The sequence below is a fragment of the Camelina sativa genome, chromosome 7 (assembly GCF_030686135.1).
Source record: "Camelina sativa cultivar CO46 ecotype springtype chromosome 7, ASM3068613v1".
In the NCBI taxonomy this organism is placed as follows: domain Eukaryota; kingdom Viridiplantae; phylum Streptophyta; class Magnoliopsida; order Brassicales; family Brassicaceae; genus Camelina; species Camelina sativa.
Window position 1 is genome coordinate 6,820,947 of NC_141886.1, and position 114,182 is coordinate 6,935,128.

General features: G+C 36.9%; 21 protein-coding genes and 5 pseudogenes across 36 annotated transcripts; 8 read left to right on the top strand and 18 right to left on the bottom strand.

The window, feature by feature from the left end:
- The first annotated feature begins 313 nt into the window (after positions 1 to 313).
- On the top strand, positions 314 to 649 carry LOC147940964 (uncharacterized). The gene has a single exon (XM_087458333.1). It carries the CDS (start codon positions 314 to 316, stop codon positions 647 to 649), a length of 336 nt encoding a protein of 111 aa, XP_087314459.1.
- A 15,035-nt stretch (positions 650 to 15,684) lies between these two features.
- On the bottom strand, positions 15,685 to 16,296 carry LOC147940965 (uncharacterized). The gene is made up of 3 exons (XM_087458334.1): positions 16,041 to 16,296; positions 15,840 to 15,954; positions 15,685 to 15,709 (listed from the first exon to the last, which is right to left on the bottom strand). The coding sequence occupies exons 1-3, from the start codon at positions 16,294 to 16,296 to the stop codon at positions 15,685 to 15,687; spliced, it is 396 nt and encodes a 131-aa protein (XP_087314460.1).
- A 4,966-nt stretch (positions 16,297 to 21,262) lies between these two features.
- On the top strand, positions 21,263 to 22,479 carry LOC104700562 (glutathione S-transferase U7). The gene is made up of 2 exons (XM_010416084.3): positions 21,263 to 21,736; positions 21,831 to 22,479. Exons 1-2 carry the CDS (start codon positions 21,410 to 21,412, stop codon positions 22,185 to 22,187), a joined length of 684 nt encoding a protein of 227 aa, XP_010414386.1. The 5' UTR covers positions 21,263 to 21,409; the 3' UTR covers positions 22,188 to 22,479.
- A 418-nt stretch (positions 22,480 to 22,897) lies between these two features.
- Positions 22,898 to 24,470, bottom strand: LOC104700563 (metal tolerance protein B pseudogene; annotated as a pseudogene). The gene is made up of 2 exons (XR_015561672.1): positions 24,170 to 24,470; positions 22,898 to 24,050 (listed from the first exon to the last, which is right to left on the bottom strand). The product of XR_015561672.1 is annotated as a metal tolerance protein B pseudogene (transcript).
- Positions 24,471 to 24,641: 171 nt separating this feature from the next.
- LOC104700564 (serine/threonine-protein phosphatase PP1 isozyme 1) lies at positions 24,642 to 27,433 on the top strand. Its single transcript, XM_019227517.2, has 4 exons — positions 24,642 to 25,263; positions 25,850 to 26,409; positions 26,508 to 26,731; positions 27,151 to 27,433. The coding sequence occupies exons 1-3, from the start codon at positions 25,038 to 25,040 to the stop codon at positions 26,679 to 26,681; spliced, it is 960 nt and encodes a 319-aa protein (XP_019083062.1). The 5' UTR covers positions 24,642 to 25,037; the 3' UTR covers positions 26,682 to 26,731; positions 27,151 to 27,433.
- Positions 27,434 to 27,464: 31 nt separating this feature from the next.
- On the top strand, positions 27,465 to 30,248 carry LOC104700565 (methylsterol monooxygenase 2-1). The gene is made up of 7 exons (XM_010416088.3): positions 27,465 to 27,858; positions 28,534 to 28,671; positions 28,930 to 29,075; positions 29,250 to 29,369; positions 29,466 to 29,678; positions 29,779 to 29,859; positions 29,955 to 30,248. Exons 1-7 carry the CDS (start codon positions 27,829 to 27,831, stop codon positions 30,007 to 30,009), a joined length of 783 nt encoding a protein of 260 aa, XP_010414390.1. The 5' UTR covers positions 27,465 to 27,828; the 3' UTR covers positions 30,010 to 30,248.
- Positions 30,249 to 30,524: 276 nt separating this feature from the next.
- On the bottom strand, positions 30,525 to 32,520 carry LOC104700566 (putative protein phosphatase 2C 24). Its single transcript, XM_010416089.3, has 3 exons — positions 31,961 to 32,520; positions 31,550 to 31,870; positions 30,525 to 31,189 (listed from the first exon to the last, which is right to left on the bottom strand). The coding sequence occupies exons 1-3, from the start codon at positions 32,315 to 32,317 to the stop codon at positions 30,764 to 30,766; spliced, it is 1,104 nt and encodes a 367-aa protein (XP_010414391.1). The 5' UTR covers positions 32,318 to 32,520; the 3' UTR covers positions 30,525 to 30,763.
- A 2,299-nt stretch (positions 32,521 to 34,819) lies between these two features.
- On the bottom strand, positions 34,820 to 36,548 carry LOC104700567 (tropinone reductase homolog At2g29370). Its single transcript, XM_010416090.2, has 5 exons — positions 36,226 to 36,548; positions 35,825 to 36,032; positions 35,510 to 35,726; positions 35,284 to 35,390; positions 34,820 to 35,183 (listed from the first exon to the last, which is right to left on the bottom strand). The coding sequence occupies exons 1-5, from the start codon at positions 36,315 to 36,317 to the stop codon at positions 35,001 to 35,003; spliced, it is 807 nt and encodes a 268-aa protein (XP_010414392.1). The 5' UTR covers positions 36,318 to 36,548; the 3' UTR covers positions 34,820 to 35,000.
- Positions 36,549 to 36,667: 119 nt separating this feature from the next.
- On the bottom strand, positions 36,668 to 40,918 carry LOC104700568 (tropinone reductase homolog At2g29360). 6 transcript variants are annotated; one of them, XM_010416091.3, is made up of 8 exons: positions 40,782 to 40,918; positions 38,569 to 38,728; positions 38,283 to 38,476; positions 37,986 to 38,121; positions 37,581 to 37,788; positions 37,283 to 37,499; positions 37,092 to 37,198; positions 36,668 to 37,010 (listed from the first exon to the last, which is right to left on the bottom strand). In XM_010416091.3, exons 4-8 carry the CDS (start codon positions 38,105 to 38,107, stop codon positions 36,819 to 36,821), a joined length of 846 nt encoding a protein of 281 aa, XP_010414393.1. In that variant the 5' UTR covers positions 38,108 to 38,121; positions 38,283 to 38,476; positions 38,569 to 38,728; positions 40,782 to 40,918; the 3' UTR covers positions 36,668 to 36,818. The 6 variants fall into 6 exon arrangements, 4 of the variants coding, with proteins under 4 accessions (XP_010414393.1, XP_087314051.1, XP_087314052.1 ...); XM_087457925.1 differs by lacking the exon at positions 40,782 to 40,918 and adding an exon at positions 39,305 to 39,661; XR_015561674.1 differs by lacking the exons at positions 38,283 to 38,476; positions 38,569 to 38,728; positions 40,782 to 40,918 and having other exon boundaries at positions 37,293 to 37,499; positions 38,005 to 38,141.
- Positions 40,157 to 41,417, bottom strand: LOC104704397 (senescence-associated protein 13-like; annotated as a pseudogene). The gene is made up of 5 exons (XR_015561675.1): positions 41,326 to 41,417; positions 41,093 to 41,242; positions 40,782 to 40,998; positions 40,605 to 40,711; positions 40,157 to 40,507 (listed from the first exon to the last, which is right to left on the bottom strand). The product of XR_015561675.1 is annotated as a senescence-associated protein 13-like (transcript).
- A 2,571-nt stretch (positions 41,418 to 43,988) lies between these two features.
- LOC104700569 (tropinone reductase homolog At2g29320-like) lies at positions 43,989 to 45,638 on the bottom strand. Of its 2 annotated transcripts, none has more exons than XM_010416094.2 (5): positions 45,180 to 45,638; positions 44,856 to 45,063; positions 44,556 to 44,772; positions 44,361 to 44,467; positions 43,989 to 44,276 (listed from the first exon to the last, which is right to left on the bottom strand). In XM_010416094.2, exons 1-5 carry the CDS (start codon positions 45,245 to 45,247, stop codon positions 44,085 to 44,087), a joined length of 792 nt encoding a protein of 263 aa, XP_010414396.1. In that variant the 5' UTR covers positions 45,248 to 45,638; the 3' UTR covers positions 43,989 to 44,084. The 2 variants fall into 2 exon arrangements, with proteins under 2 accessions (XP_010414396.1, XP_010414397.1); XM_010416095.3 differs by having other exon boundaries at positions 44,856 to 45,067; positions 45,179 to 45,368.
- Positions 45,639 to 47,925: 2,287 nt separating this feature from the next.
- LOC147940966 (uncharacterized) lies at positions 47,926 to 49,845 on the top strand. The gene is made up of 5 exons (XM_087458335.1): positions 47,926 to 48,013; positions 48,079 to 48,797; positions 48,917 to 49,152; positions 49,221 to 49,413; positions 49,504 to 49,845. The coding sequence occupies exons 1-5, from the start codon at positions 47,926 to 47,928 to the stop codon at positions 49,843 to 49,845; spliced, it is 1,578 nt and encodes a 525-aa protein (XP_087314461.1).
- Positions 49,846 to 51,929: 2,084 nt separating this feature from the next.
- On the bottom strand, positions 51,930 to 53,484 carry LOC104700571 (tropinone reductase homolog At2g29340). Its single transcript, XM_010416096.3, has 5 exons — positions 53,215 to 53,484; positions 52,899 to 53,106; positions 52,596 to 52,812; positions 52,368 to 52,474; positions 51,930 to 52,280 (listed from the first exon to the last, which is right to left on the bottom strand). Exons 1-5 carry the CDS (start codon positions 53,277 to 53,279, stop codon positions 52,089 to 52,091), a joined length of 789 nt encoding a protein of 262 aa, XP_010414398.2. The 5' UTR covers positions 53,280 to 53,484; the 3' UTR covers positions 51,930 to 52,088.
- An 866-nt stretch (positions 53,485 to 54,350) lies between these two features.
- On the bottom strand, positions 54,351 to 57,034 carry LOC104700572 (tropinone reductase homolog At2g29330). Its single transcript, XM_019227520.2, has 5 exons — positions 56,906 to 57,034; positions 56,599 to 56,806; positions 56,278 to 56,494; positions 54,835 to 54,941; positions 54,351 to 54,732 (listed from the first exon to the last, which is right to left on the bottom strand). The coding sequence occupies exons 1-5, from the start codon at positions 56,968 to 56,970 to the stop codon at positions 54,538 to 54,540; spliced, it is 792 nt and encodes a 263-aa protein (XP_019083065.2). The 5' UTR covers positions 56,971 to 57,034; the 3' UTR covers positions 54,351 to 54,537.
- A 1,299-nt stretch (positions 57,035 to 58,333) lies between these two features.
- On the top strand, positions 58,334 to 60,609 carry LOC109125404 (uncharacterized). Its single transcript, XM_019227019.2, has 3 exons — positions 58,334 to 58,455; positions 58,961 to 59,820; positions 59,911 to 60,609. Exons 2-3 carry the CDS (start codon positions 58,963 to 58,965, stop codon positions 60,331 to 60,333), a joined length of 1,281 nt encoding a protein of 426 aa, XP_019082564.2. The 5' UTR covers positions 58,334 to 58,455; positions 58,961 to 58,962; the 3' UTR covers positions 60,334 to 60,609.
- Positions 60,610 to 65,946: 5,337 nt separating this feature from the next.
- LOC109125405 (uncharacterized) lies at positions 65,947 to 67,911 on the top strand. The gene is made up of 4 exons (XM_019227020.1): positions 65,947 to 66,243; positions 66,408 to 66,732; positions 67,049 to 67,164; positions 67,216 to 67,911. The coding sequence occupies exons 1-4, from the start codon at positions 65,947 to 65,949 to the stop codon at positions 67,909 to 67,911; spliced, it is 1,434 nt and encodes a 477-aa protein (XP_019082565.1).
- Positions 67,912 to 74,500: 6,589 nt separating this feature from the next.
- Positions 74,501 to 75,115, bottom strand: LOC147940967 (uncharacterized). The gene has a single exon (XM_087458336.1). It carries the CDS (start codon positions 75,113 to 75,115, stop codon positions 74,501 to 74,503), a length of 615 nt encoding a protein of 204 aa, XP_087314462.1.
- Positions 75,116 to 77,054: 1,939 nt separating this feature from the next.
- Positions 77,055 to 78,517, bottom strand: LOC147940968 (tropinone reductase homolog At2g29320-like). Its single transcript, XM_087457927.1, has 5 exons — positions 78,303 to 78,517; positions 78,003 to 78,210; positions 77,699 to 77,915; positions 77,475 to 77,581; positions 77,055 to 77,369 (listed from the first exon to the last, which is right to left on the bottom strand). The coding sequence occupies exons 1-5, from the start codon at positions 78,365 to 78,367 to the stop codon at positions 77,178 to 77,180; spliced, it is 789 nt and encodes a 262-aa protein (XP_087314053.1). The 5' UTR covers positions 78,368 to 78,517; the 3' UTR covers positions 77,055 to 77,177.
- Positions 78,518 to 79,040: 523 nt separating this feature from the next.
- On the bottom strand, positions 79,041 to 80,486 carry LOC147940969 (tropinone reductase homolog At2g29310-like). 2 transcript variants are annotated; one of them, XM_087457929.1, is made up of 5 exons: positions 80,245 to 80,486; positions 79,944 to 80,151; positions 79,649 to 79,865; positions 79,451 to 79,557; positions 79,041 to 79,356 (listed from the first exon to the last, which is right to left on the bottom strand). In XM_087457929.1, exons 1-5 carry the CDS (start codon positions 80,307 to 80,309, stop codon positions 79,165 to 79,167), a joined length of 789 nt encoding a protein of 262 aa, XP_087314055.1. In that variant the 5' UTR covers positions 80,310 to 80,486; the 3' UTR covers positions 79,041 to 79,164. The 2 variants fall into 2 exon arrangements, with proteins under 2 accessions (XP_087314055.1, XP_087314056.1); XM_087457930.1 differs by having other exon boundaries at positions 79,944 to 80,158; positions 80,241 to 80,352.
- Positions 80,487 to 80,623: 137 nt separating this feature from the next.
- On the bottom strand, positions 80,624 to 82,130 carry LOC147940970 (tropinone reductase homolog At2g29310-like). The gene is made up of 5 exons (XM_087457928.1): positions 81,848 to 82,130; positions 81,568 to 81,775; positions 81,242 to 81,458; positions 81,043 to 81,149; positions 80,624 to 80,947 (listed from the first exon to the last, which is right to left on the bottom strand). Exons 1-5 carry the CDS (start codon positions 81,910 to 81,912, stop codon positions 80,753 to 80,755), a joined length of 792 nt encoding a protein of 263 aa, XP_087314054.1. The 5' UTR covers positions 81,913 to 82,130; the 3' UTR covers positions 80,624 to 80,752.
- Positions 82,131 to 90,451: 8,321 nt separating this feature from the next.
- Positions 90,452 to 92,148, bottom strand: LOC147940971 (tropinone reductase homolog At2g29150-like). 2 transcript variants are annotated; one of them, XM_087457931.1, is made up of 5 exons: positions 91,813 to 92,148; positions 91,515 to 91,722; positions 91,198 to 91,411; positions 91,001 to 91,107; positions 90,452 to 90,791 (listed from the first exon to the last, which is right to left on the bottom strand). In XM_087457931.1, exons 1-5 carry the CDS (start codon positions 91,875 to 91,877, stop codon positions 90,600 to 90,602), a joined length of 786 nt encoding a protein of 261 aa, XP_087314057.1. In that variant the 5' UTR covers positions 91,878 to 92,148; the 3' UTR covers positions 90,452 to 90,599. The 2 variants fall into 2 exon arrangements, with proteins under 2 accessions (XP_087314057.1, XP_087314058.1); XM_087457932.1 differs by lacking the exon at positions 91,001 to 91,107 and having other exon boundaries at positions 91,813 to 92,084.
- A 331-nt stretch (positions 92,149 to 92,479) lies between these two features.
- LOC147940972 (tropinone reductase homolog At2g29310-like) lies at positions 92,480 to 93,827 on the bottom strand (annotated as a pseudogene). The gene is made up of 5 exons (XR_015561678.1): positions 93,658 to 93,827; positions 93,371 to 93,577; positions 93,028 to 93,244; positions 92,830 to 92,936; positions 92,480 to 92,735 (listed from the first exon to the last, which is right to left on the bottom strand). The product of XR_015561678.1 is annotated as a tropinone reductase homolog At2g29310-like (transcript).
- Positions 93,828 to 94,701: 874 nt separating this feature from the next.
- LOC104700580 (tropinone reductase homolog At2g29330-like) lies at positions 94,702 to 97,303 on the bottom strand. Of its 3 annotated transcripts, XM_087457933.1 has the most exons (7): positions 97,211 to 97,303; positions 97,028 to 97,109; positions 96,274 to 96,360; positions 95,958 to 96,165; positions 95,660 to 95,876; positions 95,446 to 95,552; positions 94,702 to 95,355 (listed from the first exon to the last, which is right to left on the bottom strand). In XM_087457933.1, the coding sequence occupies exons 3-7, from the start codon at positions 96,339 to 96,341 to the stop codon at positions 95,164 to 95,166; spliced, it is 792 nt and encodes a 263-aa protein (XP_087314059.1). In that variant the 5' UTR covers positions 96,342 to 96,360; positions 97,028 to 97,109; positions 97,211 to 97,303; the 3' UTR covers positions 94,702 to 95,163. The 3 variants fall into 3 exon arrangements, with proteins under 3 accessions (XP_087314059.1, XP_087314060.1, XP_087314061.1); XM_087457934.1 differs by lacking the exons at positions 97,028 to 97,109; positions 97,211 to 97,303 and having other exon boundaries at positions 94,702 to 95,332; positions 95,409 to 95,552; positions 96,274 to 96,396; XM_087457935.1 differs by lacking the exons at positions 97,028 to 97,109; positions 97,211 to 97,303 and having other exon boundaries at positions 95,016 to 95,355; positions 95,958 to 96,199; positions 96,234 to 96,396.
- Positions 97,304 to 97,419: 116 nt separating this feature from the next.
- Positions 97,420 to 98,966, bottom strand: LOC147940973 (tropinone reductase homolog At2g29260, chloroplastic-like). The gene is made up of 5 exons (XM_087457936.1): positions 98,654 to 98,966; positions 98,344 to 98,550; position 98,311; positions 98,019 to 98,235; positions 97,420 to 97,892 (listed from the first exon to the last, which is right to left on the bottom strand). The coding sequence occupies exons 1-5, from the start codon at positions 98,869 to 98,871 to the stop codon at positions 97,588 to 97,590; spliced, it is 948 nt and encodes a 315-aa protein (XP_087314062.1). The 5' UTR covers positions 98,872 to 98,966; the 3' UTR covers positions 97,420 to 97,587.
- A 4,241-nt stretch (positions 98,967 to 103,207) lies between these two features.
- On the top strand, positions 103,208 to 105,302 carry LOC104700583 (putative inactive L-type lectin-domain containing receptor kinase III.1 pseudogene; annotated as a pseudogene). The gene has a single exon (XR_015561677.1). The product of XR_015561677.1 is annotated as a putative inactive L-type lectin-domain containing receptor kinase III.1 pseudogene (transcript).
- A 269-nt stretch (positions 105,303 to 105,571) lies between these two features.
- Positions 105,572 to 110,090, bottom strand: LOC104700582 (uncharacterized; annotated as a pseudogene). The gene is made up of 11 exons (XR_015561676.1): positions 109,925 to 110,090; positions 109,675 to 109,764; positions 109,405 to 109,527; positions 109,112 to 109,279; positions 108,969 to 109,019; positions 108,720 to 108,882; positions 108,290 to 108,337; positions 108,157 to 108,213; positions 106,889 to 108,025; positions 106,603 to 106,740; positions 105,572 to 106,508 (listed from the first exon to the last, which is right to left on the bottom strand). The product of XR_015561676.1 is annotated as an uncharacterized LOC104700582 (transcript).
- Between the last annotated feature and the right edge of the window lie 4,092 nt (positions 110,091 to 114,182).

The window sequence follows — 114,182 nt, forward strand, 5'->3', positions numbered from 1 at the left end:
TTTTGAGCTTCGATTGAGTTCATCTTCTTCGTTTCTCACTCTAATCAACTCGTTCATCTTCATATTTTTGCTTTCAATTTCCAATTGCGAAGCTAAATCTCTTCAATGAGTGCTTCACGGCGTCAGATTCTATCAATTTCTTTCGCGAATCTTGTGACGCTCGTTGCTCTTTTTTGTTCGTTGATTCACTCTTTCGCTTTGCATCTTCTATTCTCTTTTACTTGCTTGCTATGGTTATTGGATTAGCTTGTTTGTTTGCTTTGGATTGTTGCCCAACATCTCACAATCTTGATTTCTCTTTCGGATCTGAAAAATGGTTAACTCATCATCGGATTCATCTTCTCCGGTGGATCACTATGCCAATCCTTACTTCCTTCATAGCTCAGATCATGCGGGGATGAACATTGTATCAGATCGTCTCACGTCTGGAGCTGATTTCTATACTTGGAAAAGATCGATGCGTATTGCTCTTAATGTCAGAAACAAGCTTGGGTTTGTTGATGGTAAGATTCATAAGCCTTCTGAAGATCATCCAGATTATGGATCGTGGTCTCGCTGTAACGATATGATCACTACCTGGATCATCAACTCTATGGATAAGAAGATTGGTATGAGTTTGTTATATATCTCTACTGCTGAAGGTATCTGAAATAATCTGATGTCACGTTTTAAACAAGATGATGCTCCTAGAGTATATGAGTTAGAACAGAAATTAAGTTCTTTGTAGCAGGGGTCTATGGATGTTACTTCGTATTACACGACGTTGGTGACTCTTTGGGAGGAATATAAAAACTATGCTGAGCTCCCTGTTTGTACTTGTGGGAAGTGTGAGTGTAATGCAGCCACTCTGTGGGAGAAGCTTCAACAACGGAGTCGTGTTACAAAGTTCTTGATGGGGTTATATGCATCTTATGAATCAACTCGACGTCACCTCCTCATGCTCGAGCCAAAACCTAATATTGAAGAGGCTTTCAACATGGTTACTTCGGATGAACGACAGACGAGTATCACACCTAAACCAAACAGTATGATCTTTCAAGCTACTGCTCCTATTGAGACTCCTATAAGACCTGTTTGCACACATTGTGGCCAGAGTGGTCATGTTATCCAAAAATGCTTTAAATTGCATGGATATCCTCCAGGTTACATTCCTGGTTTCAAGAGTAGTTTTGCTAACTACCAAGGAGGTCAACGCCCTGCTATGTCATCAGCTCAATTCAGAGGGAACACACCAACTAATCCTCGTCCTACGACACATACTGTGGCTAATGTGATGACCGAGACTTCCTCTACTCCATCTATGTCTACTGCGGTGAATCTTGATGTCAGTACATTGAGTAGTGAACAAATCCACTCTTTGATTCAGCAACTTAATGCTCAAGTTAAGCTTTCAGAGACTCCAGCTTCATCTTCACAGGCCTCGTCTATTATAGAGCATGGTGTTATGGCTATTCAATCTTCTTCTAGTACTCATTCTTTTCCAACTGTTTTTCCTTCTACTTCACTCAGATTTGAAAATAATTGTTTCACTTTTCAACATCAATGCCTTTCTTCATTATCAAAAACAATACCTCATGGTAGTTGGATTATTGACACTGGTGCCACTAGCTATGTTTGCTCTGATCTGACCTTTTTTAATGATACAATAACAGTTTCTGGAGTCACAGACTCTTTACTGAATGAAGATAGGGTGGATATCACACATTGTGGCTCTGTTCATTTATCACCATCACTCATATTGCATGATGTTCTGCATGTTCCATCTTTCAAATTTAATTTGATCTCTATTAGTAGTCTCTTACATCACAATCGTGGCTCAGCTCATTTCTATCCTGATTCTTGTTATCTTCAGGAGTCTATTCAGGGCTTGATGATTGGTAGAGGTTTACTTCTTCATAATTTGTACATCTTACAACCTGAAGCATCATCCTCTGCACTCACTTCTTCATCTTCATCACTTCCGCATTTTACTGGATCCTTGAAGGTCGATGGACATCTTTGGCATCAACACCTCGGACACCCATCTTCTGACAAGTTAAAGATTCTTTCTGGTACTTTACCCTTGCCTATGTCTTCTTTATCTGATAAGAGTCATTGTCATGTTTGTCCATTAGCTAAACAAAAACGTCTTCCTTTTGAGTCTAATAATCACTTGTCTTCACAACCATTTGCACTTATACACTTAGATATATGGGGTCCTTTTTCAGTTGCGTCTGTAGAGGGTTTTAAATACTTCTTAACCATAGTAGATGATTGTACTCGAGCTGTTTGGGTTTACCTATTAAGAAATAAAAGTGATATTACTTCTGTTTTTCCAACTTTTATCAAGTATGTTCTTACTCAATACGGATCAACTATTAAGGCTATTCGAACTGATAATGCTCCTGAACTTGCTTTCACTGAACTAGTTAAAGAACATGGCATGATTCATCAATTTTCTTGTGCATACACTCCTCAACAAAACTCTGTTGTTGAGCGCAAACATCAACATTTACTTAATGTTGCAAGAGCTTTATTGTTTCAATCAAATGTTCCTTTGGTTTATTGGAGTGATTGCTTGCTTACTGCTGTTTTCCTCATTAATCGAACTCCATCTGTTTTACTAAAGAACTTGACTCCTTTTGAACTGTTGAACAAAAAATCACCTGACTATCATTTTCTTAGGACTTTTGGTTGTTTGTGCTATGTCTCCACTTTACAGAAAGATAGACACAAGTTTAGTCCTAGGGCTGATCAATGTGTGTTCTTAGGTTACTCATTTGGTTACAAAGGTTACAAAGTCTTACATTTGGAGAGCAATATCATTTCCATTACCCGAAACATCATTTTTCATGAGGAGACGTTTCCATTCAAGACAACGAACAATTCTTTGCATTCTCCTGACATATTTGATAGTGTTATTCTGCCATTATCACCTCCATTATCATCTGCTATTGTTCATTACCATCATCTTCTACATCATCTCATTCACATCAATCGTCTATCCCTGGTGAAAGTAATTCGGTATCTGAGATTGTGCCTACTGAGACAACCACTGTATCATCACCAAAGGTCAGGCCGAGGCGAACGTCTAAGGTACCAGGTTATCTCTCTAACTATCACTGTTCTCTTACTCGAATTTCACCTACTTCGTCTTCTCATCACTTGACTTCCTACATCACCTACACAAATTTCAAACCTTTCTATCAAGAGTATATCCTCTCTGTTTCTGTTGAAACCGAACAAAAAAATTTCCAGCAAGCCATTGCTTCTGTATATTGGACGAAGGCTATGAATGTGGAAATGGATTCTATGAAGGCTGCTGGGACTTTTGATGTTGTTTCATTACCACCAGGTAAGAATGTGGTGGGTTGTAAATGGGTTTATACCATCAAATATTATGCTGATGGTTCCATAGAGCGTTACAAAGCTCGATTGGTTGCTAAGGGCTTTACACAACAAGAGGGTGTCGATTACTTTGATACTTTTTCTCCGGTTGCAAGATTGGCTAGTGTGAAACTTTTGTTGGATTTAGCAGCCAAGAAGGGTTGGAGTTTGACTCTGATGGATGTTACCACTGCTTTTCTGCACAGTGACTTGGATGAAGAAATCTACATGAGCTTGCCACAAGGATACACACCATCTCCTGGTACTTCTCTTCCTCCTAATGCAGTGTGTAAACTAAATAAGTCTATCTATGGCTTAAAGCAAGCTTCCCAACAATGGTACAAGTGCTTCTCCAAGGCTCTTCTTGCTGATGGATTTATTCAGTCTTATGCGGATAATACAATGTTTGTCAAAGAACAAGGTACTTCATATACTGCCTTACTACTCTATGTTGATGACATTCTCATCGCCAACAATAGTGATATAGCTGTTGCTGCGTTCAAAGCTACTCTGGCGAAACAGTTTAAGATCAAGGATCTTGGTCCGACTAAGTTTTTCCTTGGCTTGGAGATAGCCAGGAACTCCACAGGAATTTCTGTTTGTCAGAGGAAGTATTGTTTAGACTTGTTGGCTGATGCAGGTTTGTTGGGGTGCAGCCTAAGTCTGTTCCCATGGATCCGAAGGAGACATTGACCAAAGATACTGGTGTTCTTTTATCTGATGGACGACCATATAGAGAATTGATTGGCAGGTTACTCTACTTATGTATCACTCGACCCGATATTACCTTTGTTGTACATCGGTTGAGTCAATTCCTCTCCTGTCCTACTGATGCACATTTTCAAGCTGCTCGCAACATTCCTGAAGAATAGCCCTGGACAGGGTCTATTTTACTCTGCTTCCTCTGAGATTTGCTTGAATGGCTTTGCTGACGCTGACTGGGGAACTTGAAAAGATTCTAGACGATCAATCTCTGGTATGTTTATCTTCCTCGGTGACTCTTTGATTACTTGGAAGTCGAAGAAACAGGATATAGTGAGCTCCAGTAGCACCGAATCAGAGTACAGGAGTATGGCTCAGACGACGAAGGAACTTCTTTGGTTCAAACAGATATTACAAGATTTACGGGTTGAGCCTACTTCTCAAGCTAAGTTGTTCTGTGACAATAAATCAGCTATTCACATTGCGAACAACGATGTCTTCCATGAGAGGACAAAACATGTCAAGATTAATTGCCACACTACACGCGATCAGGTCAAGAATGGTTTCCTCAAACATTTTCACCTCGACACTGGAAACCAGCTCGCATATATTCTTACGAAACCGCTTCACCCTGGCCCGTTTCATCATCTTCTACAGCGCATGTCGATTTCAAGCTTACTCTTCTAAGGAAGTATCGGCTTGAGGGGGGGGTATATTGACTTATATCATATAAGTTAATACTCTGTATATTAGAGTTGATAAGTCTCCCTTAGCTTACTTCTCTATATACTAATTGTACAGTATAAATACTCTTGTATCTTGACTTTGATTCATTAATGAGAAATATTCTTTACATCAAAGTTAATAGAAGATTTCTCTTCCACATCTCCACAATTGGAAGCTGCTTTCCATTTTAGCCAGCTTTCACATCCTCTCTTAAAGGCTTCAGGATTTGGAAGCATCGTCTATCTATATAACTTTTGTTTATTTGGATATGTCCTAATCGTCACCTCAGCCGAGCAGCTTGTACTTAATTTAGAACCTATGGAGTTTATAAATCTCCTAAGTACGTCTCACCAATCACTTCTTCTCCTGAGTTGTAAACTGGTTTCAGAGAAAAGCAACAAAAAAGATTTTCAGCTCTATAATTTTCGAACATTCAAGATTTTGTGTAACTGCAAAAACAAATCTATATAATATCATGTCTGAATCAGATATAAAGTTAAAATCACAAAATCTGATGATCTTGAAAGTCAGATCCTTCCTTCAAACCAATTGTGTTAAACAGTATTATCCCTTATGTATTTCGGTACCAAAGAAGACATGTTCATAAAAGTATTAGATAATTGTAGGTAAAAAACGAGACTTCAAGATTAAAAAAAAAAAAAGCCTTAAGTAATCGGTTAAAAAAAGCACCATATGAAAATGCCTTAAGAAAAGAACAACAGCATATGCCATGAACATATGCTACTTTTCTTCTTATTCTTCATCTCTTCCGTCTCTTGCAAGCCGCAGTTTTACTTTCTCTAATTTGATTTATCAATTCTCGGATGGCAGTACCATCCTCCGAATGAGAATGAGAACGAAATTCACGGGCAGCCACAACTCCCTCAAGGCTGTAATATTCCATTTCCTGCACGACAAGCAAAAGAGAACAATGGGGTCAAACTAAGGCAAAACATAACTATATGGAAAGTGTTTGCTGAATCAAATAGAGTATATAAATATAAATATATAGCTTGGCTAGAATGCTTACTTCAATTGCATGTACTTTATAATGGGATATTATTGTCCCTGCAATCATATCCCATATATCACGACCTTAGAGTTATTTGTTACCATATCCTGCTCTGTATATTCTCTTCAAATCTCTGTACTGTATATTCTCTTCAAATCTCTGTAATTATTACGTCTTGCTAGCTACGTTCTGTAACAATATATATTGGTATTCATACAAAAAGATAAACATACAGAAACATTCATCTCCTTCTCTGATCTTACATGGTATCAGAGCCTGAAACACAAATTTTTTTGTTTTTCTTTTGAACATGAGTGAAACGACCGATACAAACCCGACCCCGACGACTATGGAGGTGCGACGTAAGATCTCGCCCTACGATTTGAGTGCTGCTGACAATCCCAGAGCTGTGAGATCACTTCCGTTGCTGAAAGGAACAAATTATGACGAATGGGCTTGTAGAATAAAAACAGCTCTTTGTTCCCGCAAGAAGTTTGGCTTCTTGGATGGATCCATTGCTCGTCCAGCAGAAGGATCTCCTGATCTTGAAGATTGGTGGACTATCCAAGCCTTGTTGGTTTCTTGGATCCGCATGACGGTGGAGCCATCACTTCGTTCCAACATCTCTCATTGTGATGTTGCGAAGGACTTGTGGGATCATCTGAAGAAATGCTTTTCTGTCACTAACGGTCCCCGTATCCAACAACTCAAGGTGGAACTCGCATGTTGCAAACAGAGGGGTCTCGCTATTGAAGCGTACTATGGGAAACTAAACCGCATATGGGACAGCATGGCTACTCACCGACCTTTGCGTGTTTGTCAATGCGGAAAGTGTGAGTGCGACTTGATCTCTCTTCAAGAAATAGATCGGGAGGAAGATAAGGTGCATGATTTCTTATCTGGTCTTGATGATTCCTTCAATACGGTGAGGTCGAGTTTGGTTTCACGAACTCCGATTCAACCAATGGAGGAAGTGTATAACGTTGTCCGCCAGGAAGAAGACATGCGCACTAATGTTACAAAGAATGAGGCGGCTCCTGAAATCTTTGCATTTGCTGTCCAACAACGACCTCGAATGCAATCCTCGGTTCGTCCTGAACAAGCTCTATGCAAACACTGCAATCGTGGAGGTCATTCTTCCGATAGCTGCTTTGCCGTGGTTGGTTATCGAGAGTGGTGGGGTGACCGACCTCGCAGGAGAACGATGCAAGGGAAGAGTCGTGGTAGTGGTCTCCCTTCTTCTGGTCGTGGTCGTCCCATGAGTTATGCGAATGTTGTCCATGTTCCACCGGTTTCATCTCAAGAACATGCCAACTATGTGATCACGGAGAAGGATCGTGATGGGGTTAGCGAGCTGAGCGACGTTCAATGGAACAACCTTGTCAAGTTGCTGAATGGTCGATCCCATAGTGGTGCTGGTCCTAGCAACGAGAAACAGTCTAGTAAGTCATCCTTTCCTTCTTGGATATTAGACACTGGTGCTTCTCACCATTTGACAAACAACTATGACATTCTTACGAATGTGAGACCTATGTCACCGGTGTTAGTTGTGTTAGCCGATGGACGCGAACGGGTATCTTGTCAAGAAGGCACTGTTGTGTTGGGATCCAATCTGATTTTGAAGCCAGTTTTTTATGTAGCAGAGTTGCAATATGATCTTATTTCTCTAGGGCAGTTGATGGATGAGAATACTTGTATTGTACAAATGGCTGACCAGTTCCTTGTCATTCAGGACCACGGTTCGAGGATGATGATTGGTGCGGGTAAGCGAGACGGTGGAACCTTCCGCTTCTGCAGAACCGAATCCGTCGCACTTTTCACTACACAAGAAGCAAAGGCTTACACGTTGTGGCATCAAAGGATGGGTCACCCATCTGCAAGAGTAGTTGGTTCACTTCCGCAAGTTTCTGTTTCTGTTGATTCTGATATTTACAATAAGGCGTGTGATGTCTGTTTCCGTGCCAAACAAACACGTTCTTGTTTTCCAATAAGTACAATTAAAAAATCGTCTGTTTTTGAACTTATTCACTGTGATATTTAGGGTCCTTATTGCACTCCCTCTTCCTCCGGTGCTCGTTACTTCCTTACCATCGTTGATGATTACTCTCGTAGTGTATGGATATATCTACAACATAACAAAACTGAAACTGCTGCAAATCTGAAAGGTTTGATTGCCATGGCTACAACACAATTTCAAAAACAAGTAAAGTGAATAAGGAGCGATAATGGAACTGAATTCACATGTATGGGTACATTCTTTCGGAGTCAAGGAATTGTTCATGAAACTTCTTGTGTTGCTACCCCTCAACAGAATGCACGAGCTGAAAGAAAACATCGCCATTTTGAATGTGGCTAGAGCGTTGAGATTCCAATCAAACTTGTCAATCACGTTTTGGAGAGAGTGCATCTTGACAGCAGGCTATATAATCAACCGTACCCCAAGCTCTGTTTTAAACGGCATCACTCCTTATGAAATATTATATGGGACTGCTCCCAGCTACGATCATTTGAAAGTCTTCGGGAGCCTCTGTTATGCCCATAATCACCGTCATCAGGGTGAAAAATTTGCCTCTCGCAGTCGGAAATGCATATTTGTGGGCTATCCTTATGGAAAAAAGGCTTGGAGACTCTATGATCTTGATGCAAATGAATTTTTGATATCTCGGGATGTACGGTTTTGTGAAACAGAGTTTCCTTTCATTCAATCCGATCTTCATAAGACCATCATTAGTGGAGTAACCCACCATAGTTACTCTCACATTAATTAATTATATAATTAATAATAAATTTAGTAAAGTAACTCTAAGAGAAACTTAAGCAAAATCACCCTATTACTAGAGAACCCAAAAAAAAGATGCTCAAGCATTTAAATAATAATTTTTTATTTTATGTTGATTAATTATCAAACTTTAAATATCTAAAATGACAAAACAATTATTTAAATATTTTCTATTACATAAAATTGAAAACAATACAATTTTACAAACTTTGGAATATTACACATATTTTACAAAATTCGGAATATTGAACATATAGTACAAAAGTTGAAATATTAAACATATTAAACAAAAGTCGGAATAAGATTTATTTTGCGGTTGTCCAATTTTTTTGCCAGATATGCTCAATCAAGTTTTTTTCCAAACGATCATGCATTTGTGTATCATGAAGGTCATTTCGAATGCGCATCATATTATTTCTAGTTGTTGGCATATCTGTAGAATACGATAAATCGACTTGGGAAGTTCCGCTTCCTTCTCCGTGATAGAACTCTGTTGGATAGTAGAAATTGTATTCATGTCGTTCGTCTTCCACTATCATGTTATGCAGGATGATACATGCTCTCATTATTTTCCCTATTTTTCCTTTATCCCAAAAAAGTGCGGGATTTTTCACGATTGCAAATCGAGCTTGCAAGACTCCAAATGTGCGCTCTACATCTTTACAACATGCTTCTTGATTTTGAGCAAAGAGTTTTGCTTTTCGACCACGTGGAAGTGTAATGGATTGGATGAAAGTTGCCCATTTGGGGTAGATACCGTCAGTTAGGTAGTACGCCATTTTGTATTGCCTTCCATTGACAACGTATGAAACTCTCGGAGCTCGGCCCTCTAGGATATCATCAAAGACCAGTGAGCGGTCCAAAACATTGATATCATTTAACGTACCTGGTGGTCCGAAAAATGCGTGCCAAATCCATAAATCTTGTGATGCCACTGCCTCTAGTACGATTGTCGGTTTTCCAAATCCACGTGAATATTGTCCTTTCCATGCAGTGGGACAATTCTTCCACTCCCAGTGCATACAATCTATGCTCCCTATCATTCCGGGGAAACCCCGATGTTCTCCAATATTCATCAATCGTTGGAGGTCTTCCGCCGTAGGTCTTCTGAGATACTCGTCTCCAAACAGATTTATAACTCCCTCAACAAAATGTAGAAGGCATTTTTGGGCGGTTGTTTCAGCGAGTCGTAAATATTCATCCATTGCATTTGCCGAACATCCGTACGCCATGATACGAATAGCTGACGTACATTTTTGAAATGCAGAAAGGCCGAGCCTTCCAGTAGCATCTCGCCTTTGTCTGAAATATGGGACTCCATTCTCAATAGCATTAACAATACGAAGAAACAATGGTTTGTTCATTCTAAAGCGACGGCGGAACATAGCTTGAGTGTAAGTCGGATTATCACTAAAATAATCATTCCATAGCCGAACGTGACCTTCTTCGCGGTCTCTATTAATGTTGACTCTTTGGATAATTGAAGATGATGGTACATCTGGGTGAGTGTAGTTGTATTGGATATCCTCCACTATACTATCAACTTCGTCCTCTACAATATCATCAACTTCTTGATCGGAACTCCAATTAGACATCTTTTGACAATTTGGGTTTAGTAGAAGGCTTATAAGAAGTTTAATTTATTTGTAATGGAGAAGGCTTTTTCTTTGGTATAGGAGGATTTTGTAATGGAAGTTTATGTTTTATTTGGTATAGGAGGTTTTTGTAATGGAAGTTTATGTTTTATTTGGTATAGGAGGAGAAGTGAAGATAGGAGGAAAGAGAGTTTGTTTGCGGGTGTAATGGAGTAAATGTTGTTGCAAATGAAGAAGAAAAAGTTGTCCAATATATAGACTAACAGTAGAGACACAAGCAAACAAACTACAACCCTTACAAAAGGCAGAACTGTGACTGTCCTTGCCAAAACAAATAGAACCGTGACTGTCCTTGCCAAACAAATACAACCAAATAAATACAACCCTTACAAACATCAAAAGGTATTTAGACATAACCCTTACAAAAGCCATACTATCCTTACAAACATCAAAAGCCATTTAGACATAACCCTTCACATCAACAAAACATCCCGAATCCGTGACATGTTCCACAACAAGACAGCTTCTTTTCTTCATGTGACTGTCCTCAGCTACATTTCATGACCCGAAACCTGAAACAAAAGAATACAAGTAGAGTTAATCACAACAAAACATACGAACATGAGAGACATAGAATGGTGACAACATGAGAAAGACACACAAGAGTTAAACATAATAAATCAAAAGAATTGAAACCTAAATGTTTGTCAACATTTGATCTACTAGTTTGTCTCTAAGTAGCACTTCAGCGGGTGTTAGTTCACTCTTGTTAACTAAGCTGTCTAGCAATCTCATCTTGTTGTGCCTCTCTTTAGCAGCTTGTTCTTGATCCTTCATTGCAATGATCTTATCCAACCTACGAACAGAACCATCCTCAACATCAATACTAACACTCGGTTTCTTCCCTTTGTTCTTTGTAGCTTTAATACCCGGAGGCCTCTTCTCAGGTCCATCATTGCTCGTAGTAGTAGTCTCAGATGCAAGCTTAGTCCTCTTGTGGTTACATTCTTCTATGATCCATTTCTGATCGTGCTTCAGCTCCCTCCAGCAATGTCCAAGCATAAATGGCTTCTTCATGTCATTATTGTAAAGCTCATACGCCATTCTCATCACGTCATCTTCTGATTCTCCATTTTTCCTTCTTGTACTTGCTTGTGCGTAACATCCCACAAACTTGTTCACTTGGAGGTTTATCTTGTTCCACCTAGCCTTACATTGTGAAGGCCCTCTTGCGCTTGAACCGGCTGATCCATCATTTGCTTTGTAATATTCTGCAACTCGCTTCCAGAAACTAGTTAACCGCTGCTCATTACTTACAACTGCATCCTTGCTTGTGTTCAACCAAGCACTTATGAGGTTGACATCTTTCTCTGCTGTCCACCGCTTCCTACTTCCTCTGCCGCCGTCTTCTTCAGTCTCTTCAACTGTAACCTCTATACAGTCTTCAGTTTCGGATTTTGGGCTAAAGTTACGAGGCTGAGAAGAGAATGTTGAGGTAAAGTGGGGTGGATGAGAAGAGAATGGGTTGCTAAATTGAATAGGCTGAGAGGATTGAGCAGAATGTGGAGGGTTAGGATTATCAGAAAAGTTGGGATCTATTTGGGAATTTAAAAGATCAACATAATTTTCTGATGACAAACGATCAGGATTTCTAGAAGACATTGTTTGTGTTTAATGAAAGCTTATGTTTAACTATAAGGGATTGTAGATTGAGGGTTTATATTGTTTAACAATGAGGGTTTATATTGAACTCAAGGTTAGGTTAGCTTTTTAACTGAAGGTTAGATAGAAAAAGTAAAGTTTATTTGAGGTAAAAGGCAAATGAGTGTTTAGTTGACAAGAGATATACTTTTCAATACTGAATCACTTTTCAGTAAATCTACTTGTGTACAAATATTCCAAAACTTGATGTTTAATGTCAATACTAAATTCAAATTCAATCATGTTTAAGTTGATGTTAAAGTTGATGTTAAAGTTGATGTTTAACGTGTAATTATGCTTTTTATTCAAACTACAAACAAACTAGAACAAGCACAACAATCAGGTTTCAAAATATTTTAAAACACTTGAGCAAAAAAGGAAAACATGACACGGCAAAACATCCCAAATCATACCTTTTAGCACAATTATTTATAGAAAACATCAAACTAGAACAAGAACTCACAGTTTTATCAAAACAGAACAAGAACAGTTAATATGTAAACCGAACTAGAACAAGAACTCACAGTTAGAACAAGAACAAGAACAATCTATAACAGAAAGATTAACAAAACAGAACAAGAACAACAAAACCAACTCATTCATCCCAATCACATCATACTCAAAACCTAACAATAACATATGAGAGTTATATGACCATACCTTATCAATTTTAACTGTCCAACCGGTAAACCACTTCATCAACACCACTCTTCATCATTTAACCGCTATATCCAGTTCATGAGAACCTCGCAGAAAACAAGACAATCTTGTTAAACATCAAACTACACTTACACTCTAAAAATACAAGAACATCAAAAATTTACAAGAACATACAAAGTTATAACACAAAAGCTATAACACAAAACAAGAACATAAATCATACAAAATAAGCCACTCATTCATAAAAAGCTATCAGACAATAATCATTAATTAAACCGAAACCCTAAATCATACAAACAAATTTCAAAACCAAGATTAACATCAAATTAATCTCACAATCGATGCTTAATAAGTCAAATCGACAGCAAAGATTAACAATTCTAACAAGCAATCGAATGAATATGAAACCCTAACAATTAAAGACCATACAGAGATGAATTACAGAAACACAAAAAAACATAGATTAGAAGACGAACCGTATCTCTCCAATTCGTTAGACGGTGGACCTCGCCGGACATCCGCCGTTGTCCCACCACTCCTCCGCCATCGTTGTCCCACCACTGTGGAACCTTCGCCGTCGCCAAATCGTGAGAACCGAAATGACAAACCCTAATAGGCTGGGTTACGCCAAAAAAATCTCCAATCACCCTCTGTTTAACCCAAAACCATCGAGATTTAGCCGGATAAATCAACGATATGATGTTAATCGGTTGGTTTTTCCGATGACAAACGATTCGCGATTTATCTCCCATGAACGAAAAAGAAGAGAAAGAAGAGAGAGATGTCGAGAAAGAATGAAAAAAATATGAGGAAAAAAAAAATACCTTTTATATTTATCAGTTTACCAATCGCAATATGACATGTATTGTTGCTCAAGGGTTACTCTCAAACCTATCCATAGAATCGATACTAAGCATATTAGACTCAAATATTGGTTTTATAATCTAATTTTGGGCCCCAAAATTAAGAGTAATCCACTAAGATACTGGAGTAATGGTGCTCTAACATTCAATGGAGGACGATGAAGAAAACATATTATGGGCTTCTCATTCTCTCGGTCCACTAGAGGATTCCGACAGTCCATCTCAAGGCCCGATTGTTTCACCAGGCCCGTTATCTCCTCTGAGCCCAACTACCAATATCACGTCTCCAACATCACCCTTGCCTTCTTCACCCAACTCTGTTCGTCGATCGACTAATACTGGCGGTTCACCGTCGCCATCCTTACCGACACCATCACCTTCGCCATCCCTCACGTCGACTCCTCCGTCTTCCCCGTCTCCCACTGTGGAACCTGCCAGTCCGGTCCTAGATGCTATTCCGCTTCGCCGTGGAGAGCGTAATCGCAATCCTCCGGTTAAATTACAAGATTATCAGATCAATACTGCTCAGACGAGGCTGTTAGGTACATCAAAATCTCTCTACCCCATTAATAATTATGTGAGTTGTTCCCGTTTTTCTGAACCACACCGTGCGTATTTGGTCGCTATCACGTCGGCTGTTGAACCAACAAATTATAAACAAGCACTTCAGAGTAAGGTATGGACACAAGCAATGGGGTCTGAAGTTGTTGCTTTAGAAGAAAATCAGACTTGGACAATTGAGGATTTGCCTCCAGGAAAGAAAGCCATTGGATCCAAATGGGTTTACAAGATTAAACACAATTCGGATGGGACCATTGAACGATACAAGGCACGTTTGGTTGCTCTTGGTAATAGACAGATCGAAGGAGTGGATTCTAGTGAAACTTTTGCACATGTTGCGCGAATGCAAACGGTACGCATGTTTCTTGAAGTTGCTGCAGGAAATAACTGGCCGGTTCATCAGATGGATGTTCACAACGCATTTCTGCATGGTGACCTTCAAGAGGAGGTGTATATGAAGCCACCTCCGGGATACTTAGCTGCTGATGACACAAGAGTTTGTCGGTTGCGCAAATCTTTGTACGGTCTTAAGCAGGCTCCTCGCTGCTGGTTCGCCAAACTGACAACTGCATTAAAAGAATATGGTTTTGCTCAATCTTTATCGGATTACTCACTGTTTGTTTTTGATAAAGGAGGGATCCGGATTAATCTTCTGATATATGTTGACGATATGATAGTCTCTAGCAACTCTGTTGAGGCTCTCACAATTTTTAAAGCTTATCTGGCCTCTTGTTTTAAAATGAAGGACCTAGGCGCCCTGAAGTATTTTTTAGGCATCGAGGTCCCTCGCAGCTCACGGGGATTCTATCTTAGTCAACGCAAATACGCCCTTGAGATGATTGCTGATGCTGGTTTGCTAGGATGCAAACCTGATTCCTTCCCCTTAGAGCAAAACCATAAACTCGCAGTCTCTTCCTCACCTCTTCTGTCACAACCAGAGCCGTACCGTCGCTTGATTGGTCGTTTAATCTATCTAGGTGCCACACGACCGGATTTAGCATATTATGTTCAATTTCTTGCACAGTTTATGAAGACACCTAGAGAGGATCATCGGGAAGCTGCTATACGGGTTGTTCGATACTTGAAAGGGAATCCTGGTCAAGGCATCCTGTTGAACGCACAATCAAACTTTCAGATCACTGGTTGGTGTGATTCTGATCACTCTGGCTGTCGTCTAACACGTAGGTTTGTTTCTGGCTATTTTATTCAACTTGGCACTTCTCCCGTCTCATGGAAAACAAAGAAGCAGAAAACAGTAAGTATGTCGTCTGCTGAAGCTGAGTACCGAGCAATGGCTTACATCACCAAGGAACTCATCTGGCTAAAAAGAGTTTTACACGATCTTGGGGTCTCATATCCCATATATCACGACCTTAGAGTTATTTGTTACCATATCCTGCTCTGTATATTCTCTTCAAATCTCTGTAATTATTACGTCTTGCTAGCTACGTTCTGTAACAATATATATTGGTATTCATACCCAAAGATAAACATACAGAAACATTCATCTCCTTCTCTGATCTTACACTTTACTCTCGAGATGGCTGGTGAAATAGTCAAAGCGTCGGAGACCAAGAAGGCATGCTGAGCAATATAAGGTAGATTCAGCCATTCTATTACACTTCCCGTCCTCCTCAAGTGCCCCTGGATTTGAATACATTGCATCTGCCCGGATGCTTGACAGTAAGTTTTTCCAGGGGAAGCACCCTGGACACTCTCTCATGGTGGTGGGAGGTCGCTTAGTCTGAGGATCAAATTTATAAATTGGCCCAAGAATGTTGTATTTAAACGATTGGTGCTCAAGAAAAGAACCGAAGGCCTCCTGATGAGAGATGACCATTATATTAGCCGTAGGTGGATTATTGTATATAAACGATTGGAGCTCAAGAAAAGAACTGAAGTTCTGCTGAAGAGATATGTCCATTAGATTAGCCGGAGGTCGATTATGCCATATCCACGCCATCAAACTAGCCAAAATAGGTAATAAATCTGTTTCAGCAAAGAAAAGAACTCAATCAGTTAAGACTCTAATAGTATAATATAAACCCTAAACTTGAAAGACAAGAAATATTAACCTGTTGGGACGTGATGAAGGTGGATCCTAGTGGAAGCGAGGACTTTGAGGACGTCAAAAGAAACTTCTGATAGTATACCAATGGCAGTGATGGTGAGAGGACCAGATGAGTAGCCTAATTTCTTCAACTCCCGTCTTATAAACGGACCGACCAGACGAGCGTCAACGTCAGGGGGGAGAGGACACCTCGTGATGTCCCACCAGACCGATGTTACACCCTCACCCTGCCCCTTCCTCGCCGCATTAAGTTGCAACATGTCGGAGTAAGCTTGTATTGAATGAAGAAGATTAATCAATTGAAGATGAAGATTCAGAATTTAGGGATTGACTCCTCTTGTGGTTCACGATACCTGCTGCAATAAAGAAGAAGAAGAATGTTCTCTCTTACAATTGTCACAACTCAACAATTGTATTTATAGTGTTATTGCACCTTTGCTGAAGCTTATCCACCAAGGGTTACTAAGGTGAAAAGGAAATTGATTTTTATTTTTGGATTTATTTAGAGTTTTACATTCTACTATATTAATTGGGAAGTACAAATATGAAACTAACCTTAAAATGTATAAAAAAATTACATTCAATTGCCATTAAAAAAACTAAATTAAGATTAATTAATTAATTAAACAAATATAATTAATTAAAAAACAAAAATTGGAGACACATAAAATAAAATAAATTGTAGAAAAGTTAAAAAAAACATCTATTAGAATCAAAACTAATTTGTACTTAAAAAAAATAAAATTAACAGCTAAGGTTTTAAAAATCTAATCGAATAATATGTATATAACTATAAATTTTATCAAAAAACTTTTTCAGCACGAATCAAAATTTTTATTCATTAGGTGCAAATATTTATTCACAGGTTTTCAATAAACATTTTTAAAATACAAAAATTTTAATATAAACAAACTGAATTTTTAATCATAAACTTTTATAAATAATATAATAACAAAATAATTTATTTAAATTTTTCATAAAAAAATGTTCAGCCTGCGGTTTTCCGCGGGTTAGTACCTAGTTTAATTTTAGAGCAACTTTGGTAGATAACCATGGATCCAAAAAGAATTAAGAAAATAACTATGAGTCAGTTTTCTTTAGTAAATGACTCTTTTTATGGTGGGGTAGGGGTAGAGTAGTTACCAAATTAACCTTCTAATTTACAAGTTTTACAAAATCTGAAAGTTCAATATGAGATATATTTTGTGACTGAAGAAATACAGAGAGATAATGCTACAATAAGTCATAGTGAGTACCCAAATTAAAGTTGAGGTTACAGTTGGAAGAGATGGTGGTTGTAATTGTTACGGAGGTGTCTATGGTGGTGAGTGAAAGTAATTACATAGGTGGTGATAGGGTTCTTTTAAAAAATAGCATGAATCATGTTTAAATTGCATGTAATTATCATATAAATAGCATGTGATATTACAAAATAGCATTTTTGGTTGGAGTAAATAGAAAAAGCATGCGATATTATCATTCTTTGGAATATATCATGTCATTTATATAAAAAACACTATGATTTACAATAGTTTTCTAAAAAAAACATGATAGATAAACACCGATACATGTAAAAATATTAAAACACATAGTTCCTCTAAAAATGTTTGTCCCGATGTTGGAGGAGATAAAGAGAATGAGAAAAGTAGAGCAGTTGGGAAAAGAAAAAACAAGATGATGGTGATGATATAGGAGATGGTGGTCGGAGGTGACGGTGATGAGTTCGGTGGATAAAAGATGATGGAGAAGGCGGTAATTGTTACAGAGATGATGGTGATAAACTCGGTGGAGTAGATTTGTGTTGGTGGTGGTGAGTTTTTTTATGAAGCTTTCCATTAAGAAAAAAAAAAGGAGAGATGTTTCTGTATTTTGATGAGAGAGAAAGAAGAAGGAAGCAAGAGGAAGAAGAATAAAGATAAACCAAAGGAGAAAGAAAGAGAAAGAAGAGAGAAGGAGACGGGAGGAGAGCAACGTAATTTTAAGTTGCATAGGGGACACACGGACATGGGTGATAGTTATTTTATGAATTATTTCTAAAAGTATAGTCATCTAGTATATATACTCTTAATCTATATAATAATAACAATATGAATAAATACCAACAACAGTTGCGATTTTTCGTCGTATCTTTTCATAAAATATTTTATATTTTATTTTTTGAAAGTAAACAACAACGGTTGCGTCTCTCTCAAAAGTTGCGTCTCTCTCAAAAGCTGCGTCTGTCAAATGAAGAGTTGTGTCTCTTATAAACAGTTGTGTCTATTCAAATGTTCGCATCTTTAGAAATCTATATATAAATGACTTCTCATCATCGTATTCAAATTTTCTTTATATTTGTATTAGTTAAAAGACAATTTGTTAGAAGTGAAGTCTTATCACTGTGAGAAATCTATTGCATTTTGATATATTTTGTGAATCATTGTAATATTTAATTATATTCAGTCTCTAAATAGACATCTTCATATATAATTATTTTTAATTTATTAAAATATATTTAGCCGTTTAATTGAACCATTACAACATTAGTATATTTAATATTTAAGATCATATCACTTGGATGAACTTTTCATATATAAATTATTATTTATTAGTTTTAAATAACTAAAATATATTTAAATGAATTGTTGCAACCTTTTAATTACACCACAACAAATTTCGTGTATTTGATGAACCATTAAAATTTTTGATTTATTTCATGAACCGTTGCATTTTTTTTTGGTAAATTTGATATCTATGGTTGTGTCTACAATATTAAAATATATTTAAATAATTTTTTGTTTCCGTTTAAGTAATCTTAAGATACTTTCTTTAACCATATACTTCTTCGAGGGTTATCATTCTATTGGTATAAATCCAAACCAAAAGGTTTGTTTTAGCTGTTTATAAATGTGGTTCAAGTTGGTTTTTCAGAAAATGAGAGCATATTGGTTCGTATATATTTTTCTATTCTCATGCTTTTTGATTAGAAAACTAATTGTATTATAGAAAACAATATCTATTTCTATATTTCTATTTTTTTTAAAATATATATGATTATGAAATATCAAGGTGAATATTTTTCTACTGTTGGGAATATTCAGTTTATTAGAAGATGGAAAACCGGTGATCAACGTAAATATTGGTGGTTAAGATGATTGTCCAATAAACTATCTTGACGACAAAGACTTATCTACAACTTCATATATGTTAAGGGAATTTGTATATTTAGTTCTAGTCATAATACACTCATATTGAAATCTTAACAACAAAAGATATTGAATATCAAAATATTTTAAAAGTTTGAAAAGATTTTGGATTCTGACTGCTAAAAAGAAGAGGAGTATGTGAGAGCAATGAATCTGGCCGTCTTTGGCCGACCATCTTTCTTAGACGCGCAAATTATTGATGCAACATTATACACCTAAATATTATTGTTATAAGTTCTAACAATTATTGTTTCCTTTTAATATTTATTACATTATTTATTTATGTGTGACTCAGGATAAGTAACCAACATCTTATGTGGAGAAAAATAAGTAGTAAGTACACTCAATGGATTAACCATATATGTTAAAATGTTTAATGACTATATGTTGTTTTATATAAATATATGTTTCATTTATAAAATGATAGTTGTTTATATTATATATTCATTTACAATACTGCCTTTATGAAAATAGATATATTAATTTTTATTTATGAATATTATAACTGAGTTTTGATTCAAATAAATAAAATATGTGATAATTTTCTGTTAAGTTATATAAATTTTAGAGGATTGGTAATTTTCTTACTGATTGTTTGAATAGTAATATTTATACTCACTTTTATGAAGTAAAAATTGATTTTGGAAATAGAAATAGAAATATGTTTGAGTTATGCTAAACAATATTAAAATAATTAATTAAAATGAATTAAAAAAATAAACATTATGTCATTTTAAGAATGGTCCTCAATTAATATTTTTAATATTTGTAATTTATTAAACGGTTATTTAGGAAATTTATAGTGTCGTATACAATGTATTCATAATTTTAGCATTTAAGAAAAAAAGAAATTTTAAAATATAATCATTTACATATCATATTTGACAACAAGAGCACAAGTTGTAGCGGTTCATAAAATATACAAAAAGATGATTGTAATGTTGCAAAGAGACGACACGACTGTAGATTGCATTTATTCATTTTAAAAAAATTATGAAAAATTACGACGAAAAGACACGGATAAAATGTGACATCGAAAAGATGGAAACGAAAGGTTACAATGAATAAATGTGAACGAAATAACACGACTGTAATGTAATCTCATGGCATTTAATCTTAAAACTTTGTTTAATTTGATGTGTGCAGCATTGATAATTATTTATTTAATGACATGTGAAGGTAAAATTATTTTTTTAAGAATATTTTTTGAATAAAATGTAATCTCATGGCATTTAATCGTAAAACTTTGTTTAATTTGATGTGTGTAGAATTGATAATTATTTTTATTTAATCACATGTGAAGGTAAAATTATTTTTTTAAGAATATTTTTCAAATAAAATATAAAAAATGTTTCAACAAATTGTATTTTTTGAAATTTGTATTAAATAGTTTAGAATCCTAATAAATTAATAAATAAATTTAATTAAAGATTTTATGTAATAAATATTTTACTAAAATGAATTTCCCGCGATATCCGGAGGCTCCATATCTAGTTTTAATTAAAGCGAATTGGAAAATTTATATTTCTTAGTAATGTCAAGTTATTGGGCTATGCACGTGTAGAGCAACTGATTCACCGTGAATTAGTAAAGATATAAGAAAGAAAAAAAAATCAATATATTATGCTACTGAAATTTCCAAAAAATTCTCAGAAAAGCACAAAATATATTATGGAAAAAACCATTACTTTAAAAAACAGAAAAGAAAAAAAAAAAAATTGGGGGTGGGAGGGTAAGGCGAGGAAACGGTTGACCGCAGACACTAAACTAGCTTCAGCAGAACCACCTACGAGCCAAACCCAACCTGATTGGTTCTACTTTTAGGAGACGAGCCTCTTATGTAGCCATCGACGTTTTTAAATTATTTTTCGGGGGAAACGCCGGCCAAAGACCCCCAATAGTAATATTCCCATCGTAAATTATGGGAGGGTTCAGGGTTTAGCAATCTATAAGCAGACTAATCTCCTAGGTTCCCACCCCGTTGCCACGTTTGACCAAACCTTTCTTTATTTAAACAACACAACTTCAACTTCCACTGTCCGATGTGGGACAAGTTCCAAAAGCCAAAAGGGAACGTCATGAGTGACGACGTCACATACCACTAAATATAATTATATGATAAGTAGAGAAACACATTGAACTATTGAAGTCAAAAAAAAAAAAAGCAAAAGAGAGAGAGAGTGAGACAATGGCAGAGAGATCTGATACAGAGGAAGTGAAGCTTTTGGGGATGTGGCCGAGTCCTTTTAGCCGTAGGATCGAGATAGCTCTTACACTAAAAGGTGTACCGTACGAGTTCTCTGAGCAAGATATCACCAACAAGAGCTCTTTGCTGCTTCAATTGAACCCGGTTTATAAAATGATTCCGGTTCTTGTTCATAATGGTAAACCGATCTCTGAGTCACTTGTGATTCTTGAGTATATCGATGATACGTGGCGAAACAATCCGATTCTTCCTCAAGATCCGTGTGAGAGAGCTACGGCTCGATTCTGGGCTAAACTGATCGATCAACAGGTATTATGAAAATTTTCAATTTTCAAGAACCGGTTTTGGACTTTTAAACCGGGGTTTTTTAAACCGGTTATTTTTGGAGTCTTTTTTTTTAAAGATCTGTGTGGCGGCGATGAAAGTGGTGGGCAAGGTCGGAGACGAGAGAGACGCGGCGGTCGAAGCGACGAGAGATTTGTTGATGTTTTTGGAGAAAGAGCTTGCTGGGAAAGATTTTTTTGGTGGGGAAAGTTTAGGGTTCGTGGACATTGTGGCGACTCTGGTGGCGTTTTGGCTTATGAGGACGGAGGATCTCCTCGGAGTTAAAGTTGTTCCGGTGGAGTTGTTCCCGGAGATTCATAGATGGGTTAAGAATCTGTTGGGAAATGATGTTATCAAGAAATGTATCCCTCCTGAAGATGAGCATCTTGCGTACATCAGAGCTCGCATGGATAAGCTCAATATCAAATCAGCTTGATAAGGATTATTACAGAGAGAGTTCTGATGTTTTAAAGTATGTCCCTTTTGTTCTTGTCTCTATTGCTAAGTTCTGTGAGATCATTGTGATAGGGAAGTGTGAGGTTGTTGTTGTATTATAGAAGCTCAAATAATCAAAGTATGTGCCTTTGTTCTTGTCTCGATTGCTAAAGTCCTATGGATCATGTTTTATGCTCAAAGCTCCCCAAGTTGTAGACAAATAGTTGGGAACTGTGAACTTCTTTGATGTATTATTGTCTGCAAGAGATGTAAATCAGAATGACTCATTGTCACTTCTTGTGTTGTGTGAGTCTTTTCTTCCCTATCTGAAAGTTTAGCAATTAGGATGTATTGAGACTTGAGACGTGAATGAGGAAGGCCTGAGATTAGTTTGTATCTTCATGTCCCATTGTTCTTGTTTCAATTGCTATGTGGGATCAAATTCATTAAGCTCACAGTTAGAATAGTAAGTGATGTTGTTTCTAGTTTTGTTAGAGATGTGAATCAGAGAAGCCAATGTCAGTTCTAGTGTTATGTGAGACTTTTCTTGGATCTTTGGTCTGAAATGTGAAAGTTAGCAATTAGAATGTGTTGAGATGTGAACGAGGAAGGCCTGAGTTTAGTCTGTGACTTCATGCTGCTATTATTCAAATAGCAAATTCAATTTTTTGTTTTTCTTGTTCTAGCTAAAGATGTTCTCAAGCAACAAACAGAAGAAACTCTCTCTTTTGTGTTACTCTGATTCAACCTGAACAGTTACATGATAAATCCCACAAGATTTCCTACAGTAATTTCTAACACCAGTAATGATCTCTTTAGGACTAGCTCCAGCCTCAGGTAAGATATGACACGACAATACGATTCTCCCAACTGTTATCTCCCACACATGAAGATCATAAACAATCTTAACTCCCTCGATACGCCTAAGTCCTCTCTCGAGCTTCTCTATGTCTATATCACGCGGTGTTCGTTCCATCAGTATTCCGAATATGTTCTTGAGCATTGGAAGAGTAGCAGCAAGAGCAAAGGCAGAGAAAACAAGAGTACAGATCAAATCAACCAAAACCCATCCCGGTTTCACCCAAATGATACCTCCACCGATCATAACACCAAGTGACTGAATCATATCAGCCATTGCGTGAAGATACGCTCCTTGTATGTTAATGTTCATCTCCTTCGACGACGATTTCTCACCTTTTAAAGGATTCATTTCTTGCTCCTCTTCATCCTCCACCACCTCCTTGTGAAAATGTTGATGTTGTTGATGATGATGATGATGATGATGGTGGTGGTGGTGGTGGTTATGGTTATGTCCTAACCAAAGGACCATAACCAAGTTCATAAAAAAGCCGAAAGCAGAAATGCCAAACATGATCTCACCATTCACCTCTCGGCTTCTATTAAGAAGTCTTTGAATGGCTTCATGGATTATAACTCCAGAGACAAGCCAAATGAGCTGAACAGACAAGAAAGCAGCTAAGACTTCGAGCCGTTTAAACCCAAACGAGTTTCTCTGATTCGCTTCCCAGCTAGAGACCTTGATCGCCAACAAAGAGACGCACAAACCCGCCACATCCGTCAACAAATGTGCAGCATCCGTCATTACCGCGAGACTATTCGCCTTGAAACCTCCCACAATTTGTACGGACATAACGACCAGGTAAAGAAAGATTAGGCTGCTTAGTCTGGTAATCGAGTCTTCGCGTTCTTTCGTCTCGGAAACACATTGTTCTTGTCTCGTAAACGCGCAAGACAGAGGAACAACCACGCCTAGAGTTCCTTCCTCTGTCTGTGATGGTGACTCGATTCCTTCATCGTCATCGTCATTAGGTTTCAAAATGCGGTTTTGCTCCAATTCCATAAGCTGTTCGAACGTTTCAACGGTTTTAATTAAAGAGCTAAACCAACATTTTGACATTTCTTTTGGATTTTTCATGATTAAAGATTCGAACAAACCCATTCTTGTAAAACAAGAAAACAAACCTGAGAATCAGAAACGTATATATGAATCCCTGGTGCTGTCTTCTTCGGAAATCTTGAATTTCATAAATAAATTTATCTTTATGGTTAGAGATTAAGTCATTTTCTTAACACAAACAGCGATTTTACAGGCAATTAAAAAAAAACAAAAAAAAAAAAGAACCAAGGATGGATCCAGCAAATATGGGAGGAGATGTTTATAGACAGAATGTGGAATTTTTCTCTTTTTGTATGGAAAGAATCTAAAATAAGTCGCTTTGGCTTGTGACAGGTGAAGAAGAATCATAGTATTTTTTTTTTCTTTAATAAGGGAATGACAAAAAAAAAAGCAATAAATAAATTACACATTTATGATGTCTCTGTATGTGTGTATGAGATTTGTATGATTGTGTATTACTACTACCATCCAAAGGTGGCGTTACAAAATGGACCAACTCTTCTTGTTCAAAATATGGGGGATTCAACTAATCTTCTTGGAGCTTTAGCGTCTTGTGTTTTTTTTTCAGTTGTCTCTTTGTTTTATTTCATTAAATAACTCAATGAATAATTTACATCAAAGTTAGGTTAGGTGATGTAATTTGTCCATGTTGATATAACAAAACATGTGTTATTTGCTCTTTGTTGCCTTTTTTTTTTTTGGGTAGAAGTATTAAGCCCAATAAGAGAAATACAAAAGGCCCATTAGGTCGATTCAAAAATAATAAAGAGTAAAAGAATGAACCAATCATAATCTCATCTGACTCATTCTGATAGCACCGCACGCACCAGTCGTCAGGGTCTCTCTCTCGTCTCTCCTCCTCGCGGCTCGGAAAAAAGAGCTTCACACGCTTGAATTCTCCGTTTCGTTTTCTAATTTTTTTTCGGATCGGAGATGGCGGAGAAGCCGGCGCAAGAGACGGAGCAGAAGCGAGCGATGGAACCGGGTGTTCTCGACGATATAATTCGCCGTTTGGTGGAGTTTCGGAACACGAGGCCTGGATCGGGGAAGCAAGTTCATCTCAGTGAAGGTGAAATCCGTCAGCTTTGTGCTGTCTCCAAAGAAATCTTTCTTCAACAACCCAATCTTCTTGAACTCGAAGCTCCCATCAAGATCTGCGGTCAGTAAAAACCTTCTCTTTTCTCAAAAAAGTTTTTTTTTTTTTTTTTTTTTTTGTTGGGAGTGAGGTTTCGGTTGATTTCAGTTCTCAATTTAGTGCATGTTATCAGTATCTATGAATTTAATTCTTAGAACTATGTTTCATATTGGAAAGAGATAATCTTTTGAGTTCTTTGGAAGCTGTAAGTAGGTCAAATTTGGTGGGTTTTAGGTTAGGTTGTGAGTTTGGACCATTAAGTGACTTAAGAGTGTGATGGTGACAATTGATGTTCTTTAAATTCAGAACGTCTAAAGTTGGCATTTTTATTACTAAATAGTCGTAGATAGGTTTCAGAGTTTTGACTGGTTCTATGAGGTTTGTTTTGTTTCTTTTATCTTAATGTTGACTAGTCAAGTTATGTGTGCAAAAGCTTTACTAAGCTCATGAGTGTTCATTCACCATTCTTTCATTGGAGAACGTTTTCAATTGTAGAATTTATTTGGCCTGCTTAGTTGGTCTAATCTATCATGTGAATATTCTGAGTTTAGTTTGTTTCCTTCAAGTTATCTTCTTTGATCTAATTGTATCTCTTCCCTTACTTTTACAGGTGATATTCATGGGCAGTATTCAGATCTATTGAGGCTGTTTGAGTATGGAGGCTTCCCTCCCGAAGCTAATTATTTGTTCTTGGGTGATTATGTCGACCGTGGCAAGCAAAGCTTGGAAACAATATGCCTTCTCCTAGCTTACAAAATTAAGTACCCTGAGAACTTCTTCTTGCTGAGAGGGAATCATGAATGTGCCTCCATTAATCGTATTTATGGGTTCTATGACGAGTGCAAACGCAGGTTTAACGTCAGACTCTGGAAAATATTCACCGATTGCTTTAACTGTCTTCCCGTGGCCGCCTTAATTGATGACAGAATACTATGTATGCATGGTGGAATTTCCCCAGAGTTGACAAGTTTGGACCAGATTAGAAATATTGCACGGCCAATGGATATCCCGGACTCTGGTCTGGTATGTGATTTACTATGGTCCGATCCTAGTGGAGAAGTCAAAGGCTGGGGAATGAATGATCGTGGTGTTTCATACACTTTTGGAGCTGACAAAGTTGCGGAGTTTTTGGAAAAAAATGACATGGACCTTATCTGTCGTGCCCACCAGGTATTATTAAATCGAGTTATATATATATGTCATTGAGTTTATTATGAAAAATCTGCAAGCTTAATAATGGATGGTGTTTTGACTCTCTCTTTTTTCAGGTTGTTGAAGATGGGTACGAGTTCTTTGCAGAAAGACAGCTTGTTACAGTATTTTCAGCTCCAAACTATTGTGGGGAATTTGACAACGCTGGTGCAATGATGAGCATTGATGAGAGCTTGATGTGCTCATTCCAAATTCTTAAGCCGTCAGAAAAGAAATCGCTTTTTCTATGACGACGATTATCCAGTGACCACCATGCTTCAAGTTAACAATTCTCCAAAAGGTAAAAAACTCTTCCTAATGTTATGGTAGCGCCACATGAAAGTAACCCTGGCTCTACATTTTCTGTTTCATGTTTAGCGTGTTCACCGTAGTTAGCTCTTAGTCTGTGTGGTACAACATGTTAGCTTCAGGAAACTGAAATGGAAAATATCAGTTTGTATGCGATCTGACCACTTTGTATGCGATCTAATCACAGAACTGAGTATCCGTTTCAAAATCACACAGTAGAGATTTAAAAGTGTAGGAAATATCTTAAATCCCATTATTTGAGTTTTTTTTCTTCTTTCTTCTTTTACATTTCTGTGTGTGGAATTAGCTCCTGTTACACAAAGATTTGGTCACTGTATGCTGAAGAATCAAGAATGTTCATTTGTGGCTAGGCTTTTGATCATCTTTTTGTACATTGACAATACGCTGCAGGTGTAGTATAATGGCAAGAGGATCCACAGAAGGGAAACTGCTGAATTGTGACCTTAGTGGTTTCTGATTAATAGAGCATTAGACAAGTAGCTGATTGAGTTCTCAAACACAGAGACAGTCTGGAAACAACTCTGGGAAGTCTCTGCTGATTTTAGTATTCATCATTCTATCACATCTATCTTTGTCTAAAATGTGTGTTTTCTTTGAATAATTATGATATTAGATTCTTCTCATTTGTACTCTCTATTTATTTATGAGAACCCTTTTCTAGTCTCTTCACAAACCATAAAGCCATAAAAAACAGCTTTTCTGCGAGTAGTGGTGTTTTACTTCCAAAAAATTTCGTTCAGGTGGGTTGCCAATTGTCACATCTAAAAAACAATATGGTGCTAAAGTGAAAACAATCGAAGTAATGAAGGACTAAAGTGAGAAATGTATGCGAGTGCACGTGTGATTGAGAGAAGAGTGTTTTTACAGAAACAAACAAATCAACAACTCCTCCAGAGAAGAGAGCCAATTCAGATTCCTTCTGTGTTGTCACACAGTTTTGGCCTCTCTCTCTCTCTCTCTCTCTCTTTTTCTCTCTCACTCACGCCTCTTAGAGTTTTTTATTTATTTTTATAATTCATCTCTCCACCGCTGAGATCCATTTTTGTGTTTTCTTCTCATTCTGTATCCATGGATTCTCTCGTTGAATCCGGTTGGAAGGTACTTTCACCATCTCCTTGTTCCTTGATCTTTGTACATGGATTTGTGTTTACAAGCGATTTCGTTGTGTGTGTGTGTTTTTTTGTCTTTCTTCGTCTCCGACTTTAGTTTACTGCATTTATGATACGCGTATCTCTTAGCTGGTGTTAATTAGTTTTTGAATTTGATGGTTTGTTTTTGTGGTCTCCACTCTCACCGCATTGGATTATTGTTGTGGTTTGATTTAGATTGGTTTCGTGTCGATCTCTTTGTGGTTTCCAGATCTGGATTTTGACTCTTTTTGTTTGTTCCATTCCATATGAATAGCCAATGTGATCTCACTTTGTTTGTTTTGTGCTTGATTCTTTTTTTGGAATTTAGGGACCATAATTTCATAATAATCAGCAATAGTCTAAGCCAGAACAATGCTGATGTAGACTGTGTGAATTGAGAATTGTTTATGTACAGGCTTCTTCTATCCTTAGAGGATTTGTGAATGTGATAGGTTTGTTGTTCTAGCTATAGTTTTTCGCCTTGAACGTCTTTCTAACTCTCTTTCGGATTGGTTTTGGTGGAATTGAATGCATTTTTCTTGTTTCCCTTTGGCTATTAGTATTTGGCTCTTATAGCTCAAAAGTTTATAGCTGTGTTGCTGACCTTTTTTGTTTTGTTTTTTTTATGGTGTGATGATTGCAGTATCTGGTTACACATTTCAGTGACTTTCAACTGGCGTGTATTGGGAGTTTTATCCTTCATGAGAGTGTGTTTTTCTTGTCTGGACTTCCTTACATTTTCCTAGAAAGGACCGGTTTGCTTAGCAGTTACAAAATTCAGGTCTGTCTTCTCTCTCATGTTTTAAGGATCTTCTCTATGTATAGTTTGTAGCTTTGTGTGACCGACCGAACCTTCGGAAAGGAATTGAGTGAAAAGAGATCACCAAGTAATCATCACATGATTTTGTTTGATCTCTCAAATCTTCAGTGATAATAAAAGTATATGTTCTCTCATTTGGCTTACTATTAGTGAATGTCAAATAACTGTTTTGGAGTTCTCTTTTTGTTAAACAATTTACTCTTGTTTGGTCTTATGTAGGCAAAAAGTAATACTCCTGAAGCCCAAGGGAAATGCATTGCTCGACTCTTGCTTTACCATTTCTGCGTAAACTTGCCCCTTATGATGGCATCTTATCCTGTCTTCAGATTCATGGGCATGCAGAGCAGTTTTCCTCTGCCGTCCTGGTATTATCAGGTTCTTTAGTGCTGGAAGCTTTTTTTTGTTTCCTTTGGGTTCTCTAATGTTAAACTCTTCCCATTGGCAATATATATAAAAATGTCAGTGTTGAGCTGCATGAGAAGAACCTGAACTATGTTTGATCTGGTTTTTAAAACCATTTTTTGGTTATGCTCTTGCAGGAAAGTGGTGTCTGCCCAGATCTTATTCTACTTCATCATTGAGGATTTTGTGTTCTATTGGGGTCACAGGATCTTGCATACTAAATGGCTGTACAAAAACGTGCACAGTGTGCATCATGAGTAAGCTTCAGTTTGTCCCATCTTTTTTGTTGTTGTTGACAATGTTAGTCAATTCATTTACTTGGCCATAACTGATCTTATTATGCTATTACTCAGATACGCCACACCATTTGGTTTGACATCAGAATATGCTCATCCTGCTGAAATTCTGTTCCTTGGTTTTGCTACCATCGTTGGTCCAGCTCTCACTGGGCCTCACCTGATCACTCTCTGGTTATGGATGATGCTGAGAGTTATTGAGACAGTTGAGGCACATTGTGGTTATCATTTCCCATGGAGCCCTTCGAATTTTCTTCCTCTGTACGGCGGGTAAGATCAAACATCTAATCTTTAGCCTTCTTGAAGGAGCAACACATCTTAAATCCATCAGATCATTAACATGAAATGATTGTACAATAATTGCTTGCAGTGCTGACTTCCATGACTACCATCACCGATTGCTCTACACAAAGTCTGGCAACTACTCATCGACCTTTGTCTACATGGACTGGTAATAATATCTGACCTCTGTTAATTAACAGAAATCGTAATTGACCGATTCCAACATTGTAATCATGTAAAATTTGTTTCTCTACGTTATTTCAGGATCTTTGGTACCGACAAGGGTTACAGAAAACTGAAGGCCCTAAAAGAAACTTGACAACAAGCAAAAGTGGAAGTTGGATTTCTCAAGAGAGAGGTCTTGTTCTCAAAAACCCTCCTTTCTTCTGTTTTGCCTCTCAGATATTTCCTTGAATTAAAAACTTTTAGTCATAAGAACAAACATTATTTGCAACATTTTGGGTTGTACAATCAAAGCTGTTGGTCTGAACATAAGTTGATACGATGTTGAACCTACTGTTTTTTCGTAATCTTTAGATAGTGCTAGTTCTTGATGCATGTACTCTCTAAGATCTCATGTCTTTACCTTGCGGCACATTCAAGTATCTAAAAGCCTAAAAAGTGGAACGTCATCCCTGGCGTATTCAGCTTTGTTGTTTTTATTCTCTTTTAGCAAGTCTGATTATATCTTTCTTAAAGAAAAAGGTTTTTTTACATGTCGGAACTTTAAATTTCGAGAACAAAATGTACACACAATTAGAAGGATGCATGGGAGACACAGATCGCTTTCCTCAGTTATAGTAGTACTAGTCAGTCAACTAAAGTGGACCTTCCTTTAGGCATAATTTTGATTTTTTTTCTTTAATACTCATTACACAAGAGATGATTAGGTTTGAGAAAACTAATCATTCCTAGAAAAGTGTTAACCTTTTTAGTCGGGCTGATTCGTATACCATCTAGTGGGATCTGAGAAAGCAGCTCTTAGCTGCTCAAAAAACAACCACGCATTTCAAGAAGCAACCAAAAATGAAACTGAAAAATACATAAAGTTAAAGCGGTGTCTTCGCCTTCGATTAGTGTCCACTTACGTGTCCTCTTCTTCTGAGATCAATCACAACGACACTCACGTTGTCACTGCTGTGCCTTGCCAACGCCAGCTTCGTCAGCAATACAGACGCTTCCGTACAAGCCTTGTCAGAGATCGCCGGATCTTCATGACTACTTCGCCGTTTCTGACCACCACGGAGACACATACGAGCCACTGAACAGGCGGTCTCGTTTGACACCACATCCCATAAACCGTCGCTTGCTAGTATTAGGCAATCGTCGTCAGTCCTGTCCGTTATGGTTACCTCTGGCTCGCAACTCACATAAGGTTTTAAATAGTTGTCTCCTATTGCTCTTGACATTGCTAAGACCCCTAGAACTCTCGGGCAGTCCCAATATATGACTCGTCCTCCAGCTCCTTCGATCCGGTCCAATTCGTCTGGACGATCAGGCTGTGTTTCAATACAAAGAACAAAATCTCCGAGTAAATCCACAATTCCAATATTTTCTTAATTGAAATTCAAGAAAATAACAACTAGGTGATGTGTGTTGCTTGAATGAAGAATTCAAGACAATAATATGTTTGTTATATCTCTTCTCCGAAGTTATATAACCTAGGGTAATATATTGTACATGATCAACTGATTGATTTGAAGTTAAACCAAACTTAACATGTTGATAGAGGTGTTCGCTGAATGAAGAATTCAAGACTAGATGTTTGTTAAGATCTCATTTAGGATATTATAATATATGAGCCATGACCAATTGATTTTAAGTTATAACAAACTTAGCAAGTTTTGAGTGAGACTGACCTTGTGGTCGGTTGATAAAGGAACTGGTTTCCCATCTCGGCAAAGAACTGCTCTAGAATCGCCGCAATTTGCGACGATGATCTTATCCGGTGTGACGACTGAAACAACTGCGGTCGATCCGACGGAATCGCAAGTAGGGGATTGAAGATCACACTTGCAACTCGCACTCACGACAGATTCACTCCACGACACAACTTCTTTATCCATGCGCTTGAAGCTACGCTCCATTGTCTTTTTCCATCCTTCTTCCTGATCTTCTCCATCTAAGGTCAGTTCCTCTTGCACCAGCTTGTGAAGCCTCTCCCTACACCTTGCTGCAACCTAGATAAAACAAACCCGATGTCGTATCAGCTAAAACTATAACAGTTTTGAAATAAGGGAGAGAATGCATGAAAACGACTTCGTACGTACGTGAGAACAACCATGGCCATCGTACACACCAAAATAGTGTTGAGTAGATTCCGAATTCTTGGTTGAAGAAAACGAAGGATGAATCGCCACTGCGTCTTCCATTTCTCTTCTCCTACCGCACACCGAAGAAACACCATATCTCGGACTGATCTCCATCATTGAAGTCTCTCGGGAGACGTCGTCGATATTATGATTATTAGCTAAAGCCTCTTGTTGTTTATTACGTTTACAGTTCCTCTTCCAATCTTCTTGCATCACCGTCTTAAACCTCTGCCTACGCCGTGAATGTGGCGACGTCGATTCATAAACCGACGACGGAGATGCACCGGTCACAACTTCGTAACATATATCCGCCATATTGAAAATAAAAGGAAAAAAACTCAAAAATCCGATTACGTCAATGTAGTTTTTTTGCTCTGTTTCAAGTAATGTTGAATCTTGATTTAGGTGTTACTTCACTGGTTAATAAAAAAAAACTCATAAACCATTCAAATGGAGAAAATAATGTCATTTACACGTTACAACTCGCACCCTATTTAATACACAAACCTGCCTCTTCAGAAACAATTTTAAAATTCTTTCACGTAAGCGTCAGTAACGAGTGTGCGAGATTCGTGGTCCAATCACATGGACACAGCAGGGAACATAGGAAGTTGCTTTCGTGCCACGAGTGTACGTTTTAGTCGTACGTAGCTTTTCCCCTCAATGTAGGTTTTGTGTTTCTCTATTTTTAAAATACTTGAGGAATTTCATCACGTTGGTTTTCACAGTTGATTGCATAAACATGCCTAAATTTCGATAATATATTTATGTTTGCTTTATAAAAAACCTAACAAGCTTAGTGCCGATACTTTATGTGTATGTTATTAGACAGTAGACACGTAAACAAAGAAAAACTTAATATATATATGTGACAGATTAACTTGTATCTCTTCTTTTCCATTGTTAATGCCTTTAGAGTCCAGCGAATCATATCAAAAATATAATAATCAACTATGTTGTGATGGCGGTGTGACCAATTTATAAAAATATATCAAATTGTGTAAACAACAATCATCTTTCAAACAAACAAAAAAAAATTAAGGAAAAAAAAGAGCTGGTTGTGTTTTGGGCAATTTTAAGAAGGCCCAACAACAATAAGGGAGGTCCAAACATATATATCTAAAAAAAAGAACGCGCCGTTGTATATATCTTAAAAAAAGAAAGCGCAGTTTCCGGGGATCGAACCCGGGTGACAGGCGGGAACATTTACCACTATACTACAACGACTTTTGTTGACTTAGAAAAATGTAAATATTATTTGATATAAAACTCTCTCAAATTGTTTGACTCTTCTTAAGCGGAGAAGTGAAATTTAGAAGGATTTTGTATTTCTTTTTAAATCACCTGTTATTGAATATGGAATTTGTAAATCATTTTTCAAATCTAATATTATTGAATATGGAATTTGTAAAAAATCATTTAAAATAATTTACAATCTCTGTTATTCAATTAAAAATTTGTAAAAATCATATCAAATTCTCTGTTATTCAAAACATATATATATATATTTTTTTATAAAAACATAACAGTGATTTTGGAAGACTTTGTATATATTTTTGTAAGAGAAATCCTGTTTGAAAAATCACACATTTACAAGTGTGATATGGGAAGGATTGGTCAAAAAAAAAAAAACAATTCACATAAACAAAGAAAAAAATTCATTTTCCACTTTCTTATCTATTGTGTTCATCTCTCTCTTTTAAACAAAAATTCAGAAGATGTACCTCGAACCTCCCTTTTCTCTTTTTTTTTTTTTCAATCATGTAATCCAGAATTCTGATTTCTTTTCTAAAGCATGTAATCTGAATTCTTTTGTCGGAATACTCAAGTAACACTGCCCAGAAAAGTAGGAATCAACAGGGTTCAAATTCAAACTGACGTCACATGTAACAGATAACTATATTTTATACAACACACCATGGTTATACTCAGCAATACAATTGGGGTCAGAGGCGATAAACCAAACCAAAGAACACGAACATGACTTGCCCAGAAAATAGGATGGTGACTTTTATATTTAATGTGATTTTGTGGAGAATCTCATAAAATCATCCCAAAATTATTTTTAAAATCTCACCAAATCTCATGAAATCACAAACTATTTTTTCTTATTAAAAATGAAAAATAACACCAAATCCACCAAATACCTTAAAACCCCACTTTAAATCTCCTAAAATCCAAAATATCATAAATCTGACAAAATCCTTCAAAATTCATTAATAATTTATTAGTCTCACAATTTATGAGAGGCCTGACTATTTCAGAAACGGACTATGGCTTAGACTAATACTTTCTTGTATAATCTCTGGCAGTCTAAACTAGATACAAGACCACCGAATAGTTACAATGTACGGAGCAAAAACCACAACATCTTAAGCATACGTTTTAGCCATAACCCGTAAAGCAAGCGAGGAAAGGGGGACATTAGAGTTGACGATCGTATGGTTGTCATTACATGACTATATAAAAATGTATGGGATCATAATATACATTATACATTAGCCTTACGTCAATGGCAATAAAAGAAGCATTGGCCTACGGCCTCACAGTTTTGAAAAAAAATTGAAGGCAAAGAGAAAAAGAAACTAAGAAAGCATTACAAAAATTAGGGTAAACATTATCTCTTTACACAGCTTTTGTTATATGACTAGTTAGTAGTATTTACTTTTTGTGACATTTCATTTTTTATGAATTAGAGCATTTTATATTTTTTTACCGCCTCCTGCCATAGTTTATGTCGGCACGGCAATGTAGGACACCATACATTATTTAATTCATCCCATGTCACAGCTTGAACGGAAACAAACAAACATCGAATACGAACACGACCAAATTTTTTATCCGATAGAATTAGAGACTACAAGGCATGAATGATGAACCGCAGAGTGAGCTCCATTAACATAACTTACATATATAACTTGTGTAGATTAGAATATTATCCATCAATTTGGCACTTAACTAGATCACAAATCATATATATTTAAGCATGCATGTTAATTTAAGGCATAGAGACGCCGTTAATAGTGAAACCTCCATCAACGCAAATAATTTGACCTGTTATATATGAAGCTGCAGGAAGACATAGAAATGCCACAAGGGATGAGACTTCATTTGCTTCTCCAATACGCTTCATTGGCGTCACGCTCTTCACCTTTTCTTTTACCTCTTCAACACCGAGAAACTGAAACATTTTCATACAAACTAAGATCCATCAGAAACTAGTTATATATATCACTTCTTTTATAGTATTAATGAGATTAATGTTTGTTCTTTGTCTTTACATCTTTAGATGCCGGAGTTGTGATGAACCATGGACAAACAGAGTTGCTCCTTATATTATCACTCGCCCACTCGCATGCCAAATTTCTTGCCAGCTGATTCATTGCTCCTAAAATGCGTACATTTATGTAAGTATCAATAAAAGCAAATGATCATTAGTTTTTTTTTAACTATGCATATAAACATTAAACCAAAACATTTATGCATATGATGAACATATATGTATACCTTTGGTTGCTCCATAGATGGATGCACCTTCCAAGTTCACAACCCCAGCAACGGAAGACATGAGCACAATGCTCCCTGAACCAGAGGCTTTCAACAAAGGGTGAGCGAGCTGTGAGAGATGGAAAGTTGACTCCAGATTTGTAGCCATTATAAATGAAAAATCTTCTGCTGTACACTCTGTGGTAGGCTTTGCTATACCCGTTCCAACATTGGGTACCTATATACACCCAAACAAACCAAACACAACAACATGATTTGGAAACTGTGGAACCAACCTCATCAAAGTTGAGGAGGAGCTTATATATATATACTTACGAAAATATTGAGTTTTCCTTGGAAGAGGGAGGAAACAGTTTCCATGAGTTTCTCCCGCTGGTCACGTGAAGAAACGTCACAAACAGAAGTGGTGACCTGAAACCCTTTTGCTTGCCACTCACGTAAGCGATCTTGAAGCTGAGTTTCGTCTCTGGCACATGTGTGGACTCTTGCTCCAAACATAGCTAGTTCCTCCACCACAGCTTCTCTGTTTATAGCTCACATGCAATTTTAGTTTATTCATCATTAAGGTTTGCTCTTTTTGGGGTTCTCTTGACTATAAACATGGGAATAGCATCAAAAGATCTACATAAATAGATGACTATAGAGTGAGAGCATAGATTCGATACTGAACTAGTAAGAAACTAGGTAAGCTAGGTAAAAAAGTTACTGGGACTGACCCGATGCCTTTAGAGCCACCGGTGACAAGAGCGGTCATGCCTTGAAGACTCCATCTAGAGTTCTCTCCCAAGCTTTCCCCTAATTTAGACATTGCTGATTATGAGTAATAATCAGCAAACACAGATATAGATCTTTTGGTGAAGATTTGTATCTCTGTCAATAAATTAATGGCAATGACTGTTCGTCTTTTGTAGACCACACACGTGTACGATGCAAGGCTTGTAGAAGAAATACTATTCTTCACGATAATTTGTAAAGGAGACCAAATATCGAATTATTGGGGGTTCAACAGTTATCTCATATGATCAAATATAACACACACAAACAGATATATATATATATATCACATTACAAGGTATTTTTATAAGAAGCTCTGTTATCATAACATTTAGCATTTTACATTAGGCATATACATCTTCTTACTGATTCTACTCGGCCAGATTTTTAAAATGTACATGATTCGTTTATCCCTTAGGTTTCATTTACAGTTCAATTAGTTAAGAGTAAGACACAAAAATTGTGATCACAATACACTGAAAATGTTATATAAAACATTTGATAATAAACGTAAACGGAAACAATAGACGCCGCCTTAAGACAGAGGCTTGTAAGAGAAGCCATTAATAGTGAACCCTCCATCAACACATATAGTTTGACCTGTTATATAAGAAGCTACAGGAAGACATAGAAATGCCACAAGCGATGATACTTCATTTGCTTCCCCAACACGTCCCATTGGTGCCCTACTCTCCACTTCATTTCTGAACTCATCATTACTGAGAACCTGAAGAGATTTTTTCACTTAAAACTACAATTGAGAAGTAACAATATATATAACTTTTAACTTTCTTATTTTTTGCCTTACTTCGTTAACTAAAGGAGTTGCTATGAACCATGGACACACAGAGTTAACCCTTATGCTGTCACTTGCCCACTCGCATGCTAAGTTTCTTCCTAGCTGATTCATAGCTCCTAAAACACACTTATATATTTGCATGAGTCTCAGAAGGCTATGCATTACTAATTGTTTGAATATACATATATATGTAGATATACCTTTACTTACTCCGTAGATGGATGCACCATTCACATGCACAACTCCAGATACTGAGGATATGAGCACGATGCTCCCTGAACCAGAGGCTTTCAACAATGGGTGCGCGAGTTGTGAGAGATGAAAAGCTGACTCCAGATTCGTAGACATTGTAACTGAGAAATCCTCCTCTGTATACTTTAACGTCGGCTTGACTATACACGTTCCCACATTGTTTACCTTATATATGAAGTCAAACCCAAAACATAAGAAACCACAACTAAAATCACTGCCTAGATGGATCAAAGCTTATATACTCACGAGGATGTTGAGCTTCCCTTGGAATACAGAAGAAACGGTTTCCATGAGTTTCTCTCGTTGGTCACGAGAAGAAACGTCGCAGACAGAAGTGGTAACCTCAAACCCTTTTGCTTGCCATTTACGTAAGCTTTCTTGAAGCTGAGTTTCGTCTCTGGCACATGTGTGGACTCTTGCTCCCAGCATAGCTAGTTCCTCCACCACAGCTTCTCTATTTATAGCACAGATATACATTTTGGTTTATACATCATCAATCTATTCTCTTATCCGATCCAGGGATGTCTAGATTAAGCATCGAAATACAATCAAAAGATCCATATAATTCTAAAATTGAAATGAGATCTTAGATTAATTTGATATTGGACTAGTAATAAAGTAGGTAAAGTAGGAGAATATATTGGGACTAACCCAATGCCTTTGGAGCCACCTGTTACAAGAGCGGTCATGCCTCCAAGACTCCATCTAGGATTCTCTCTCAAGCTTTCCCCTGTTTTAGCCATTTTCTTATTATGAACAAAAGATCTTTCCATGGAGATCTGAATGTCTGGTTAAGAAAAATTCATAATGAATGAATGATAATGACCATCCATAAATAAATACTACTATTCTAGGCCACACACATGGAAGTATGGAACGATGTCCATGTTTTTTTGGTTAGGTTTAATCAATATAATGGGCCTTTGGTTGAGGGTTAGGCCCAACTACCTGGGATCGAGTCTTTTACACTGTTTCAGAACATACAGGTTCCTTGAATCTCAGTAGTCAGTTCAAGTGTTCAACAGGTGAAACTGTGAAAGAGAGACAGATTGAATCATTTCGCTACGTTATAATACATATCTTCGCTTGATATGAAAAATCCTCTGCTGTGGATTCTGTGGTTGGCATTGTCACTCATGTCCCTACATTGTTTATTTATATAATTCCAGTAATTAGTATCTCATGAGTTTTTTTGAAACAAATTTCGTGGTGAAACAGAGAAGAGAATACTCACGAGATGTTTAGTATGCCTTCAAACAGAGAGGAGACTGTTTGCATCAGTTTGCCCCTCGTTTCCCTCCCATTCTTTTAAGCACTCGTTAAGCTGATATTGGTCTCTTGCTCACGTATGAATCGTTGCCCCAAGGCCTGCAAGTTCCTCTGATATAGCATGCCTTGAGATTCACCAAGAAAAATAAATTTGTAAGCAAAATAAGGATTTATGTTGCTTGTAACGCAAGAAATATGTCTACTTTAATTAAAAAAACTTATGATTATAACATTTTTTTTATCATTATCCCATGCGATTTCTAAGATTAATACAAAAAGGTAAAGGAAATACGATGAGTTGTTTTCTTATAATAATAGATGATAGATCTAAGGGAAAGAGAGAGCATATCCCTTTTTTAAAAAAATATTTTTGTGAAGAATTTACAAAAACATGTGAATTTCTATGTTCAACCACACACATCTCACAGAAAAACCATGTTTGTTTTCTTCACAACAAATGTCGTAAAAAAATGTTTGAATCTACCATTGGAAACATATACGGACAGAAAGAAGAACACTCTTTTATGATAACAGAGGAACACAGAAGGTAGACCAAAATATCCATCGTAACAAAAAAGAAAGATAAAATAAAATCTTTTTTTTTCTTCTAAATAAAAATATATGTTGCTCATGCATAATTATCATAGAGAATCTAATAATATACAGCTCTCTCCTATTGAAAAACTCAATTTAATGCTCACATGAATTACAGGATCATTGATTCAGGTAGAGTTGACCACTGGGATCCTACATATGGATACGACACAACAAAAACGTCCTGCAAGCATCCCAGAGTCTCTAAGAGGGGTATTCAAGTTATATTTCTTAGGGCTACTCCTCTAACAAATATAATTCTACGAGATTCTATGAGATTTTTTTACAAAATTTTGTGTGATTTTGAAATATTTTATAAAAAAAAAAAAAAAAATCTATGCATGGTGAGAAACAATACATTAGGATGAGAGAGAGAAACAAACAACATATGAACTGATATTTCAATGGTTCTCTCTAGACAAGAATAAAAATAGAGTAACGTGAGAGAGAAGCAAATATGAGAGAGAAGCAAACATGAATTGTTGAGAGATTATAAACAAGAAGCGTTGACTGCTCATTTGTTTGTTTTTGTTTTTAATTGAAATCCTTCAAAATTCTACTTCAAAGGGTATGATTTTGAGAGGAGTACTTTTCAACTAAAAAGAAAAAAAAAGTCTCTTAGAATCATTCAAAATAGCATTCTAAAAAAAGTTGTGATATTTTGAATAACAAGAGATTTAAAGTTAGATTTATAAACTATTGATTGAATAACAAGAGATTCTGAATTATTTCAAAGAACTTTATATAAATCTTAGTTAAATAACGTAGGATTTCATGATATTTTTTAAAATCTTCAATTGAATAACAAAGAATTTTAAAAATATTTTAAAATCCTTTAAAATGTTAAGTTCAATACTCCCTCTAAGAAATAGAATATATGGATATATGGACTCATCTAAATTACATTTATTACATATTTGACCATTGAGACATTTTATATTAGCTTTTACGTTTTGATATTTAAAAATATGATCCGAACAAATGCAAATATGTGTTTAAGGCAGAGGCTTGAAGGAAAAACCGTTGACCGTGGCACCTCCATCAACACAAATGGCCTGGCCAGTAATATAAGATGCTGCGGGAAGACAAAGAAATGCCACCACTACAGGTTTTGGGTTGTATAGTTACAAGGAATATTGTAACTAATCGTCCCAAAATTTTGCTACAAAAAAATAATAACGTGACAAATGCCGAAGTTATATTGTCCAATCTTTGTAGTACACAAGCGATGAGACTTCATTTGCCTCTCCGGTACGTCCTACCGCTGTCCTACGCTCGGCTCCTTTTATAATCTCTTCGTCATTCAGATACTAAGAGTTTTTCACATGAGTTAAGAACATAAATTATGATACGTAATCTTTTTTGTTTTTTCATATTACTAAGGAGAACGTTTTATTTTGGCCTTACATTGTTAGTTAAAGGAGTTGTGATATACCAAGCACAAACAGAGTTAGTCCTTATGCTGTCACTTGCCCATTCACAAGCTAAGTTTCTAGCCAGCTGATTCATGGCTCCTAAAATTACTTAATATATGCGTAATTAAGTAAGCATCATAACCCAAGGATGTACATCTATATCCGGTACCTTTGGTTGCTCCATAGATGGATCCAACACTAACATGCACAACTCCGGCAGCAGAAGACATGAGCACGATGCTTCCTGAGCCAGAAGCTTTCAATAAAGGGTGCGCGAGTTGTGAAAGATGGAAAGCTGACTCCAGATTTGTAGCCATTACAAAAGAGAATTCTTCTGCTGTATACTCCGTGGTCGGCTTAACTATTAGCGTTCCCGCATTGGTGACCTATATATGTATTTATACAACATAAAAATACAACATGAATTGGTTCTTGTAGTTGCCAAGCCCGAGGGCGAGAAGCTTGTAAATGTATACTTACAAGGATGTTGAGCTTTCTTTGGAAGAGAGAGGAAACGGTTTCCATGAGTTTCTCACGTTTCACACGAGAAGAAATGTCGCAGACAGAAGTCGAGACCTGGAACCCTTTTGCTTGCCATTCAACATAGCTAGTTCCTCCACTACAGCTTCCCTATTTATGACACACAACTACAGTTAGTATCATCACCAAGCATAAATTTAGGGAGCTAAGATTGACAATGGGGCCGGACTGACCCGATGCCTTTACTACCACCGGTGACAAGAGCGGTCATGCTTACAAGACTCCATCTTGAGTTCTCTCACAAGCTTTCCCCCTTCTTTGCCATTTCGGATCCTCCTTTTCACAGAACTTATAAAGAATTTATCAAGGCTAGTTGTTATAGTTTTCAACTTTGAAACCTCTCAACTCACAAGTCCATCTTATATATGATAATGACCATTCGACCACACCTAACATAGGGGTGTACGAATATACTGTCCTTTTCCTTCTGACTATCCTTGTGTGGTAAAGAAAGACTTTATCAATTAATAATTGCGACCCCTTAATTAATACATAGTACGCTACATGCATATTTGTACACCATTTGCGTGTCTTGCGCATAGTAAAATTATATTTACTTAACACTAATTTGTATTAGCTTAAACACACTATACTACTAATCATATTTGGTGAAGACATTAAGCATCCATAAAAAACAACAAAACAACTAATGTGATAGCCATAAGCTCTTGATGATGACATTGGAGAGTTTGATCATAATTTCCAACAACGTTAATGAAGGGACCAGTCCTTTGACACCGATGACGCCGACAAAGAAGGTTACTAGCTCTATTATCTGTCAACTGGATTGTTAGAATGCCTAGCATGTTCACCATCTGTCTATTCGGTGCATTTCATCTCTGTATTAGAGTTTACAATGAAAAACTTCTATCAACTGCATTAACATTTAAATAAATTATGCGAATAAATATGCCTTATATGTTATTGTAGATTTTACTTTTATTTTTCCCAAAATAGTATTTTAGAGGTCAATTTTGATTGACTTTAACCGCATACGCGTAAATAATTTACAACTATTGGTACTGTATTAAGTAACAAATATGGACATTCTTAAATACGATAACAAATAATTTTCTAGTATCATTCAATATAATTAACTTCCTCCCCCCCTCCCCCAAATATATGACAATATTATTAACCTTTTGAAAATTTGCAGTACTAAAATTTCTGTAATAATTAATAAATTTGATGTATTGGGTTTTTGTCCTTTATTTAGTATTTGTTTTAAATCATTTGTCGTATATTTATCCGTTTTTTTGTGTCTTTTTTGGTCTTTTGTTGAGTTATGATTAATTGTGGAGACGATGTGCTAGATTTAGAGTATTTTGGTTGGATTCAAGGTTAACCGGAAGAAAGAAGCAGGAAGTGACTTTTAGACATCTTCAAGTTGAACTAAATCATGAAATCTGGACACAAGTCTAGAGAAGTCTGTAGACAAGTATGAAGAAATCTGGAGAGATCTGGTGAAATCTATAGACAAATCTAAGGAAGTCTTGAGAATTCTGAAGAAGTCTGGTGAAGTTTGTAAACAAATCTGTTGAAGTCTGGAGAAGTTTAGTGAAGTCTGCTGTCTTTCTGTCTGGGTTCCAAATACATATTTTCTTTTCCTAAATTTTTCTTTTTTCACTTTTATTTTATTTCTTTTATTTTAATAAGGGTATAAATACCCTAATGACCTAATTAGCAACACATTCTATTTTTCTGAGTTTTTCTGCATCTTGAGACTTTTGTAGGCCATTTCTGGAGATTAGAGATCCATCATCTTTGACAATTTGGAGAAGATTTTTAAACTCTTATCTCATTTTATTTCATCAATTTAATTATGTCTTCTTCATCTCCTTGTGTTGTTTATTTGGGTTTTAGGGTTTTAAGTAGGGGATCAAATGATTTAGTGGTTTATTTTTTCTTGGGAATTCTATTTTCTTTTGTGGTTCTTTGACTCATATGCTCTTAATGCTAGAATAGGACTGATCACCTTGTTATAGATTCTAGGTTTTTCTATGCATCAAAAGTGTTTGATAAAATGTGTGAACTAATAAGAATTGAGCATTATTTCTCTAACCTGGGAAAGTTGATGTTAGGAGATATTGTGAACTTAGGGTACTTGTTTAAATATGCAAATTTGATTAGGAGATTACAAATGAAAGTTTAGTAATTGAGTAGTCAAGTTTAGTGAAAGAGGGTTAGTCAAATCTTGTCTTCATTTTTTAGAACGGTTGTTAACTTTTGAATTCCTTGTTTCATTTGCCCATTGATCATTGATCTCTGAAATATCTTATAGCCCAATGTTTGAATCTCATAAGTTAAACCGTTTTATTTATTGCATTTTTATTTACAATCTCTAAAACCAAACAAACATTCGTTCGTTTTAGCTATTTACAAGTCTCACAAATCTTTAGTGTACCATTGGTTCTTGTAGATTCGACCCCGCATAGACCGCCTCACGGTTAAATGTATCGGGTAATTACTCTAGCAATCAAAACTGACTAAATTTTTAACATAAATTATAAGATGTACAAAAAATATTTTCACAGAACACTACTTTATATTCTAACACCTCATATATCATTCAAAGAAGGAGAATAATGCCCAAATTGTTTTCACAGAACACTACTTTATATTCTAACACCTAATATATCATTCTAATTGGTTAATTAAGAAAGAGTGAATGAAAGTTGTTCGCCTGAAGGATGAACCAAAAAAATTTCTTCTATTTTATGTATCAAAGAGACAATAATGCCCAAATTATTGGCGTCAAAGGTGTCAAGAGTTTCCCATGTAATCAAATATTCTATCCAAGCTAGATTAGCATCTTAGAAATGTGAACTCGTTTATGTTTTCATGTATAAACTAATCTCACAGCGTGAGGATTTTTATTAAAGAGAACATTGAGGGTTTAGGAAAAAGAAAACAGAACGCAACAAGGAGATTATCAAGCATGTGGCTGATAGGAGAATCCATTAACAGTGAGACCACCATCAATACAAATAGTTTGACCTGTGATATATGAAGCTGCAGGTAGACACAAGAAGACCACTAGTGATGCAACTTCATTGGGCTCTCCAACACGGCCAAGTGGAGTTCTACTCAACAATGCCTCCTTGAAACTGATATCGTCAAGAAACTTTAAGAAACACAATTGAGAAATGATTAGAAGGACTGACGTTGATACAATATTCAGACAAGAAACAATGTTATAGTTGTTTACAGGTTGAGACAGGGGAGTCGTGGTAGCATTTGGCGCAACAACATTGGTTCTTATGCCGTCTTTTGCCCATTCACATGCTAAATTTTTAGCTAGCTGATGCAGAGCTCCTGTAAAAAGATATATAAAACAAACATTTAAGACCCTCATTTTTGGGAGTTGGTCTTGCCTCTAGTAGCAACACCAACACGTAGTTACCTTTGGCTAGAGAAAAGATGGATCCGCAAGCCATCGATACAACACCTCCGATAGAGGAAATGAAGACGATACTTCCAAATCCTGAAGCCTTTATCAAAGGATGAGAAAGCTGGCTAAGATGGTAAGCAGATTCCAAGTTTGTTGAGATATGGAATGAGAAGTCTTCTGCCACATTCTCAATCGTTGGCTTGTTGCGAATTCCACCTACATTGTTTACCTATGTTTCACAAATGAGTCTTCAAAAGTTTCCCTCACGAAAATGCTAAACTCGATCAGTTTCTTTAAGATCAAGTTACTTACTAAGATGTTGAGTTTGCCACCGAACAGCGAGGATACAGTTTGCATCAGTTTTTCTCTCTCGGGACGAGATGTCACATCACAGACTGAGCCACTCACTTGAAACCTTTTCTTTTCCCATTCGCTTAAACTTTGATTAATCTTAACTTCAGATATATCACATACATGGACTCTAGCTCCAAAACCAGCCAACTCCTCTACTATTGCATACCTAAACATTCCATAAACATAAATTTCTTGAAATCTTGATCTTTCATGATATTATATAAGGAAACAGAACAATAGGTGAAATAGGTGATACAGAGAGAGTATAGAAGAGATATAAACCCGATTCCGCTGGCTCCACCGGTCACAAGAGCAGTCATACTTTGAAGAATCCATCTGTTTTTATCCATCTTGACTACCTATGTCTTATCACTAACCAGAGATTCCACTGATTAATTATATATAGTATGAAGATAGATCACTAAACCTTTAAATATGAGGTGCACGGATATATTAATTAAGCATCCATAGGGAACATATATAAAATCTATTAAACATTGGCCAACTTCCATAGTGATATCTGCCAAGTTTAATAGCAATGAACGACAATGCCAGAGATGAATGTGGATCATATGAGTGCGGATTAATGAGTATGTTTGTATGTGAGATGGAAATGTTTGTACGAAAAAACATGACTAAAATATCTAAATTAGTGGTTCCAAGCAAAAATGACTATTTATAGTCAAAATGTTCGACCAAACTTAATTACTCATTTGTTGTTTTTATAATAACATCAGTCACAAATAAAAACTGAAACTAGAAGTCATAATTATGGTGAACATAGTTCGGTAAAGATTTCACGTGTTTAGATAACAACACACATCAAATAGGCTTCTTTCTTTCTCTCTTTGGTAAAACTTCTCTTGCAACATTTTTCTCAAGAACGTTGAAATTAAATAGTCGTTGTTGAATGAGATATTTGGTCTGACGACTGAGGCTGCTGAATAGCCATTTCTACTTACTAATGTATCCATGAGTTAAGTGGTCCTGCTTAGAAATGACATTCTGTTGTCAAATCATTGGCCACAACTTACTCATATATATCTAATTCAATAACTTCACTCACAAAAGACAACGGAAAGTCGGAAACTAGAAGTAAAAATGGTGAACGTTCCGACAAATTTGTGTTTATATTAATTACTTGACGTGGATAGAGTACCTCCTTTTATTGACGTGACAAAAAAATATTATACTTGACGTGGATTGTCTTCTTCCTTTGTTACATAGGTAATGGTTTTACCGCAAACTTCTCTTACAACTTTTACTTACTTTTAATTTCATTAATATTTGTACCATTTTCATGCTTAATAAAATCTTCAAATTTGATATATGAATATATATGTTTTTTTTTTCGATTGGAGAAAAAAGGCAAATATTTCTTTATACTTTTGGTGCAAGTAACGATGGATGGATCTTTGACATTTTAAATTTTTGATGATATATTTTGTAAAAAAGAAAGGAAATAACTTTTTAAATTTTCACTCACTTTTGGGTATAGTTTGTGCCATAGAGACGCGCCATGTCTCCATTGAGTCATCATTACATAGGGATTGTAAAGCATAGTGTGATGCTACAAGAGTTTGTCTTTGAGAATGAGCTTGAATAATACATTGAAGAAAGGAAACGGTGCGTTTTGCTCTGAGGCGAAAAAACAAGCGATCTAGGGTTTTTGCTTCCTACGCAAGTTCTGATGCCGCCGAGGGATACTTCGCCGGTGGTTGAAGGTAGTTTGGTTCCGGAAAGGCAGGTGGTATTAGAGGAGGGGGAGATACCTTCTGATGCGAGGTTTTTACAGACCGTTAATGAAGTGCAGAGTTCGGGAATTGCTCAAGGCAAGGATCTGGCTGGTAAGGAAGAGATGGTTGTGCGGGCAGAACCGGGGTTGACACAAGCGAAGCAACCTGTTTCATCGAAAGAGAAGCGTTCTTGGTTATCTATGGTAAATATTTCCGATGAAATGGAGAAGTTAGACCTTACGGTTGAGGAGATTGATGGTTTGCCTACAGTGCGGATCCCGAATAGTGTTTTTGAGGATGCTCATCCATTATGGGAAGATTTTCTTGTGGGTAGGTTCCTGGCAAAAGCTCCTTTTGTGGGAGGTATCCATGCTTTGGTGAATAAGATCTGGACTCTAGGAGATAAAACAGTGAAGATCGATGTGTTTGTGATGGATATGAAAACGGTACGCTTTCGTATCAAGGACGAACGTACGCGTTCTCGTGTTTTGAGGAGAGGGATGTGGAATCTCTGTGGAGTTCCTGTGGTTTTATCGAAGTGGAGCCCGATAGTGGATATGGAGCAGGAGGAGATCACTACTATTCCCCTTTGGGTTATAGTTAAGAACGTTCCACCAAAGTATTTCTCTTGGAAGGTTTTAAGTGCTATCACAAGTCCAATAGGGTTTCCCAAAAAGTTACATCCGGATACTGAGGCGTGTTCAACTTTTGATGAAGCAAAGGTGTTTGTGGAAGTCGATTTAACAAAGACTTTGCCGAAGCATTATTCTTTTAAATCAGGAAAGGGAGGAGATACAGTGGTGGAGTTTGTGTATCCATGGTTGCCTGCGAGATGCACTCTTTGTAGCAAATGGGGTCATCAGAGTTCTGAATGCCTGAAAAAGACTACTATAGACTCAGGGTTAGTGAGGTCTACTCCGGCTGCGGTGGTGACAGAGGTAGTAAAGACTACGTCCGCTGGAGAGATTGATGTTGCGGTATCTCAGACAAGTTCGTTAGACACTACACAAGCCGATCCAGATATCACTACGGACCTGAGGGAAGAGACCGCGGACCTTGGTTGGATTACTCCATCTAAGAGTACGCGTTGCCCGGCTAAAACAGGTGAACCTCGCTTTGGTGAGGCTTCTTTAATGAAAAACTCCTTCTCCTGTCTTAGCGATAAAGGGGAAACAGGGGAAGACATCTCCGATGATGCAGAGTAGGGATCTGATGAGTCTCGGATTGGGGAGGTGACAAATCTCCCTGCGGGGAACAAGATTCCAGTTGTGGACACGGATAAACAGAGTGAAATGCGTGATATGGGGGGCACCATTCGACCTTCTTTGCCTCGAGCATCCAAGGAGGATCATAAGTTCCTGTCAAAAAAGGGAGTGCAGGGTACTAGAATTCCAGTTCCTAGTAGTCTGAAAACAAGTCAAACACCAAAACTTCTCTAATGTCAGGTTTCTTCTGGAACATTAGGGGTTTTAACAAAAAAGAAAAACACCGGGTGGTAAAACCATGGATCTCTCAGCACAATTTTGATTTTGGTTGTCTGCTTGAAACAAAAGTAAAAGAAAGAAGGGCCGATAGGGTGATTCGTTCAGTTTTTGCGGAATGGTCTATCCTATCAAACTATGAAGAACACCGCTTGGGTAGAATCTGGCCGGTTTGGCGGAATAATGTCAGAGTTACTCCGATTTACACTACCTCACAGATGATAACTTGCTCGATCTGTATTGATGGTGAGAAAGATTTTTTTGCTACTTTTATCTACGCTTCAAATCTAGTTGCAGAGCGGAAGCTTCTTTGGAATGATCTTAGGCATATTCATGGTTCACCTCTTTTTAAGGATAAGACTTGGCTTATATGTGGTGATTTTAATGAGACTCTAGAAGGGGATGACCATTCTCTGTATGGCTCTGATCCGTCTACTTCCTATGGCATGATAGACTTTCAGGACTTGGTTAGGTGTTGTGAATTAACAGATATGAGCTACCACAGTCAGCGGTTTACATGGTGTAACAAACGGGAGTATGGGGCTATCTGTAAGAAACTTGATCGAGTTTTAGTTACGGAGACGTGGATACAACAATATGCACAATCTTACTCGGTGTTTGAGTCGGGGGGATGTTCAGACCATTTGCGCTGTCGAATTCATATCAAGGAAGTCGCACAGCAGGTGAGGAGACCTTTTAAATTTGTCAATGCTACTGCTACTCATCCTGCTTTTCAGAGCACTATCCGAGAAAAGTGGGAAGTCACACCACCGCTTTTCCATTCAACCTCTGCAATGCATAGATTTTCCAAATAATTAAAGGGACTGAAACCCCTTTTGCGGAACATGGGGAAAGACCTAGTAGCTACCATCACGGTTCGTACGAAGAGGCATTTACAAAGCTATGTGCTTTACAGATGCAGACTATGGCAAATCCCACATCCCATGCAGTGAGTGCAGAAGCTGATGCATATGAACGATGGAAGAGACTCTCGGATATTGAGGAAAGCTACCTGAACCAGCGAGCTAAACTTCATTGGTTAAAGGTGGGGGATCAAAATAACAAAGCTTTTCATATTTCTGCAACCCTTCGAGAATGCGCAATAGTATTAGCGAGATTGAATGTGAAGATGGCCGGATTGTTACCACTCAAGACGATATTAAGGTTGAAGCAGAGAGATACTTTAAAGATTTTCTTACTTCTATGCCTGGTAACTATGCTGACTGGTCTTGTGAGGATCTCCAAAGTGTTCTGGACTTCCGGTGTTCTGAGAGTGATAAAACTTTCCTCACACACGAGGTCTCTAAAGAGGAGATAAAGTGGGTCCTTTTTGCTATGCCGACAAATAAATCTCCGGATCCGGATGGGTTCAATGTTTAATTCTTTAAGGAGTCCTGGGACACTCTAGGTGAGGACTTCCTGGTAGCTATCCAATCTTTCTTTCGAATAGGGTTTCTTCCAAAGGGTGTCAACTTCACCATTCTTGCTCTTATTCCCAAGAAGAAAAAGGCAAGAGTAATGAAGGACTACAGACCGATTTCCTGCTGCAATGTGTTATATAAAGTTATCTCCAAGATTCTAGCTAACCGATTAAAGATTATCCTCCCTAAGTTCATCTCGCCCAATCAATCTGCTTTCCTTAAAGATAGATTACTTTTGGAGAATCTCTTTCTTGCAACGGAAGTAATTAAGGACTATCATAAGAAACAGTCTCTCCTCGCTGTGCTTTGAAAATTGACATTTCCAAAGATTTTGATTCAGTCCAATGGAGTTTTTTATTCACCACTCTGCGAGCTCTCGGGTTTCCTGAACAATATGTGTGTTGGATACAAACCTGCATCACCACTGCATCTTTCTCGGTGCAAGTAAACGGTGAACTTGCGGGTTATTTCGGGAGTAAGCGCGGTCTACGTCAAGGTTGCTCTCTTAGTCCTTATTTGTTTGTCATTTGCATGAATGTCCTCTCCCGCAAGTTAGACAAAGCTGCAATGAACAACGATTTTGATTTTCACCCAAAGTGCAAAACGTTGGAGCTTACTCACTTATGCTTTGCCGACGACCTGATGGTGTTTGTAGCGGGTAACCAACGTTCTGTTCAGGGTGTTCTACGGGTTTTTGATGAGTTTGCAGATCACTCGGGACTAAAGATTAGTCTTGAAAAATCCACAATATACACGGCTGGGGTTTCACAGGAGGATAAGGTGGACCTGCTACGACAATTCCCTTTTTCTACTGGAACCTTACCAGTTAGGTATCTTGGTTTGCCCCTCTCACCTAAAAGAATGTCTGTCGCGGACTATTCTCCTCTGTTAGAAAAAATACGCCTCCAAATGAGCAACTGGACAGCTCGTACGCTTTCTTTTGCTGGTCGACTACAACTTATCAGCTCTGTTACTTTTAGTCTAATAAATTTCTGGTTGTCAGCTTTCAGGCTACCTAAAGCATGTATTCAAGAACTAAATAAGTTGTGTTCGGCTTTTATCTGGTCGGGGCCATCTCTGAATGCCAAGAAAACAAAGGTATCATGGGCCGAGGTCTCTCTACCAAAGAGTGAAGGGGGTCTGGGGTTGCGCTCTATTGAAGAGGCTAATAAAGTAAGAATGCTTAAACTGATTTGGAGACTTCTCTCAGCCAAGGACTCGCTGTGGGTTCAGTGGGTAAAACGTTATCTCCTTCATAGTGGTTCTCTATGGGCTGTTAGAGAAAACGCTAATGGAGGTTCATGGATTTGGAAGAAACTACTGAAATACAGAGAGCTTGCGAAACAGTTTCATCGTGTAGAGGTAAAAAATGGTTCCATGACTTCTTTTTGGTTTGACAATTGGTGCTCCCTGGGCTGTTTACGAGACTTGGTTGGTGATGGGGGATATATTGCAATGGGAATCCCGATAACTGCGATGGTGGCTGATGTGTTAGCTATGTCTCGGCAGCGGATATATAGACATGATCTGTTACGTTCTGTAGAAGAGGAAATCCAAAGATATCGACTTATAAGAGCACCTGCAGACTCTGACGTACCTCTTTGGAGACACTATGAGGGTGTTTATCAAGCCCAATTCTCGACGAAGGCTACTTGGAAGCTTCTCCGAGATACACAACCCATAATGGAGGAACACAAAGGGATTTGGTTCCCATATGCTACTCCCCAAAACGCATTCATCACTTGGCTAGTGGTTAAAAACAGAATTGCAACAGGAGAAAGGATGCAGCGCTGGCACCACTCGGCTAACACAGGTTGTATCTTCTGCAGTTCTCCCATGGAATCCAGAGAACACCTTTTCTTTCAATGTCCCTATTCATCGCAGGTCTGGGAGGCACTAATGAAGAAATTTCTCTCTGACAACTTCACAAACCGCTGGCAAGAAATCATGTCACTACTATTAGGATCTGTTTTGGACAAGACCAAGCGATTCATTGTGGGATATGTCTTCCAGAATACGATACACTCTCTTTGGAGAGAGCGGAATGAACAACGCCATGGTGAAACACCTTCCCCGGTTCTGAAGCTTGTCACTCTCATTGATAAGAACATTCGAAACCGTCTGAGCACAACCAAGGATTTTGGGGGCTCTAGTATTCAGCTATGGTTTGAAGCAAGATTCTATTAGTTTTTTCAAAAACTTTTTTTTTGAATTGAAATGTTTTGAAACAATTTACATCCAAGCTTTGTAAACTGTTTATTTTTCTTTTGAATATAATTTAACATTAGATTCAGAAAAAAAAAAGAATGAGCTTTGTATATCTAGTTATTTAGGGTCTGAGATGAAGATCGAGTATGAGAGTTATATCTTGCTGCAAGTTGTTGGCATTGCAAGTGTAATCAAAGCTTCTATCCAAGTGAGATTAGCATCTCCACAATGGAATTGTGATATCATTTAGTTTTTAATTATTAAGAAACTCATAGTTTGTGAGTTTTTATTTGAGAGAAAACATTGAGAATTTAAGACAAACAAACAAACACCACAATGCCATTCTCAAGCCTGTGGTTGATAGGAGAAACCATTAACAGTGAGACCTCCATCAACACAAATGGTCTGGCCTGTGATATAAGAAGCCGCAGGTAGACACAAGAAAGCCACAAGTGATGCGACTTCATTCGGCTCTCCAACACGACCAAGTGGAGTCCTACTCAACAATCCGTTCTTGAAACTGATGTCCTCAAGATACTTGAAGAAAAAACAATTAAGAGATGGTTAGAGGGAACTATGATTTGTTACAATCACAAGAAAATGTAAAAGAGTCGTTATTATTACAGATTGAGACAGAGGAGTATTGATGACATTTGGTGCAACAGCGTTGGCTCGTATGCCATCTTTTGCCCATTCACATGCCAAATTTTTAGCTAGCTGAATCAAAGCTCCTGTAAACAAATTAACAATACATAGAAAATAAATAAAAATACAACACTCGGTGTTAATTAGTAAGTCTTGCAATGAACTTCATCTATGCTTCTAGTAGTAAGTATATATGTCTCTGGTTACCTTTCGTTAGACCATAAATGGATCCAGCGTCAAAAGATATTATCCCTGCAACCGAGGAAACAAAGACGATGCTTCCATAGCCTGAAGCCTTTAGGAGTGGATGTGAAAGTTGGCAAAAATGGTAAGCAGCTTCCACGTTTGTTGAGATATGGAAAGCGAAATCGTCTTCTGTATATTCTGTTGTTGGCTTTGAGCGGATTCCACCTACATTGTTTACCTGTGCATGTTGGAAATAAAGAGTCTTTTAAGAGTTTTCTCATGCTTAACTTGATTATTATCTATCTTTAAGAATAATTTACTTACAAGAATGTTGAGTTTGCCATCAAACTGTGAGGAGATGGTTTGCATCAACTTTTCTCTCCCGGGACGAGAGGTTACATCACATACTGAGCCACTCACTTGAAACCCTTTATTTTCCCATTCGCTTAAACTTTGATTAAGCTTGGCTTCAGATATGTCACATACATGGACTCTAGCTCCAAAACCAGCCAACTCCTCTACTATGGCATACCTAAACATTACACAAAGTTATAACTCATTGAAATCTTTGACAATAGGATGTTAAAGTAGAAGCATAACAATGGGTAACAGAGAGGATAAAGAGAAAAGAATTAGTAACCCGATTCCGCTGGCTCCACCGGTTACAAGAGCAGTCATACCTTGGAGACTCCATCTTTGACCCATTTTCCTTGTATGTTACATGCAAATGATCAGAGAAGTGATACACATTATTATATAGACAATGAATGAGATAAGTGAGAATTAATGATTTTGTTTGTATGTGAGCTGGAGACGTTAACCATTATCCATAATAAAGAACATGACAAAAGTATATATAAGTTAATGGTCAAGAGGAAAACTGGACTGTTAATAGTCAAAATCTTGACATAAAAGTCCACTTTTGTAGAATCAGTTGTCCTTTATAGAATTATTAGATTGGTGAACAAAAGTTGGTAAACATTCCACGTGTGTTTAGGTAACCAAAATAAGGTAAACGATTCTATCATACCTTCGGTGCTTATCTTCTGGTTTGGTTTCATGATCATCCCACTTTACCAAACATTCAAAAGTTTAACCCATTGTATGATAAAATCACATTTGTCCCTTTCTCTCTTCTACTGAATGAGTTTTTGCTACATTTGGGAAGTTGTAATTATGCTCTTTTGATTTCTAGCCATTATTGGATCTTGAAATCATTACTTGCTTTTTCTCTTCTTTTCGCTTCTATTGAAGTACTATTATCATTTTTTTTTGTGTGGTGGAGAGAACCTTTAATATTGCTTAAGTACTGTTGGAATGATTCACGAGACAACATTTCCCTATACTCCACAATAAAATGGATGATTCCCGAGCTTAAAAAATTGCCATATATCTTAGAGATAACTTGCTCGTTAAGAATTTAAGCTCATATATATATATCATCATCCTTATGGGGCAGGGCTGGTGGTCACTACGGCGATCTACATGATAACTCGGTGCCATACTATGAAATGTAATTAAGATTCCCCTCCATTTTTGTCATAATTAGTGAAATTTAAGGACAATAAATTAATAACAGGTTAAGGGTAACTATTTCCAGATAAGATGAATAGAAAGAGTTTTACTTTTATCTTTGAGTTCATATTTTGTCACTCATGTAATTCTATGCCGTCTTACGTGATTTAAGTTGTAATAGGATTTTATGGAAATTCTTTGAAATCAAATCTTCAAAATGTTTTCATCAATGGATCTTAGAGTAGATTTTCAAATCACTAATTAATTATAACATTAGATTTCATTAAGTTTTTTAAATCCATTGGTGAATAACATTGTTTTACTTGGATAAAATATGATACATGAGAATATATATATCGTTGGACGTTCTTCACGGGACCAACCCAAAAGACAAGACTTGGACGTTCTTCACGAGACCAACCCAAAAAACAAGACTCGGCTCAATTGCTCAAGCCAGTACTGGCTGATAGGAGAAGCCACTAACTGTAAGACCTCCATCAACACAAATGGTCTGACCAGTAATATATGAAGCAGTAGGAAGACACAGAAAAGCTACAAGTGATGCAACTTCGCTTGGTTCTCCAGCACGACCAAGTGGAGTTCTACTGGACAAACTCTTGTTAAAACCGGCGTCTTCGAGAAACTGATTGTTCAAAAGATTGTAAGAAACAAGCATAGGATGTGGATGATGTTATTTGTAAAAGACCAAAAAATGAAGAAAAAAAAGTAAGAGGGAGTATTTTACGGATTTAATCAGTGCAGTGTTGATAAAATTAGGAGCAACAGCGTTAGCTCTTATGCCGTCTTTTGCCCATTCACAAGCCAAATTTCTTGCTAGCTGATTCAAAGCTCCTGTACATATACACGCATGAAAAAGATAAACTACTACGACGAGACATCTTTTAGGAATCCCAAAGAAAATTAGAAGTAGAACTAATGTTGAAATACAAAGCTTTTCTAGACAATTAGAACTAATGGTCAACCAACTAGTCTTGTTTGTGTCAATATTCTCCTTATATATGTTATTGAATATGAATGAAAACCCTATATTTTGATAGTCTGATCATCTGACACAAAAAGTGTTTTCGTTTACTATGTTAAAAACTTCATATCTAAACTACAACGAAATCTATATATATAATTTTACTGTATTAAATGGGAAGTACAAATATGAAACTAACGGATAAAATTTACATTTAATTGCAATTAGAAAAATTTAATTAAGATTAATTACTTAATTAAAATATAATTAATTAAAAAGCGAAAATTGGGGACACATATAATAAAATAAATTGTAGAAAATTAGAAAAAAATCTATTAGAATCAAAACTAATTTGTACTTAAAAAAATAACAGTTAAGATTTTAAAAATCTAATCGAATAAAATCTATATACCTACAAATTTATCAAAAAAAATTTGGGTTAAATTTTTTATCAAAAATTAAATATATTAATAAATAAAAAAATAAAAGATAGAGATATTGTAACTTATCTATTAAAAAAGTTATATTTTTCTTTTAGCCACCGTTCTATAGGAAAATAAAACTAAGTTGAAATTTGAATATATTTAATGCTTGAAGGTGCTTATTACAGACAAGTAAGAGAAGCCACCGAAAAAAACAATGAATGTTGTTTTTAAGAGGTTTTTTAGAACTTCACTAGCTATATTTAGTAGCTCTTTTTACATGTTAATTATATATTTTTACTTACTTCACAACTATAGCATGGATTGCGTTTAATTGACAAAAGTTTAAACAATTTTATTCATTACATGTAAATATTTTATTGACAGGTTTTCAAAAAACATTTTTAAAATATAAAAAATTTAATATAAACAAACTGAATTTTTAATCACAAACCTTTATAAATAATATAATAACAAAGTAAATTATGAAAAAAAATTATCAAAAAAAAGTTCAACCCGCGGAAAAACCACGGGTTAGTACCTAATAAACTATTATGAGTTGGAATATATAAAATATACATCCCAACTATTATGAGTTGTAAGATCATAAATTTTGCATACCATACTAAAACATTAGCTTCTTTTGTTTTTGTCAAATACTAAACGTAATTAAAAGTTCTCTATTTAGATTTAGAAATTTCATATATACATACGATGTTATTTCGTCTAGTAAAATGGACAATCTCTCTATTGATTAGTCAGTTTAGCAAAGAACCCTGGTTACCTTTAGTTAGACCATAAATGGATGCAGCATCAAATGATACAATCCCTGCTATAGAGGAAATAAAGATGATGCTTCCATAGCCTGAAGCCTTTAGCATTGGATGTGAAAGCTGGCTAAGATGATAAGCAGATTCCAAGTTTGTAGAAATATGGAATGAGAAATCGTCTGCCTCATATTCTATTGTTGGCTTTGTGCGAATTGTACCAACGTTGTTCACCTATATATTAAACAGATAAAAGTAAGAAAAAACACTTACGATATATGTCATTTCTTACTGGCCTAAAAGAATATGCATAGTTTCATAAATTAATATTAACTTACAAGAATGTTCAACTTGCCATCGAATATCGTCGTGACAGTTTGCATAAGTGTTTCTCTCTCGCCACGAATGGAAGCATCACAGACCGAACCACTCACGTGAAACCCTTTCTTCTCCCATTCACATAAACTTTCATTGAGAAGAGTTTTGGATATGTCACATACATGGATTTTGGCCCCAAAACCGGCTAGTTCCTCTACTATTGCATGACTAAAACAATCCACACCAAAACAAAATTTAGCGACAACATCTTACATAAATCTAAAAGAATGGGCAAAATTATGATATAGAGAGAGAAGAAAGACGAACCCGATTCCACTGGCTCCACCAGTTACAAGGGCAGTCATACCTTGAAGACTCCATCTTTTATCCATTCTATGTTTGCATGTGACTAGCAAAGACCAGAGATGCTACATAGCATATATAGAGTCATAATATATAAAATATTAACGAAAACCCGTGGTATTTCTGGTAACATCTTAAAAGATATTTAAATAAATTTAATATATATATATATATATTTTATAACTCCGTTCAACACTTTTTGTAATGTTTGTATTTTTATAAATCACTACATATCTTTTTTTGTTGTGGTACGGTTCTAGATCACTTTCTGAAAAATTTATTCTGATATTGTTCCAGCTCAAACACGTTTAAACTGTAAAGTTTTCTTACAGCATTTAACCGCAAATATAAATGTATACATTTTTGGAGAAATTTAGCAAACAAATCCTGAGGTTGTAACTTATTTACAAACATACCATTGGTATTAATTATTAATTTGTTTTTCATTTATGATTAATTAATATTAAGTTTTGATTTTGAAAAATAAGATTTCTCATCCTAATAAAATTTCCAAAACAATAGGAACCACTCCCTTTAACATTAAATATTAAGTTTATAATTAATTTTATTATATTATTTCCAGTTTTACAAAACAATAGAAATTAATTCTATAAACACACAAAGTATTTTTTTCTATAAATCACTACTTATTTAATTGTATGTTCTAGTTCCTATAATTTAAAACAATAAACCTCAAACAAAATACTTTCTACACTAAATAATATATATCTATGTAAGATTGTACATTTTAAAAAATAAAAATTAAATATCAATTATTAATATAGTTAATATACAAAACAGATAACATTTTATTTTTATTTAAAAATTGCCCCACGGTGTACCGCGGGTGAATATCTAGTTTTGATAGTATAAGTGATCAAATCAATTTTTAAACTTGTGCGCATGCACTACCATATTTTCTAAAATTGGAATATTACATATATTATATGATTTATGTAATAAAACATAGACATTTTTATTTATAATATTCATTTTATTTTATTTTCAAAAGTATGATTTACAAATTAAATTTATAATTAAATTTAGATTTGTAGTACTTTATTTATTTTTGTTTTTACCCTATCGGTAGATAAGACTATGTTTAGACGGATATCCAAAAATAAGACATCAGTTCCGGAATGTTGTAGCATGAATCACTTCCTTTCCAAAATATAACAATCTATTCAAAATAGGGAAATTTGATTTAAAAGGACATTTTTTCTTCAATTTGTCCCATTATGCTCTTTTTTTTTTGGTTTGTCCCAATATGCTGATACTCTACAGAAAAACTCAATTGTACCCTTAATTGCAGAAAAAAACAAATTTCCCTAAATCTTAACTTTTATTTTGTATACTTCCTAAATTTAATCAAAAAATACTTCCTTTTTAATTAAGTTTTTCATTTTTTTACTCTCTCTCGACATAACTCTCTGTCTCTCTCTCTCGATATCGACAAAGTTTTTCACTTGGCGACTCCGGTACCTTCTCCCACCGGCGAGAATCAAAGTTCTTCGGTACCTTCTTCTTCTCCCTTTCCCTCTCTCTCTCTCTCTCGGAATCTCTCTCTCTCTCTCGGAATCTATTTCCAATCGAAGTTCTCTCTCTCTCAATCGATGCATGCAATTGTTTTATTGGATTGTTGTGGTTCTGTTTTTTTGGATTGTTGTGGTTCTGTTTTTTATATATTGGATTGGAGTGTTGTGATTCTGTTTTTTTTTATTGTTGTTGTTCTGTTTTTTTGGATTGGATTGTTGTAGTTCTGTTTTCTTGCAGATTGAACATAGTAAAGGAATCATTTTCTGTTTACTCTCTTGCAACCCTTCCAGTTTTGTGATAGGAACACTAGCTGAAGCAAGCCGTGATCTACAAAAATTAAAAAATTGGCAGTAAATTTGATAATGTATCGTTTAAACTAAGTTTTGCTTTTGGGTGATGTCAATATAGTTTGTATATGTGATTGAATCATTGTGAGATTGAGCTAATTGGGTTCATACTAATGAATTTCATTTTTTTTTGTAGGCATGGAAACAGAATTTCCTAAACGCCTATTTAGAGATGGATTTGAGCCACAAGTGAAGAAGATTAACAATTCCTGTCGAATTTCTATCTTGGGCAAAGTCAATCAAGCATTACCTAAAGAGTATGAGAAAGTGAAGAATGATCCAGTCTTTTCACATGTGTTTGCAATCTACGAGAATGGTTTAGGGTATTCAGGGCGTTTGATACACAGCATGATGTCTAGGCAATTGGTTACAAAGAAAAAAAGAGAGATATGGTTTGTGTTTGGAGGGAAGCCACTCAGATTTTCAATGCAAGAGTTTCATGCTATGACTGGGCTCAAATGCACTGCCGATTCTAGTTGTGATTTAGAGAATTGGAAAGATGATGGTGGGTTTTGGAGCAAATTGATGAAGAGAAAAGGTCTGACTATTAGCATTAAGAGCTTGGTTGATGTGCACTTACCTGTAATTCACGAATGGAGTGAGATAGATAAGATCCGATTGGTGTATCTTCTTGTGATAGCTGGGTTGATTATGGCTAAGGATGAGAAAAAGTATATTCCACTCAAATACATCCAGATGGTAATGGATCTTGATAAGGTGAGGACTTATCCTTGGGGTCTTAAAGCTTTTAAAAGTCTTGCTAAGTCTATCATAGAAAAAAGAGAAGATTTGAAGAAGATCAATAGCTATGTATTAGATGGTTTCTCATATGCATTTCAAATATGGGTGATGGAGGCAATTCCAGACATTGGAAATTTGTTGGGAGAAAAGATTATCAAAGAATTTACAGTAGCTCCTCGATGTTCTAATTGGAAAGGCGCAGCCAAAGTATCATATGATGAAATCATCCAACTAGAAAGTACATTTGGACCAAAGGTACTTTCTTTGCCAATCCAACTCTTATCACATGTTTTTTGTTAATAGTTGATGTCATTGTTTAATCGTAACTTCTAACTGTTTTTTTAGGATATTGTTTATCCATACATATCTATTACTGGCGATTTCGACGTTGTTGACTCCATTAAGTTTTTATGGCCTGACGAAACTAGCGATGGTGAAGTCGATAATTTGAAAGCTAAGATCAGTTCTGGAAATGATTTTGGAGACCATATTTGGGGAACTGTACAAATTGATGATGTGGAGGGTGAACATATTCAAGTAAAAGATGATGTTGGCAGTGAGGTGTGCGAAGAAAATCAAGGGTCTAGTGCAACAAAGAGTGGTGAGAGTATGCAAGCTGCTAATGATGAAGAGTCAGGTTGCAAGAGGAAGAGACAACCTGATCATGGTGCAGAGAAGAGGAAAAAAAAACTGCTCTATGAGCGAGCAGCATCAACACATCGAGCTGCTACATATGAACAAATGAAGTCTTTTATTAGTGTGTTTTAGACTTGTTTCAAGAGTTTTGAGAAGAAGGTTGACAGTCGATTGGAAAAAATAGAAAAGGATGTCTCACTGTTGAAGGATACTATAACTTTAGCTGGAATTACAATAAGCACTCAAGTCACGGTTGAACAACCATCCATTCCAGCAGAAAAGAAGAGTAAATTTGTGGTACGTAAGACTTAAATCTCAATGTTATGTTTTTTTTTTTTTTTTTTAAGACTTCAGAAGAATATGTAATTGGATATGTATGTTTGTGGGGGTAATAATAAGTGTTAATATTTTTGTTAAACTTTTTGTATGGACAGGATGAAACCTTTTTAGTTGATGATCTTTTCACTCATCATAGTGAAATAGATCTTAATTTGGATTCACAAGATTTTTTTACAGAAATTAGTAGGACACCTATCTCAAAAAGCAGATGTATTTGGGTTTGATCCTACACAAAATGTATTGTGCAAAGATGACGTACGAAGATTGAATACTACAAACGCGGGTGAATTTGACATGGATTCTGTTTTGGTGTTCGTTTCTGATGATCGATTTGATGCTTTTGCAGAGTGGCATAAAACAAGGGGGTAAGTTGTTCAATTATATTTTACTATAATTGTTACAGATTTATGCTCTTTCGATGCTTATGCATAGTGTTTTCTTTTTGTGTATTTGCAGAATGATTAAGTTGGGTCCAAGTGTAATTAACGATGAATTACTAAATCGAGTCATGACAAGCAACACTTGGCTTCGGAATCCGGTACGTTTCAATATTTTTTGTTTGTAATGCTATGTAATACTTTAATATATATATTTTTAATTGCAATTAAATATTTTTCAGGAAATGGATGCTATGATGTATATATTTCGGGAGAATACATCTTTAGGCCCATTGAAGTCAAATCGTGTTGGCTTCATGAATTGTATGTTTAGCATGCAAATGAAAATCGAATATTTGAAGTTTAGAGAAGGTAAAAAAAGCCACAAGTGGGATTCTATGATCTTGGGTTATGCAAACGGTGACTTGCCTTCTCATGGAAAGACGGGGAAGAAATGGGCATTAGACTTCGACAGAGTTAACGCTCATGTGAACGTCAATAATAATCACTGGATATCTGTGTGCATTAATTTTGGCCTAAGAACTGTTGAAGTATTTGATTGTTCTGGTCTAACCCACAGAAGTCATGTGATCCATTTGCAATCCTTATCCCTCGACTTGTGAAGGAAGTTCAGACCAAAACCTATGGTAAATATCTTCATGTGTCTCCATATTCTATCATTTTTGCTTCAGTGCCACCAAATCTTAATAAGTCATGTTGTGATTGTGGAGTGTATGCACTTAAATACATAGAGTGTCATATGTTTAACCTAGATATGAGTTTGATAAACGATGACAACATTAAAGAAGCTCGTACGAAGATTGCAGTTGATTTGTGGGAAGCAGCATATGATACTGTGTTCATTGAGCGAATGGAGAAGTATGAGCCTCCATCTATGTCGCCTCATATTGTAGACCTTAGTTAAATTTTTAATTGTGCTACGATTAAGATTGTTTCATCTTGTGCTTATTGACATTATCATTTCTTTATTTATTTAGATTATCTTATTTAGCTTTTCAACACCATCGAGGACACACAAATATTTCAAACACAAATATTTAGCAATTCAAAATTAAAAAACATAAGAGATCCAATAACATGTATTTGAAACATAAGCAATTCAAAATTAAAAAAACATAAGAAATCCAATAACATGTATTTGAAACATAAGCAATACAAAATTAAAAAACATAAGAAATCCAATAACGTGAACTCCAAATAGTGATGTGTAAAAGTTGCTGAACAAACCTATTATTAGATCGTGTTTTCACATGTCGGTATATTGTGGCCTTCTTTACCACAACGGCCACACTTACGCCTCTTCGCTCCTTGTGACGATCTTATCTTGTCTTCCACTGATTCATATCTTCTTTTTCTTCTTCTACCAGCTCCTTTTCTTGTCTCAGGTGGTACAATTTTTACATCACCAACAGTTTCGGGAACACACCATTCATCTTCAACCTATAGGATTAATGGTTTCCTCGTACAATGATTATGCAGCAGTATTGAACACATCATCAGCGTATGGGTACAGACTTTTCCCAATACTAAAACATCCTTTTATGGCATGTTTACAAGGAAGTTTTCCTATGTCAAACTTTCCACATGAACAAGTCCTCTTCTCCAAATCAACAATAAAATCTACTCATTTACCTTTAATCTGTAATATGAATTGAGAAATAGGATAAGCTTTAAACTTTTCACCCTTCTCTATTCTTCTACAAATCTTCTTCTCCACCTCAATGGTTAAAGGGTCGTTCTGCTGCTCACTTAATGCCCTACGCTCATAAAACCAGCGGGTTAACATTTATCTAATGCTATCTAACAAAGGAATTACCGGATACTCTCTCGGTGATCTCAAAGCTGAATTTATCGATTCAGCAGGGTTGTTGGTGTTTATGTCATATCTATATCCAGGAAAATGACATCTAGCCCATTTTTCACATCAGCCTCCTGTAGATAACCTCCAATCGCCGGACTGATATTGCAAATTTCTGCAAAATGTTTATCAAACTCAGCGACTCTATACGCTTTTGACGCTTTTGCAAGACGACCAGCCACACCTCTTCCTTTATAATTTTTTACACAAAAGCTAAATCTTTGTCATCCGCAATAACAACCTTAAGCTGCATTAAAAACCACTCCCATGAAGCATCATTCTCAGAATCAGCAATCCCAAATGCAATTGGATATAAATTAGAGTTACCATCTACGGCTGTAGCAACTAGTAGAACTCCTTTGTACTTGCTCTTTAAAAACGTTCCGTCAACTACAATGACCTTCCAAATTTTCTTGTAGAACCCTCTTATTGATTGACCAAATGAAATGAATAGATACTTGAATCTACCATGACAATCAATATCATAATTTGTATGCGTACCATGATTCGCCTCTTCTAGCATGTGCAAGTATTTAGGTATCTTAGCAAAACTTTTATCTGGGATTCCTCTTACTTCGTTAACTGCATACTCACGAGATTCCCAAGCTTGGGAATAAGTTAGCTCACATCCATTCTCCGTACGCATAATATTAATGATGTCATTGGGTTTAAGTCCCTCCTTGACACCTTCATAATTATGTTTGATGAGATTCCCGATTGTTCTTGCTGAAGGTGTTCTACCAAATTTCGTTTTCCTTGAAGAAGTACAAGTATGGCTACCCACATACATGTTGATTTTCCAACACGTAGACCCTTCTAAGCACTCAACACGAACACGCCATTTGCAAACATTATCAATACAGCGTATACACCAAAATCTTGTACCAGTTTTAGTAACTCTATAATCGAAGTTATACTTCATCGCAAAAATTTCTAAACTTGCCTGTAAAGCTTCCTTGCTTTTGAAATATTGCCCCTTCTTTACCATAGAATCAACCATCATAGATCTAGCACCAACTTCAGCGTCCTTAGAAGTTATGAAGTTAGAATCATTCAGTTTTGTTTTGCTCACATATTTTGGCAGCTTTTCACGCAGAAGAACGTCAACGCCTCCCTCACTTGAGTCGCTTGGTTCCTTATTCAGATCAATATTGCTTCTATCATTCACTGTGGCTTTAAACGTCACACACAACCATATGTTATTCTTCATTTTCCAATAAGCAACAAAATTCTTCACTTGGCGATCATTCATCATAACAACCGGAGGAGAATCAACACTGAGATCAAAGGGTAAATAACTGAATTCCACATTAACCATATTTTGTTGTATTTCATAGTCTTCCAAAACCATCGTCTTTAGCTCTTCAAGAGTTGAATTGGCATGAAAAGTAAGAAGTCTCCCACGTTTTCCTTCATCAACAATAAATCGCCATTCATTTTGGCCGATACATCTCCATACACCACATGTTACATAGATTTGCATCATACTGCAAAATAAACTCTTAAATGAAAGAACAGCCGAATTTAGAATGACAAGCGTAGGAAAATGATGAAAAACCTTTAACCAAATCGATTTTGTATGTTTTCAGAACACGTTTTCTAAACATATTAGAACGTAATCTTAAGAATATATATGATTTGCATAATTCAGGGATTACGTAAATATTTTGTTTTCTTAAATTTCGGATTCAGTTTCCTTGTTTAACATAATTGTAGAATATACTTTCTAAATTATGAAGAACATAGAGTAAAGTGTAGAATTAGTGTTCTAATTTCCGTAGGACACATGATAAAATGTAGATTTTATATTCTGACTTCAGTAGAATATGTATAAAGTGAAGAAAACAAATTCTAAAATTTGTAAAATATAGAGTTATGTGTAGAATATATATTCTAATTTCTGTAGAACACATACAAAATCCGACTTCTAAAAGTTTTAGAAAATATATTTATTCTAAAGTTTTCAGAACAAGTAGAGTGCAAAGAATTTGTAATCTACATTATTTAGAACATGTATATATGTAGAATTTATAATCTAATATCTTCAGAATATATACAATTAGTAGAAGATGTATACTAAATGTTGCAAAACAATTTTTTTTCAATGTTAAAACACCAAATTTTCATCAAAAACATTTTATGGCAACATCTTTCTTATTTCTAGAATTTGTTTTTAGGGAATTAAAATTTTAAAATTGTTTAAAAGTTAGTTTGATTTTTTGAAAGGGTAATTTAGGCATAGTGGCAAATTTAGTGTAGAAGGCATAATGGGACAAATTAAAAAAAAATGTCCTTTTAAATCAAATTTCCTTGAAAATATATGTAAAAATTCTGTAATTTTTTTTTAATTCGTATATTTTTCCAAAATAACCTAAAAATACCATAAGAAAACTTGCTAGTGAGTTCAAATATTCCGTTAAATAAACGTTACAAAATGGGGTGTTCCTGGATAATATTTTCTTTGGTCAAATGCATTTCTATTATTACTAATTTATTTGGTAGGACCCAAAACCGATAGAGAGGTGCGCATACATGGGAAAATAAATGAGCATGTAATCTGTAATCGTGCCTTGATCTTAAATTATTTGTTGCTGGGAAAGAATCAAGAAATCACGAGATAAAACATGACAAAGCCGTTCTCGTCGTGAGAGTTTAAGACAAATAAAAAAACGCGACAAAGACGGAACAACAACAACAAAAAATAAGTATGTATAATCATGTTGTATTACAATATAATTAACATGTAAAATCAGAGACATAGACGTAACAACAACAGAATAGAATAAGCATAATCTTGTTTATGTTACAATCATTTAAATTCAGTGACAGAGACGGAACAACAACAATGAAAAAAGTGCGCTATAATCATGTTGTGTTGTGTTACAGTTAACATTCTTAAAATCAGTGACAGAGGCGGTAATATATACTCTCTCAAATCTTATTGGAGAGGATCTCGACAAGCTACTTTAGGAAAAGACAATATACTCATTTATGTTAATAGAGTTGTACATATCCTTGATTGATATGATCTGTAATTAGCTTCTTCTACAAGCTTGTATCTGTATATATCTATGCCTAAGAGGCTTATCAATATATAACACATTCAATCTCTTTCTGTTCATGGTATCAGAGCCGGCAAAAAAAAAAAAAATGAGTGAACAAGTTGAGAATAGTGAAATTGTGAGGAATGAGTATGATGTCGCTAAAACCAACTCGACATATCAACTCTCTGCAACTGAAAATCCCGGTGGAATCATTGCTCAAGTGCAGTTCACTGGCGATAACTTTGACGAATGGGCGCAAGCAATCAGATCTGCTCTGCACGTGAAGAAGAAGTACGTCGATGGGACAGTGGTGAAACCGAAAGAGGAGGCACCAGAGTATGAGGACTGGATGTCTGTCAACTCCATCGTAGCGCTGTGGATCCTCAATACCATTGAGCCGAAGGTGAGAAGAACTCTTGGCAACAAAGATGATCCAAAGGAGTTATGGCAAGAAATCAAAGACCGTTTTCTGAAGGAAACGGACCCATAATTCAAGAGATCAAGGCTGAATTAGCCAACTGTCGTCAACATGGCATGAGTCTTATTGAGTACTTTGGGAAACTGCAGATGCTTTGGGAAGATCTGTCCAATTACGATCAGTCACCAACGTGTCAATGCAGCGGGTGTTTGTGTGATCTGCGTGGTCAATTGGAGAAGAAAAGGGAAGATGATAAGGTGCACCAGTTTCTTCTTGGACTCGACGATGCAGTTTTTGGTGGACTCCGCACAACAATAATCAGCAGTGAGCCATTGCCAAACTTGAATCAGGTGTATTCCAAAGTGAAATCCATGGAACGTGTTCGTACGGTGCTACGAAACCGTGAGGAGCAAGCAGGACAAGCAGATTTTGCAGTCCAAACCTCTCGAACCCCTGAAGCAATAGAAGACAAAAGTAAGCTTCTTTGCTCGCATTGCAAGCGTCGTGGGCATACCAAGGAGGCATGCTTCCAACTCGTTGGATACCCTCAGTGGTGGGGAGAGAGGAGGGAAATCTGCTCGTGGTCGTGGCCAAGGTGGAGTGGCACAGGCTAACGCAACATGTGTTATTGGACCTGAAGATCAAAGCAGTGAATCTTCTCGGAGTGGGTTTACTGGTCTCAACAACGATCAGTAGAAAACCTTAATGCAACTACTCGAAAAACAGAACAAGGCACCATCAAATCGATTAAGAGGTAAGCCTGATTCTCTTGATTGGGTTCTTGATACAGGAGCCTCTAATCATATGACAAGCAGTTCTGCTTTTCTCAATGATATAACCACAATTTTATCCTGTAAAATTGGTCTTCCTGATGGACATGAGACTGCAACAGATAAGAAAGGGACGGTTTGTTTTGATGATGGTTTTTCATTGCAAAATGTGTTATTGGTTTCTCAGTTGCGGTGTAATCTCATTTCTGTGTCACAACTCGTAAAGGACTGCGATTGTGTGATGCAAGTTGCTAACATCGGGTGTGTGTTACATGACCGTACAACGAGGATGTTGATTGGCGCTGATGAATTACGGGAAGGTCTCTATTTCTTTCGACGGATAGGAGTTTTGAATGCCTTTCATATAAATAAAGACGAAGCTGAGCATACATGGCTTCAACGGCTAGACCATCCCTCTGATGGAGTCTTTGATTTGCTTCCTGTTGTTAGTAAACGTGTTTCTGATTTTTCATCTTGTGATGTATGTTTGCAAGCCAAACAAACCGGCGATTCGTTTCATTCCAGTAATAATAAAGCGTCGAAATTTTTTGAATTGCTTCACTTAGATGTCTGGGGACCATATCGCTCCTCCAGTACATGTAATTCTCATTACTTTTTCACCATCATTGATGACTTCTCAAGCTGTACTTGGGTGCATGTGATGCATGATAAAGCTCAAGTCAAGACCATTTTTCACAACTTTCTGAAAATGGTTTTACGGAAATTTGATCAGAAAGTTCAAACTGTTAGAAGTGACAATGGCACTGAGTTTCTTTTTGTATGCACGACATGTTTGCTGAACAAGGAATACTTCACTAAACGTCATGTGTTGCCACACCGCAGCAAAACGGTCGCGTTGAGCGGAAGCACCGTCATTTGCTAAATGTCGCGCGGGCATTGCTCTTTCAATCGAATTTACCGGTCAAATTCTAGGGAGAGAGTGTTCTCACAGCAGCTCATCTCATTAATCGAACACCATCTCCTTTGTTGCAAGGCAAAACACCTTATGAGCTTATGTATGGGACTCCTCCAGCGTACGAAAATCTCAAATTCTTTGGTTGTCTAGCGTATGGACACAATCAGCGACGTGGGGGTGACAAATTTTCTTCTCGAAGTAGGAAGTGTATCTTCGTTAGATACCCATTTGGTAAGAAAGGCTGGACCCTGTTCGACCTCCAAACCGAACAAATTTTCGTCTCTCGTGATGTTTTATTCATTGAAGATGTGTTACCTTCTTATTCCGACACACATGATGTGATAACGAAAACACTTTTTTTTTTATTAGAAATGGTAGAAGAACCAATGTTCGTAATAAACAAAGGAATCTGTTCCCAACTTACAAGAGTCTAGAGTAAGAAACAACTCCAATAAGAAGAGCAAACACCGTTTACAGATATCGGAAAAAGAGAGAGTGATTACAAAAGATCTTATTCATAGATTATTCGCAATGGAGAAGACGACTGCAACGGCTTCTCCTTATAAAGCAGACTTTGGACTCTAGTGCTCCAGCTCGTATGTGAAAACTCATGTGCGACAGCTCACCAACAACCACGTCGACGTTCCGTTAGCCACAAAACAGTCCTTCCACCAGCTTTAAACATGTGTCTTCCTTTATTCAAATGAAAAAACTCTGATAACGGAAACCCTGTAACAGAGCTCCCCTGTTTGGAGAACCTTGTCCTCAAGATTCAAAGGAAGGGAAGCGACGCTGCAGGTCGAATAAGTATTCCCAAGTTGCTTCTTCTTCACCCTCATTAGTCCACTTAACCAATACCATTGTAGCCGCGTGACCTTGACGTTTAACCATCTTCCTCTCCAAAATGATCTCAGGTTCCTTGAGTAAAACGTCATTAACCAACATTGGTAACTCCGTAGAAATGTAAGTCGAACCCACCAGAACTTTGAGCTGTGAAACATGGAACACCGGATGAATCTGCGAACTCTCAGGAAGAGCCAACCTATATGCCACTGGACCACAGCGATCCACCACCTTATACGGACCATAATACTTCGGAGCGAGCTTTTCATTGCTACGACCCACCACTGATTGCTGGCGATATGGTTGGAGCTTGACGAACACATAGTCTCCAATGTCAAAGCTTCTCTCAATGCGGTGCTGGTTTGCAAATGCCTGCATCTTGTGCTGAGCTCTTAACAGGTGGAACTTCAAGATCAGAATCATACTCTCACGTTCCTGTAAACTCTTAGCCACCACTGCAACCTTAGACTCTCCCGGAAGGTACGACAGATGAACAGGAGGGGCTTGACCGTAAACAGCTTCAAAAGGGGTCGACTGAGTCGTGGAGTGGAATGTGGTGTTATACCAATACTCAGCCAAAGGAAGCCACTTACTCCATTCAAAAGGTCGATCACTGCACATACACCGAAGATAAGTTTCCAGGCAACGATTCACCACTTCAGTCTGACCGTCACTCTGTGGATGATAGGCACATGAAAAATTCAACTCCACCCCCTGCATCGCAAACAACTCCTTCCAAAACGTACTCAGAAATATCTTGTCTCTGTCACTCACAATGGACTTGGGACAACTGTGGAGTTTGAAAATGTTGTCCATGAATGTTTGAGCCACTGTTATCGCCGTATAAGGGTGTGACAGAGCTATAAAATGTGCTGCCTTGCTCAGCCTGTCGACTATGACCAGAATCACATCCTTTCCTGCTGACTCTGGTAAGCCGTCTATGAAATCCATGGAGATGTCAGTCCATAATGTTTCAGGGATTGGTAATGGCTGCAATGGACCAGGACTCGCCACCGTTTCATACTTACAACGTTGACAGACATCACAAGCTCGAATGTATGCATGAATGTCTTTCAGCATTCCCTTCCAATAGAATAGCCCTTTGACTCGTTGGAGCGTTGCATCTCTACCCAAATGCCCACTGCTACCCGAACAATGTAGCCATTGAAGGATAGAAGACCGCAGTTCTTGTTTTGCTGGAACCACTATCTTACTCTTTCGACGCAAGACCCCCTGAACCAACGAGTAATCCTTCTTCGCAGCCGGATCTTTTTTAAGAGATTCAACGATGTCCTTAATCTCCATATCTTGCTCATATTGATCCTGAATCTCCTTCATTAAGTCACACTCTACCACTGTCATCGCCATGTGTAAAACCTCCGCTCCTTCAACCTTGGACAATGCATTTGCAACCAAATTGTCTTTCCCTGCTTTGTACTGTATCTCATAGTCAAACTCTAGAAGCTTAGGTAACCACTGCTGCTGAATAGGCGTGTTTAAACGTTGCTCCAACAGGTATTTAAGGCTTCTCTGGTCTGTTTTGATTATGAAATGATTAGGGAGGAGGTAATGGCGCCATTTTTGAACTGCAAATACCACCGCCAACAGTTCCTTCTCATAAATGGACAATAGCAGTTGTTTCCCCTTTAAATGGCGACTAATGTAGGCTATGGGATGCCCATCTTGCATTAGCACTGCACCTATTCCTTGAGAACTCACATGTGTTTCCACCACAAATGGTCTATCGAAACGTGGAAGAGCTAATACTGGAGCCTCACATAAAGCCTATTTCAGCTCTTCAAAAGCTTGTTGAGCCTCTCCTGACCATAAAAATGCATTTTTCTTAGTTAACGCTGTTAATGGTCGAGCTATAGTCCCAAAGTTACACACAAACCGGCGATAGTAGCCAGCTAATCCAAGAAATCCCCTCAACTGCTTCAAGGACACTGGTACCGGCCATTCTGCGACTGCCACAACCTTATTTGGATCAATAGAAACACCACGACCTTCGATATAATGCCCAAGGTACTCTACCTTATCCGTGGCAAAACTGCACTTACTCTGTTTGGCGTATAATTGATTCTCCTTCATCAGTTGGAAAACAGATCTCAAGTGCTCCGCATGTTCTTCTTTCGTGGCACTATATACCAATATGTCATCAAAGAATATGAGTACGAACCGCCGCAGAAACTTCCTGAATACCGTGTTCATCAAATTCTGGAAGGTTGCAGGGGCGTTGGTTAGGCCAAAAGGCATCACCAGGTATTCATAGTGCCCACTGTGGGTTTTAAACGCTGTTTTATGCACATCCATAGGATCCATCCTCACCTCATGATACCCTGCTCTTAGATCAATCTTTGAGAATACACTAGACCCTCCCAACTCATCCAATAAATCCTCAATAAGAGGAATAGGGAACCTGTCCTTTATTGTTAACTCGTTAAGTCCTCTGTAATCGACACAGAGTCTCCATGTCCCGTCCTTCTTCTTGACCAAGACTACAAGGGATGCATACGGACTGGAACTACCCTGAATGGTGCCCACTTCTAGTAGTTCTCCTACCATCTTATCAATCTCATTCTTTTGGTGGACTGCATAGCGATACGGACGGATATTGATTGGGTTTGCTCCCTCCTTTTGTGGTATCTTATGGTCATGGTTTTCTCTGGAAGGAGGTAGTGTAGTCGGTTCTTTGAAGATCTCCTCGAACTCCTGCACTACTTCTCCAATTCCTGAATCCTCTGCAAGAACCGAGTTTTCACCCTCTATATTGCATAACTGCATTTCCTCCATGTTTCCTCCTTCTGCTGCGTATATCATAGAGATTTGAGCCTCTTGGTCTCTTATCTTCTTCAATTTGTTTACTTTCACTCCTCGTACCGATCCTGGCTTAATACCATGCAACATCACCCTTTGGTTCCCATACTTAAAACTCATTTCCAGTTCCTTGAATTCCCACGAGATAACTCCTAAGGTTCGAAGCCACTGGATCCCCAAAACCATGTCACAACCTCCCAATGGAATCAACATAAAGTCTGCAGTGAATGTTGTATTTTGGAAAGTCCACTGAAAGTTATAGACTGCTCCATGAACCATCAACTTCCTGCCATCCGCAACTGATACTCGTGTCATTTGAGACGAGTCGATCACACAATCCAATCTTTCTGCAGAACGAGGGTCCATGAAGTTGTGAGTTGAACCCGAATCAACCAGCATGAGAATAATTCTTTTCCCATACAACCCTTTCACTCTCATTGTGTCATACTCCTCTACACCAGAGACTGCACTTACAGACACTCTAGGTGTGACTTCCATGGTTTCCAGACTCTCCTCTTCCTCATCACTCTCATACTCTCCACCCCCGACTTCGATAAGGTACAACTGCTTCCTTTTATGTTTTAGGTAATGGTCAGGAGTATATTTTTCATCGCAGAAATAACACAACCCTTTAGCCCTTCTATCACTCATTTCTGCATTAGATAAAAACTTCTTGGAGCCTACCCCATCACCTTTGTCATCCGTCTTCTTCTCCGAATAACCTCCAGAATACGGCTCCTTCTTTACACCAAGAATACCTTTTCCACTCATGTTACCAGAAGATGGCTTAGTCGATGTCCCAAACTGTGAAATAGGCTTCGTGGGGTGAGCTTTCTCATAGAGGCGACCCAACATCAAGCAGTGGTGTACTGTTTGTGGCTGAAACATACGTACATGCATCTGAGTATCCACTCTTAGGCCTGCAAGGTAAGCACTAACCAAGTAATCCTCGGACATATTGACCCTTGTTCTAAGCAACTCAAATTTTTGGTGATAATCAACAATACCATCAGTCTCGTGTAACTTTTTAAGCTCAACAATTGGATCCTCTAACACATCATCAAATCTCTCCTTAATTTTCATCTTATATGCATCCCAATCTTGCAACAAATGACCATAAAGATTAGACTGTACCAGTGCATGGTGCCAATGAGCTGCGTGACTGTCGAAATGCACAGCTGCCATTTTGATCTTCCTCGAATGTGGTGTTCGATATAACTCAAATAAATCCTCTACCTTGAACAACCACTCTTTCACCCCATCACCATCGAAACGAGGAAAATCAATCTTACCCATCCTGGTGATAGTATCATAGTTCTCTGAAGACTCTGTTTGTCCCCTATCTTCAAGAGCCTTCGAATCTAAACACACCACGTGAGAGGTTGAAGCCCGAGGTGGACTCAGATCTCGTTCCATGGTACCTGGGATTGTCTCCTTGGATTTTAATAGGAGACTGATCGCTGAGAACATCTCTTTGATACTACTGTCAATCTTCTCGTTATGCTCCATCATTTTCGCCTCCAACGTGTCGGTGTGAGAGATCATTTTACTGATTTGAGGTCCGATGGCCTCCTCTGCCTCTCGTACCACCACGCTTGCTTCATGAGCCACAGTTTCCTTCAACGCCGTCTGAGAACGAGTTTCCGCCATAGTTTCCGAGGTCGGTTAGCTCTGATACCTTTGATAACGAAAACACTTTTTTTTATTAGAAATGGTAGAAGAACCAATGTTCGTAATAAACAAAGGAATCTGTTCCCAACTTACAAGAGTCTAGAGTAAGAAACAACTCCAATAAGAAGAGCAAACACCGTTTACAGATATCGGAAAAAGAGAGAAAGATTACAAAAGATCTTATTCATAGATTATTCGCAATGGAGAAGACGACTGCAACGGCTTCTCCTTATAAAGCAGACTTTGGACTCTAGTGTTCCAGCTCGTATGTGCAACTCATGTGCGACAGCTCACCAACAACCACGTCGACGTTCCGTTAGCTACAAAACAGTCTTTCCACCAGCTTTAAACACGTGTCTGCCTTTATTCAAATGAAAAAACTCTGATAACGGAAACCCTGTAACATGATGCTCCTGTGGTGGACGTCGATTTTGATGGTGATTGGCTCATCACTCCGTCATCACCAAACAGGCCAGAGATCGTCGTCGGCTCCAACTCCGAGAATGCTGCTCCGTCGGCTATGGAGGTTGTGAATGAAGAAGACACAATCGAACAACCCATTGGGCCTGTTCCTTCTTTGGCTCCATCACCTTCTCATGGGCCTATACCTCCTTTAGCTCCAACAATTCTTATTGGGCCTACTCCAAGCCCAGAAAATCCACCATTGTCTTTTCCCTTTACCAACACACACCACACGATTGAGCCTTCGGATTCCGACGACAGGGAGGGTTCCCTAGAACTCGACCAATAGGTCATCGAAGAACTTGGCCGCGGAAAGCGTCCCAAACAGCCATCAATCAAACTGAAGGGGTTCGTTCTTCGCACAGTTCAGGCTGGTCCAATCTTACCGCAACCTACTTGCCCTTTTCCCGTCTCCGATATTTTGGATTGTGAGGAATTCTCTCCACAACATCGAGCTTTTCTCATGGCTCTTACTACTGGGGTTGAACCCACAACTTTCTGTGAAGCTGTCAGTGACAAACGATGGACTACAGCAATGGGGACCGAGATCGATGCTCATGGGATCAATCATACATGGGACATCACCAAACTACCTCCAGGTAAGAAAGTATTAGCGGTATATTCTGGGCTTAGTATTTTGGGCTTTAAACGTGTAGTTTACGTCAATGACGGTTTGTGTATACCCTAACTAAACATGTATAAATAAGGTTGTAACCTAGATCAATAAAGGCAAGTCAGTTCAATACCTAATTCTACAAATCCCTCAAAAACGTGCATCATCAAGACCCATTACAAACTGATGAAGCTTCTCATTATCCCTTTCGGTAACAATTGCAGTCAGAATCGAACCATGGGGACACACCGGACTAGCTTGATAAGTTTTCAATTCATCCCAAAGATGACACAGCTTGCCGTAGTACTCTACGACCGTATGTCCGTGCTGGCGACAAGAGGCGAGCTGAGCCTTGATTTGATGAACTCGAACATTGTTAGTAACAGAGAAACGCTGCTGCAACTCATCCCAAAGAAGATGAGCATTAGAGATAAAAGTTACGGTGGTCTTAACTTTTGGCTCAATCGAAGCCCTTATCCAACCCACGATCATGGAATTCACGGTCTTCCAATTCTCAAAATCAGGATCGGTGCTTGAAGGCTTCGGGATTGTACCGTTGATGAAGCCTGTTTTCCGTTTGGCTTGAAGATCATTAAGCATCTCTTCAGACCATTCATTGTAGTTATCTCCGTTCAGCAAAACAGAGGTGATAACAGTTCCGGGGTTGTCGGAGCTTGAAAGTGTATACGGCGACACCACCGTGGAAACAGAGGAAGCGACGAGGGCCCCTGTAGAAGAAGACACATGTTCTCCTAGGGTACTCATGAAGATCTTGATACACAAGACAAGTCGAAACTATCGACGGACACAACCGAATCGAAACTTATCGATGAACAACAAGAATTTTAAAACTTTTCTAGCTCTGATACCATGTAGAATTAGGTATTGAACTGGCTTGCCTTTATTGATCTAGGTTACAACCTTATTTATACATGTTTAGTTAGGGTATACACAAACCGTCATTGACGTAAACTACACGTTTAAAGCCCAAAATACTAAGCCCAGAATATATCGCTAATAGAAAGCTTTGGGTTCTAAATGGGTATACAGCATTAAATACCTGGCTGATGGTACTATTGAGCGCTATAAAGTGAGATTGGTAGTTCTAGGAAATAATCAAAAGGAAGGTGTAGATTATTCTGAAACATTCGCACCCGTTGTCAAGATGACCACAGTCCGAGCGACACTTAAGGTTGCCGCAGCTAGACACTGGTCCCTACATCAGATGGATGTCCACAACGCCTTCTTACATGGCGATTTAAATGAAGAAATCTACATGAAGTTGCCCCCGGGGTTTCGACCAGAGAATGGTGATCGTAATTTGGTTTGTCGATTGCGAAAATCTGTCTATGGTCTCCGCCAAGCACCCCGTTGCTGGTTTGAAAAGCTCCAAACTGCATTGCTCAAATATGGTTTCAAGTAGTCCTACTGTGATTACTCTCTTTTCACATTACACAAGGGGGACGTTTGCATTTACGTTCTTGTCTACGTAGATGATTTGGTTATCACAGACAACTGTTTGGAAACGATCTCGGAATTTAAAGAATATCTGAGCTCATGTTTTCATATGAAGGACCTTGGTGCCCTGAAATATTTCTTGGGCACTGAAGTAGCAAGGAGAGAGGATGGGATATTCTTAAATCAACGAAAATATGCATTGGACATTCTAAAGGAAACAGGTCTCTTGGGCAGTACGCCAGAAACGTTTCCCATGGAACAACAACATGGTCTTGGTCGAGTCACAAGTCCACTTCTTGAGGAACCAGCACGCTATCGTCCCTTGGTGGGTCGCCTTATCTATCTCTTGGCTACATGACCGAATCTCACATACTCTGTCCACATTCTGTCGCAATTTATGCAGCGGCCAACACAAGCACATTGGGAAGTTGCATTACATGTTGTCTGCTACTTAAATGGATCTCCAGGTCAAGGGATTCTTTTATCCTCTGATGATGATTTGAAGCTAACTGGTTGGTGTGACGCGGATTGGGCAGGGTGCCCTGTTAATCGCCGTTCACTAATAGGGTGGCTTGTCTCCCTCGGAACCTCTCCTTTGTCATGACGTTCGAAAAAACAGAATGTTGTTTCTATGTCTTCAGCAGAGGCCGAGTATCACAGCATGTCACTGACACTACGTGAGCTTAAGTGGCTCAAAGGTTTGCTTGAGGACTTAAGGGGTCAAGCAAACGGATCCTATCGATCTCTACTGCGACAGCAAAGCCGCCAAATCCTGTATTCCATGAACGCACAAAACATGTGGAGCTAGACTGTCACAAGGTTCGGGATGCGGCTAAAGCAAAGTTCATATGTCTGCGTTTTGTTCGGTCTGCCTCCCAACTAGCTGATGTCTTCACCAAAGCATTGGGACGCCGAGACTTCGAAGAACTCATTGGCAAGTTGGGCATCTTTAGCAACCATGCTCCAACATGTGCCTAAGAGGCTTATCAATATACAACACATTCAATCTCTTTCTGTTCAAATCTCAATGCTATTAACATTCTCAAGTTATGTTGCTTAGAGTCGTTGATGAGAGTATCCATGTTCCTAATAAAGCACAACAATCAACAACTACAAAAGCCGGCCACTAAACCACGATCAATAAAATGTCAAATAGACCTGAGTTGAAGCATATAGCATTTTGATTTTGAAAGATAAATTGCCGCAAAGTTGTTGGTGCCGCGGGTGTAATTGAATCTTCTATTCATAATGGAATTGTGAATTCATTTATATCTTCAAGTAGAAACTTATAGAGAGATAATTATTATTAGAGGTATAGAGAACGTTGTGTGTTTAAGGAAATTACAAACCAAACACGACAAGGCCATTTTCAAGCCTGTGGTTGATAGGAGAAACCGTTAACCGTGAGGCCTCCATCAACACAAATAGTTTGACCTGTGATATATGAAGCTGCAGGTAGACACAAGAAGGCCACTAGTGATGCAACTTCATTCGGCTCTCCACAACGACCAAGTGGAGTTCTACTCAACAATGCCTCCTTGAAACTGACGTCCTCAAGAAACTTTTATAAACAAAAAAAATTGAGAAATGGTTAGAGGAATTGAAGTTCTTAAATTCACATGCAACAACAAAAAAAAGTAAGATTTTTGTATTATTTATTTATTACAGATTGAGACTGAGCAGTCTTGACAGCATTAGGTGCAACAGCATTAGCTCTTATGCCGTCTTTTGCCCATTCACATGCCAAATTTCTAGCTAGCTGATTCAGAGCTCCTGAAAAATAAATTAACAAAACATTTTTTTTTGTTAAAGTAAAAAAACAAAATACTACTCGTTGATTTTGCAATGAATTGCCTCTCGTAGTAACTTAGCTAGGTTAACTTAAGTTACCTTTTGTTAGACCATAAATGGATCCAGCGTCGAAAGATATAACCCCTGCAACAGAGGAAAGGAAGATGATGCTTCCATAGCCTGAAGCCTTTAGGAGTGGATGTGAAAGTTGGCAAAAATGGTAAGCAGCTTCCACGTTTGTTGAGATATGGAAAGTCCAATCATCTGCCACATATTCTGTTGTTGGCTTTCCCCGGAGTACGCCCACGTTATTAACCTATGTTGTACAAAACAAATTCTCTCATATATGAATTTTAGTTATAGAGTATGCGTAGTTGTTTCTATATAATGATCATTTACTTACAAGAACGTTGAGTTTGCCATCGAACAGGGATGAGACTGTTTGCATCAGCTTTTCTCTCTCAGGACGAGAGGTTACATCACAGACTGAACCACTCACTTGAAACCCTTTACTTTCCCATTCGCTTAAACTTTGATTGAGCAGAGTTTCTGATATATCGCACACATAGATTCTAGCTCCAAAACCAGCTAACTCTTCTACTATGGCATACCTAAACACTCTTGACCCATCAGGAAGTTAACAGCAAACAGAACAATAGATTGAAAAGTTGATGTAGAGATAAAATAGAGAAGAAAGACGAACCCGATTCCGCTGGCTCCACCGGTCACAAGAGCAGTCATACCTTGAAGACTCCATCTTTTATCCATTTTTCTTGCTTGTTACGAGCAATGATAATAATATATATACAATCAATGTGGATCAGATAAAGTCTGAATTATTGAGTTAGTTTGTATGTGTGGTTCAGAATTATGTAGTAGTCAAAAGAGAGTGGCTAGAATATCTAAGTTAGTGGTCCTGACCAAAAAAACGAAAATTTTTAGATATTATTCATTTGATGTTTTCGCTTAAGTTATAGTGTGTTCAAAAAGTCTTAATACACCGATAACTTCTAATATGATTTTGACTTCTTCACAGTTATATCTTTCGTAAAACAGAGAATATGAGAAATAACTTTTAAGCTTTTGCATTTAGTTTTGGATGACTACAATGATTGTTTGTGCCGTAGAGCCATCTCTCCTCTGAGTCATCATTGCATATTTGCATAGGGATTGTAAAGCATGGTGTGTTGTCACATGATTCTGTATTTGGATGAGTTTTGAAGTTGAAGACCATCTTCTCATTTGAGTCCAAGTTTTACTCTGCTTTTGCCTGCTATGTTTCTGCAAAAGGGCTTACTCTTACTTAATAGACAACATCTTCTTGCTAGGCTTCTTGTTCATCACGTTTTACGAATACCGAAATCTTAACCATTGTATAACATTAGGAAAGGGTATGCGCAGTTTTTTAAACAAAGATGCATCGAACATCGTTGAAGGGATATGCATAAGTGTTTCTCTCTTGTGGAAAGAATCCACATAGAATTTTATTGAGCAGAGTTTTTGACAGGTTACAAGGCCAATAGGGAGTTTTGGATATTAAGACAAGAACATAAACATGACCATTCTCAAGCCTGCTGCTGATAAGAGAAGCCATTAACAGTGAAACCTCCATCAACACAAATGGTTTGACCAGTTATATAAGAAGCTGCAGGTAGACACAAGAACACCACTAGTGATGCAACTTCATTCGGCTCTCCTAAGCGACCAAGTGGAATTCTACTCAACAATGCATCCTTGAAACGGACATCCTCAAGATACTTAAAGAATACACAATTTCGAAATTGTTAGAGGAACTGAGGTTGTTGTTATATTCACACAAAAACATGTAAAAAGTTGTCTTTGATTTATTACAGATTGACACATAGGAGTCGTGATAGCATTTGGCGCAACAGCATTGGCTCTTATGCCGTCTTTTGCCCATTCACATGCCAAATTTTTAGCTAGCTGATTCAAAGCTCCTATAAAAATACAACAACAACAAAAAAAAAACCCTTCTTGGTTAGTCAGTCTTGCAATGAACTGCCTCTAGTACAAACCATGCATGGTTACCTTTAGTTAGACTATAAATAGATGCACCACCAAGTGATACAATCCCTCCAACAGATGAAACAAAGACGATGCTTCCATTGCCTGAAGCCTTTAAGAGAGGATGTGAAAGCTGACTAAAATGGAAAGCAGCTTCCAAATTTATTGACATGTGGAAAGAGAAATCTTCTTCCACATATTCTGTTGTTAGCTTCCCACGAAGTACACCAACATTATTAACCTATAACATATATGCTTAGGCGTTTTCATTAGATTTCTATTAAGGAGTACTACTATACTATAAGTTAATTTCACTTACTAAAATGTTGAGTTTTCCGTCGAACAGCGAGGAGATGGTTTGCATCAGTTTTTCTCTCTCGGGACGAGAGCTTACATCACAGACTGTTCCACTCACTTGAAACCCTTTCTTTTCCCATTCGCTTAAACTTTTAGTAAGCAGAGTTTCAGATATGTCACATACATGGATCCTAGCTCCAAAACTAGCTAACTCATCCACTATGGCATACCTAAACACTCTTGACCCATTAGGAAGCTAAACAGCAAACAGAACAATAGATTGAAATGTTGATGTAGAGATAAAATAGAGAAGAAAGACGAACCCGATTCCGCTGGCTCCACCGGTGACAAGAGCAGTCATACTTTGAAGACTCCATCTTTTATCCATCTTTCTTGTATCTTACTTGAATTGAAGTCACCATGCCACAGATTTTATATGTATATAATGAATGTGGATCAGATAAGTGTGTGGCGGCTAAATTAAAATATCTAAGCTAGTGGTCCAAAAAGACAACTGAAACTACAAGTCAGACTCGTGCACCAATTACGGTAAATGTTTCCACGTCTTCATTTAAAATAACTAAAATGGAACTGTTACCTTCACACTTTTGATGTGGCAAATGATGGATATGTTTAGTTGTCTGGTTTACTCTTTGATATAGATTAGTCAATCAAAAGAAATAAACTGCTTAACATAGTGTATTTTTGTTTGTGAAAATTGTGCTGTATAAAGTAAACTCTCTACACGGGACATAAACTCATCATAAGCTCTCATAGCTTGAGAGTTTTTATTAGAGAGAACATTTAAACAGAGAAAACGTGAAAAGCTCATTATAAAGCTTGTGGCTGATAGGAGAAACCATTAACAGTGAACCCTCCATCAACACAAATGGTTTGACCAGTAATATAAGAAGCTACAGGGAGACACAAGAAGACCACAAGTGATGCAACTTCGTTCGGCTCACCAGCACGGCCAAGTGGAGTTCGACTGAACAATCCCTCCTTGAAACTTGCGTCCTCAAGATACTATTAAGAATACACAATTGAGAACTTATTAGAGGAATTGAGGTTTTTATATATTCACACCAAATATATTTAGAAGTCGTCTTTTGTTTTATTACAGATTGAGACATAGGAGTATTGATGATATTAGGAGCAACAGCATTGGCTCTTATGCCATCTTTAGCCCATTCACATGCCAAATTTTTAGCTAGCTGAATCAAAGCACCTACAAAAGAAATGAACAACAAACAAATAAAACCACGTATTGGTTAGTCAGTCTTGCAATGAAGTGCCTCTAGTACAAACCGTCTTGGTTACCTTTTGTTAGACTATAAATGGATCCACATGAAACTGATACAATCCCCGTAGCCGAGGAAATAAAGACGATGCTTCCATTTCCGGTAGCCTTTAAGAGAGGATGTGAAAGCTGACTAAAATGGAAAGCAGCTTCTAAATTTGTTGAGATGTGGAAAGAGAAATCTTCTTCCACATATTCTGTTGTTGGCTTCCCACGAATTACACCCACGTTATTTACCTATATATTTTTAACATATATGCTTAAGCGTTTGCATTAGATTTCTGTTAAGGATTACTCATTAAACAACTAGGCGTAGGTGTTTATGTATATTAAGATCATTACTTACTAGAATGTTGAGTTTGCCATCGAACAGTGAGATGACGGTTTGCATAAGATTTTCTCTCGAGAGACGAGAGGTTACATCAAAGACCGAGCCACTCACTTGAAACCCTTTCTTTTTCCATTCGCTTAAACTTTGATTAAGCAGAGTTTTGGATATGTCGCATACATGGATTCTAGCTCCAAAACCAGCTAACTCATCTACTATGGCATACCTAAACACTCTTGACCCATCAGAAAGCTAAATAGCAAACAGAACAATGGTTGAAAATATAAGAAAGACTAACCCAATTCCGCTGGCTCCACCGGTCACAAGAGCAGTCATACCTTGAAGACTCCATCTTTTGTCCATCTTTCTTGTATCTTACTTGAATTAAAGTGACCAGAACTGCCACAGATTTTATGTATACAATTATGAATGTGGATCAAATAAGTGTGTGGTGGAAATATTATGTAGCCATATGAGCGAACATGACTAAAATATCTAAGTTAGTGGTCCCTTGCAAAAATGACTTTTTAACAACTTTATGTGATGAATAAACTGGATTTCACATTAACCGTAAATCGTGTTACAAAGTATACTTATATACAAGTATCTTAGACTAAGGCAAAAGGAAACCTTAGACTATATAATCTAATATCCCCCCCCCCCCCCCCCCCCCCCTCTCAAACCTCTGAAACAGAATCTGTACAAGGAAGGAAGAGGTTTGAAACAGATAAACGATTAAGGATAGAATGAAATGGACCAGGATGCAGAGGTTTTGTCAAGATATCTGCTAACTGGTTCGTAGTGGAGACATGTAGAACCTTCAAGAAGCCATTTTTCACTTGGTCTCGTGTAACATAACAGTCGATCTCCACATGCTTCGTTCTTTCGTGAAAGACTGGATTATTGGCTATGTGCATAGCCGATTTGTTATCACAGAAGAGCTTGGCCTGCTTTTGAACTGGAACCTGCAGAGTAGTAAGTAATTGTTGCATCCAAACAAGTTCATTTGTAGCAAGTGCCATAGCTCTGTATTCGGACTCCGTGCTACTCTGGCTGGCAACCTTCTGCTTCTTTGACTTCCAACTAATCAAAGAGTCACCAAGAAAAACACAGACACCAGATATTGATCGTCTTGTAGTAGGACAAGTACCCCAGTTAGCATCCGCAAACCCATTTAAGCATATGTCATCCTTAGCAGAGTAAAACAACCCTTGTCCTGGGTTGTTCTTGAGATATTTGAGAATATGCATTGCAGCTTGCATATGTACATCAGTGGGACATGACAGATACTGGCTCAAATGATGGACAACAAAGGTGATATCTGGTCTTGTGATTGTTAAGTAAAGAAGCCTACCAATCAACGCTCTATATGGTGTACCATCGTCCAAGAGAAGACCAGAGTCCTTCGAGAGTGTCACCTTCGGATCCATAGGAACCGACTTAGGCTTACATCCAAGTAGTCCTGCATCATTCAGCAGATCCAGGCAATATTTTCGCTGAGAAACAGAGATACCTTCAGAATTTCTGGCAATCTCCAAGCCTAAGAAAAATCTGAGTTGGCCAAGGTCTTTGATCTTGAACTCTGCATCCAAAAGCTTCTTCACTCGCATTACTGCTGCATCACTGTTGCTAACAATCATGATATCATCAACATATACCAGAACAGCAATAAATGATGTGGAGTCAATCTTAACAAACAGTGTGTTGTCAGCAAGTGCTTGAATAAATCCGTCAGAGAGAAGAACCTTTGAAAAACAGCGGTACCATTGTCTCGATGCTTGTTTCAGTCCATAAATGGACTTGTTCAATCGACAAACAGCATTAGGAGGCAAAGTAGTTCCAGGAGGACGAGTGTAACCCTGAGGTAAACTCATATATATCTCTTCATCCAAATCACTATGCAAGAACGCATTAGTGACATCCATCTAGGCATGACTCCATCCTTTCTTAGCTGCAATTCCAAGCATTAATTTGACACTAGCTAGTTTAGCAACAGGTGAAAAGGTGTCAAAATAATCTACCCCTTCCTGTTGGGTAAATCCTTTTGCTACCAACCTAGCTTTATAGCGCTCAATACTTCCATCAGCATGGTATTTAATAGTGTAAACCCACTTACATCCAACAACATTTTTACCAGGAGGAAGAGACAGAACATCCCACGTATGAGTAATTTCCATAGCCTCCAGTTCCACATCCGTAGCTCTAGTCCACTTTTTGGATTTTATAGCTTGGCTAAAACAAGATGGTTCTGTTTCAAGCGAAACGGAAAGGACAATGGACTGAAAAGGGTTTTTGAGTTGGGAGTAAGAAAGGTATGAAGAAAGAGGATATGGTGTAGTAAAAGGTTTAGAAAAAGAAGCAAGAATAGTATTTGTACTAGCAGAAGATGGAAGAGAAATAGTAGGAGAAGGAGATGAATGATGTTGAATCAAGGCACAGTGGTAATCAGATAAGTAATTGGGTACCTTAGCCGTTCGTTTTGGCCTGGCTCTCGGTAGTGAAACCACTTCTGCCTTTGTAGGTGTAATCGCATCTTCACCTGTTAGACCACTAGAGTGTGTGTTGTGCAAATGAAATGCAGATGACGGTGATGGTATTGTATGTTCATGCAAGGTGTCAATGCGATCAATATCAACAGGAACAGGCAATGGACAAATGACTTTACTAAACATATCAGGTGAAGGAGGCACAGGTTTATCAAGAAAAGGAAAAATGTGTTCATGAAAAATCACATTTCGAGAAATAGAAACAGAGTTACTGTCCAAATGCAAGACTTTATAGCCCTTATAACCGGAAGCATATCCTAAGAAAATACATTGATCTGCTCGAGGACTAAACTTATTTCGATCTTTTATCAATGTTGAAACATAGCAAAAGCATCCAAAAGCACATAAAAAATCATAATCCGGTTGCTTGTTAAGAAGTAACTCATATGGTGATTTATTGTTTAAAATGACAGAAGGAATCTGATTGATCAAAAAGACTGCTGTTTAAATGCAATCGCTCCAGTATGCGAGAGGAATGTTGGATTAAAACAATAATGCTCTAGCAACATTCAACAAATGCTGATGTTTACGTTCGACAACAGAATTTTACTGTGGAGTGTATGGACATGAAAATTGATGATGCATACCATGCTCTCGTACCAAATCAGTAAAAGCTAACTCAGGAGCATTATCGGTTCTAATAGCCTTTATATTTGCGAGTTTTAACATGCTTAATAAAAGAAGGAAATTGGAAAGTAACATCACTTTTATTTCTCAAAAGATATATACATGTTACCCTAGTACAGTCGTCTACAATTGTAAGAAAATATTTGAAACCCTCTATAGATTCTACTGAAAAAGGACCCCAAATATCCATGTGAACAAGCTCAAATGGTGTCTTTGTAAAATTGTTATTAGACTCAAAAGATAACCTTTTCTGTTTAGCTAAATGACAAACTGAACAGTGGGACATTGCCAGAGAAGACTTAGTAATAGGCAGAGTACCGGATAGTTCTTGTAACTTGGCAGATGATGGATGCCCTAGGCGTTTGTGCCACAGATCTCCATCAGCTAACAAGGATCCAGAGAAATGCATAGATGATATATGTGTAGATGGAACATCAAGTTGAAGAATGTAGAGATTATGTAGAATTATGCCTCTACCAATCGTCAAGCCCTGAATAAACTCTTGAATAAAGCAAGAATCAGGAAAGAAATGAGCAGAACAATTACTGGATTTCAACAAGCTACTTACAGAAATCAAATTAAATTTGAACGAGGGAACATGTAAAACGTCATGCAATATTAAAGATGATGTAATAGGAACAATGCCCGTGTGTGTGATTGCCACTCTAGTGTCATTAGGCAAAGAGACATTTACTCCAGAGACTGAAATAGTATCACTAAAGAGAGTCAAGTCAGAACAAACATGGCTTGTAGCACCACAATCAATTATCCAAGAGCCATGTGGAAGAGTAGAATATAAAGATGTGAAACATTGATGTTGAAAAGTAAGATGATCATTTTCATATCGCGCAGAAGAAAAAGGAAAAGGAAAGATACCAGATGAGGACTGAACAGCCATAACACCATGTTCTGTAACAGTGGCGGGAGATGGATTAAAAATAGATGATGTAGATGGTTCAGATTGGACTAAAGCAAGTGGAGAAGGAGCTGTAGGCTCTGGAAGTCGCACACGCGCAGAAAGTTGCTGAATCAATGATTGAATCTGGTCACTACTCATCTGTCCAATGTTAAGATTCATAGCAGTAGAAGTCGGAGGAGGTACATATGTAGAAGTACCATCAGCAGCATACTCACTCATAACATTTGCTATTGTATGTGGCCTGAATGAAGGAGACTGTCCTATGGGCTGATGAGTCGAGGATGGAACAGACGGACGTTGACTGTAGCCCCCATTACTCTTATAACCTGGTATATAACCTGGAGGATAGCCATGTAGCTTGAAGCACTTTTGAATAACATGCCCGGCCATACCACAATGTGTGCACATAGGACGTGGACCTCTAGGACGATAGTAGTTATGCTGAACCGCAAAAGCAGAGTTTTCACCATAGACAGCATTATCACTAGATGGCAACATTGATTGTGGAGTAGGACCCGAGTTGAGAAACACTACACTCTCACCCTTAGAAACTGGTTTGATATTCTTGTTCCTCTCATCTTGAGTAACCATGTCGAAAGCATCCTCAATATTAGGATAAGAATGTGCCTCCTAGTAGCATCAAAGCTATCATTCAATCCCATCAAGAACTTAGTCACACGACTCCTCTCTTGTAACTTTTCCCACAACATAGCTGCATTGCACTCACACCTTCCACAAGTACAAATTGGTAACTCAACATAATTCTTCAATTCCTCCCACAACGTTACCAATTCAGTATAATAAGCATTGACATCCAAAGAACCTTGCTGGATTACACTCAAACGTTGTTCAATCTCAAAGACACGAGGCGCATCGTCCTGTTTAAAACGATTCATTAAGCTTTTCCATATACCTGCTGCGGTAGGGATGAATAACAAGCTCTAGCTAATCTTCTTGGAAACTGAATTCATCAACCAAGTAGAAATCATGTCGTTGCAGCGTGACCAGGAACCAAAATCCCGATGATGAGAAGCTGGCTGAGGAATGGTACCATCGATGAACCCTAGCTTGTTCCGGACATTGAGAGCCATTCGCATCGAACGACGCCAAGAATGAAAGTCTGCACCAGTGGTTAACCGATCTGAAACAAGAATCAACCCAGCGTGATCCGCATTGTGAAGGTAATAGGGATTATCGTATTGATCGGATGGTTGTTGCGCAACTGGATTCGAAGGTGGAGCCATGGCGATAACAATCTTAGTGACGAAAATAGAACGAGAGTAGAAAGACTAATGAAAGAAAGATCATAAGAATACGAAGAAGAGTCAAGAAGAGATTCGCGAAAAAGCGTAGAACAATGTCACTGATTGAAGCACTCATCGAGCTGAATCAAAGCTAGATTGAGCTCAAAAAACTCAAGAAAAAAGAAGAAATCGAGAACCGGATGATGATTACTCGAAGAATCAAAGACGAATTGAAGATCTGATGTAGATCTGCTGATGAAGCGGAAGAAAAAAGAAAAACGAAGAAGACAATGATGGAATCTTCTTGTTTCTTAGAGAGAGAAAAATTTTCGCTCTGATACCATAACAACTTTATGTGAACGAATAAACTGGATTTCACATTAACCGTAAATCGTGTTACAAAGTATACTTATATACAAGTATCTTAGACTAAGGCAAAAAAAAAAAAAAAATAGCTTCACTCATAAAACACAACTGAAACTCTAAGTCAGACTCGTACGTTTCCACGTCTTTATATAAAATTACAAAAAAAAGCTGATGGATGGTTAGTTGTCATGGTTTACTCTTTGGTATAGATTAGTCACTCAAAACAGTAACTTAACATAGTGTGTTTGTTTGTGGAAATTGTGCTGTATAAACTCTCTACAAGGGACCCAAACTCATAAACTCTCGTAGCGTGAGAGTTGTTATTAGAGAGAACATTTAAACAGGTCAAAACGTGAAAATGTCTTTGTCAAGCTTGAGGCTGATAGGAGAAGCCATTAACAGTGAGACCTCCATCAACGCAAATGGTTTGATGGAGGTCACAAGAGCCGGATGGATCTGTTCCCACAACGTTAAAGAAGCAAAATTCTAGAAGATGTCGGATGGATCGTTCCAGCCAACTGACCGATCGAGATCCGTTCCCACGACGTCATAGAAGCATTTTTCCGAAAGCTGTCGGACACCAAGCGTCCGTAGCTTAATTTGTAAAGACTCTCCGTTAAAGTCTAGAGGTCGCCGGTTCGAGAGACGACCTTTGGAAGGGCACCATATAAAATGCTTTGATCCCTGATCTAAGCGGATGTACGGACTAAGGCCCGAAACCTCTTAGTAATTAAAAATAATAATAAAAAAAAAAGCTGTCGGACTAATCGGTCCAACACATAGATCAAAAGATCTACTATTTCCCATTTTTAATTTGTCCTTTTAGCCATAACTTTTTGGTTCAGTTTCGGTTTTCAATGTCCTTTTTTAATAAAAAAATATTTTATTTACTATTTACTATATAAATAAAATATTAAATATTTCCTCCGTTTCATAATACTTGTATAGGATGTTTAGAGAAGTATTTTTGTTTCATAATATAGGATGTTTCCAACTTTCTATGCAACTTTTAGATTAAATTTATATTTTATATTACGCAGACTTGTTTACGATTGGTTAAACTTTTTAAAAATAATTATTTTTTAATATGCGTGTTTTCACTAAAATATCCTATATTTTGAAACGGAGGGAGTATTTTAGAATTTTAATAGTTAAATCTTATTATATATAGTTGGGTTTTCAAAGTTAATCATTAACAGGATTGTGACACGTGTCAAGTATACTGATGAGATCTTGACATGTGTCGAAAAATTATTATTTTCAAAACAGCTAATTAAGATAATAGCATTAAATCTACATAAATTTTACATGTTTAGATATATATAAAAATTCCTAAATCAATAAGAAAATTAAGAAAACTAATATATATTCCATTGTACAATAATTATATTATGCATGTTTTATCAATTAGATTTTGACATGTATAAACAAAAAAATAATTCATTAAGCATGTATGTTATTATTAATCAATAAATAGTGAATAACAAATCTAAAAAAAATAACAATATATCCACATAAAATTTACATGTTTATATCGAAAGCTTTGATCTTTGATTTTTTTTTTATGATATAACTTTGCTGATCTATTGTGGGTCTTTCGTTTATGTGGGTTCTTCAGTGGAAGCTATCAGATGCAATAAAATGGAATTAAAATATATAAAGCCCGCTAAATTAATCGAGGATGGAAACACTGATGGAGGTTTCAAAAGTGATTATATAGTTAGTAGCATTATAAGTTTTGAAGATTAGTCGGTGGTTGATATTTCTGATCAAAATCTAGTGTTTTCTCTTCTAGATAATGTCAATGATTCCAGTTCTGAAACAAGAGCTGCTTGATCAAATAATTGAGAAGCGATTTTGAAATTTCGGAAGTTGGAACAATAAACCATTTTAAAATTAGTTTCAAACGGAATTTATGTGGTTTTCTATCGAATTTGGTTAGTAAACCGTTTAAACCCATATATATAGAGAAATATATAAGAACTTTTGATTTGGGTAGAAATAAGTTGAGAAATTATGATTCAAGAATATTTGAGACGAGGTCGTAGTTCTAAATAGTTTTGGTACAATGTGATACTTCTGAGGAGTGAATAGGTCATCGATCCTATAACGTGATTATGACATATGTCATGTTTTGGATTGTTTATAAAGTTTCTATTTTATATATTTGAATTATCTAAGACTTATATATACTATCATGATTATAATTTTCAATTTTTTCTTTTTATTATGTTATATTAACTTTGTTTCAATTTCTCAATTTTTATTGGGTTGGTCATAAAATCATTGTAATCGAGTAGATAATTTTCACCAGTTGTTCATCCAAAATATTTTTGGAGTTAAAAAATTCATGGTTAAAGAAACTATGTCACAAAACAAATTTTAATAATTATAAGAACTATAATCATGTCAAAATGAAAGTAAAGCAATATAAAAGTTGTTTAATTTGTTTAAAAAATATTTTATAGGTGGTGATAAAAACATTAAAACATACTGTAATTGTATGTGGCTACTAATTATATGTTGCTTTGATGAATTCTTTGTATGTAAAATATTTTGTAATAAATTGTGAAACGTTTTTGAAATTTGACAATAATAATATTTGTAATGATGAGTATTTGACAAAAGTTTTGGTGGGATATAATTTAGCTTTAGATTATTGTAATAATTGTTATAATATATTAAAAGTATAAAAATATAAATAAATGTATGAAGTTAAATACAAATATGATTTTTTCTCTAGCTAAAATTATTTTAATATTTACTTCAGAAAATAAAATTTCTTTTTATTTTTTTAAAAAAATTATTTAAGATTTAAAATTTATTTTATTCAACAATTTTAAAACCCGCACATCATGCGAGCCCTTATCTAGTAAAGATATAATATATTATTTGTATATATTTTTTAATATGTGTGAAACAACTAGACAACTAAAAAAACCAGGAGTATCAATCCCAAACGTAACAAACTCTGTTGGACCGATCGGTCCACTTCATCCACGGCTTATTTTGTTTTTCTTTAACCGGTTTCAGTTTTCCTATTTCTGTAATGAGTATAAAACCCCCAAAACCTAAATCACCAACGACATTCTATTTTTCTGAATTTTAGCTGCACTTAAGATTTTTGTAAGCCATATTTGGAGATTAAAGATTTATTCATCTTTCTTAACAATTTGGAAAAGAATTCTAAACTCTTTTGCTTTTTACTCATCAATCTAATTATGTCTTATTTGTCTCTTTACATACCTTTTTGTTTATAATTAACAAAAGAAAAGGTCTCCTTAAGTTGCTAGATATTGCAATTTAAATATCAAGAAAAAAAACACATGAAAACAAACAATCAAGGGTTTAGTGCCGAGGCTTGTAAGAAAAGCCGTTGATAGTGAAACCTCCATCAACGCAAATGGTTTGACCAGTTATATAAGAAGCTGCAGGAAGACATAGAAATGCCACAAGCAATGAGACTTCATTTGCTTCTCCAACACGCCCCATCGGTGTCCTACTCTCCACTGCTTTGTTAACCTTTTCATCACTGAGCATCTGAGAATTTTTTCATTCATGTTAAAACAGTGAAGTAATAATATAGCTTTGACTTAATTAATTAAAAATTCACATGTAATTATTTTTAAAACTTCTCTAACAAATATATAATATTTGGCTTAAGTTAAAGATTTATATGTAATAATCTTATTCTTTTTGTAGTATCAAGGAGATCTTTGTTTTTATAAATTTCTAATTAATAGCCTTACATCGGCAACTAAAGGAGTTGTTATGACCCATGGACACACAGAGTTAACCCTTATGTTGTCACTTGCCCACTCGCATGCTAAGTTTCTTCCTAGCTGATTCATAGCTCCTAAAACAGAAATTTATAGTTAATTAAGTCTTAGAACGCGATGCATCAGTCGCTGTTTGAATATATGTGTATATATATACATACATATACCTTTAGTTGCTCCATAGACGGATGAACCGGTATGCACAACACCAGAAACAGAGGACATGAACACGATGCCCCCTGAACTTGAAGCTTTTAGTAAAGGATGAGAGAGCTGTGAGAGATGAAAAGCCGACTCGAGATTTGTAGCCATTATAAACGAGTATTCTTCTGTTGTAAATTCTGTAGTCGGCTTGTCTATAAACGTTCCCGCATTGTTTACCTACATAACATATGTATATAGATTGATAGATACAACAAAACACTATGTTTAATTCTTGTACATCCCAAGCCCAAGAAGGAGAAAATTCTATATGTACACTTACAAGGATGTTCAGTTTTCCTTGGAAGAGAGAGGAAACGGTTTCAATGAGTTTCTCTCGTTGCTCACGAGAAGAAACATCGCAGATAGAAGTGGAAACCTGAAACCCTTTTGCTTGCCATTTACGTAAGCTTTCTTGAAGTTGAGTTTCGTCTCTTGCACATGTGTGGACTCTTGCTCCCAACATTGATAATTCCTCCACCACTGCTTCCCTGTTCATGAAACACACAAACAAAGTTGGTTCTTCCATACCAAAATATCACAATACAATAAAAAGAACTTATAAAATATTCATGACTCACCCGATGCCTTTAGAGCCACCGGTCACAAGAGCAGTCATACCTTGAAGACTCCATCTTTTCTCCATTTTTCTTGTATCTTACTTGAGGTGACCAGAAAAGCCACAAATTTAATGTATACAATGAATCTGGATCAGATAAGTGTGAAATTAATATGTTTGTATGTGTGGTGGAAATACTATGTAGTCGTATGAGATCAGAGAAAAATGACTAAAATATCTAAGATAGTGGTTCTGACCAATGGATAGGCTTCCAAGTTTGTAATATATTTCTTCATCTTGAATGGAGCAAAAAGAAGAATGTTTTGTAAAACAGAGAAGAAAGGACAAAACTTTCATTATTGGATTATTACAATAATGGTTTGTTTTCGGAAATATCTTCTTATTAATTAGGTTTCTTGTTTTACTCATAGCGAACCCATATTGCATGACTTTATAAAAAGGTCAGCTTGGTTTCTTTAAATTAAGATTAACTTAATACTGTTGAGCTTGCTATCGAACATCGTTGAGGCGATTTGCATCAGTGTCATGGCAAGAGTATGTGCATCACATACCGAACCATTAAAACCCTATTCCATAAAATTTGATAGAGCAAAGTTTTATTAGATTACAAGGCCATTAGAGAGTTTTAAGACATTTAGAGAAAAACACAGCAAGGCTATCCCAAAGAATGTTGCTGATAAGAGAATTCATTAACAGTATAACGTCCATCAATACAAATAGTTTGACCCATTCTCAAGCATGTGGGTTATAGGAGAAGCCATTAACAGTGAGACCTCCATCAACACAAATGGTTTGACCAGTAATATAAGAAGCTGCAGGAAGACACAAGAAGACCACTAGTGATGCAACTTCATTCGGCTCTCCAGCGCGGCCAAGTGGAGTTCTACTGAACAATCCTTCCTTGAAACTTACGTCCTCAAGATACTTTAAGAATACACAATTGAGAAATTATTAGAGGAATTGAGGTTGTTACATTCACACCAAATATATATTTAGAAGTCGTATTTTGTTTTATTACAGATTGAGACATAGGAGTATGGATGATATTAGGAGCAACAGCGTTGGCTCTGATGCCGTATTTTGCCCATTCACATGCCAAATTTTTAGCTAGCTGATTCAAAGCGCCTATAAAATAAATGAACAACAACAAATAAAAACCAGTCTTGGTTAGTCAATCTTGCAATGAACCGCCTCTAGTACAAACCATCTTGGTTACCTTTCGTTAGACTATAAATGGATCCACATGAAACTGATACAATCCCCGTAGTCGAGGAAATAAAGACGATGCTTCCATTTCCGGAAGCCTTTAAGAGAGGATGTGAAAGATGGCTAAAATGGAAAGCAGCTTCCAAATTTGTTGATATGTGGAAAGAGAAATCTTCTTCCACATATTCTGTTGTTGGCTTCCCACGAATTACACCCACGTTATTTACCTACATATGGTGTTTCCATAATATTCTGTTATGGAGTTCACCTTAGATATATATATATATATATATATATATATATATATATATATTTGGTTCTTGTAGATCACAAGCCTTAGAAGGAACGCTTACGAGGATGTTGAGTTTTCCTTGGAAGAAGGATGAAACAGTTTCCATGAGTTTCTCTCTTGGTCACGAGAAGTAACGTCGCAGACAGAAGCGGTGACCTGAAACCCTATTGCTTGCCACTCACGTAAGCGTTCTTGAAGCTGAGTTTCGTCTCTGGCACATGTGTGGACTCTTGCTCCCATCATAGATAGTTCCTCCACCACAGCTTCTCTGTTTATGATCTCACAGGTAAACATAGTTATTTGTATATATCACAACACAATAAAAGAGCATATAAGATGAGGACTGACCCGATTCCTTTAGTGCCACCGGTAACAAGAGCAGTCATACCTTGAAGACTCCATCTTTTATCCATTTTTCTTGTACGTTGCTTGAGTGGCCAGAAATGCCACAGATTTTATGTATACAATGAATTTGAAATCAGATAAGTGTGAATTAGTGAATATGTTTATAATTTTGTGGTGGAAATATTTTCTTTTAATGTCTAAGATATATAGTGAGTGGTCCGGAGACAACATTCTAGTTTGTTCTAAAAGTCTTAACACATGGATAGGGACATAGGGTTCTTCTCCCTTAGTTTCTTTTATAAAACTTTTCTTACGACTTTTTATATCATCTATGTAATTTTCATACTTAAGATAAGCTTCAAATTAGTTGGTAATTAAGACATTTTTTCTCCAATGGAAAAATAAGTTAAATGTTTCTCTCATACTTTCAGCGCGGCGAATGATAATGGATCTTTTGTAAAACAGAGAATAAGTCAAGGAAAGAAAATTCAAGCTTTTAATTTGCATTCACCTTCACCTTTTGATAGATGTTTTGTGATGGCTCTTTCACAGTAGAGACACCGGTAATGTCACATACTTCTGTATTTGGGCTTGATACCATATATGTTTCTATTGGAGTCCAAGTTGTGCTCTTATGGTTAGGATGCAATTTTCAAAGCTTATCTTATTGTATGACTTTAAATCTCATTTGGTGTAAAAATTTTACAACTACAAACCTGCCGAAGTTCATTTCTTCCTCATGCTATGAATATTTACAACGCTAAGAGAGGCTGCTCTATACAAAAGAAGTTGTCTAGGATCTCTCAACTTAATTATGCTAATCTTTTCTATGTAGGATGCGACTAGAACTAATCTTCAAAGTAGTATACTGAAATCTTGACCATTCTTGATATCAAATAGAAGCAGAGCAATAGGGTAAAAAAGTATGATAAAGAGAGAAGAAAGACAAACACGATTCCACTGGCTCCACCGGTCATAAGAGCAGCCTTTTTTTGAAGACACCATCTGCTGTTACCCATCATTATCTATGACTTATCACAAACCAGAGACTCAAAAGTTTATATATAGGATGAAGATAGATCATTAGGTGGATACATTAATATGAAGATAGATCTCTAAAACATTTGTAAATTAGGTGTATATATTAATTAAGCAGCATGGTAAACATAAACGTGATCAACATTGGCCACCTAGTGATAGTGAGAAAATGCGGAAAATGCGGAAAATACCACCCAATGCTGAGGACAAAAGTCTCTCCATATCAATTCCGACAGTACCATGAGAGCTTGTTCCAAAAACCAGCTAGTTCCTCCAATATGGTATGTTTTACTTGAGGATTGCATTCTCATAAGCAAAATAACAATAGGGAACTGGCAAAACTAGCATATAGTACCAAAAGGGAAGATGACGTTTTAAGACTCTTGTATGTTTTGTGCACTAGCACTAGCACCGACGTATTATTTGTTTTATTGTGTTCCATTGGACAACACACACAAGACAAAACCTGGCTCAAGCATGTGGTTGATAGGAGAAGCCATTTACAGTGAGACCTCCATCAATACAAATGGTCTGACCAGTTATATACGAAGCTGCAGGTAGACACAAAAAAGCCACAAGTGATGCAACCTCTCTTGGTTCTCCCGCGCGACCAAGTGGAGTTCTACTAAACAATGCCTTTCTGTAATTGATGTCACCAAGAAACTTAAAGAAACAAAATTAAGAGATGATTAGAGGGATTGACGATGTTAACTTACTAATAATGTTAAAATTTATGTTCTTTTTCTTTATTACAGGTTGAGCCAGAGCAGTGTTGATAAAATTAGGAGCAACAGCGTTGGCTCTTATTCCATCTCTTGCCCATTCACATGCCAAGTTTCTTGCTAGCTGATTCAGAGCTCCTGTACATTCACACAGAAGAACAAATGTATATTTCTAATAATGAAACACATATCTAGTATTATTATTAACTGCATGCGTCTAATAATACTTGGAGCAATCTATGTACCTTTGGTTAAACCATAGATGGATCCACAGTTAATTGATACAACCCCTGCCATAGAGGAAATGAAAACAATATTTCCAGAGCCTGAAGCCTTTAGGAGAGGATGTGAAAGCTGGCTAAGATGGTAAGCAGACTCCAGATTTGTTGACATATGGAAGGAGAAATCATCTGCCACATATTCTGTAGTTGGCTTTGTGAGAATCGTACCAGCGTTGTTCACCTATGTTGAATCAAAAGAGTTAAACAGCAATCATGTTCACTCCATATAACTTAGCTTCTCAAAATTAAAAAATTTACTTACAAGAATGTTGAGCTTGCCATCAAACAGCGATGACACGGTTTGCATGAGTGCTTCCCTCTCCGGACGAGAGGATACATCACATTTTGAACCACTCACTTGAAACCCTCTCTTTTCCCATTCGCTTAAATTTGCTCTGAGCAGCGTTTCAGATATGTCGCATACATGGATTTTGGCTCCAAAACTGGCTAGCTCCTCTACAATGGCATGCCTAAATAATCCCACAAACATAAATTCCTTAAAGTCTTGATCATTTTGGATGTCAAATAGAAGCAGAACAATAGGGTAAGAATATGATAAAGAGAAAAGAAAGACAAACCCAATTCCTCCCGCTCCACCGGTCACAAGAGCAGTCATACCTTGAAGACTCCATCTGCTGCTTTCCATTATTATCTATGACTTATCACTAACCAGAGGTTCCACAGATCATATATATAACAATTAGGAAATGGGATGAAGTAAATCACTGAAATTGAAACAATAATTAAGCATCCATACAAAACATAAAATGTGATAAACATTGACCAACTCATTATAGTGACATATGTACTTTGTTTCACACGTAAATAAAAAAAAAGGACCCATCCTTTGACACCAATGCTGAGGACAAAAATCTCTCAACATCAATTCTGACAATACCATGATAGATCTTTAAGTCTATATCTAGGAATTGGACCACAATCCTAAATAATCAAAGACCATTGTCACCATTCGTATAATACATATGGATATTGCATCATTTTGTAATAAATCAGCAAAAGCAAATAATAATTGCCTCAAGGCCTAAGATTTCAGACCAAACCAGACAACGGATCACACCATTAGGTATTGGCCAAAGTGGATAATGAATTTAGATATTGAACTCTCATTCACCACAAGCATAAATTTTTTAGAATCTTCAAGAAACAGACCATAGAGAATAACAAGAAGAAGACGAATCCAATCCCTCTGGCACTGCCAGAGAATATGGAAAGAAACTTATCTAAACTACATATATGTGTTTTAAGGCAGAGACCTAAACGAGAAACCGTTGACAGTGGCATATATGAAGCTGCAGGAAGACAGAGAAATACCACAAGAAAGGAGACTTAATTAGCCATTCCAACAAGCCCCATGAGTGGCCTAGTCACCACCTTTTCTTCTGAGTCTTTCTCACTGAGGAAGTAAAACATTTTCACATAAGCTAAAATTGAGTAGTAATAAAATATTTATTTATATTCATAGTACTAAGGAGATACTTTTAGTTTTGGCCTTACATTGTTAGTTAGTGGAGTTGTGATGAATCAAGGAAAAACATAGTATGAGTGCAGGTTCAAGACACGGAATACAATCCACTGAACACTCATGGACGAGTCACGAAACATAAATTTTTGTTATCATAAAAGTCATGACATGAAAAGTTCCTCGACAACTTTCCACCACATGAACAATCAAAATTATAATTAATAGACTTAATCCCGCCATCTGATGCTAAATTATCTTTTTAATTAATAGTAGCTTTTGTAGCACAACGTAAATACTCAGTAGAGCAGAAGGCAGAAAGCTGTTTAAGTCTCATATGAACAACTGTCTTTCACGGGAGAAACAAGATAAACTAAGGATCCCAATGAAACTAGTAAAACGATAGAGTGGCCTAGTCATGTTGTGGGAAGAAATCATTTATTGACATTCCTCCATCAACACAAATAATCTGCCCTGTAATATATGATGATGCAGGTAGGCATAAAAAAGCAACTGCAGAAGACACCTCACTAGGTTCACCAAGCCGACCAAGAGGAGTTACTGAGTACACTTCTTCCAGGTAGTCTTTGTTGCTAAGGACCTGAGACCAAAAGACGAGAATCATCAAACTTCGTGTCCACGGGGCCACAGCATTGATCCTTCTATTGTCCTTGGCCCACTCGCAAGCCAAACTTCGTGTTAGTTGATTGATTGCTCCTAAAACACAAACGGAAACAAAAAGATTCAAAAGTCTTATTGGTTTATTGCTCCTTATAGCACCAAAACATCTTAGTAAAAGTTGAATAGAATATATATTTCTTTGTTTCCAGCAAAACTAAATACCTTTTGTTGCAGATTGTACCGACATATTCTTGAGAGAGACAAAACCAGAAACAGAAGAGATGGACACAACACTCGCAGCCTCAGATGCTCTAAGAAGCGGATAAGCAAGTTGGCATAAATGAAAAACGGATTCGAAATTTGTCGACATGAGAGTTGAAAATTCACCAGCAGTAAACTCTACCATTGGTTTCCTAATGTTTGTCCCAACATTGTTTACCTAAAAAGCATCAAGATTTGAAGACAAGATATTATTTTTTTAATAGAATTGTTTCTCAGAGACAAACTAGCGAACACTTTATGTGCATTATCTCTGAGTAGCGAACACTTTATATGAAGCTTCCCGTCAAAGTCAGATGACACAGTCTCCATCAACGCCTCTCGCTGAGCTCGATCAGAGACATCACAAACAGACCCAGCAATTCGTAAACCAGAACTGTTCCAGTCTCTCAAACAATTCTCCATCTCGCTCTCATTCCGAGCACAAGTGTGAACCTCTGCTCCAAGACCAGCAAGTTCCTCCACAATCGCACGCCTGTACTTAAACAGTAACACACACACACTCGTCTGAGAATTCGCGTTTGATTAAAAGGCTTACACTTGTTGAAATTTGGAAAAAGATGCGAAGAGAGACAAACCCAATCCCGCGAGTACCGCCGGTGACAAGAGCAGTTTTCCCCTGTAGAGACCATCTCGCGGAGCTCTGCGTTGCGCAACGGACGTGCACGGAAGATTGTTGTTGGGTTTGTAGTTTTATGCGTTTGATAGAGAGGTACAAGTGAGGTTTAAAGGAAGAAGAAGAAGAAGCAAGAAAGTGAAGGTTTTGAGGTGGATTTGTGTACAAGTGAGAAGCCATTGATGCAGAGCAGAGCTCATGTTTCAGCCTTTTCAAAGTGTTCACCTGTATTTATCTGACAGCATTGCCTAACTTTAGAAAACTGAAAATTGGAATCAAAGTCAACACCAAGAGAGAGAGAGATGGGGTCAATACTTTTTGGACCGTTCAGATTATGGTATTGGTTTACAAAATTCGGTTTTGCTTTTCAATTTCAAAACTGATTTTGTTCGGTTTATATGACGGTTAAGTGGTTTTTTTGATTATAGAGAGGGTTTGTGGGTGAAAAATAAAGAGATTACATCATGGGCCATATCACCTGTTACGTTTGTTTCCACTTTGGAGTTGTTGTTGTATACTTGTATTGATTCCAATTTCTTTTATTTGATGTGATTAGTCTACCAACCAAAAAAAAATTTCTTTTTTTTTGACAATAAAATTTATTATACTATTATCTCTTGGATTCGTTATTTTACAAATTCATATTTGTTTCTCATTTGCGAACTAATTAATCCCAAAATTCGTAACTCTAAATTTAATGGGTGTTAAGTGAACTACTATAATGCGTTGTGTTGCGAATGAGTGAATAAACATTGAAAGAAAAATGTATATTCCAATATGAAGTGATCTCTCGCCAGCTCTAAACCAAAGTGATTCACAATCGGCTTGGTCTTATAGTAACAAGGCAACTAGAATCGGCTCTGCCAGATAATTTTTCTCTATTCATCCAAGAGGTTCTAGATACCATATCTAAAGAGAATTTAAATGAAAAGTTTACTCACACAGAAGTTGATGATTTGATACCACTACTTGTGAAGTTTGGAACGGTCTTGGAACATGAAAATCCTTTGACATTTGTCCGTCGAAAGTGTGTAAAACAGTTTGAGATAATGCTGGCAGGTTCAAGGCAAAAATCGAAGTTAGGTACAACTATAATAAGGAGGTGAATTTTGAACAAAAACTAGAGCAAGTTATGTTACAATGATCTGTTGTTGCACGTATAATTGCCAGAGATGATTATATAGATGTTGTTGGTAGAATTCCTTACAAATCGATGAAAGAGGAAAAAAATGGTCATTTCGTGCTAATTATAGGATACGGTATTTGATTGTAATGGTGTTCACTTCTGGGAAGCCCAAGATTCCTACGGAGCCGCAAGAGGAGAGAATGGCTTTATTATGACTAGGATGTCGATCCGCGCATTGCCGTATGAGAAAGTGAAAACTTGAAATGACTAATATTGTTAATTTACTTTTTGAGAAACTTTATTGTAATCTTTTAATTATATAATATGAAATTCAGAAATAATGTATAATATGAATCAACCAAATTAATCAAATAATAATTTTGTTGTAAATACAAAAATCAATTCAATGACAATAAAAGATCAATGTTAACAAGATATATGAATCTAAGATTGTTGAATCTTAGTCAAATAATCAATTTTAAAAAATATTCACATAAATCAAATTTTAAATCATAGATCTATCTTTTTAGCCAATCATTATTTTATTGAAATAAAAATCACAATCAATTACTTAGATTGATATTTGGAAGAGATGATCAATACGAGTATAAGATGGAAAACGACAGCAAACAAAATTTGGATGAAAGAATCAATTAATAAAACAACAAAAATAAGTGAATCAATATCGATTAATAAATTGAAAGAAAACAATACTCAGATTTTTTAAATCTTCGAGGTGTAAAATAATACTCAGAGAAATAAACATTTTTCTCAAGGTCCATAAAAATCTATATATAAACAAAGTGGTGTGGAAACAAAGAGGTATGAAAAACTAATGGGTGCGAACATTGAAAGTTAGGGGTATGACGAATAAACAAAATTATTGGGAAGAAAACCTTGCAACTTTTGTGATAATTAACATATATAAACTCAATCAGTTACCTAGATTTTAATACCCGAAAGATATACTCGATGCATGTATAATGTAGAAAACGACACCAAACAAATATTGGATAAATGAATCAACAGATAAAATAGTGAGATTTTGAAAAAGATGCATGGAATAATAAATTGAAAGAAAACAAACTTAGATTTTTTAAAACTCGGAGGTGTGAAATAATACTCAGAGTAATAAAGCTTTTATAAGGTTATAAGGTTTATAAAGTTTTTAAAAAGTGTTTAAAAGCGTTTACAAGGTTTTTATAAGGTTTTTTAAAGGTATAAATTTCAAAAAATTTGGCGGGAAAACCCAATTTCGTAATTTTGGCTGGAAATTTTTTCATTTTTGGCGGGAAAATATTTTTCGATTTTGGTGATTGTACATTTTTGTTGTCACTCAAAAAAGGGTAATTTGATCATTTTATACATAAAGAGAGATATTTTTGAAAATAGTTAACATGAAGGGGTATTTTAAAAATTGGCATGCAAAAAGGAGTATTTTTGAGAATGCCCCTAAAGCAATTATGTTATGATACCATTATATTTTTTTTAGTACATATGTTTTAAAGACAATCAAACGGTAACTTATCAATTACTATTAAATACAAATTTAAGTTGTGTCTTTAATATAATATATATGATTATTGAATATAATGTGAATTTTTTATATATTAGAAAATATTTTAAAATTTTCAATTTGTCTATCATAATTAATTTGGTTTCAGTTTTTACTTTGAAATTTATGAAACCATTTTATAGTAATAGGACAATTAGTTACAACAAAGTTAATTGAATATTGTATATTCGTTAAATAATTAAGATAAATTAATTTATTTATAGTTTCGTTTTTTGGAAAAAAAAACTGATAAGTATTCTAAGAAAAAAAGTGTAAGATCTTACTTTGATAGATAAATTATACACCACATAAAATACAAACAAAATAAAATCAAATAAAAGAATAAAATGTTAAATTTAAAATCAATGAGAATGACATATGTCACGAAAATAGAATGTCAAATGTCACATTGTTAGGCAAAGTTAGTAAAATCTTCTCTTACATATAGTCTAAGACTAGAATGGTATACTCAATTTGTGTGTAAGTGGAAATAATAATTTCTGGTTTTGGGAAATATTCTTGTAGATTGACAATATTTGTGCTCTTTCGGGAAATTTAATATTTTAGAAATATTGTGATATCTAATCTAAATAATGTTTTGTTATGTCACTTAGGAGAAAATATTTTTTTATTGTTAAGCAAATATGTATTGATTTTTTTTTTCTTTTTTTTTTTGGCCAAAAGCAAACCTATCACAGCTTCCCTTGCACTGGCTCTGGTCACTCGTCCAACGTCTCTCTTTTTCTTTGACAGAACACTTAATTATCCAGACTTGTATCGATCTTGTAATTGCTCAGACTTGATCAACAGTGTTTAGTTTCATTAATATAATACCAATTTGGATACACTAGAAAAAGGACATGGAAATGGATCAATTAAAACCTTTCTTGGCTCATCCCTAGACATACTTAATTAATACTGTATACCGATAAAGTTTTTTATTTTATTTGATAAGTTCTTTCTTACCTAGTTTTGCTTGTATATACTTAAACCGTTATGCTAAGCAGGTAAGCAATCAACCCCTAGATCATTTTTGTAAAATTGAAACTAAATTATTTATTGTTTGAGATATATTCGTTGGATTAACAATCATAATTATATACTACAAGAAAATAGTGTGATTTCCTACGAAATTTCCGAAGGAAAATAAATATGTGTGCACTAGTCTAATATGAATGTATGTGTTCATACACTCATACTCAATTAATAGTTAGAATTGTTAAAGAAAATGTATAAGACTTATGGCTGAGTACACACATTTCTTACTTGATGAAAGTTGAGATTTCCTCGTTTACATAATCTATAGAACTTTATGTGAATGCATCTACAAATAGGATTTGCATGAAAACTTCTCTTAATGATTTTGTAATATATATAATCTTTGCATCAAACTCCGCAAGTTTACAATACGAACCAAACTAAGAATTGAATGGTCAAGTCTTCTTTTTCTTCGTCTTCAATTCGAAATTATTAATTTGATAGCATATTCCTTTATAATATGAATATGAATAGTAATATTATAAGTTCATTGCTTATGTTCTGATGTTCATCAAATATTATATCGGATAGTGACTAACACCACGGCCAACGCCTTCGTCCACACTGACCACGTTATTGTTGCAATTATTTTTATCAGAGAAGAAATTTTGAGGAAAGTCCGAATGAAATTTTCAAGGTTATTAATAAAAAGGTTTCTTTAGCAATTCATAGAAAGTCAAATACACAACTCAAGTTTGTATAACTTCTTAGTATAAACAAAATGGTTTGAATATGTAAAGGTCAGAGTTTTTTGAAGCTATAAAAAGGATAGCAAGAACATATATTGATACAAAGTAACTTCAAATACTAAAACCCCATCTATAATGATTACCTCCAAATTTATAGCTCTAGCAATAATCATCTTATTATACCTAGTTTCTTGTGGCTCGAGTCAACGAGAAAGCAACTTTCTCAACCATGGGTTCCTCGAGGCTAATCTACTCAAGTTCGGCTCCTCCAAGGTGTACCCCAGTGGCCTCTTGGAGTTGACGAACGCATCAATGAGGCAAATAGGTCAAGCTTTTCATGGTTTTCCCATACCCTTGTCAAACTCCAACTCCACGAATTCGGTTTCTTTTTCCACAAGTTTCGTCTTTGCCATCACTCAAGGAACCGGTGCACCAGGCCACGGCTTAGCTTTCGTCATTTCACCCTCTATGGACTTCAGCGGGGCTTTTCCAAGCAATTATCTGGGCCTCTTCAACACCTCCAACAATGGAAACTCCTTAAATCGCATTCTTGCAGTTGAATTTGATACTGTGCAGGCCGTTGAGTTAAACGATATTGATGATAACCATGTTGGTATTGACCTAAACGGCGTGACCTCCATTGAGTCTGCACCAGCTGCATATTTTGATGACCGAGAGGCCAAGAATATAAGCTTGAGGCTGGCGAGTGGTAAACCAATTAGAGTCTGGATTGAATACAACGCAATTGAGATGATGATCAATGTCACATTGGCTCCTCTAGATCGTCCGAAGCCGAGTTCACCTCTTCTCTCGAGAAAATTGCATCTTTCTGGGATTTTCTCCCAAGAGCATCACGTTGGATTCTCTGCGGCCACGGGAACTGTATCAAGCTCACATCTGGTTCTAGGTTGGAGCTTCAACATCGAGGGGAACGCACCAGACTTTGATATCACGAAGCTTCCTTCCCTTCCAGACCCGCCGCGTCCATTGTCTCCGTCCCCAAATCCTCCCATTTCAGTCAAGAAAGACTCGAACAACACGAAGCTGATCGTTATCTGCGCTGCAACAGCAACCGTTGCAATCATGATCCTAGTTCTCTTAGGGTTTTGGGTGTTCCGTAGAAAACAAATATTCTTCACCGGAGGTGCTCGTAAATTCTCCCACCAGACGATTTCAAGCGCAACCGGAGGTTTCGACAGCTCTAAACTCTTGGGAGAAAGAAACTCTGGGAATTTCTACAAAGGGCAGCTTGCTCCCACAGAGATAATCGCCGTGAAAAGAATTACGTGTATCACAAGGCAACAAAAGATGACCTTAATTGCCGAAATCGACGCGTTCTCAAAGACAAAACAAAGAAACCTTGTTAATCTACATGGTTACTGTAGCAAAGGAAACGAGATGTATCTTGTTTACGAGTACGTCTCTAATGGAAGCCTAGACCGGTTCTTGTTCAGCAACGACCGACCAGTTCTCACTTGGTCAGACCGGTTCTGTATCATAAAGGGGATTGCGGCAGCGCTTCAACACCTTCACGGCGAAGGTCAAAAACCCTTAATCCACGGAAACGTCAAGGCCAGCAACGTGCTCTTAGACGAAGAACTAAACTCCCGACTAGGAGACTATGGACAAGGAAGCAGAGACAGCACCTCGGGACACATGGCACCAGAACTAGTCAACACGGGAAAGGCTACACGTGACACAGATGTGTTTCAGTTTGGAGTTTTAATGATGGAGATTGTCTGTGGAAGGAAAGCCATAGAGCCGACAAAACCCCCTGAAGAGATCAGTTTAGTGAACTGGGTGCTTCAAGGGTTCAAGAATGGAGATCTGTTACAGAGATGCGACACAAGAATTAATCGAGAACACTTGGTGGCTCGTGAAGTGTTAGTGGTTCTGAAAACAGGACTTCTCTGTGCAAACCAATCTCCAGAGGTTAGGCCGATGATGAAGCACGTGTTTCGGTTTCTCGACGGTACAGAACAACTCCCTCATGATGACTATCTCTTCTATGGAGTCTAACAGAGCATTCAAAACGACTCATAAAGTGATATCGAACACAATTGTTATTGAAGCGTTTGCGTTTTGGTAGTGTGAATAATGATTGGACCAAGACATGATGTAAATCTAAAAATTGTACCATACTGTAAGATAATTTGCTTCGAAGTTCTAATAAATTGTTTTCGTGATTAAAAAGAGAAGAAAATTTGCAATTGCATATACGTTTACAGATAACTCAAGCAGAAAACAGAAGATGGTTAACCCAACATGCAACCATCAGTATACAAACAGCAAAATAGAGATCAGAAAAGTCGGTTCCACAAATCTGATCGTAGGAAAAGAGATTGTTGCATTGCACTTCACCTGACTGGGTCTAGGCACAAATGGGAGGATCTGTTATATAGCCACTTTCTTAACCAAGTCCTGTAGTTGACACTATACTCATCTATAAACAAATCCCAGAGTACAACCAAGTTTCAGTATAAAATGGCATTTCATTTATCCACAACAATAGTAGTACCAGAAGCAACCGCAAACGGAGCATGAACATTCTTCTATCAACTCAAACATAATGATTCCCAGACAGCCACAATACCAAATTGTCATAAAAATCTACTCAATGCAAGAAACTATTACCAGAACATAAGCCATGAATGTCTGCATAAAGTCTGCACTCAAGAATAGCAGAGAAATTGTCACTTGTCCAATTTTGCTGCCACCAACAAACAGACCACAAGAAAGTTTGGAACACGTAAGAAAAAGCACCACATAAAAGATAGATCTAGCATGGCATTGTATCTTAAAAAAGCTGTTCAAATAAAGGTGGATAAGGATTTAGTGGCTCATGCCCTTCTTTGCTTTCAGTGACTCGAGTGCTTTGTTTCGCAACTCAATCTCAAGCCTCTTTGGATCTGACTCCCCTTTTTTATTCTTAGGATAGGTCTCAGCTTCATCGCCCTCTGAAGTATCAGAATGCTCTTGATTCTTATGTTTCAGCTTCCCACCACGACGTTCTTCCCTTTTACGACGTCTCTCCTCTCGCTTGCGTTTCTTCTCCTCCTTTCTCGTTTTCTTTTCTTCCTTCCTCCTCCTTTTAGCCTCCTTCCTATCTTCCAGGTCAGAATCAGAACTGCCCTTATCATCTGAGGATACTTCTTCCCTTGAAGACCTTTTCTCCTTTCTTCTCTTTCTATCCGTAGTATGATGTCTGATATTTTCCTTAGAATCAGAGGAAAGGTTTGCATCCAAGTCGCTGTTATCCTCTTTCTCAACCTGATCACTGCCCTTCACCTTATTAGAAAGAGGCTGACTCTTTCCTTCTGAATTTTCTACTCTAAGCGATTCCTTAGGTGAAACTGGGGGCATCTCTGAACCATGGGTTCTACTGGAACGCCTCTCTGGTATCTTATCACTGCTAAGAAATTCAATAGAAAACATTTATCAAAACATGAAATCTGAAATCAAAAGAAAATCATACGGAAAAGAAAAAGAAAAAAAAACCACACCTCTTCCTCTCTTGCTCCTTCACATGTTCTGCACGCCTAACTTCTGGCACCTTTTCCGGTAATTGTTTCCTCTTATCAATATCAGGCAACTGCACTGCAGTTCTCTTTAATAGCTTGGAACTTTGAATCCCGTCCTCTCTATACACAATGCGAAAGCAGAAGATGGTCAAGGAGTTAATAACTACTGATAAGAAGAATCTGCATGTAACTTACAACAGTTTATACCACCTTATTTTAAAAGGCATTGGCACAAATAAAATGATAAATGGAGTCATCAAGAGCATACCTATCTTGCTCTTCAGATGGATGTCCAGGAGATCTTCTGTCCCTCTGTTGCCTTCTTCTACTTGGAGAAGGAGATCTACGGCGAACAGGAGGTGAGAACGACCTAGAAGGAGATCTACTCGAGGATGGAGACCGTCTCCTACGTCTGTCAGCTGATCGAAATCTTCGACTACGCCGGTCGACAGGTGTTGGTGACCTGCGCCGAACAGGAGAGCGTGCTTTGACATGAGATGAAGGAGAAGATCTACCTCGACTTTTAACAGGTGACATAGATCCACTATGTTTGACATGTGAAGGGGATTCTCCTTCACCGCGTCCAGCTGGGGACAAGGAGCCTCGCTCTTTGGCAGGAGTCAGTGAACTACGTCGTCTAACAGGTGGAGATGGTACCACTTTTTTCTCACCGGGAGGGGACAGTGACTTGGGTGATGGTGATTCCAGGTGGTTGGCTGCATGAGATCCTCCAAACCTCATCGGCGAAGGTAATCCTGCACGCCTAGGAGGTGGTGAAGGCAATTTTTGCCCAGCCGGTGGTGTAGGCAATCTTGCCCCAGTAGGTGTCATGCGCCTAGCCACCGGTGAGGGAGACCTCCCCTGTGAGTCAGACCTTCCTCGCTTAGCCAGTGGTGACCGCGACCTGTTGCGCCTATAGAGTGGAGATGGAGACCTGTGCCTTCTAGCTGGTGGTGAAGGAGACCTACGCCTTCTAATGGGCAGAGGAGATCGGCGATGTCTAGCCGGCGGTGACGGTGACCTGCGTGACCTAGCAGGTGGTGAAGGTGACCTGCGTGATCTAGCAGGTGGTGATGGTGATCTGCGTCTCCTTACAGGCGGGGCTGGTGACCTGCGTCTCCTTGCAGGCGGAGATGGTGACCTGCGCCGCCTAAAGGGTGATGGAGACCGGCGACGCCTTGAAAGGGGTGGTGACTGACGGCGTCTCTCAGGCGTAGATCGCCTGTGACGTCTAATTGGTGACCGAGACCTGCTTCCATAAGCAGAATGTATCCTACGTCGCCGAGGAGACGGAGACCTACGCAAGGAACGTGATCTGGATCTATGCCTTGAATTCGACAATCTCCGCTTTCTGGGTGAGATGGAGGCATCTGATGATCGTGATAAGCTCCTGGATTTCCGTTCACTGTTGCAGAAGTAGATCAGCCATCAGCAAAAACCGCACTTACAGGAAATAATTGATACAGAACTAGCAAGTTGGACATCACAGGATACAATTTCTTAGGAATAATAAAACAATTGTGGAAGGCATCATACCCAGAATAACTTCTAGAGCCTGAATTTGTTTTGCTGATAGACCTAGAACGTGACCCTCTGCAAAGCAACCAATCAATATATACTCACATATATGATAAAATGGTATCAGAGAACAAAATTATTGAAAAGTTACCTAAGGGGTGAGCGGGATGCTTCTCTGCGACGTGGAGATATCAGATCCCTGCATCAAGGAGGCAATGTCAAAACCCACTCACATCATAATCTTAGCTACAAACCGATTTCTGGAGAACGAGCAAACCAAATGCACATGCAAAGCACCAGTAGCATAACTAAAAAAGCTAAAAGGTTAGAAGACCCAGAACAGCCCTTTACAGAAAAACTTTAAAAAACTGCGCCAGGAGTATTTAATAGAGATGATCCACATACAACAAGTGGATGGACTCAATCAAGAATAATATCACACATTTCCAGACTCCATGCATACCATGATAAAGAACACAGGGGGATACAGTTATGACCAGAGACCAGAGGTTCTCTATCTAGTCTAGTTTCAATAAATGACAAGAGAGGTAATGAAAACATAAGCATCAAGAGAACTCAACCTTCTCGTTTCTTTTACACCATTCTTCTCGTCAGCCCTTCTCCCATCCTCTGGAAGATCTCTTGAAGGTTTTTTCTCCATCCCATTTTTCCCCTTGAGATCAACGCTGCTGTCCTACAGTAGTTGAGGTAAAGCACATGAACCCTAATAATTGCAGAAGCTATCTGAATAACATGAAAAGAACAGTCGAATGTTAAAACCAAGAGCATCTATATAGACTGAAACTCTAGCATGAATAAGTTAGTCTTACTATTTTCCTCAACGAATCATGCTCGTGGTTTGCTTTTTGCATTGCTGCTTCCTGTCAGAAAAGTAAAACAGTCATGAGACAGCAGGAGAGAGGAAAGTAATTCATCATCAATTCCAAACTTCAAAATGACTATTCAAGAATACCAGTTTCTTCTTTGTGTCAGCTTCTCTAGCATCTAAAAACTGCTGCGGAACACCACTTGAATTATTCTGTGCGCTTAGAAGAAGCGTCCAGAGTTCTTTCATAAACTTGCCAGTATTCTTCTCCATGAATCCAGTTAGCGATATCTGAATCTCCTTACCATTCACTACCTACATTAGTAACACCGTTCAATCAGATAGTAGTCTAACAAAAAACAATAAAGCTCACTTGATTAAACCAATAATTATTCGATATGACAAACGAATAGGAAAAGAAAAGTACAGTTATCAGATACCTTCCCATCAAGCAGACCATAAATAAAGTTGATGAGAACTTCATCTTCGAAACCAAGAAGCTCAGTGACTCTAGTCGCAATCCAAGGCTTCATAACATCCATCTTCACTTTGGTCACATCCACCTTTTAACACCAAGCAAAGCATAGAAACATACACCATTAAAAAAAAAAACCTCCAAACTATAGTGAAATCTCAACTAATAAGTAATTCAACGAACCAATTTGATTATCGAATTCACAAATTCGTTAAAATTGGAAAAGTACACTGACCAAATTCTCCAACTCCGGAGCAAATTTCTGACTCTTCATCAATTTGGCTTGCTTGTTAGAGAACCGAGTATCCTGCTCGGCGGAAGTACCCTAAAAGAAACCCAAAACAAAGACGAATAAGAACGTAATCAGAAACCTATGAGATTCAAATCAAAGCCACGGGAAAAGAAAGCTTAAGATCTGGATCTATAAGAGATAATTGCATCAATCACAGTAATAAAGAAAGAAGATGATCGGAAAAAAAACTTACCCGGAAAAATCCGCCGGACATGTTTTAGGGTTTGGTGAAGCAAAGATCGAAGAAGCTTGAAAGAGAGACTTTGTGCTTCTGTGAAGTAATCCGAAAAGATTTTTGAAGAGATTTTAGTTTACGAGCCCTAGCAATGAGATGAGATACTTAATTTTGTTTTTCCATTATTACCCTCAGATTCTTCAGAATATTACTTTAGTGCCATTTGTGATAGTATTTGGTTTCAATTGGCCCCATAAGCATCATAATTTATACACTAAACCTATTGGTTTGGGCATTCCCATTAGGCATTAGCCCAAAACAACTCTGTAGTAAGTTATATTTTTTTATGGGCAATTTAATTACTACTCTTTGGTCTATTGATCTCGAGTGATAAAAGAGATTGTTATTGAAACATGCAACTTTTGCAAGTGATACTTAACGAGATCTGTACTTTGCATAGTAAGAGTAACATTTTTTGCGTAAACGGTTATTAACGAGAAAGAGAGTTTGTTTCTAAAACAAAACACAGTATGAGGACGAGAGACGAGAGTTTTATGCTAATTACAACGGAAAATAGTTTAAGGTTAAGTAGGGTTGGAGGATGAAGTTAATAAGAAAAAGATGCTAAGTTTTAAATGTGTTACAAATGAGAGGAAGGGATTGAAGTAAACTATCATAGTGGTAGTGGTAGAGGTAGACAATATTTTGTTTATGAAGTTTGGTTGAGACTTTGATTGGTTCGGTGAGTTAAACAACAACAAATATTGGTGGTGATGACAACAACAACGAACACTACAAACAAAAACTTAAATTAAATCACTTAATTGTATCATAAAACTAAGTGATACAAATTTGAATTACTTATTTATAATTGATATAAAAATTAAAAATGTAACATCATTTGCAATAACTGATGCCGTTTTTTTTTAACCTAACATTAAATTAAATTAAAAAAAAACTCCAAGATTGGTTGCCCAAACAGGAAGAAAAGAGATTACAAAAGAAGTTTCAGAAATTAAAGATCTCGAAGAACGAGCAAGACAGTCTGCTCTCACGTTGGACACACGAGGGATCCTGGTAAGAGTGAAGGCATGGAAGAAGGATCTGAGCAAGGAAAAGTCATCCAGCAGATTCGAACTGATGCCGTTTTAAGTTGTGTGGCATCAATTGATTAAAACTGATGTAAATAATAATTAATTTGTATCACTTTTACATATTGATATAAATGTATAAATTTACATCACTTAAATAATTGATTTATTTATAAATTTATATTAACATCACTTAAGAAAATGATATATGATTTACATCACCATTTAGTGATACTGATAAATATACTAATTACATAAGAAAAAAAAATTGTATTGGTTCTTATAAAACTGGTAATTTAGCATCATTTTCTTATGGCTTGACATCACTTTTTTATAATTGCGGAACCAAAAAAAATCCTTTTCTTTCTAATTATTTTTAAAAAAATTATCTCCCTAATTTACTATTTTGTTGGAAACAGAATATCCATTTTCCCACGATTAAGTGAATCAAATTGCAAATTTTCCTAAAAAATAGAATCCTAACTTCTCCTAAATATCTCTAAAAATCTAAGAGGGGGGTATTCAACTTATATTTTAGAAAATTGTAAAGTATTTTCAAAATCACTTGTTATTCAATTGATGATTTTTAAAAACCTTTAGGATTTGAAATCCTATGTTATTGAACTTGACATTTATGTAAAATCATTTAAAATGATTCACAATCTCTTGTTATTCAATCCATAATTTGTAAAACTTACTTAAAATCTACTGTTATTCAAAATATCACAACTTCTTTTAAAAGAGCTACTTTGAATGATTTTAAGGGACTTTTTTTTGTTTTTTAGTTGAAAAATGTGACTTATAAAATCACACCATTTAAGATGGAACTTTGAAGGATTTCCAAAATTCTTAAAAGCTTTTGTCCTGCAACTGGCTATAGCACTGGTTAGTCTAAGTAACGATCCTGCAACTGGTCATCACCTAAATTGGCCTAAGTAACGATCCTGCAACTGGTCATCACCAAGAGTTCTACGTTTTTTCTCTCTATTACCAAAGCTAAGACAAACCAGAAGATTAAATTCAACCATCCGAACCGCCTCCTTGCAAGGCGAATTCCCGGCAACTCCAAGGTGTTTGGGCCCGCCTCAGGATCGATTTCCCAGCTGAGTACGATGAACCAGGTTTTGAATAACCTACTCATAGATCGTTCCGAGAATCAGCTTTCTATAGAACCCATTTTCATGTTGATCGGACCTGTTAGCCGAGAGATATCGCCGTCTCTCTGCAGCGTACTCAATCTGTTGAAACACAGATCCGTCTTTATCGCATCAGTCAGCTTCAAAATCGATTTCCGGACAAAATACTATGAATCAGATTACGCATAACCTATCCACGGATAGCTCTTGGTGTCATCTTTCCAGAAAGGCCGACCTCAACTCAAACCGACGTATCTACCGAAGGATATCACCTTATCTCCGGAACAGACACATCATATTCGAAACCCTAGCTATCAGCTCGCTGTCACGACTTGGAGAGCAGTTTGCCACCGATCTAGAAGGAACCCAGAGCTGGTATGCATATAAATTTGAAGCCCCAAGGCTTATCGTTTTAATGAGACCGACCTCGTCTCAATCAGCAGTGTCTACCGGAAGATATCACTCTATCTCCGCAAATGATCAATGATGTCAAAAACAAAGACGATGGTGTGTTTTAACACATTCTAAAATCTCACAGATTGTCATTTCATTTTTATTTTCTTAATATAAAAATTCTAACAAATTACACAAATTTTCTAAAATCTTACTCAAATCTTGCAAAATTCTAAAATATTAAAATCCCACAAAATCCTCTAAAACATAAGTTCAATACCCTCCTCTACGTTACCTTTGCACTATCTAATTCTAACAGTTTTTTATTCCTTTTTAATATAATTTCTTCGGTTCTTCTTCTTCATTTCATCTTCTTTTTTCTTTTATCAACATACTTTATTATAACTTTATAGTGATTTTTCCTTTGTATGCCATCCAAATGCACCCAAGAAGAACAAAATCCCAAAACAATAGAACATAAAAACCATGTCATCAAGTCGCTGTGAGGAATTGTTGGAGGTGAAGAAGATGGAGTCGCGAGTTCTCGGTTTGTCCCTAATTAAGGTGTTCCATTTAACAAAGCTTTTTTTTATGAAGACGTTGAAGGAGGGTGAGAGAGACCGTGAGAAGGATAAAAACATAAAGCACAATGTAAATATCTTTTAGATGATGTCAATTAATATTTCTAGGATTATGAGGCTTAGAAGGAGCTAAGCGGGCATGATGGAGATAGAGACATATGTCTCTGTGATTCACCATTGATGGAAAAGATCCAAAGGATTTTCAACATGAGATTCAAGACTATGGTAAATTAAGAACAAAATTAGCTTATGATTGTGGGATTTGTTTTTGATTTTCAAACGATGTATCTGTGTTTTCTATGAAATTTAATTTTAATTATTTTATTTATAATTATTGATTATTGAAAACAGCAAAATTATTATAATTAGTTTTGAAACTAACAAAAATTTTATCGATTAATTATATTTAATTTAAAATTTTAATTGTAAAAAGTACAATTTATTAAAACTGATATTATAATCTTAACATCAGCTATATAGAATTGGCATAAATATTTACATCACTTGATCTAACCGAAACAAATATTAAAATCATTTATTAACTGATGCAAAATTAGTATCATGTTTTTTTAATTGATACATAATAACTTCAATTACAATAATCAATACAAATATTTTTCTCAACCGATGCAAATTATTTGCATCAACAAAATATAAATCATTCATTAAAGTGATGCAGATTATTTTTGCATCATTTGAATATGATGCAAAAATATAAAATAAATGATATAATATCACACTTTTTTGTAGTGGAAAATTGACAGCAATTTCGTGGACATCATCAAAATGATAGGCCTCGTATAATTTGTACATAGTACTTGCCAATTTGTTAGAAAAGTGAAACTTTCTAAGGCGTGTTTTCAATTGAGTTTACATAAATCGAAACCCTTATTGAAATATAAAACATTGTTATAAATATAATCATAATTGATATCATCATCATTAGAGAAAAGTGAGACAAATTTAACCATTTCTTTTGCCAACACCTAAAAGAAGCGATATCGACTGATTTTTTTTTTTAAATGTTGAAAATAGTTAGAAAAAAAATATAGTGTGTAAGTGACTAAGTTAAAGA

What these genes read in the sequence shown, in the direction of transcription:
- LOC147940964 (XM_087458333.1), top strand. Translation starts at nt 314, where the DNA reads ATGGTTAACTCATCATCGGATTCATCTTCTCCGGTGGATCACTATGCC.
- LOC147940965 (XM_087458334.1), bottom strand. Translation starts at nt 16,296, where the DNA reads ATGTTGCAACTTAATGCGGCGAGGAAGGGGCAGGGTGAGGGTGTAACA. An exon ending in CCTTCATCACGTCCCAACAG is followed by an intron (nt 15,955 to 16,040) that starts GTTAATATTTCT and finishes TTGCTGAAACAG; the next exon opens with ATTTATTACCTATTTTGGCT. An exon ending in TCTTTTCTTGAGCTCCAATC is followed by an intron (nt 15,710 to 15,839) that starts GTTTATATACAA and finishes TTTGATCCTCAG; the next exon opens with ACTAAGCGACCTCCCACCAC.
- LOC104700562 (XM_010416084.3), top strand. Translation starts at nt 21,410, where the DNA reads ATGGCAGAGAGATCTGATACAGAGGAAGTGAAGCTTTTGGGGATGTGG. An exon ending in CTAAACTGATCGATCAACAG is followed by an intron (nt 21,737 to 21,830) that starts GTATTATGAAAA and finishes TTTTTTTTAAAG; the next exon opens with ATCTGTGTGGCGGCGATGAA.
- LOC104700564 (XM_019227517.2), top strand. Translation starts at nt 25,038, where the DNA reads ATGGCGGAGAAGCCGGCGCAAGAGACGGAGCAGAAGCGAGCGATGGAA. An exon ending in AGCTCCCATCAAGATCTGCG is followed by an intron (nt 25,264 to 25,849) that starts GTCAGTAAAAAC and finishes TTACTTTTACAG; the next exon opens with GTGATATTCATGGGCAGTAT. An exon ending in TTATCTGTCGTGCCCACCAG is followed by an intron (nt 26,410 to 26,507) that starts GTATTATTAAAT and finishes CTCTTTTTTCAG; the next exon opens with GTTGTTGAAGATGGGTACGA.
- LOC104700565 (XM_010416088.3), top strand. Translation starts at nt 27,829, where the DNA reads ATGGATTCTCTCGTTGAATCCGGTTGGAAG. An exon ending in TTAGCAGTTACAAAATTCAG is followed by an intron (nt 28,672 to 28,929) that starts GTCTGTCTTCTC and finishes GGTCTTATGTAG; the next exon opens with GCAAAAAGTAATACTCCTGA. An exon ending in AGTTTTCCTCTGCCGTCCTG is followed by an intron (nt 29,076 to 29,249) that starts GTATTATCAGGT and finishes ATGCTCTTGCAG; the next exon opens with GAAAGTGGTGTCTGCCCAGA.
- LOC104700566 (XM_010416089.3), bottom strand. Translation starts at nt 32,317, where the DNA reads ATGGCGGATATATGTTACGAAGTTGTGACCGGTGCATCTCCGTCGTCG. An exon ending in ATGGCCATGGTTGTTCTCAC is followed by an intron (nt 31,871 to 31,960) that starts GTACGTACGAAG and finishes TGTTTTATCTAG; the next exon opens with GTTGCAGCAAGGTGTAGGGA. An exon ending in CTTTATCAACCGACCACAAG is followed by an intron (nt 31,190 to 31,549) that starts GTCAGTCTCACT and finishes ATTGAAACACAG; the next exon opens with CCTGATCGTCCAGACGAATT.
- LOC104700567 (XM_010416090.2), bottom strand. Translation starts at nt 36,317, where the DNA reads ATGTCTAAATTAGGGGAAAGCTTGGGAGAGAACTCTAGATGGAGTCTT. An exon ending in GGTGGCTCTAAAGGCATCGG is followed by an intron (nt 36,033 to 36,225) that starts GTCAGTCCCAGT and finishes AGCTATAAACAG; the next exon opens with AGAAGCTGTGGTGGAGGAAC. An exon ending in CATCTATGGAGCAACCAAAG is followed by an intron (nt 35,391 to 35,509) that starts GTATACATATAT and finishes TACGCATTTTAG; the next exon opens with GAGCAATGAATCAGCTGGCA.
- LOC104700568 (XM_010416091.3), bottom strand. Translation starts at nt 38,107, where the DNA reads ATGGAAAGATCTTTTGTTCATAATAAGAAAATGGCTAAAACAGGGGAA. An exon ending in GGTGGCTCCAAAGGCATTGG is followed by an intron (nt 37,789 to 37,985) that starts GTTAGTCCCAAT and finishes TGCTATAAATAG; the next exon opens with AGAAGCTGTGGTGGAGGAAC. An exon ending in CATCTACGGAGTAAGTAAAG is followed by an intron (nt 37,199 to 37,282) that starts GTATATCTACAT and finishes AGTGTGTTTTAG; the next exon opens with GAGCTATGAATCAGCTAGGA.
- LOC104700569 (XM_010416094.2), bottom strand. Translation starts at nt 45,247, where the DNA reads ATGGATAAAAACAGATGGATTCTTCAAAGTATGACTGCTCTTGTGACC. An exon ending in GTGGCAAACTCAACATCTTA is followed by an intron (nt 44,773 to 44,855) that starts GTAAGTAACTTG and finishes TGTGAAACATAG; the next exon opens with GTAAACAATGTAGGTGGAAT. An exon ending in CGACTCCCCTGTCTCAACCT is followed by an intron (nt 44,277 to 44,360) that starts GTAAACAACTAT and finishes TGTTTCTTAAAG; the next exon opens with TTTCTTGACGATATCAGTTT.
- LOC147940966 (XM_087458335.1), top strand. Translation starts at nt 47,926, where the DNA reads ATGCGTGATATGGGGGGCACCATTCGACCTTCTTTGCCTCGAGCATCC. An exon ending in GTCAAAAAAGGGAGTGCAGG is followed by an intron (nt 48,014 to 48,078) that starts GTACTAGAATTC and finishes CTCTAATGTCAG; the next exon opens with GTTTCTTCTGGAACATTAGG. An exon ending in AAACTTTCCTCACACACGAG is followed by an intron (nt 49,414 to 49,503) that starts GTCTCTAAAGAG and finishes TAATTCTTTAAG; the next exon opens with GAGTCCTGGGACACTCTAGG.
- LOC104700571 (XM_010416096.3), bottom strand. Translation starts at nt 53,279, where the DNA reads ATGGGTCAAAGATGGAGTCTCCAAGGTATGACTGCTCTTGTAACCGGT. An exon ending in GGTGGAGCCAGCGGAATCGG is followed by an intron (nt 53,107 to 53,214) that starts GTTACTAATTCT and finishes TGTAATGTTTAG; the next exon opens with GTATGCCATAGTAGAGGAGT. An exon ending in ATGGCAAACTCAACATTCTT is followed by an intron (nt 52,813 to 52,898) that starts GTAAGTAAATTA and finishes CAACATGCACAG; the next exon opens with GTAAACAATGTAGGTGGAAT.
- LOC104700572 (XM_019227520.2), bottom strand. Translation starts at nt 56,970, where the DNA reads ATGGATAAAAGATGGAGTCTTCAAGGTATGACTGCCCTTGTAACTGGT. An exon ending in ATGGCAAGTTGAACATTCTT is followed by an intron (nt 56,495 to 56,598) that starts GTAAGTTAATAT and finishes TTTAATATATAG; the next exon opens with GTGAACAACGTTGGTACAAT. An exon ending in CATTTATGGTCTAACTAAAG is followed by an intron (nt 54,942 to 56,277) that starts GTAACCAGGGTT and finishes GTATATGTACAG; the next exon opens with GAGCTTTGAATCAGCTAGCA.
- LOC109125404 (XM_019227019.2), top strand. Translation starts at nt 58,963, where the DNA reads ATGGAAACAGAATTTCCTAAACGCCTATTTAGAGATGGATTTGAGCCA. An exon ending in AAAGTACATTTGGACCAAAG is followed by an intron (nt 59,821 to 59,910) that starts GTACTTTCTTTG and finishes CTGTTTTTTTAG; the next exon opens with GATATTGTTTATCCATACAT.
- LOC109125405 (XM_019227020.1), top strand. Translation starts at nt 65,947, where the DNA reads ATGAGTGAACAAGTTGAGAATAGTGAAATTGTGAGGAATGAGTATGAT. An exon ending in TGAAGCAATAGAAGACAAAA is followed by an intron (nt 66,733 to 67,048) that starts GTAAGCTTCTTT and finishes TTCTTGATACAG; the next exon opens with GAGCCTCTAATCATATGACA. An exon ending in CAACAGATAAGAAAGGGACG is followed by an intron (nt 67,165 to 67,215) that starts GTTTGTTTTGAT and finishes TTGGTTTCTCAG; the next exon opens with TTGCGGTGTAATCTCATTTC.
- LOC147940967 (XM_087458336.1), bottom strand. Translation starts at nt 75,115, where the DNA reads ATGAGTACCCTAGGAGAACATGTGTCTTCTTCTACAGGGGCCCTCGTC.
- LOC147940968 (XM_087457927.1), bottom strand. Translation starts at nt 78,367, where the DNA reads ATGGATAAAAGATGGAGTCTTCAAGGTATGACTGCTCTTGTGACCGGT. An exon ending in GGTGGAGCCAGCGGAATCGG is followed by an intron (nt 78,211 to 78,302) that starts GTTCGTCTTTCT and finishes AAGAGTGTTTAG; the next exon opens with GTATGCCATAGTAGAAGAGT. An exon ending in AGACTGCTCAGTCTCAATCT is followed by an intron (nt 77,370 to 77,474) that starts GTAATAAATAAA and finishes TGTTTATAAAAG; the next exon opens with TTTCTTGAGGACGTCAGTTT.
- LOC147940969 (XM_087457929.1), bottom strand. Translation starts at nt 80,309, where the DNA reads ATGGATAAAAGATGGAGTCTTCAAAGTATGACTGCTCTTGTCACCGGT. An exon ending in GGTGGAGCCAGCGGAATCGG is followed by an intron (nt 80,152 to 80,244) that starts GTTCGTCTTTCT and finishes AAGAGTGTTTAG; the next exon opens with GTATGCCATAGTGGATGAGT. An exon ending in CGACTCCTATGTGTCAATCT is followed by an intron (nt 79,357 to 79,450) that starts GTAATAAATCAA and finishes GTATTCTTTAAG; the next exon opens with TATCTTGAGGATGTCCGTTT.
- LOC147940970 (XM_087457928.1), bottom strand. Translation starts at nt 81,912, where the DNA reads ATGGACAAAAGATGGAGTCTTCAAGGTATGACTGCTCTTGTGACCGGT. An exon ending in GGTGGAGCCAGCGGAATTGG is followed by an intron (nt 81,776 to 81,847) that starts GTTAGTCTTTCT and finishes AAGAGTGTTTAG; the next exon opens with GTATGCCATAGTAGATGAGT. An exon ending in CATTTATAGTCTAACAAAAG is followed by an intron (nt 81,150 to 81,241) that starts GTAACCAAGACG and finishes TTTCTTTTGTAG; the next exon opens with GTGCTTTGATTCAGCTAGCT.
- LOC147940971 (XM_087457931.1), bottom strand. Translation starts at nt 91,877, where the DNA reads ATGGAGAAAAGATGGAGTCTTCAAGGTATGACTGCTCTTGTGACCGGT. An exon ending in GGTGGCTCTAAAGGCATCGG is followed by an intron (nt 91,723 to 91,812) that starts GTGAGTCATGAA and finishes TTTCATGAACAG; the next exon opens with GGAAGCAGTGGTGGAGGAAT. An exon ending in CGTCTATGGAGCAACTAAAG is followed by an intron (nt 91,108 to 91,197) that starts GTATATGTATGT and finishes TTTCTGTTTTAG; the next exon opens with GAGCTATGAATCAGCTAGGA.
- LOC104700580 (XM_087457935.1), bottom strand. Translation starts at nt 96,327, where the DNA reads ATGGAGTCTTCAAGGTATGACTGCTCTTGTGACCGGTGGAGCGGGAGG. An exon ending in TATCATATTCTTACCCTATT is followed by an intron (nt 96,200 to 96,233) that starts GTTCTGCTTCTA and finishes AAAATGATCAAG; the next exon opens with ACTTTAAGGAATTTATGTTT. An exon ending in ACACTGCTCTGGCTCAACCT is followed by an intron (nt 95,356 to 95,445) that starts GTAATAAAGAAA and finishes TGTTTCTTTAAG; the next exon opens with TTTCTTGGTGACATCAATTA.
- LOC147940973 (XM_087457936.1), bottom strand. Translation starts at nt 98,871, where the DNA reads ATGGCTTCTCACTTGTACACAAATCCACCTCAAAACCTTCACTTTCTT. An exon ending in GGCGGTACTCGCGGGATTGG is followed by an intron (nt 98,551 to 98,653) that starts GTTTGTCTCTCT and finishes GTTTAAGTACAG; the next exon opens with GCGTGCGATTGTGGAGGAAC. An exon ending in GGTACAATCTGCAACAAAAG is followed by an intron (nt 97,893 to 98,018) that starts GTATTTAGTTTT and finishes TTTGTGTTTTAG; the next exon opens with GAGCAATCAATCAACTAACA.